Raw genomic sequence first — 127387 nt, 5'->3', positions numbered from 1 at the left:
AGGCCTTTCCTATTTCTCCTTTTCTTAATATAGAGAGAGGTATAAGACAAGGCCTTTCCTATTTCTCCTTTTCTTAATATAGAGAGAGGTATAAGACAAGGCTGTCCTATTTCTCCTTTTCTTAATATAGAGAGAGGTATAAGACAAGGCCTTTCCTATTTCTCCTTTTCTTAATATAGAGAGAGGTATAAGACAAGGCTGTCCTATTTCTCCTTTTCTCTTTCTCTTCCCTGTTCAAATTCTGGCTACTCAAATAAGCAAAAGTCACTTGAAGGGTATTCAGATATTTGATAGGAATGTTAAAATCAGTCAGCTAGCTGTTGACATCACACATTTTATTAAAGATGGAGCACAAGTAAGAGTTGCCATTGGCATAATTGCTTCATTCTCTAAAGCTTCAGAATTGTTTCTTAACACAAAGAAGTGTAAATTGTTACCTATCAAACAGTGTCAAGTACTGAAATTGAAAATATCCCAGTCAAACATGCAGTAACTTATTTAAGGGTACTAATAGATAAAAACTCTAAAGCCATATTCCCACAGAAAAAGCAGGATCACTGCCTGCACTGATGCTGCATTTTGTTTTCTAAATTCACCTTTTGCACACAACAATATTGCCAGTTCAATGTCTGCAATTTGGCGGCTTACCCCCATTTTCACAGAATATTCTCGCGTTAACATAATTTGCTAGTGTTCAGTACCGTGATCAAAACAATGATGCCTTTGGTACCTGCTGTGGTATGCGTGATGTTTTTCACTATACTTTCTGAATATCACAATACTAATGAAAAGATTGGAAGACATGCAGAGAGAATTTAGCCATCACTTGCTTTTTATTACGCACAACACCCTTTCTACTATTGTGGAATATACATTAGCATCTCACACAGTTCCATCACGTTGTGCATTTATCTCTTCTTTTTCGGACCAATTTATTGTTTTGTATTATGATTTGTATTAGGTGTAAATATGACGGCGAAAGCCGTGTTATTGTTTATTTGTATTTATTTAAAAATGTATATGTGACGGCGAAATGCCGCAGGTTTTTATTGTATTGTTTAGTAGTGTGGATGGCTAGCCCCATCCACAGTAATTTAAAAAAACTTGTGTAGATTGTGGCCAAGGAGTAATAGAATAATTAAACCCCTCGGCCACGGTATAAAAAGCCTGCAGCTCTCCATGTTCGTGTGGTTGTTCAAGAGGAGGAACGCGAGGAGTGGTGCTTTAACTGTGAGGAGCCATGGCACGTATACCCTGCCACCTTCCCCATATGGCCTGAGGAAGAGACCCAGACAGAGGTGAGGAGAAGGAGGCAGAGAGGAAGGAAGGCACGGGAGGAAGAGGAGTGGTGCACCAACTGCATGCGGTACGGGCATGAGGAGGTCTGGAGGTCTTCCAAGACACGGACACAGAGTGGGAGGAGCCTGAACGTCCTGCGCCTGAGTGGGAGGAGCCCGAACGTCCTGCGCCTGAGTGGGAGGAGCCCAAACATCCACAGCCCAAGAGGGGGGAGTCGGTGCGTCCACAGCCCAAGAGGGGTAAGGCCGAACGTCCACAGCCCAGGTATCCGCCAGCAGAGGGAAAATACCTGCTGATTCCACCTCCGCCACCGTGGGAGGACTGCGTGCCGCTCCCACCTCCACCAGCAGAGGGAGAGTACCTGCTGGTTCCACCTCCGTGGGAGGACTGTGTGTCGCTCCCACCTCCACCAGCAGAGGGAGAGTACCTACTGGTTCCACCTCCGTGGGAGGACTGTGTGTCGCTTCCACCTCCACCAGCAGAGGAAAAGTACCTGCTGGTTCCGCCTCCACCGTCGTGGGAGGATGACTTGCCGCTCTCACCTCCACCAGCAGAGGGAGAGTACCTGCTGGTTCCACCTCCACCGCCGTGGGAGGACTGCTGGTCGCTCCCACCTGCACCAGCAGGGGAAGAGCGCCTGCTGGTCCCACCACCACCACCCAAGAGAGAGGAGCAGGAGCTGCCTTTCTCTTCAGGACAGGACAGACCGGGACAAAATGCTGGCGGTCCGCAGCTACCCTGTCGTGCATCGCCTAGGTATGCCAATTCACCATCGCCCGGGGATGCCAGTTCGCCATCGCCCGGGGATGCCAGTTCGCCATCACCCGGTGATGCCAGTTTGCCATCGCCCGGTGTGCCAGTTTGCCATCGCCCGGGGATGCCAGTTTGCCATTGCCTGGGGATGCCTGCCTTGCACCACCCAAGGATGCCTGCCTTGCACTGCCCAAGGATGCCTGCCTTGCACTGCCCAAGGATGCCAGCATTGCACCGCCTAAGGATGCCTGCCTTGTACCACCCGGGGCTGCCTGCCTTGCACCGCCCAGGGCTGCCTGCCCTGCAGCGCCCGGGGCTGTCTGCTGCTCTGTATTACCCGGGTCTACCTGCTGCTCCGCATCGCCCGGGGCTGCCTGCTGCTCCGCATCGCCCGGGGCTGCCTGTTGCTCCGCATCGCCTAGGGCTGCCTGTTGCTCCGCATCACTTGTGGAGCCACCAGTTACAGGGTATGAGGGAGAAGTGGAGTTCCCTCTACCGCCTCCATGGCCAGGGGCTCCCCTCCCTAGTTCGCCTCCCAAGGGTACGCTCCTGTCGTTGCCTCCCGAGGGTTCGCCTGGGGTCGCCAAGGGTCCTGCTTCGCCTGGGGTCGCCGAGGGTCCTGCTTCGCCTGAGGTTGCAGGAAGTACAGTGGTCGGAGCCCAGCGAAGGGAGCTGCTGGCCACAGAGAAGGCGGGGGAGGTCTGGAGACCACCTCCAAAATTTCCTTGGTCGGAAGAGCAACCGGCCCACCGGGACGCTACAGCTGTTGGGGTGGGAGGAGGACCTCCCACCGTGGCTGCCACCCTTGACCCATTGCTGCCTCTGTTCCGGGACTCTGAAGCAGGACTTTGGGACTAAGGGGGGAGGTGGCCGTTGGGCCAGGTGTGCTTTGCACAAGGGGGGGAAATGTGTGTGTGTGTGTGTTTGTTTGTTTGTTTATTTACTTTTAGAATAGGGTCTCCCCCTCCGCCCCTGTGCAATTTATTGTTTTGTATTATGATTTATTTATTAGGTGTAAATATGACGACGAAAGCCGTGTTATTGTTTATTTGTATTTATTTAAAAATGTACTGCAGGGCGAGGGTGGAGAAGGAGCGGGCTCTGGAGGCAGGGGAGCGTAGAGGAGGTGCAGCCAGTTTTCTAGTGCAGATGGAGCAGAGAGGTCGGGTGGAGGTGTAGGGAGAGATGAGGGTCTGGAGGTAGCTGGGTGCAGTCTGGTCAATGCATTGGTATGCGAGTACAAGAGTCTTGAACTGGATGCAAGTGGTGATTGGGAGCCAGTGGAGTGAGCGGAGCAGTGGAGTAGCGTGGGAGAAGCGAGGCAGAGAGAACACCAGGTGAGCAGCGGAGTTCTTGATGAGCTGGAGCGGATGGGTGGCAGACACAGGGTGGCCGGCCAGGAGGGAGTTGTAGTAGTCTAGGCGGGAGACTACCAGGGCCTGGACGAGGAGTTGCGTAGAGTATTTGGTGAGGAAGGGTCAGATGAGGAGGAGGGAGAGAGCGTGGTAGATTCCAGAGGAATGAAGATAGAGAGATCAGATGAGAGGGAAGATGAGGAAGGGAAGAAAAGGAGATCAGATTTACAGAGGTTGAGTTTGAGGTGATGTGAGTGCATCCAGGAGGAGATAGCAGACAGACAGGTAGAGATACAAGAGGGGATGGTGGGGTCAGAGGGGGGGAAGGAGAGGAAGATCTGAGAATCATCAGCATAGAAATAGTATGAGAAACAATAGGATGCGATGAGGGGGCCCAGGGAACGGGTATAGAGGGAGAACAGGAGAGGACCCAAGACTGATCCTTGGGGGACTCATGTTGAGAGAGGGTGAGGTGTGAAGGTTGAGCCGCGCCAGGTTAACTGTAAGGTGCGGTCAGAGAGGTAGGAGGAGAATCAGGCCAAAACAGTGCCAGAGATTCCCAGGTCAGCGAGAGAGGATAGGAGAATAGAGTGATCGACAGTGTCAAAGGCAGCATAGAGATCGAGAAGCAGCACAGGCAGAGTTTAGCGAGTTAGTGACAGACAGGAGAGCAGTTTCAGTGGAGTAAGCAGAGCGGAAACCAGATTGGAGAGGGTCGAGCAAAGAGTGGTTAGACGGGAAAGCAGAGAGCTGGTGGTGTACTGCCCGCTCGAGGGTTTTAGAGAGGAACGGTAAGAGGGAGACAGGACGGTAGTTCTGGAGGGAGGTGGGGTTGAGGGTTTTTTGAGGAGAGGGGTGACAGAGGCTTGTTTGAAAGTGGAGGGAAAGAGGCCAGAGAGGAGAGAGGTGTTGAGAAGGAAGGAGATTAGAGCAGGGAGTAGAGCAGGAGCAGCAGCTTGAAAGAGGTGAGTGGGGAAGGGGTCCAGGGCGCACATGGTGGGTTTGTGGCCCTGGAGGAGGGAGGAGAGGTCGGAGTCTGATAAGGGAGAGAAAGAGTAGAAGGAGGGTGAGTTAGTAGGGGAGACAGAGGGTGTTGGGGTTGGAGTGGGAGGGAATGGGGGGGAGGGAGAGGTGTTAAAGAGTTTGCAGATATCAGAGATTTTAGAGGCGAAGAAAGAGGCAAAGTCGTCAGAGGAGATAGAGGAGGGAGGAGGAGGGGGGAGGGTTGAGGAGGGAGGAGAGGATTGGATAATAGATTGGAAATAGGAGCGTTTAGCAGAGGAGAGAGTAGAGGAGAAGGAGGAGCGGAGGGAGCGGTAGAGGTCTAGGGCAGCAGGGAGTTTGGTTCTCTTCCATTTCTTTTCAGCAGAGCGCAGTTTGGTTCTTGCTGAGCGAAGTACAGAGGAGAGCCAGGGTTGGGGAGGGGAGGGGCGGGCAGGTCGGGAGGTGAGGGGACAGAGGGAGTCGAGGGAGAAGGTGAGGAAGGAGAAGAGGTTAGAGGTAGCAGAGTCTACAGAGAGTTAGGAGAAGAAGTCGATAGGAGGGAGGTGAGAGAGAGTGGTGGAGGTAAGGACAGAAGGGGAGAGAGAGTGGAGGTTACGGGGGAGGTGACAGTCGGGGTAGGTGGAGTAGGGAGAGAGGGGAGAGACAGAGAAAAAGAGATGAAATAGTGGTCAAAGAGGTCCAGAGGGGTGACAAAGAGGGTGGATGGGCAGGAGGGGCCAGTTGAAGGAGTGAAGGAAAGGAAGGAATCCGTGAGAGTGTGTGGGGTTGGAGAGATGGATTTTGAAATCACCTTACAGGACAGTTGGGGTAGACAGAGAGGGGAGGGAGGAGAGGAGATAGTCGAGTTCATCGAGAAAGTGAGTGAGAGGTCAGGGGGATGGTAAAATAAAATTAGCAGGAGTTGACAGGGAGAGGTTAGTTGGACAGCATGAAATTCAAAGGTGTTAACAGAGAGGTCAGAGGGCACAGAAAAGAGTAAGGAGGGAGAGAGGAGAAGACCAGTCCAACCTCCCTGTCCAATGAGACGTGGAATATGGGACAGGACGTGGAGAGAGGACAGGGCAGCAGGAGTTACAGTGTTATCAGGAGAGAGCCAGGTTTCAGCAAGAGCAAAGAAATCGAGAGAGAGAGGTGGGAGGCAAAGGCAGAGATGAAATCAGCTTTGTTAGCAGAAGAGTGACAGTTCCACCAGAGGGCACCAGAGAATGCAGGAGAGGAGAGAGTGGGACGTGGGGCGAGGCAGAGGTATGAGGTTAGAGGGGTTAGGGGAGTAGTGGCAGAGAGAGGACAAAGGACGGGAGTGAGAGGACAGAATAACAGGGATGTGAGAGACAGTCATAGCAGGACAGGCGACCCAGATAGGTACAGCAGTAGTGGGATCAGGAGTGGTGGGTTGGAGGGTACAGACCTGTCTAGTAGTTGGCGTCTTCCAGAGCGCTGCTAGGTTCGGATTTTCTCCAACAGCCTCTCCTCGCAGGTCTCTCCTCGCTGGACTCCCACAGCTAGACTCCCGGCTCTTTGGTAGAGAGGCTCTTCGGTTGGCTGGCACTTTGTGCTGGTGCACAAATAGGCTAGCTGTCTATTATACTAACTAGATGGATAAAAGCTGTGTAAACCAATCAAATTGCAAATCAATCTCTATTCAATTTAACCACACTCACCTGGTACTAATCACAAACAGTAGATCACCTAATTAAAACAACACCACCTTTATAATGTTACTTAAATACAGCTGTTAATTAATACGGCTGTTAATTAAAAAATACAATGTTAATTATTTGAAGCAGGATCACTTACCTATCTGCCTCTGACTCTGGTTACCTGTATACTTTAAAAAATGCCAAACCTGTATTTTTGTTGATCATGAAAAGAAACAGAAAAGGAGGCACAGACAAAGTTCACTATCCACGCATTACTACCGCTAACCTGGAGGAGCCACCAATACAAAAATGCATCATTGTGCTTTATGTTAGCACTGTTTAGAGAGCAATTGAGACCAGCACGGAGGCTAACATAACAAAAATGTGTACTCTTGACCAGCCAGATTACGTACTGAAGCATAGTATTATCATAACAGACCATTTACATTTTCAGGGCAAACTGTTTTTAAGTCGATTACCATTTCTTTATGTTTCATCAAATCAATAAAAACACCAGCTGCACAAAAGATTTAGTTTTCTTCGATTTCATTAAGTGTAACTAGGCTTGCTACTTTTCGATATTAATTGGTAAAACTTGTTAAACGTCGAATTCCCAAAAAATGAGAATCCGACTGAAATAAATTTATATTGGATAAACGTCGGTAAAACCACTCACTATTTTTTATTTTCGTACCAAAAATAACAATTTAGAAATCATCTATAGTTTGTTTAGTTTTTATACTTACTGTCTGTCCCGTCTCCTTTCCACTCTGAATGGCTAGGAGTCGCTGTCAATCATCTCAGTGATCTGTTAGTATAGTTTCACTGTCGCTGTCATTTCACCCATTTCTGACAGATCTTGTTGACTGAAGCAGCGCCAGAATGCTCTCATTTGATTAAATAACTGTCAATCATCAAGACCTGTACTGACTGTGCACTTTCATTTGTCAGCTCAAGCGTCTGTCATTCAAAGCTCCAAATTTTGAAATTAGCGGGTTAAGGTGTAGATAAGCTTTTGCGAGGTATACACTTAATGAGTATTGATGAGCACAATCCCCTGACTGACGTCTCCCCGGCAGGATGAAGCGGCCCGTCTGCCTTACCTTCCAGTGACTCCAGCTGTGCTGAAGAATAAGAGCAAGTTAGTTCTGTTCAAGGATCTAATGTGCATATTATTTTTACTCATAAATGTATTTAAAAAAGTGTGTAATACACTTTTATATGCTGTGTTTTTTTACGGTTTATTTGAGACTATTTTTTAATTTGTGTGGGATCGTTAAGGTATAGCTCTACTCTGACTGAATGTTATTTCAATTAGAATGTTGGTAACCATGGTTTTGTTGCATGTTGAATATTGATAAAGGTGTTTCGCTAAAAGAGACGTTTCTCAATGGCATAGCATGTTCGTTTTTTTTTTTTTTTTAAAGCATAAAGGTCGATTTCACCCATTCTCTGCTTGAATTGAAAAATAAAGCATGCACCATCCAATCAGCATGCAGCATCCAAACATTCTGTTTTATAAAGATCATAGCTGGAGATTCGTAGCTCCGACTGTGCTGGGACCTCCTGGCTGTATTGTGTCTAATTCACATAAATATATTTCTGCTGCAATTACCAATTTAAAAATAAAGCAGTCTGTTTTTTTTTTCTCTCTGTAAATTTGTTTTAAAATAACTTTGCTCACAAAAACAAGCCCACCCATTGCATTAAAACAAAGAAAGGTAAGTCTACGGTTATTCTTAGTATTATAGTGATTTTTTATGTGCTTATTTTTCAGTCAGCTATAATGTTTATTGTGTGGTCCACCGAGATAACAAAAAAATATATATATCCAGGTGGTCCACAAAAAAAAAGTTTGAGAACCACTGCCTTAAACTATGTCATTGTAGATTTGTGTATTGTGTGCACATTTCTACTTTCATGAATAGGGTTTACGTTTATTTTCTGTTGAATTTGATATTTTAACATTTGTTTGCTAGAACGTGTATCAATTGTTCATTTATTTACAGTATTTTTCGATAAAATACATACTTATAGAATGAAAATATATATGCTTTATTTATGATTTTGGAAACAGATGCATCCCTTAGAAAATGTGTTTTTTATAGTTATGAGAGAGTGCACCCTCTCAGAAAAGGTGTTTTAATAACCATGAGAGAGTGCATCCCCTTAGAAAAGGTGTTTTTTACAGCTATGAGAGTGCACCCTCTCAGGAAAGGTGTTTTCATAGCTATGAGATAGTGCACCCCCTCAGAATATTTCTTTTCATAGCTATGAGTAGTGCACCTCATTTTTTAGTTAATGTGTAAGGTTCGTATATTTATCGAAAATAATGATTCAGTTTTGCAGGTGATTTTCAATCAAAACAGTTTAATCCCAGAACAAAAGGAAATCCAATGAAAACAGTACAGAACGTAATCCCATACAAACTGCACATACAAATCTAGAAGCAAATAGTACTGCAGTCTGACCCTGCAGGACTCTTCAGCGCCATCAGTCAGTACGTTTACATGACACAAGTATTCAGAATATGATGTATTCAGAATAGTAGAATATTCCGAATGTTCCGTGTACATGCAGGCGGAATTCTCTTATTCCTTTCATATTCTGCGTTTCCATGGTAAATGGAATATTCCTTTTATGCCATTTTATGCGTACCCACTGCAAACCAAGAGTGCTGATTGTAATAGAATAGCTTGTTATTTATTGTAAAGAGCTGGTGGTGTGGACGTATATATTTCTGTTATTAGTGCTTGTGGGTCTTAATCCAGTGCAATGTGTTGATGCAGACATGCACGCTTATATCTTTATTAATATAACAAGGAGACAGATTGAAGACAAGTCTCCCCTGTTTAACCAAGCACATCATCAACAGATCCTACAGTAAACAAATGCACAGTAGAATAATAACCATAATAAATAAATAAATAAATAAAGCAAACACTGTGTACATAATAATTATATATATATATATATATATATATATATATATATATATATATATATATATATATATATATATACAGTGCCTTGCATAAGTATTCACCCCCCTTGGACTTTTCCACAGTTTGTAGTGTTACAGCCTGGCATTAAAATGGATTTAATTAGGATTTTCTGTCACTGATCTACACAAAATAGTCCATAATGTCGAAGTGGGAAAAAAATCTACATATTTTTCAAAATTATTTACAAATAAAAAACGGAAAAGTCTTGATTGCAAAAGTATTCACCCCCTTTGCTGTGACACCCCTAAATAAGCTCTGGTGTAACCAGTTGCCTTCAGAAGTCACATAATTAGTTGAATGTGCTCAGTATTGTGCTGGTTGTTCCAGCACGAGTAACAATTGTTCTTTTCCTATTATTGCTTTACCTCCTCTCTCTGACTCTCGTTCTCCACTCCTGAACTCTTCTAACACCGAGTGAGTGACTCGTGCATCTATATATACAGCTGTGCTGGGATTCAATTACTAATTAATCATTCACTTGAATCCCTGCACATGAACTCATTTGTGCAATCCCTGTGCCCACATCCTAATACACATTTGATCTGCACGTGAAGAGCAAACCACAATACATTTGTACAGCATGTCACACATACAACTGCTACAATCAGACCATTTAAATAACAGATAAATAACAGTATATACATAACAATAATACAAAAGCAGAAATTTGAAAGTTACATTAAAACCCACTAAGATAAGGAAGCCATTATAAAATTGTGTTTATAGTCTTGATGGTTCCGGCTTCCGTGACAAATGAAGGCAGAGCATTCCATAATTTAGGAGCTCTACAAGAAAAAGCCTTACCTCCCGTGCTGCTTTTGTTAACCATAGGAATAACCAGGAGCCCCGCATCTAAGAGTGTGGTTTGGAAGATACAGGGCCAGTAACTCCTGCAAATAACTACAGTGCCTATAGAAAGTCCACACCCCCTTGAACTTTTTCACATATTGTTGTGTCAGTGCCTTAGAGTTTCATGCATTTAAATTAGGATTTTTTTCCACTTATCTACACACTGTTAAGGGAAAAAAAGTTTTTATTGAGGAAAAAATGATATATTAAAAATACAAAACTGAAAGATCATACTTGGATAAGTCTCCACCCCCTGAGTTAATACTTGGTGGAAGCACATTTGGCAGCAATTACACCTGTGTGTCTTTTGGGATAGGTCTCTACCAACTTTGCACACCTAGATTTGGCAATATTTGACCATTCTTCTTTAGAAAACTGTTCAAGCTCTGTCAAGTTCCTTGGGGAGCGTGGATGGACAGCAATCTTCAAGTCATGCCACAAATTTTCGATTGGATTTAGATCAGGGCTCTGACTGGGCCACTCAAGGACATTTACCTTTTTCTTCCTTAGCCACTCCAGTGTAGCTTTGACTGTGTGCTTTGGGTCGTTGTCATGCTGAAACTTCTGTCCCAGTTTCAGCTTTCTTGCAGAGGGCAGCAGGTTTTCTTCAAGGACTTCTCTGTACTGGGATGGTGTTCTTTGGGTGATGCGCTGTGTTGGGTTTGCGCCAAACATAACACTTTGCATTTAGGCCAAAAAGTTTAATTTTAGTTTAGTCGACCACAAAACTTTTTGCCACATGGCTACAGAATCTCCTGGATTCAAGGTGGGCTTTCTTGAGTAATGGCTTCCTTCTTGCCACCCTACCATACAGACCAGATTTGTGGAGTGCTTGGGATATTGTTGTCACATGCACACTTTGACCGGTCTTGGCCATAAAAGCCTGTAGCTCTTGCAAAGTTGCCATTGGCCTCTTGGTAGCCTCTCTGATCAGTTTCCTTCTTGCTCGGTCATCCAGTTTGGAGGGACGGCCTGATCTAGGCAGGGTCTTGGTGGTGCCATACACCTTCCACTTCTTAATAATCATCTTGACTGTGCTTCAAGGGATATTCAAGGCCTTTGATATTTTTTATACCCATCCCCTGATCTGTGCCTTTCAACAACTTTGTCCTGGAGTTCTTTTCAAAGCGCCTTGGTGCTCATGGTTGAGTCTGCTTTGAAATTCACTACCCAGCAGAGGGAACCTACAGGAACTGTTGAATTTATCCTGAAAGCATGTGAATCACTACAATTTAACAGTGGTGGAGGCCACTTAACTTGGTGTGTGATTTTGAAGGCGATTGGTTACACCTGAGCTAATTTAGGATTGCTATTACAAGGGGAGTGGACACTTATCCAACTAAGCTATTTCAGTTTTTATTAGTGGGGCTTGCGAAGCAAGAGTCCCCACTTTAAATTTTCAACATACTTCTTCTTCTTCTTCTTTGGCACGCTACTCCTCTTACACTGTTTAAACTAGAAACGCCGTTCAAACTTTAAAACGTGTAGCCTGGTCTGGAATAGTGTGCTTGTATACAACTTTTTGATATATTGTATACTTTTTAAACTATTAAGCTTTTTGTCCTTTTTTTGTTAATCTTCATTCACTTTAATGGACTGTTTTCAACATTCTAAAGCTCCCCATTGTTTAAAAACTCCCAGACTTCCATCATTCTATTTACTGTAAACGATGTAAATTTTGACACAAATCAGCTACTTTGACCACTTTCCCAACAAGTAAGACAAAAAGTTAGAGTATATAAAGAGCAAATGAAATCTTCCTCTACTTCTCAGCTATTCAAATATGAAATCAAAACAGGAATGGCGCCTACCAATCAAGAGGTACAGCTGTTTTAGTAACCGCATCAACTTCTTTCAGTAGGCTACTTCCCACTGTTGAATTAACTGTCATAGAACTTTGAGAAAATTCAAATTCTAGCACATTCTAAGCAAGAGACAATTAGTAAACAATGTGACTTTTTGACACAAATCAGCTACTTTGACCACTTTCCCAATAAAGCAAGCCCCACAGCTTTACTTGTAAAGTTACCATCTACTTTTTAATTAATTCTCTACAAATATTTGTAGAATATTTTTTTCACTTGGAAGTTGTGGGGTAGGATGTGTAGATAAATGAAAAAAAAAAACAATTGTAATGCATTTTAATTCCAGGCTATAAGGCAATAAAAGTGACAATTTTGAAAGTGGGTGTAGACTTTCTATAGGCACTGTAGTAGCTCTCATGTGTTGAACTAGCTCTGTCAGTTCCTGTAAGGTATTCAAAGAAAAAGCCCTCATAGTAGCCTTAATAGGTGTAGTTGGTAAAATTGTGCTGGTGTCCTCCTTAATAGAAGGTGTCTGTCTTAGTGACGTCTTAGTTGGTGCTTATCTTGGCGAGAGCCGAGTTCAAATCAGCATGAAGTTTTAACATCTACTCTCGTGTAATGGAAATCAAGATATTGATTTTTTTTGTCTATGTTGCATCCTCAAAAAAATCAAGCAGGTTAGTTAGACATGACCTACTTTTCCTAAAATCATACTGACTGTCTCCCAGGATAGTTAATTTTCCATTTTGGATCTTATTATAGTTTCCATAATTTTACATATAATAGAAGTCAGGCTTATTGGTCTGTAGTTACCTGGTTTGGTTTTGTCTCTCTTTTTGTGGATCGATATTACGTTTGCAATTTTCCAGTCTGTCGGTACAACCCCTGTGCCAAGAGACTGTTAAGAACATAAGAACATAAGAAAGTTTACAAACGAGAGGAGGCCATTCAGCCCATCTTGCTCGTTTGGTTGTTAGTAGCTTATTGATACCAGAATCTCATCAAACAGCTTCTTGAAGGATCCCAGGGTGTAAGCTTCAACAACATTACTGGGGAGTTGGTTCCAGACCCTCACAATGTTGCATGATCTTGGTTAGCGGTTTGTAAATAACTTCTTTCATTTCTTTGAGTACTATTGGGAGGATCTCATCCGGCCAAGGGGATTTGTTTATTTTAAGAGCTCCTCGTCCCTTTAACACTTCTGCCTCTGTTATGCTAAAGTTATTTAAGACTGGATAGGAGCAGGTCAACATGTGGGGCTTGTAATCATTTAATATATTTGCTATTTTTTTCTCTTCGTCTATGATTTTGCCATTTGTATCTCTTAGACATTTTACCTCCTCTTTGAATGTTCTCTTGCTGTTGGAACATTATATAATATCGGAAAAAACTTTTTTGGAATTGGTTTTAGCCCCCTTACATTTTTCATTTTTATCTTTCTCTTGGTCTTTCTAACTTCCTTTTTTACTTGCGTTTGCAGTTCCAAGTACTCTTTGTTTTTGGTCCCTTTTTAAACGCTCTGTAAAGTGCCTTTTTTCTCTGAATATTTTTTTAAATTGATCTTTAAAACCATTTTGGCCATTTTGTTTTAGATTTAGATTTGTCTACTTTTGGGATGTAATTGTTTTGCGCCTCTAGTACTAATTTTTTAAAAAAGACAGCCATCCTTTTTCAGTGGATGTTTTCTCTATTTTACATTAGTCTCTGTTTCACACCTTCATAGTTTGCTTTTCTAAAATTATAAACCTTAGCTTTAGTCATTACTTTTGGGGTTTTAAAAATCACTTCAAATGAGACCATGTTGTGGTCTGGGTTTGCCAATGGCTCTCTGACATCTGTTTTAGTTATTATGTCTTCGTTATTTGAAAAGACTAAATCAAGGCATGCCTCCCCTCTAGTCGGTGCCTTGACAAATTGCGTTAGGAAGCAGTCATTTGTCATTTCCACCATTTCAATTTCGTCCGTCGTGCTCCCCATCGGGTTTTCGGGTCAGATCTTTTGCTGCATAATCAGTTGCTGTAAAACTGTGGTCAAGTAATATTATTGACAGTTTAAAACAAAATGCAGATAAAAAAGTACACCCACACACACACAAAAACAAAAAAAAACAAAGAAAAAAAACATGTACGTACAAATACGCTTAAACACATACTGTCATTATCTATCTATGTTTAAATAGACACAGTACTTAAGATGACTAAAGACAAAGGTTTGTTATTTTCAGAAGGACTATCTAAATTCCCTTTAAGAAGTTCAAGTCAAATGGAAATGTATGTACAGTACGCATCTCTTCTTCCTCCTCCTCTTCTGTTGACGTCACACTTTCCACGTCTTCCCAAAGCAGCCATATTTTCTTTGTATATTAGGCAAGAGTAACAGTTGGGGAGGGAGGGTATTTTCGCGGGTATTTTTTTTTTTTTACCCGGGAAAGTGAATTGACGCTTGGGTATAGACGCACTGGTGTGGCACTGTCTACTGCGCGTCAAAAAGCGTTGATGTATCCAGGCCTTTGGGGTGCTAAAAGGCATGGTGCAAACATAGATACACAGTATACAAATGTAGGCATTAATGAATGGGTTAACTCTGCAAATTGGTGAGAGGGAGAAAAGCAGAAGCAATAGGGGAACAATGTAGGTGGAGGTTGTATTTATGTACTGAACTTATACTTTCAAGCTACCTTGTTCAAGTAAATGCCAATTCATTATTTATTGCTATTTGTATTTATTTTAATTATTTATCAAGTAACAGTTAACCAGAACTGAAAAATTATTAAAAAACAAAAGAAAATACTATAGAAATCACATTAATGTTTACAGAAAATGCAACAGAAACGAACTTCTGAAAACTGTAAAATCAAGTGTTTGAAATGGCAGTTCTCGCAAGCGCATTTTTATTTACTAATGCACTTGTAAATTCTCGGACGCGGTAGTTAATGAGAAACGGCATCATGGGAAAGTATGCATACTCAGAATCTTGGAAGACTACAAATAAATGGAAGGACTGGTTGGTTCCATTAATATTTTTAGAAACTTAAAATGTGTCTTGTTTTTTTTTTTGTATAAAATGCAAAAGAAAAAACGGAGTACATGAAAAAATAGAAAACAAAACACAGCTTATGGCTTACCTTTTCTGTATTCAAATGTACTACCAATTAATACTGCTTCTTGTCTTATGTCTTTAATTTAGATAGTGCTTCACGGTTCTCTCTTCTGTCTCACTAGGTATTATGGTATCTATATAGTGTGACTGTTTGTTTTTGTGCCTGAAATATAATTTCTCTGTTTCATCGGTGTCTGGTTCGGTCTTTCTTTCTATTTTTTCAATGCAGCACAGTAGCAATTTTATTGTACATATTTAAAAAAAACCACGATATATATTTTTGACTATTTTGATTTAATGTTTTGGTGCATCAACGATCTTAATGTTGAGATCCACAATCCTACAGTTTTTTCTATTTATCGCTTAGTTGCTAAATAAGAGGAAGAAATGGTAATTGTGACAAATGAAGCTTAATTATTATGCACTTTTTATATTTTTGTGTGTGATTATGTGGGTGGCTCTATTTACGTGGGAGCATGGTAGTATGGGAGTGTTTACAGAGCTAAGTAACCAAATTGGTCATGTGATACGAAAAGGCGTCCCTAAGTCTGCTTTGCGTTCATACGTATATGCAAAGACCATTTCTTTTTTGGAGCATTCAAAGAGTATTTATATTTGAGCAGCTACAATAAGAACCACTGTATGATAGCAAAAATCAGAAAAAGAAAAAAACAAAATATACAAGATAAATGTATGAAATGAATTAACCCTACATCAAACCCCTCTTTTTTAGTGGTTTGGGGTCTATTTTTCTCTTCCCTTAATAAATGGCCAATACCCCGTTATTTAAGTTATATGTCCTTGTTTAAGGGACATTATGAAACTAAATTGAATTAACAGTATCTTAAAGTAAACAAGTCATGCGTTTCAGTTCAGCACAGTGGGGAAGCAGGGCCAATGGGACTCCATTTCAATGGATAAATAAGGATCTACTCTACTTTCAGCAGCAACTGGCACTCCTTTGCCAATATTAGCACAGTACTTCCTCATTATCTACCAAGGTGTCTACAGCTCTATTTCCAGTTTCTTTAACAGTTGTGCAAGCTTTGAGTGATGCCAGATAGGAGATTAACTCCACCCTGTGCTTCTGTCACCTGTCAGCACGCTTACAGGAGTCAAATCTTTACATACATGTTACTTCCTTGTCCATTAAGGAAGACTTGTCAAAGTCACTCTGCTGCTGATGGAAACTAATGGGAATGGTTTCAAATCCCTTTCAACTCAATACTTGTGGAATATGGGGTTTAGTTGATGCTTCTAGTTTTTAGGTCTGTTCTGGTTACATTTCATGAATGTCAAATCTACCTCTATTGTTTTTGCGGATGTGTGGTTAATTTGTGTATTAAAAAACACTCCAAATAAATACTTTGTGTGTGTAGTATAATTTTTTTAAAAGGGCGCCTTTTGTCAAGTTAGAAATTTGTCTCTTTTGGAAGGAAATTGCTTCTTAAACAAAAGTTCATTCTTTTTTTAGGGAGTACATTTATCACTTATGTTTTGGAGTTTAAATATAAGTACCAAGACTTAAAAGAACAAAAAGAAAACTTAAAACAACATGAAAAGGTTTATTCCATCAATTAACACAATGCCTTTATTTTTAGGACACATATAGTCTGGCAAATTTTATTAATTTTATTAAGTGCCAGATAGAAACAATGAACAGTATAAAACAAGAAGCAACTCTAACAACAAGTTAACTGATCCTTCCTGTAATTGCGTTTCTTGCTAGTTGTAGCTTTAAGAAAAGTTCCTTTAAGACTTCAAAATAGAGCCCTAAAGATTCAGAATTACACTCACCAATAATCTGAAAGATTTAATACAAGTCAAACACTGAACTAGATTTTCAATGCTTTTTACTCCAAATCACCCCCCCCCCCCCAGTACATATCTGGACTGCAGCCGCTAGCACACAGTAGCACCCAGCTGACAGGACACAGAGCCTGTCTCAGTCATACACTGCAGCCGCTAGCACACAGAGCCTGTCTCAGTGGTACACCGCACCGCTAGCACACAGAGCCTGTCTCAGTGGTACACCGCACCGCTAGCACACAGAGCCTGTCTCAGTGGTACACCGCACCGCTAGCACACAGAGCCTGTCTCAGTGGTACACCGCACCGCTAGCACACAGAGCCTGTCTCAGTGGTACACCGCACCGCTAGCACACAGAGCCTGTCTCAGTGGTACACCGCACCGCTAGCACACAGAGCCTGTCTCAGTGGTACACCGCACCGCTAGCACACAGAGTCTGTCTCAGTGGTACACCGCACCGCTAGCACACAGAGCCTGTCTCAGTGGTACACCGCACCGCTAGCACAAAGAGCCTGTCTCAGTGGTACACAGCACCGCTAGCACACAGAGCCTGTCTCAGTGGTACACCACACCGCTAGCACACAGAGCCTGTCTCAGTGGTACACCGCACCGCTAGCACACAGAGCCTGTCTCAGTGGTACACCGCACCGCTAGCACACAGAGTCTGTCTCAGTGGTACACTGCACCGCTAGCACACAGAGCCTGTCTCAGTGGTAGACTGTGTGTCACTTTGTTGTTGGACAGATGGTCACACTGAAGCTCCCCCCCCACTGTGTGAGCCAGCAGGCCAAGGTTTGGGAGGTGGGGGCTGTTCTGTGGCAATACCCTGTTGATGTGGGACTTTGTTCCTCAAAATCAACTTAAATTACAAGGGTCTTTATGTTGAGAATTTTGACAACAGAAAAATAAAAAAAAATTGTTTCACCTTTAAGAAACCCATAGGGTATATTTTCAGAAATTAACTTGGATATGTTCGTATTTTGTCCATGTGTATCAAATTCTATGTTCTATGGTCATTTTAAGGCAATTTTTACTAGTTTTCACTTTTTTTTATTGGAAACAACTTGTTGTTTAGATTACGAGGTGATACTGTTTAAAGACACCACTCACCAAAACAGTGATAATGTAGGAAAATTATACAGCAGGATATATATACAGATATACAGATATACAGCAGGATTTACATGAAAAAAATAGGGTTAGAGGTGAAAACAACTTCCATAGTAAATATTTCATTTCTGGAATAGTCAATGGACAAAGCTCCCATTTAATAGACCTATTTCCTTTCCCCAGTGAAGAAAGCAGCCATCGCTGTGAAAGATTGCCTGGGCTATTTTTATATAAACATCCTGCATGAATACAGATTCCTTTTTTTTTGTCATTAATGTTGTAAACATTACAACACACGAGCACACCAGAGAAACTAAATTGCAACGTCCATTGCTTATTGCAATAATTACAGTTTGCCACCAGATGGCAGTGTGGAACCGTATTTCAGTAAATCATTCAGTCTGCTTCTCTGCCTTTTATTTAACATAATAAACAAAACATTTAACAAGAAATCAGATATGAAAGCAAGTTTTTCAGATCCTGCTTAAGCTTTTCTTTAGACCTATTTTATATTTTATTTACAAATTCATTATACACACACACACACACACACACACACACACACACACACACACACACACACACACACACACATATAGGTACCAGTAATTATAATGTGTCCTAGTTATAGTTTTATAGTTACATATTTTGCATTTTATATTCATATATGTATTTATAAATTGTACCTTGTCTTCACACATATCATGTAAAATAAGAATTATATTTAATTATGTTTCATATTTGTTTTCTGAATCACATAACACATTTTACCATAAGCATATATATTTACAGTATATGGCCGAAAGTTTTGCATCACCTAGAATTTTAGGATTGAGACATAATTAAAAACAAAACAAAAAAAAACTATAAGAACATAATTTAAATAGTTTATGTAACATCATGTAAAGAAACTACAAAATGATAAAAATATTTCATGTCAAATATTTAAAAATGTCAAATATTTCCATTTTCGTCAGTTTTTCGTTAAGTACTTAATATAATAAAATAAATTAAAACTCATATAAAAACAAAATGCCATTACATAATAATAATAATAATAATAATAATAATAATAATAATAATAATAATAATAAGTTAGGTTAAAATAGTTTATAGTCTGCTATGTGGCATTAAGAGCAGAATATTCTTATTTTATATCGATTCATTGCAGCGCCCTTGCTGTAAAATGACGTTTAACCTTTTGCACTGCAGAGCGTACTACCTAATGTGATGCGGGATTTCGGAGCCGGTTCCTCCCAGGGATGGTAATCCACGATGCTGTAGAAAAGCGATTACTTTTTGCTCCTCCCCCACAAGTCAGAGTGGAGTGTGGAACTTAGAAGTGCGGCGCAAGAAGTTAATCAAAGTGGCTGGCGTCAGGGTGAGGGTGAGGGTGCGGGAGCTGACCGAGATCTTTGAAAGGACCTCCTTACAATACATGCTTCCGATTATTAACTTTGTTCCAATTATAAGAACAGAGCTGTGCAACGGATCCATAGTTTTTGATTGCACCTCTCTTAGAAGTTGCATGCAAATCCTCAGGAAGCAGGTTTTTTTTAATGTAATTATCATCACTCAAGGAAAACTTTTTGCTGAAGAACTTTGCCTTTGATTTACCAGAATGATGCTGATGCTTTCCAACACGATTGCTTGCATTCTGATCCTTGCAACAGCTGTCAATGCAAATAGCAAGGTAAGTCCGGTTTGTGCTCTGAGTTCAGCGCCGAGTTCTTTACCAGCTACATGGTCCTTACTATTGTGCAGTACGGGTGTTTGGTTTTGTACCGTCTGTCTTATTATTTTAGTAAAACGCTTCCTATGTCAGTGCTTTATATTTGTCAGTGCTTTAAAGTTTTGCTTAGTTTGTGCGACGTTTTTGGTTTGTAAGGAAATTCAAATATACTCCTGTATGATGAAACATATTTCCTATTCAATTCGTATGAAGTAGCGTCAATCCAGGAAGCATTTAACGCCTTTTCTTCTGATTTATGTTTTAAATCAGTTATGTTCTTCGTATTCCATATGAATTAATGTCAGTTGTGGTTAATTATGGCTTGCTTTGTTTGCACGTATAGTAAGTCATACGTGTGTGGTAATATGGAATTATTAATGTTCACTCATCCTAATTCCAGTTTAGTATTTGCAGTCTTTCTTCTGCTTGTTTTGTACTCTCGTTTCTCCTGTTAAAATAAGCTTTTCAGAGCTTGTCAATCTTGTTTTTTTAATGGTACCATATATCCTGTGTGCACTTGTTTTTCAATGTGAATTATTATTATTTTTATTATTATTATTTATTTCTTAGCAGACGCACTTATCCAGGGCGACTTACAATCGTAAGCAAATACATTTCAAGTGTTACAATACAAGTAATACAATAAGAGCAAGAAATACAATAACTTTTGTTCAAGTGTGACAAACCACAATTCAATAATACAGCAGATAATAGTGATATTTACATCAGGATATGATTAAATAGTGATAGTTACATAAGGATATGATTAAATACAAAATACTACAGGTTAAACACTTGGCAGATTACAGTATTCTGAAGTACAGGATTAAATGCAGTAAGATAGGGGGCAGATAAGAGCAAAATAAAGCACATTTAAATGAAGGGTGATAGTGTCCCAGGATACAAACAGAGGAGTTCTACAGGTGCTGTTTGAAGAGGTGAGTCTTAAGGAGGCGCCGGAATGTGGTCAGGGACTGGGCAGTCCTGACATCTGTAGGAAGGTCATTACACCACTGCGGAGCAAGGGTGGAGAAGGAGCGGGCTCTGGAGGCAGGGGAGCGTAGCGGAGGTAGAGCCAGTCTTCTAGTGGAGGCGGAGCAGAGAGGTCGAGTGGGGGTGTAGGGAGAGATAAGGGTCTGGGTGCAGTCTGGTCAAGGCATCTGTAGGCTAGTACAAAAGTCTTGAACTGGATGCGAGCGGTGATCGGGAGCCAGTGGAGCGAGCGGAGTAGTGGAGTAGCGTGGGCGAAGCGAGGCAGAGAGAACACCAGGCGGGCAGCAGAGTTCTGGATGAGCTGGAGCGGACGGGTGGCGGACGCAGGGAGGCCAGCCAGGAGGGAGTTGCAGTAGTCTAGGCGGGAGAGTACCAGGGCCTGGACCAGGAGCTGGGTAGCATAGTTGGTGAGGAAGGGTCGGATTCTTCGGATGTTGCTCAGGAAGAATCGGCAAGTGCGTGCCAGAGTGGAGATGTGCTGGGAATAAGAGAGGCAGGGGTCCAGGGTGACTCCAAGGTTCTTAGCGGAGGAAGAGGGAGAGAGGAGAGTGTGGTAGATTCCAGAGGAACAGAGATAGAGAGATCAGAGGAGGGGGTGGAGGAGGGAAAGAAAAGGAGGTCAGATTTAGAGAGGTTGAGTTTGAGGTGATGCAAGTGCATCCAGGAGGAAATAGCAGACAGACAGGTAGAGATACGGGAGGAGATGGTGGAGTCAGAGGTGGGGAAGGAGAGGAAAATCTGAGCATCATCAGCATAGAAATGGTATGAGAAACCATAGGATGCGATGAGGGGGCCCAGGGAGCGGGTGTAGAGAGAGAACAGGAGAGGACCCAAGACTGACCCTTGGGGGACTCCAGTTAAGAGAGGGTGAGGTGTGGAGGTTGCTCCACGCCAGGTTACCTGGTAAGTGCGGTTGGAGAGGTAGGAGGAGAACCAGGCCAGAGCAGTGCCAGAGATCCCCAGGTCAGCAAGAGATGATAGTAGAATAGAGTGATCACAGTGTCAAAGGCAGCAGAGAGGTCGAGGAGAATTAGGACAGAGGAGAGAGAGGCAGCTCGGGCACACTTAAGTGAGTTGGTGACAGACAGGAGGGCGGTTTCAGTGGAGTGAGCAGAGTGGAAGCCAGATTGGAGAGGGTCAAGCAGAGAGTGGTTGGACAGGAAAGCAGAGAGCTGGCGGTGTACAGTCCGCTCGAGGGTTTTGGAGAGGAAGGGTAGGAGGGAGACAGGACGATAGCTCTGGAGGGAGGTGGGGTCGAGGGTAGGTTTTTTGAGGAATGTACACTATAATACGCTGGGAAAAAACATGTTTCTAAAATATGTACAGACAAGTTGTTTGGCTTCAGTATAGGAGAGCAATGCACACATTGATCCTATTCAAACTGACTGGGTTTGCAGTCTAAGATTGAGGTCTAGTCACAGGGAATATATAATTGGTGGAGTCCTTAGGACAGGACACGGTCCAGTGGTACACTTTTGTTGCATTGTGGTGATTAAACACCATACCTAATTTAAGGCATGTATTATGAATACAGACGCCACATCAATTTATGCTACCTGCCAAATTTTCCTTCTTTACGTACTGCGCTGCCCAGATTTATTTTTCCTTGCAGACCAAGGACGCTCATCGAAAACCAAAACCCAAGTCTTTGGATATGTTTACATGTTTTGTAAACTTGCATTTTACTCCACGTGTAACTAATTCGTTTTATATTAAACACAGACAGCTGCTGTTAACGAACGGTAAAGTGTACTACAGAGCTAGTTGCATTTTTTAAAAATAAAAAGCTAAAGAAAAAATGCACCTATAGATTTTTCTAATGAAGCACAGCGTTTACGTAACCTCAAGTACACTTTTGTAAAAAAGTTTTGCAAAGGTAGCATGCATTTTGTCTCAGCCAAATTTTGGTACCTGCAACAGAGAATCTTCAAGGTATGACATTTTGACAGAAGATCAGCAATCATCAAATGTTGGTACTCACATACATATAACTGCAGAGGTATGACATTTTGACAGTCCACACACCCATCACATTTTGGAACCTTCATACATAAAACTGCCAAGATATTAAACTTTAACAGCTAATCTGCACCCATCAAATTTTGCTACCTTCAAAAAATAACATTATCAAATATGATATATTTTAGGCATCTATCAATTGGTAGACCTAGAACAATTACAAAATACTGTATTACATTTTCACACCAAGCAGGATTGGGTATACCTGTATATGGGGAACTGTATTGATTTATTATTATTATTATTATTATTATTATTATTATTATTATTATTATTATTATTATTTTTATTACAGATATTTGCATGGTGTGAGTTCCGATACTGTTTGTCATGTTGCTGATATTGTTTGAAAATAAGTATTGTTAATATTATATTATATTTTAGTTTCTACTGTATAATTTTTAGAATTTTTTTAACTGCCCTCTATATAACCACCAATATGAATGGTTGGATTGTTTTAACTAAACCAAAACAATAAAATGTATAGCTATAGATGACTTTTGGTACAGGTATCAGAGTTTGACCATTGGGAAATTTTGACAAGGTAGCAACATTTGACGTTGTACATGTTTGTACACGTTGTACTACTGGTAGCAAATTTTGATGGGGTAGCAAAAATGTACTTTACACCAGTACCCCTAAGAAAACGTTGTATATAAATTAGACTGTAAATATTCAACCAGTATACTGTTTGGGGTACCACTTTGATTTAAATATACTTTCAAATTCGTGGTCGTGTTAACTTCATAATATAATTTATCTGGAAGAGGGCAATAGTTTTAGTTGGACTACAGTTAAGCTCTGAAACTTTTGAACTCGGCTACAGTGAATCTAAAGCACAGAGAGAATAAGTGAACATAAGGGCACATCAAATAGTTTTACTATTAATTATCAGGGTCAGTAGCTTGAAGACAGCTCACATTCAGAGTGGCTTTGAGGCAAGTAATTGGGCAGCAGGTGTCCAATCTATAAAGTAAACAGGGGGCTTGGCTTTTCAATAGCCTCTCTGCAGTTGAGTCAAAGAGACCCAGAGAACTGGGAAGTGGCCATTATGTGTAAGACAATGCAGTCCCGAGTTCAGCTGATGGGAGTTTAACCAAGCCTGCCAGACTTGCAAGTGTATGCCTCCTACAGGAAAAGAACCACATTGTTCCTTTGCTTTGTCTCTGAAACCTCTAGATTGCGTACAATCCTATACATAATCATTCTTAAAACTTTTCAAATTTAAACAAATCTTTGAATATTCTTTTCAGTTAGCTGGAAAACAAACCCATGGTAACATATTCCAAAGAAAATCTCTGGGAGTAAAATAACCTGGTACCCCATCAGATTACCTATTAATGAAGGAGAGGAACTCTTCTGCACAGTAGAATCAGATTACATATTAATGAAGGAGAGGAACTCTTCTGCACAGTAGAATCAGATTACATATTAGTGAAGGAGAGGAACTCTTCTGCACAGTAGAATCAGATTACATATTAATGAAGGAGAGGAACTCTTCTGCACAGTAGAATCAGATTACATATTAATGAAGGAGAGGAACTCTTCTGCACAGTAGAATCAGATTACATATTAATGAAGGAGAGGAACTCTTCTTTCTGCTCAGTAGAATCAGATGTGGGTTGTTTATTTCACACGTTTGCTTTTAACGAGAAACTGTCCTTGGCCTTGAAACACAGTTTCCCGACACACGTGCTGTTGTTAGCTAGGAGGATTTTAAGAATGTAAGACTAATATAAGAACAGCTCGGAGACATTTTCTTAACTGGATATTTCTCAAAGTGAACAATTCTATACCATTGCATTATTTACCGAAGGAATCGCATGTATACCCTGTTTAAATGCTTTTGTAGGGGGCAGTGTTGTGTGATGCACTGCTGTTGTCGATTCGGAGAGATGAGGTTAAAAGGGAGAGTTGGTTCTTTTGTGCAGGGCCAAAATACTCTTGGGGTGTGCGTGACAACTGGTCTTTAGCCAGCCTCCACCCACTTTCCCTGGTCTCTCCTGCAGTACAGTTCTTCTGTTTTAAATAGTATTGCTGTAAAACCAATAACAAATCTAGAATCAGAAACTAACAGATTAATTGACAGCAATCACAATACTGTGAATATTACAAATAGTTTAAAAGAAAGGAATCTATAGATCTGCTTTTAATTGATTAATGAACAGGTAATGTATCTGTTGGTTACCTGATACTGTAAATAGCCACACTTTTGACTAATGTAATTGCTGTGCTGTGTTAATTATTGTCTCAGTGCTTTAATTGTTTTGCAGTTTTTGCAATTGGTTACGCTCATAGCCATATACAAATGTTCAGCTCAATCCTAACAAGCAGTTCCCAAGTTACAAGAGTCACAAGCTGTCCTAGAAACATCCAAAAATTTATACAAGAAGACATACTGTATACAGTGTGTGCTGCAAAAGCTTCCACACAGAAAAATAACATTTTTCTAGCGAGGCCAGAATGCAGTTTTACACATTTCTTTACACAATACAGTGATGTCATGCCTCTTTTTCAAGCAGATGACCTCATTTTTCATTTTTGAGCCACAGTGCTTCCACAGCAACAAAGGAAATCCGCATTCTTCTGAAATAATCCATTATCCTGTCTGAAACACTAGAAATCATGAAACTGAAAGAGAAAATGTAGAAAATACACAGGTGGAAGCTGCAGTACAAACAGTCAGATACCAGTCTTGTAAAGATGAAACAGGTAAGGGTAAAGTTAATCCAAAAAACTTACCCTTAAAGTTTTCTTAAGGGTTGTCTTCATTTTCATGAACATAGCTGCAATCATTATAAGGTGCTCATTCACTAGATCACTTTTGCTTGTAGTGTTCTGACTGTGCCTTTAATGGTGTGCTGTTATTGTCATTGTGACAGGAATGGCTGAGTGGTGATGTCACGGCAGAAGCAGGAACAAAAATACTGACACCAGGGCAGTACTGCAGTTCAAAAAGGCTTGCGCCGTTTTTATTAAGCAAACAAAAATAAATAAAATATTCAAACACAAAACACTGTGCTCACCGAGCAAAATAAAAGAGTAAACAAACACAAATCTCGAACACAAAATCAACAATAAATAATAAATAAACCATACAGGTCAGACTGGGCAGTCGCTGTCACTGTTCCTGTATGTTATAATTTAGTTTCGTTTTCACACGATCGCTCTCGCTCTCTCCACTCCTCCAACACCCACCCGAGCTAGAGAGCTGCAGGCTTTTTATAACAGGTGACCATCTCCCGATTAGCAACAAATTAAATCACCTAATTAATTCGGGAGATGGCCACCTTCTGCACGAGTTTTAATTATGTTGTGGATGGGGCTACCCATCCACGCTAAACAAAACAAATCGGCTACGCCGTCAAAATACAAAACAATACCAAAACATACGGCGCTCGCCGTCATACATTTAAATACAATAAAAATAAATAAACAATACAAAACAATCTGCACAGGGGCGGAGGGGGAGACCCGATCTAAAAATAAATAAACAATATACAGGGCTGCTCGCCCTGTTACATATCCCCCCCCCTTGTGCAACACACACATGGCCCCAACGGCCACCTCCCCCCTCAGTCTCAAAGTCCCGGAAGAGGGGGAAGCAAGTTGTTTCTGCGGGGTGGCCATGGTGGAATCTCTGGCACCCCCCAATTCTTCGTGGCCGGCAGCTCCCTCTTCCGGGGCTCCCGCCACACTCTATCCTGCCGCGAAATTGCGGCTGGGGGAGCTGGTCTCCTGACCTTCCCCCTCCTCTTCATGGCCAGCAGTTCCCCTCCGTGGGGCTCCGACCACACAATCTCCTGCTGCGAAAGTGCGGCTGGGGGAGCTGGTCTCCTGACCTTCCCCCTCCTCTTCACGGCCAGCAGTTCCCCTCCGTGGGGCTCTGACCACACAATCTCCTGCCGCGAAAGTGCGGCTGGGGGAGCTGGTCTCCTGACCTCCCCCCCCTTCTTCATGGCCGGCAGTTCCCCTCCGTGGGGCTCCGATCACATGATCTCCGGCCGCGAAAGTGCGGCTGGGGGAGCTGGTCTCTGGACCTCTCCCCCTTTCTTCATGGCCGTCCGTTCCCCTCCGTGGGGCTCCGGCCATAGTGTAGTGACCCCAGGCGAAGCAGGATCCCTGGCAACCCCAGGCGAAGCAGGATCCCTGGCGATCCCAGGCGACGGCAGCGGACCCTCGGGAGGCGACGGCAGCGGCAGCGGACCCTCGGGAGGCGACGGCAGCGGACCCTCGGGAGGCGACGGCAGCGGCCCCTCGAGAGGCGACGGCAGCGGCAGCGGCCCCTCGGGAGGCGACGGCAGCGGCCCCTCGGGAGGCGACGGCAGCGGACCCTCGGGAGGCGACGGCAGCGGACCCTCGGGAGGCGACGGCAGCGGACCCTCGGGAGGCGATGGCAGCGGCAGCGGACCCTCGGGAGGCGACGGCAGCGGCAGCAGACCCTCGGGAGGTGACACAGGCCTGGCAGCAACCCTAGGAGACGCAAGGGAGACACAGGCGACCCCAGGCGATGCCGACGGCGGGAGGGGAGCCCCTGGCCATGAAGGCGGCAGCAGGAGCTCCACTTCTCCCAATGGTGGTGGTGGTGGAGGTAGAGGTAGCTCCTGCTCCTCTCCTCTTGACGGTAAAGGCAGCAGGGGCTCCTCCCCTTCTACCGGCCAAGGCGGCAGGGGCTCCTCCCCTTCTGGAGGCCAAGGCGGCAGGGGCTCCTCCCCTTCTGGCGGCCAAGGCGGCAGGGGCTCCTCCCCTTCAGGCTGCGCAGACGGCAGGGGCTCCTCCCCTTCAGGCTGCGCAGGCGGCAGGGGCTCCTCCCCTTCAGGCTGCGCAGGCGAAGGCGGCTCCTCCCCTTCAGGCTGCGAAGGCGGCAGGGGCTCCTCCCCTTCAGGCTGCGAAGGCGGCAGGGGCTCCTCCCCTTCAGGCTGCGAAGGCGGCAGGGGCTCTTCCCCTTCAGGCTGCGAAGGCGGCAGGGGCTCCTCCCCTTCAGGCTGCGAAGGCGAAGGCGGCTCCCCTTCTAGCAGCAAAGGCGGCTCCTCCCCTTCTGGCTGCGAAGGCGGCTCCTCCCCTTCTGGCTGCAAAGGCGGCTCCTCCCCTTCTGGCTGCAAAGGCGGCTGGGGCTCCTCCCCTTCTGGAGGCCAAGGCGGCAGGGGCTCCTCCCCTTCTGGCGGCCAAGGCGGCAGGGGCTCCTCCCCTTCAGGCTGCGCAGACGGCAGGGGCTCCTCCCCTTCAGGCTGCGCAGGCGGCAGGGGCTCCTCCCCTTCAGGCTGCGCAGGCGAAGGCGGCTCCTCCCCTTCAGGCTGCGAAGGCGGCAGGGGCTCCTCCCCTTCAGGCTGCGAAGGCGGCAGGGGCTCCTCCCCTTCAGGCTGCGAAGGCGGCAGGGGCTCTTCCCCTTCAGGCTGCGAAGGCGGCAGGGGCTCCTCCCCTTCAGGCTGCGAAGGCGAAGGCGGCTCCCCTTCTAGCAGCAAAGGCGGCTCCTCCCCTTCTGGCTGCGAAGGCGGCTCCTCCCCTTCTGGCTGCAAAGGTGGCTCCTCCCCTTCTGGCTGCAAAGGCGGCTCCTCCCCTTCTGGCTGCAAAGTGGTGGGAGCGACATGTCGTCCTCCCACGGCGGTGGAGGTGGCACCAGCAGGAATGCTCCCTCTGCTGGCGGAGGTGGGAGCGACTCACAATCCTCCCACGGAGGTGGAGGTGTAACCAGCAGGAATGCTCCCTCTGCTGGCGGAGGTGGGAGCGACTCACAGTCCTCCCACGGCGGTGGAGGTGGACCCAGCAGGAATGCTCCCTCTGCTGGCGGAGGTGGGAGCGACTCACAGTCCTCCCACGGAGGTAGAGGTGTAACCAGCAGGAACTCTCCCTCTGCTGGCAGGTACCTGGGCTGTGGACCTTCGGCCTTCCCCTTCTTGGGCCGTGGACGCACCGACTCCCCCCTCTTGGGCTGTGGACGCACCGACTCCCCCCTCTTGGGCTGTGGACGCACCGACTCCCCCCTCTTGGGCTGTGGACGCACCGACTCCCCCCTCTTGGGCTGTGGACGTTCGGGCTCCTCCCACTCAGGTGCAGGACGTTCGGGCTCCTCCCTTTTAGGCGCAGGACGTTCAGGCTCCTCCCTTTTAGGCGCAGGACGTTTGGGCTCCTCCCACTCCAGGTCCGTGTCTTGGAAGACCTCCAGGCAGTGGTGCTCCTCATGCCCGTACCGCATGCAGTTGGTGCACCACTCCTTTTCCCCTCGTTCCACCTTTCCTCTCTGCCTCCTCCTCACCTCTGTCCGTGTCTCTTCCTCCTGCCATATGGGGAAGGTGCCAGGGGAAATGTGCCATGGCTCCCCACAGTTAAAGCACCACTCCTCCCCCAACAGGCAGGTAAGGCAGACTTGCTTCGGCTGTTGCTGCTGCAGCGGCTGCTGTCTCCTCATCCTCCTTCTTCCTCCCATCTTCCTTCCTCCCATCCTCCTCTTCTCTCTCCTTTTCTCCCTCCACACAATTAGAAAAACGAAAAAAAAAAATGAAAAAGCTGCAGTACCCTCTTCTGCCTGCGTCCTGGAGGCGCTACGATCCCACGCAGGACACCACGTGTGACAGGAATGGCTGAGTGGTGACGTCACGGCAGAAGCAGGAACAAAAATACTGACACCAGGGCAGTACTGCAGTTCAAAAAGGCTTGCGCCGCTTTTATTAAGCAAACAAAAATAAATAAAATATTCAAACACAAAACACTGTGCTCACCGAGCAAAATAAAAGAGTAAACAAACACAAATCTCGAACACAAAATCAACAATAAATAATAAATAAACCATACAGGTCAGGCTGGGCAGTCGCTGTCACTATTCCTGTATGTTATAATTTAGTTTCATTTTCACACGATCACTCTCGCTCGCTCCGCTCCTCCAACACCCACCCCGAGCTAGAGAGCTGCAGGCTTTTTATAACAGGTGACCATCTCCCGATTAGCAACAAATTAAATCACCTAATTAATTCGGGAGATGGCCACCTTCTGCACGAGTTTTAATTATGTTGTGGATCCACGCTAAACAAAACAAATCGGCTACAAAACAATACCAAAACATACGGCGCTCGCCGTCATACATTTAAATACAATAAAAATAAATAAACAATACAAAACAATCTGCACAGGGGCGGAGGGGGAGACCCCGATCTAACTATAAATAAACAATATACAGGGCTGCTCGCCCTGTTACAATCATGCATGTTTGTCTGTGCGCTTGAATGTTTGGCTTAAAAACATGCATGTGAAGACAGTTCTAGAATCAACATGATGCCTACAACAAAAGGTACAGTTTTATATATTTTTTAGGCTGAATCATGTCTCTAATTTATAATTTTCACAATGAATAAGCAGAATTAAACTAAAAAGAATGGACCATAGATTTTAGTATTTTAGTAATACAATTTAAGTCTAAGATGGCCCGAGTAGAGTAATACTGTAGTGGGAGTGGCCTAGACTATACTGCACACAGGCTGCTTGCTTAACTATGTAGCGTAGCGCTACATGTTTTTTACCAACACTTTAAAAACACCTACTAAAATTACAAGGGCTTTTAAGTATTTGTTACAAATTGCGTACAAAAAAATGGGTGCATTCACTTTTGATTTAAATGCTGTAAATTACACTTTGGAGTAATAAACTTTGCCAGTTGCCCCCATACTGTATTCCTTGAGCACTGTAGTCCATTATATACCTAGTGCAGCAACTATTTATCCAGATTAGAATCCACCAACTTTCTAATTGCAGAGAAATATCTGTTGGTGGGATGTGGGCTCAACAACTATTACACAGTGCAGTTCTTTCCCAAACAGTTGTGTGCATGTTTTGTGTGGAGTGTACTGTATAGAACACAGCTGGTTAATCTTATAATGTACTGACACCCAGAAACTGGAAGGGGTTAAAGGGCTGCTCTGTCTGGAAGATGGAATGCATTCAGTCCATTAGTAGAGGCCAGATGGTACACAAAAGGGTGGTCGATATTGGAATGGCCTTTCTGTTGTTTTAGTCTTTGATTGAACTGAACAGGCTATAAACTAAATTAGCTTTTTGTAATTGTATGTATTTTCACCAGTGATCTTAGTTCACATTGTAGTAATCCACATCAGGTGGACTTTTAAGTTTTTTTTTATTTATTTTTTTTTACCTAGCTTCCAAAACTAAAAATCACACCAAATCAATTATTCACAGCCATTTATATGACCACTACTACTAATAATAATACTTTTTCATCAGAATTAGTAAAGCACATTTTTTTCTCTTAACACTAAATAACAAATGGATCATTAATAAATATTACATTCCTTCAAATGCATTACCCAGCCCTTTACCGGCGAGGTCGCCCTGTTACACACAGGGTTTCATAGAAAGCAGGGTGGGTTTCATGTTTAAATTATCACAGTTTTGTGAAGGTTGTAAAAAAGTGGTATGGTTTCTTTCCAGAAGATTTTATGCAATCAAAAAAGAAAATTATTTTATTTTACCATTCTTAAATCAAGCCCTTTAACTGGATCTCCTGCTGATCTGCAGCAGTTTATTCAGTCTTGGTAGTATAGGTGGAGATGTGAATGAGACCTACAATTGTGATTGTGATTTACCCCAGTTTTCTCCCCAATTTGGAATCGCCAATTGTATTCACCGGTTCACCACTGCAACCCCCTGGTGACTTGGGGAACGGCGGCTGACACACGCGTCCTGCGAAACGAGTCCCTGCCTAGCCGTCTTTTTTTGCACTGTAGATCCATAGCGAAGCCATCAGACCTATAGTGCCGGAGGACAACACAGATCTGAATGGCTCCACAGCAGACCCGCAGGCTCCTTATCAGCCACAGGGATCGCTGGTGCGCGGTGAACCGTGGATTGCCCTGCCGACCTAAGCCCTCCCCAACCGGGCGGCGTTCTGCCAATTGTGCGCTGCCCCCTGGGAACTCCCGGTCACAGTCGGCAATGACATAGCCTGGATTTGAACCCGTGATCTCTAGGCTATAAGGCGCATCCTGCACTCCACGCGGAGCGCCTTTACTGGATGGATTGAGACTATTTTGCATGACAGTGGATGATATATATTAAAAGATAAGGGAATCCAAGCGAATGATTACATTCCCACTCGTCTGAGGCTTGGTCTTCAATACAGCTCACGGCTTTATCATGGGAAGTGTATATTGATTGTGGTGCTTAGGCCATTGTTCATGGGTTCAGTTCCCAGATATATATGTATGACACGTCATCCCAGTTCAGGACAAATACAAGCTTTGACCTTCTCTAGGTACGTGCAGATAATAAAATGCTGTACCTACCGTTCTAGAGGCACAGAATTTGATTTCCATTACATGAGAGTAGGTGTTAAACTTCATGCTGATATTGGACTCGGCTCTCGCCAAGATAAGCACCAACTAAGACGTATTTATTATTATTATTATTATTATTTATTTCTTAGCAGACGCCCTTATCCAGGGCGACTTACAATTGTTACACAAGATATCACATTATTTTTTTTTTACATACAATTACCCATTTATACAGTTTTTTTGTTTTTTTTTACTGGAGCAATCTAGGTAAAGTACCTTGCTCAAGGGTACAGCAGCAGTGTCCCCCACTGGGGATTGAACCCACGACCCTCCAGTCAAGAGTCCAGAGCCCTAACCACTACTCCACACTGCTGCCCTAGCTTCTTTTACTGTAAACAAATGTGATCCATCTGTGTTTCCTTCCATCTGATGATGTAGATATCCGACTCGACAGTTATTCCGGCGTCCCAGCATCACTTGCCTCCGTCTCCCACTCAGCTAAGCCCAGCTTAGTGTTGTTCCACACGCTCCCATCTCGTCCATTCTCCCTGCATGGCCTGGGAAACTGCCTTTACGCACCTCATCCTCTCCTCCTGCTTTTGCACCTCGTTGACTGCCAGCTTCCTCTGTTGAGCTGGGGCTGCTTTGTGCCATGTAGGAGGAATTACAACATTCTGTTCAATGACTTGGACAGTGATTCAAGTTTTTAATCGTATTGAAGCGTTCTTCACTTTCGTGGTAAGGTATTTTAAACGTGGATTTAGTTTGCATTTTTTCAAGTTTATCCATACATTTAAACACTCATTTATAAATTAGTTAAAATGATACAATTTTAGGGAGATCCATTTCTGGCAAATGCCATCATTCTGAATGATTTTACATTGCTTCTTTCTCATAGTTTCTGTTAAGTGATGTGTAAGTGTTCACAAGGATCATCTAAATGACTGCTTCAGCTCTCCCTCTCATAGGGGCACACGCCAGTATTCACACAGGAAGAAATGGGAAGACAAACTGCACGTTTGTTCTAGTAACTGATATTCTTGGGACTGATACAGTTGCTGTTCTGTTTCTGTGTTAACTATGCATACATTCAAATACACATTGACATTAACCAGTGAAAGTTAGGGCTTCTTTCCTTCATGTTTTGGTGGCAGCAGTATTTCCAGTATAAGCGCATTTCAAAAAGCACTGAATGAAGCACAAATAAAGTGGGACACAGGATGTAGTTTTCATTCAATTGCACACTCATGCTGGAATTTTAAAAATATATGACATAATCACCTTCAATGGAAAGGCATTGTCTTTATAAAATGAATATTGCTTGCTGAGATACCCATTCATTTTCTCATGTTGAGCATGATGTGAATACAGGACATGTGGTAGGTAAGCAGTAACACATGACAGGGTATGCTGTTATCATGTAATATACCAGCGGTGTGGTGAGACGAAGGCTTGCCCAATAAATGTTGTAAAGCGTTACAGAGACTACTGGTATTTCCACAGGTGTATTAACATATTGGCACATTGTCAACTGGATTCAATGTATTCTCAGTACTTGATGCATGAGAGCACAACTCCCATTTAAACGCTGGATACTTCATTGAGGTGATTTGCAGTTTGACCTTGTCTGGATAAACATGCTTGTCTTGTTTGGTCTTTAGAACATCCAGTTGGAATTCAGTGCCCCAAGAATATTTGCTTAGGAGTATCTGGATAAATAGGTCTTCCAGATCAAACAGATAAGATCCAGTCACTGAGCAGGATCTCATGCTTCATCAGTTACAGAATTTAAATGAAGAATACTGTGCAGTATACCTGATGCAGGTGGACATGCTGGAGGTATTAAACATGGACATTCAAACCTGAACGCTGTTTATGCAGGCCTTCATATTTGTCAGCTCACATACCTACATTTTAATATTAATTTGTTATTTCTAGCCTCATTTAGGATAAGGAATACACTTCACTGTCTGAAATGAATTTTTCCTATTATAAAAACTCTTCATCATGGTATGCCATGTTATAGCAAAGTCCTGGATCTAATTAAGGTTCCTCTCGCAGGAGTTTTAGTTTTGTACTGTATCAGTACTAGTGCCATAGATGCCCAACATCTCAGCTTGATACAGACAACCTGAGTGCTTTATTTCCAAGCAAACAGATGCACTGGACAGGTTAGTGGCTTGAGTGCACTACTGAACAGTATAGACATGTCTGTGGTGCTTCTGCCACTCCATGGAAACCACAGCACACCCACTCATTCATATGCCCCACTCTTTTGCTATTGAGTGGAAGTCTTCTGGAAGTGTATTAGCCAGTGATTGTGCAGAGCTGGAGCCTCAGAGAAAGGAAGCAGTTGGATAGTGGAAGGCCTTGGGGTGTCCCATAACTCATGTCATCATGGACACGTGTTGGGTGAAGGGAGGAGACAGACTGTTACTAGAAGATATGTTTATATTCATGACAACAAGCAGGCTTTTGGGGCATATTTGTGTATACCTTTGGTAATAGTACTGTTTTTTGCTTTAAGTTCTGTCATGTCAGGTTACCTTCAGTAGTGCTCCATAGTTTTAGAAATACCAAAAGAAACTGTAATGTATCGCATTTCTTTTAGTATTTCCAAATGTAATGTTTCGAGTTGATTTTATTGGACTTACCCAGCTGTACATAAGCTTTTCAGCCTACATTGATGAAGGTAACATGTAAAATCCCCCTTGTTTATTGGATATTGAAAAAGATGTCTACTGGACTAAGGGGTCAATCTGATCAACCTGCACCCTGACAAGCCACAGCTGGATTTTATTGGAACATATTTACTGCACTCGGGAAACACCCTGTCTATGACAATCCCAGGATTACCTCTAAAAACAAGTGACTGATACACCCAGGATTGTTAAATGATCCAATCCAGCTGTAGACAAATGATTCAATAAGGCATCTTTAGGTCGAGGCTGATTAAATCATTCCTCAGTTTTCATTAGTTTTATTTAAGAAAATAATACCTTTTCAATGTTGCCTGCTTCAAGCCCAGATCTTATGTCTTGATTTGCTCCAATTGAACGTAAGAATAACAGTAAAGTTCAAAGATTTCACCAGAATGAGACCCAGTCTGTACCTTATTGCATGTAATCCGTGTAATCAGGTCTGAACCTGTGGGGTAATCTGTACTTGATTGCATGTAATCAGGTCTGAACCTGTGGGTTAAGTATAATATGCTGCGATGGAGCGTCCCGCCCCTGTGCTTATTTTGTGTTTTATGTTGTATGTGGTATGTTATTGTTGGTTTATATTTATTGGTGCACAGGGTATAAATGGGGTATGTAGAAGAGGTGATTTTAAATTTATATTTGTATTTAGGCACGGGGAGTGCACAAAGTAGTTCACGTGCAGACTGTGCTGAGATTCATTTGAATGATTGATTAGCAATCGAGTCTTACCACAGCTGCATAAAAGAGTCAGTGTTTCACGCACACGGGGTTGGATGTTCAGAGTGTAGAACGGGAGAGAGGAGGAGATAGAAGTATACAATTAACAATTGCTATGTGTGCTGGTTCTACACCAGCCCACTACTTGTGATAGGTCAGTATTTATGTATCTGTTTCTTTTTGCCAGTGTGCCTTTTGTTTTGTAAAGTGTGTTGTTCATTTAAACCTTTTATTTATAATTAACTGGCGCAACAGCACACTCACTCACCAAACTGTGTCCTGTCTCTTCCAGGTCTGACATCACCACCTGAGCTATCTGTGACATATGCCTTTAGTTTACACAGCTGTTGGGTCTGTAGCATCCTCCCTTTCATAGATCACAATGTATCCGCCCTATCTAGGACAAGCCTTAATTTTGTGTCTACCCAGAAACTTATTTCTGCATTACAGTCTGAAGTAGTGGTATGATCCGGGGCGTGTGTTTACGAGTCTGAAGTAGTATCGTGGGGGTATGCAACGGGGCGTGTGTTTACGAGTCTGAAGTAGTATCGTGGGGGTATGCAACGGGGCGTGTGTTTACGAGTCTGAAGTAGTATCGTGGGGGTATGCAACGGGGCGTGTGTTTACGAGTCTGAAGTAGTATCGTGGGGGTATGCAACGGGGCGTGTGTTTACGAGTCTGAAGTAGTATCGTGGGGGTATGCAACGGGGCGTGTGTTTACGAGTCTGAAGTAGTATCGTGGGGGTATGCAACGGGGCGTGTGTTTACGAGTCTGAAGTAGTATCGTGGGGGTATGCAACGGGGCGTGTGTTTACGAGTCTGAAGTAGTATCGTGGGGGTATGAAACGGGGCGTGTGTTTACGAGTCTGAAGTAGTATCGTGGGGGTATGAAACGGGGCGTGTGTTTACGAGTCTGAAGTAGTGACTGATAACCTGCTTGGAACGGTGACTGTTAAATAAAGCTTTGCCTGCTGCAGTTGGTGCTACTGCAATGCAAGCTTACTGTACATATCAGAAGCAGGCTCAGTTACGTGTAAATAAACAATGTGTATTTTTATTTTTATTTAAATTATAAAAACATGATTATTGTTCTATATAACGTATTTATAAACTACATTTGAATGTTTTTATTCAATTTATATGGATTACCTCTGAAATTATAGGATTTTCAATCAAATATAAACAAGTAGCTATGGTGACGTCACCAAAACATTATGCAAATGAGTACCATCGAAGGTTTGAACTTTTCTTCGGTAATGTGTTTAGAACCCTCGAAAGTCAAAATGTACTCTTCGTTGCAGCCCTAATAATAAGTGAATATGTCATGTGTAGGGTGTCTTCTTATGAAGTCATTTTGCACAGTTTGATCAGCCAGGACTGCTCAGCATCACTTGGCGGTCCCATCATCCAAACTGCACGAGATGACATAAGAGACACACCACACACAACGTATTGACAGATATTAATATTAACCACACATTCATGGTTGTCTTCGTCCCTTCCAGCAAATAATAAATGAAAGCTCTTTGATACTTAAATGGTTGAAGAAGCCATGTACTGTAATACGTTTCATCATTGCCTTTTAGATTTAGCAGGATTGTGGTTAATCGGGTCTGGCACAGCCTGTCCATCGTTTCTTAAATCTGAAGTTGGAACCATTCCTGGCAGGTGCTTTCTCTACAATCTGACACTTGAATATTTTGAGTGCAAGCAGGAACAGGAAACTGTGATGGGGAACATCACACGGCCTCCCTCACCAGCCTGTGGCTTTCCCTGTGACGTAATAAAACCTTACTGACAACCAAAACTAAAGATAAATCAGTAACCGCGGACTTACCTTCCATTCTTTGAGTCTGCTGCTGGGTCTTCATCGTCTCCCGCTGTCATTTCCACAGGGTGGGAAGGCACCGGAGGAAACATGGACATTTTTGTTGAGCGTTTGTTTGGTGTTTGGTGGATAGCTATCTGTATTGTGATGTATCACACACGTTACAGATACGCGCGTGCAGGCACACACGCTCACCTGTGGTTATACGCAATCAGAGCAACAAGGAAGAGAGTATTATAAAGACGGGACTGGGCGTCCGCCAGCCCTGTTGAAAATATGTTAGCACTGTAAAATAAGAACATAAGAAAGTTTACAAACGAGAGGAGGCCATTCAGCCCATCTTGCTCGTTTGGTTGTTAGTAGCTTATTGAATTTTTGTCCATTATTCTGACCCATATTGATTCGGCGTTGTTTTCTTTGTCCAGATTTAACACCTGGGCTTCAAGACTATTTCTTATGTATAGCGCTACCCCTCCACCTCTTCTGTCCTGCCTGTCTTTCCTATACAGTGTGTACCCACTAATATTATATTCGTCTCCATCACTCTCAGACAACCAAGTTTCTGTAACACCTATCACATCGTAGTTACTTGTTAGTGCAGTAGCTTCAAGTTCTAATATTTTGTTTCTGAGACTTCTAGCATTAAGATAAATACATTTAACAATTGTCTTACCTGCGTTGTTGCCCTTGTTTTGATGTGGTCTCCCTTCTGTTTTTTTGTTTTCGCCCCCCTTCCTTTCTAGTTTAAATAATTTATCTGCAGGATATTGTAGAAGAGGAGGGAGCTGGTTTCCTTCTATTTAAATGCTAGTACTCACACATACCTTCCTTATTTGTGTTTATTTATATTATGTTGGTGATTGACTGATTGAATGGATGTTACAGTACTGTTTTTTCAATGTGTGCTATGGGTGGGGTTAACAGGCTTAAAAAGAGGCTGCTATTTCATTGCAGGTAGTTCTAGCTGGGAGCTCAAAGGGCGCAAACACGGAGCTAGATTGTCAAGGTCTCCAAAGCATGCTAATTAGGTGCTGGGGAACGGAAAAGCATACGCTACCCACTTTAAAAGGAAATTACTAATATTGAATTTTTATTTGTTTAGTTTTGTTTTGCCATATTGCTATTGTGTATACTTTGAATTTTTTTTTCTGAACTGCTGATAAATAAAACCTCCCTTGTGTAACTACAACGCTGGCTTTCTTCTTCTTATCATTCCGGGGGCCTGAAGTACCGCTCTGCAGAGAGGGGGCCCGTGACAGAAACACAGCGATGGAAGCAGACAGTGTTGATGGAAAGTTTCAGTAAAGCTGCTTAACAATCTCCCAAGAGGAACCTGTTTCATGCAACTCAAGCATCCTGTTGCCTTCTCACACCATGCTTCCTCTGAACTGAACCCGTGCCTTCTGGCTCCCGAACACTAGTGCTTCCTACTAAACCACCAATGCCCTCAGCCTAATGATACACACTGCTGTTTACACAGCCAGCTGTTCCGGACATTTTGAAAGAAGACACCCAGCTACAGTAAATAAAGGGCACTAACCTAGAGAGAAGGGCTAACCAAGGTTTTACTATCCAATTTCTTATGTCTTAACAGCATTAGGATTATCACTGACCCCACTTCTCTTAGCGTGTGTTTAATACAGGTGTACATTTTTCAAAGACAACACAATAGTAGTAAAAGTTGCTGCTGCTTCCTGGTATGAAATAAGGGCAGCAGTGTGGAGTAGTTGGGCAGCGGTGTGGAGTAGTGGTTAGGGAGGGTCGTGGGTTCAATCCCAGGTGGGGGACACTCCTGCTGTACCCTTGAGCAAGGTACTTTACCTAGATTGCTTCAGTAAAAACCCTACTGTATAAATGGGTAATTGTATGTAAAAAATAATGTAATTGTATGTAAAAATAATGTGATTTCTTGTAACAATTCTAATTCCCCCTAGATAGGGATGTCTGTTAATAAATAAATAATAATAATAATAATAATAGAAGGTTGTGTGGTCCAGTGGTTAAAGAAAAGGGCTTGTAACCAAGAGGTCCCCAGTTCAAATCCCACCTCAGCCACTGATAACCCTGAGCAAGTCACTTAACCTCCTTGTGCTCCGTCTTTTGGGTGAGACGTAATTGTAAGTGACTCTGCAGCTGATGCATAGTTCACACACCCTAGTCTCTGTAAGTCGCCTTGATAAAAGCGTCTGCTAAATAAACAAATAATAATAAAAAAATAACTTCCGGGTGACACCAGGAAGAAATAGTTTGATTACATTTTTTTATGATGTACAGTAGTGGTTCCCAGCCTTTTTCAATGTAGGGACCACCTTGGTGTTTGGATTTTTCCCACGGACCACTTGCACGCATTTTTTCGCAACAGCATTTTGAAATGGATGTTTATGTGTGTATGTATAAAGTAAACTATTTATATAATGTACCTAACTTAATGAGATCCCTGAATTCTTCGCTACCAAGTCAGTAAGGAATGTTGTCATTGAAAGTTTCTGACAGCAAAGTTCCTGTTTTTATTTGTTTACATTTTTGTTTCACATTCTGTATGCTTTGTATACAAATGGCGTCTCAATGTTCCAGGTTTAAGAGTTTTGTTTGACAACTAATGCACTGGGGCTTGGGTCGTCCTCGGATCCAGTAAATGTAATCCCAGTGCTGGTCCCCGCAACCGTTACGGCAACTTCGCTCAATGTGCATATAAAAAAAAAAAACACACCGGAATACGAAGACGAGGTGGGTGGGAAGCAATTTGAAAAATGAAAAAAATGATTGGAGTGTGTACAGGATGTTTCTTACCACTTCTTGTGGGTGAAGTGTAAATTAAAAGGGATAGCTGGCACACAGCACTATATCATGTTGGTTAAATATGACAGTGTCAATAACAGACTGTACACATTATTTCCAGAAGTAGTAATAGCATTTGCTTTTGACATATAGTCTTGTGAGATGTTAAACCTGGCTGTATAAACCCATATAATAACATCGAGCTGAAATCGATCATTCACGCTACAGTACAGTTCAGAAGTCAAGCTACAAATGTAGCCATTTCTGTTATTATTATTATTATTATTATTATTTATTTCTTAGCAGACACCCTTATCCAGGGCGACTTACAGTTGTTACAAGATATCACATTATTTTTTACATACAATTACCCATTTATACAGTTGGGTTTATACTGGAGCAATCTAGGTAAAGTACCTTGCTCAAGGGTATTGAACCCACGACCCTCTGGTCACGAGTCCAGAGCCCTAACCCCTACTCCACGTTACTGACTTCTTACTATGTGCAGCTTTGAAGACGATGCTTGGTATTGCATCGAAGGGAGCTGTAATATCTATTGATTTATAAACTCACCCGTAATAAAAGAAAACAAATGCAGACTCTACATACATATCTTCTAATGATATACCACGTGGTTAAAGCTCCACAAAAAGGGAGACAAAACCGAACCAGGTAACTGCAGACATAAGAACATAAGAAAGTTTACAAACAAGAGGAGGCCTGTGGCAGAGCAGGGCTCTGCCCTTAGAAATACTGGCAGGGAAGGAGTTAAATTCTCCTCCCTGCCCAGATTGATTGCGTCAGGTGGGAGCAATCAACCCATTAATCATTCAATTAAGGACTAAGCCACCTGGCATAAAAGGAGGCCTCAGCCTCCCATTTGGGAGAGAGAGAGAGTTCTGGAAGGAGAAGAAGAGTGTTTTTGTTTGTGCTGTGTTATTGAAGCCAGTGAAGGCAACGCCCAGCCTCGAAGCCTTAATTTGTAAGTTTTGTTTTGTGTTTGAAACCTTTTTGTTTGGCCCTCGTGCCTGTTTATTTTGTATTTTTGTTTATTAAAAAGCTTTATTTTGAACTTTAAAACTGTCTCTGAGTCTCAACCTCGGTCATTCCTGTCACATTTCTCTTTTTTTTTTCCAAAAAACAACTCGCACAATTAAAAAAAAAAAAAAAAAAAATACTGCCCTGAGCCTCCAGGTAGCATTATCCCACTTCTGAGCACCAAATGTGACAGGAATGACCGAGGTTGAGACTCAGAGACAGTTTTAAAGTTCAAAATAAAGCTTTTTAATAAACACAAATACAAAATAAACAGGCACGAGGGCCAAACAAACAGGTCTCAAACACTAAATAAACACAAAACAAAACTTACAAATTAAGGTTTCCTGGCTGGGCGTTATTGGATTCAATAACACAGCACAAACAAAACCACTCTTCTTCTCCTTCCAGAACTCTCTCTCTCTCTCTCCCAAATGGGAGGCTGAGGCCTCCTTTTATGCCAGGTGGCTTAGTCCTTAATTGAATGATTAATGGGTTGATTGCTCCCACCTGACGCAATCAATCTGGGCAGGGAGGAGAATTTAACTCCTTCCCTGCCAGTATTTCTAAGGGCAGAGCCCTGCTCTGCCACAAGGCCATTCAGCCCATCTTGCTCGTTTGGTTGTTAGTAGCTTATTGATCCCAGAATCTCATCAAGCAGCTTCTTGAAGGATCCCAGGGTGTCGGCTTCAACAACATTACTGGGGAGTTGGTTCCAGACCCTCACAATTCTCTGTGTAAAAAAGTGCCTCCTATTTTCTGTTCTGAATGCCCCTTTATCTAATCTCCATTTGTGACCTCTGGTCCTTGTTTCTTTTTTCAGGTCAAAAAAGTCCATTGGGTCGACATCTTTTAGAATTCTGAATGCTTGAATCAGATCACCGCGTAGTCTTCTTTGTTCAAGACTGCATAGATTCAGTTCTTTTAGCCTGTCTGCATACAACATGCCTTCTAAACCCGGGATAATTCTGGTTGCTCTTCTTTGCACTCTTTCTAGAGCAGCAATATCCTTTTTGTAACGAGGTGACCAGAACTGAACACAATATTCTTGGTGAGGTCTTACTAATGCATTGTAAAGTTTTAACATTACTTCCCTTGATTTAAATTCAACACTTCTCACAATATATCCGAGCATCTTGTTGGCCTTTTTTATAGCTTCCCCACATTGAATCCCTACTGTGTTCAGTTTGAGAATTAATCTTTTATGCGGGACTTTGTTAAAAGCTTTCTGGAAATCTAAATAAACCATGTCATATGCTTTGCAATTATCCACTGTCGATGTTGCATCCTCAAAAAAGTCAAGCAGGTTAGTTAGGCACGATCTCCCTTTCCTAAAATCATGCTGACTGTCTCCCAGGATATTGTTACCATATAGGTAATTCTCCATTTTAGATCTTATTATAGTTTTCCATAAGTTTACATATAATAGAAGTCAGGCTTATTGGTCTGTAGTTACCTGGTTTGGTTTTGTCTCCCTTTTTGTGGATCGGTATTACGTTTGCAATTTTCCAGTCTGTCAGTACAACCCCTGTGTCAAGAGACTGTTGCATGATCTTGGTTAGCGGATTGTAAATAACTTCTTTCATTTCTTTGAGTACTATTGGGAGGATCTCATCAGACCCAGGGGATTTGTTTATTTTAAGAGCTCCTAGTCCCTTTAACACTTCTGCCTCTGTTATGCTAAAGTTATTTAAAATTGGATAGGAACAGGTCGACATGTGGGGCATGTTGTCCGTGTCCTCCTTTGTAAAAACCTGTGAAAAGTAATCAGTTAATATATTTGCTATTTTTTTTCTTCATCTATGATTTTGCCATTTGTGTCTCTTAGACATTTAACCTCCTCCTTGAATGTTCTCTTGCTGTTATAATATTGGAAAAACATTTTGGAATTAGTTTTAGCCCCCTTAGCAATATTAATTTCTGTCTCTCTCTTGGCCTTTCTAACTTCCTTTTTGACTTGTGTTTGCAGTTCCAAGTACTCTTTCTGTGTACTTTGTTTTTGGTCCCTTTTAAACGCTCTGTAAAGTGCCTTTTTTCGCTGAATATTTTTTTTAATTGATCTATTAAACCATTTTGGCCATTTTGTTTTAAATTTAGATTTGTCTACTTTTGGGATGTAATTGTTTTGCGCCTCTAGTACTGCATTTTTAAAAAACAGCCATCCTTTTTCTGTGGATGTTTCTGTGGATCCCCTGGGTCGGATGAGATCCTCCCAATAGTACCTATCACATCGTAGTTACTTGTTAGTGCAGTAGCTTCAAGTTCTAACATTTTGTTTCTGAGACTTCTAGCATTAAGATAAATACATTTAATAGCTCTCTTACCTGAGTTGTTGCCTTTGTTTTGATGTGGTCTCCCTTCTGTTTTTTTGTTTTCTCCCCCCTTCCTTTCTAGTTTAAATGCTTCTGGACCTCCTCAAGGATCCTTTCTCTGAGTAGATTGGTTCCCTTTCTGTTTATGTGCAGTCCATCCCACCTGTATAGATAGTCCTTGTTGTAGAATGTGCTCCAATGTTCAAGAAAGGTGAAGCCTTCCTGTGTGCACCACGATTTCAGCCATGCATTTTGATTTTGTATTTCCAGCTGTCCATATGGTCCTTCAGAAGGCGCCGACAGTATCCCAGAAAATACCACAGTTTTGGTCTTGTCTTTTAATTTCCTTCCTAGCTCTCTGAATTTGTTTTTGCAAGGATCTTGGCCTGTCTTTTCCAATGTTGTTTGTACCGATGTCCACTTTCTCAGTGATGTGCTTGACAGAGTCTCCTGGAAGGCAGCACACTGTTGTAGTAAGGGGGTCCAAACTGCGAACTGAACTTGCTGTGTTTGTCAATAGTAATCATAGTGGCACAACGTGTGATTGTGTAGAAATGGGTTTTTGCATGAACTGCATTTCCAAATTTTGGGAGTTGTTTGCGACCCAGACCACAGGTTGGGAACCACTGATCTGCAGCGTTGTAACCACTGATCTGCAGCGTTGTACTTGGAAAATCTGCACCTCCTGAATGAAAGTATGAAAAGCAAGCAAAGAGCTGCAACACATGGGGAAGATCATATTGATCGACAATGGATTTTAAAACCCTGCTCAGCAGTGCAGCACTCCTTTTGAAATTCAGAGGCTCACCAGTTCATATGCAGCTATTAAAAGTACTTTCAATCCTTGGTGGTCTCATTTCAGTTCAAGTGGTCAGGTGCACAAAAACAAACAAACATCACAACTGGCAACTATGGATGATTCTACATGTAAACAGTGTAGCAAATCATGGCAATGTCCATTTAAAATGGATGTGAAAAGCCAGATGCTGAATAGCGAACAAAATATATAATCCTACCAGTTCATTTGTAACATATGCTAGGAATGAAGAATGACATTACTCATACTGAACATGACAAGATTCCGTGATTGAACAAAGCGGGTGTATCGTGATCTCAAACTGTGCAACAATGCAAATAGACTGGATCCATATCACCACTAAACAGTGTTTGTATCTTCTAGAGCCAGGCCTGCTTTAATCATTTGGAGTCTCCTGAGTTTGCATGCTTTAGTGATTTGTTCATGTTTGACCGCTGCTTCTCAATGAATTGCTCATCTCTCATTGGAATGTGTTGCATTAACTTGAAACATAGTTGATGTACTGTAACATACAGACTTGAGGAATGTGTTGGACAACATTGGGCTTAACCCTGTATGATGTATCACATGCGATACAGTACTTTACAAGCAGCATATTGTGTTTACAATCCATACTCAGAAGTGTTTTGTACAAGGAACAGGGTCCAGTTAAATGTAGTGGCTTTTCTCCATACAAAATACCATTACAGATTAGAAAATCGATAGGAGATTTCCTTTAACCTGATTGGTCAATACGAGGGCTTTAATCTCTGACAAAGGATCTCAAGTGTTATCTTTCAAACTATGTTTAATTGCTGTTCCAAATCAATCCGCCCAAAAATACATAAATACAGTATTTGTATATTTGACCTTTTTCTGCTTGATGAAAGAAAATCTCCGTTATTGTGCACGTCCTCTGAATGTTGTCTGTCAATGTAGACTAACTTTGCTTCTTTGCTGTCCTATCTATCTATCTATCTATCTATCTATCTATCTATCTATCTATCTATCTATCTATCTATGTTTACATTTAGTAAAGCAAATAAAGTTTTAAAAAAAAATTGAGACTAGTGTTTGCTGTCAGCAGAAATACAGTAACCACAATAGCAACTAGACTCCGGTTTGAATGATATGTTGAAGAAATCAAACAACTGGATGCATGCAGTCTGGTTACTTTCAGTAACTTTATTTCAGCATATCACAGTAGTAACACAGACACCTCATAAGAGGGCTTTACCATCTGGCCAGCAGTGTGGAGTAGTGGTTAGGGCTCTGGACTCTTGACCAGAGGGTTGTGGGTTCAATCCCCAGTGGGGGACACTGCTGTTGTACCCTTGAGCAAGGTACTTTACCTAGATTGCTCCAGTAAAAATCCAACTGTTTAAATGGATAATTGTATGTAAAAATAATGTGATATGTGAAATAATGTATAATGTGATATCTTGTAACAATTGTAAGTCGCCCTGGATAAGGGCGTCTGCTAAGAAATAAATAATAATAATAATAATAATAATCTGGTAAGGCCCTTCTCATAATGTTAAATGCCCTCGCCTTTGGCATTTAACAGCACGAGGTGGTCCTTACCAGACCGTAAAGCCCTCTTCTTAGGGTTCTAGTGCGTTTGATGAGGATCTATTTATAGTGTGCCAGCATGGCCAAATGACTTCCTCAACCTTAATTATTAATTACCCTTTATGTTCTGATGAGGGGTTTTATTTAACTAAACATTAATCAATTCATTGCGCAAGCTAGTTTTAAATAGATTACATTTGTTTAATGAATTGAATAAATGAAATACACAACCACTAAATATAAAAAAATACTTTAATGAGAGACGGTTTAAATATTAGTTAATTGTAATGAAATAAATATTTACAGCTTGTTTTGTAGTAGAGTACAACTACAATTCCATAGGATATTAAAAAAAAAAACAATAATACAAATTAATAATAAAAAAATAAAACATGTACATGCTCTCATTAATTGATTTAAATAAAGATTAAAACTCCCAGTTTGGATATGCAGCTCCACTAGTTTACAGTGTTTTGTAATAATAAAAAACAAAAATACAGTATATGTTAATATTTGCTGCTTTCTTTATTGTGACAAGGCAAATAGATCTGTCTGATACATATTTCTGATACAGCAACCCTAAGTGTTACCTTTATTGAATTCTTAAATAGTAAAAGCAACTGAATTATTCATCATTTATGAAGTATTTTAAAATGCAGCACTATTGAGTGTTTAATAGTTATGGATGATATCTACTTCATTTAATTGTTGTAATTTTAGTGTACCAAACTAATGTTACTGCTCTAGAATACATGTCGAGAATGCCTCGCTAGGTATGTTTCTAACCATTTTATTCAATCCTGTGATTTTAAAACAAGTTTTCTGTTTGCTATCAAACAAGCTAGAATGCTGATTTTAAAGACCAATATATATTATAAAATATTAACATAGTGTATATCACCATTTAACATAATATAAAACAGCTTGGGGTTTCGTATTAATCTCAAACCCTGTTATTTTTCCAAGCCATCTGTTATCAAATACAGGTAATGCAATAATAAAGCCTGCTTCAGTCAGCAGCAGGTTAACATGGATCATTTACACTGTTTGGACAGAACGTTAAGAGCTCCAGTGGTAATGAAGTGTGAAGCGTTTCAAATTTGTTCAAATTATGCGTAAAGAATTATGCGCGCAGTTGCCACTCCTAGAGTCCGATAAGGACATGGCTTATAATCTAATTCAGAATTTGTGAAAGCCACGCATTATTAAGTCACTATAAAGTTACATCAGACTGTTTGGATATCCCTAATTAGATTATAAAAAATAAACACATTGCACAGAACAGTGTTTAATTTCACCGCCACATTCGACTCATTCTCCGAACAGTCCGTCACGTATAAAGAAGTTCAAAGTTTACTGGCAATGGTTAGGATGCCTATTAATTTAAGATTAACTATGACCTTCAACTAAAGATCAGAACATCTTTAAGCCAAAGCCTGTGTTCTTTCATCCCTGTTTATTTATTTTACATGAAATCGAATAAAGTAGTCTGACCACCAAAACTTGATTTTGAATGACATTCCTCTTGATTAAGTGCAAGTAGCTTCTGGTTGCATTTTCATATGTTACATTTTACTCATTTACCTCAATAGTGCTTCCATGTATTCAGAGTGGTTCACATTGCAGTAACACAAATATTGTGTTTAATTCAGTTAAATACACTTGGTTTCAATGTGCTTTGACTTGAGTTCAGGAGCAACTCTCCAGCTGTAGCCCTCTGTCTTGTAACACAGGCTATAAGTGTTTGTATAGTTGTAAGAAGCAGCTGTATCTAGCAGACGTATTGTGTACAGGTACTGCGTATTGACAGCATTACAACACTTGCATGCATTGGTTTGTAGTGTGGATTTTACACCTGGCAAGTTGGAATTTATAAATATAAATTTACATTAATTAAAGATTTCGCTGCTATTCTGAAAGTAACTGAAACAGCGACCTCATGCACCGCAAGCAAGCATCTTAACCACAAACCAAAAAAGCCTGCCCTGTCTGCATTCATGGTTTTAGAGAATCTGTAACAGCAGTGCATCACACAACACTGCCTGTTACACTCTTCCTCTTATAACCTTGGCGATGGGCTGCAGCCAGTCTGTGAGATCCAGTTCATGATACCAGTGTAACAGGGTAGAGGCTGGGCGTGAACCAGCAACACTGCAAACAAGTGTCTTAAAGGGTACATCAGCACGACATGGAAGATAAAACATAAACTATCCCACCCTGCTGTTCTGAATGTATCTGGTCATTGTATAATAATCTGTATGCGCCCAAACATATATTATATTTATTATTATGATTAATGTTGCATTCAATAAAAAAAATTAAAAAATTAAACCTCTGTGGTTCGCAATGTTTGCAGTGTGTTATTAACCGTTTAAATTCAAAATTTCCTCAGCAACACAGTGTGACTACACAGGGAACGTCCGAAATAATGCCAGACAATATTTCAACATCAGATTGATCAGAAACTGATAGGGAGATGGAATTTGTGGCCGAATTCGACTTTCCCACTCAACGGTGTGTAGATGATTGAACAGTGATGACAGTGCTCAGTGTGTGATTGTATTGATTGAACAGTGATAAGACAGTGCTCAGTGTGTGATTTGTATTGATTGAAGAGTGATAAAGTTTTTCACAATCATTTACACACGATTCCTGAAATTATACTCCATTTACTCAAAACTATAAACACAAAACAAAAAACCCACACCGTACTGGCCAAATCTCAGAAGTCTCAGACAAAACGAAACACTCTATTCTAAAACATGTTATCTTCCATCTAAATGTAACTTTGCCTTCAAATGGCACACAAAAGACATCAAATAAATAGACCCTACTGAATACCCATTACACACAGGTGAGATCAATGAAAAACACTATAATAAAATATGCTTTTTCAATATTACCTCTATAAATCTTGCACTTTGCAACAGCATGCTACTGTAATCTGTGTAAATTATTTTAGAAAACAATACACAAATACCAGAATTTTCAAAATTTTATTTTCAGAATTTCAACTGAATTTGCTAGCAGTCAAGAAAAGCTGGGGAAACAAACGTAGCCCAAATAAAAATACTTCTCTACTAAAGTAAGAGAATATATACTCATTGTAGGTAAAGAAAGAAAAAGGAAAAGTTTATTGGGCCTCAGCATCCTGTCTCTGGCCTGGGTCAAGCCAGAGGTTTTCGTCTACATCACAGGCAATGTTTTCCCTGGCCAGGCAGCGGGGGAAATACCCCCTGGTGTGCCTTCTCCACCCCTGGCAGGACTCCAAAGCTATGTCCCCACAAGCCTCCCCATAGCATGGAGAAGGTTTTCCCGCTCAAAGGGACTGCGGTCGTAGACCTTCCACCGCCATGCTGAGAAAAAGATTAGAAAATGTTGAGTCATGGAGCCAGTTGCGGACCAGAGCAGCGCGGTGGAAACTGACATTGTCTCAAATGACAACATAACAGGGCTGCTCTGGCCGCCCTGGCTCCCTTTGCTCCTGCTGGAACAGAGCATCCCGTAGACCATCAAGGAATGTGAGCAAATGGCCTGTGTTATATGGGCCAAGGGTGGCATGGTGGTGGAGGACACCATGAGGGCTGATGGCTGCACAGAGTGATGTTGCCTCCACTCTGGCCAGGGACATCCACAATGGCACGGTGGCCAATATGTTCTGTCCTTTTCTTCTCCGCTTGGTCAGGCTAAACCCTGCCTCGTCTACAAAGATGTATTGTGGGGTCTCACTGGCATCAAGCACGAATATTCTCTAAAAAAACGATGTGATATCAGAAATAAATCACTGCAGTCAATATGGTATAGTAAAGCACAGCAAAACATATCAGTAAATGTAGGCCATCATGTAGCCTACACTACATAATGCTGAATTGCAATACTCAAAATCATTGTTTGAAAACGTACTTGCACATATTGGAAGTGCAGTTCTTTCACTCTTTCAGAGTTCCTCTCGAATGGAACACGGTACACTTGCTTCATTCACACTCGGTTGAAGGATGCGGTCGATAGTTGACACGCTTACCCGCTCAATACCTTGAAAAATGCCATTATCCTCAGTTATTCTATTTTGTATTTCTCGCATCAGTGTGTAATTGTATTATTTGCACACAATGATAAGACAGTGCTCAGTGTGTGATTGTATTGATTGAACAGTGATAAGACAGTGCTCAGTGTGTGATTGTATTGGTTGAACAGTGATGACAGTCTCAATGTGTACTTGTATTGGTTGAACAGTTATAAGGCACAGTATGTGACTGTATTGGTACAATGATAAGGCTCAGTGTGTGATTGTATTGGTTGCACACAGTGATAAGACAGTGCTCAGTGTGTGATTGTATTGGTTGCACACAGTGATAAGGCTCAGTGTGTGATTGTATTGGTTGCACACAGTGATAAGGCTCAGTGTGTGATTGTATTGGTTGCACACAGTGATAAGGCTCAGTGTGTGATTGTATTGGTTGCACACAGTGATAAGGCTCAGTGTGTGATTGTATTGGTTGCACACAGTGATAAGGCTCAGTGTGTGATTGTATTGGTTGCACACAGTGATAAGACAGTGCTCAGTGTGTGCATTCAGCAGTTCCCCACCTCCTCCCAGGACACGTATAGAAAAGCTCTTTGTATCCACCAGGGAGGGGAACACTCAAGCTTATTGTGACCGGCTGTTTTAAGCCCTATAATTCTAGCAGTGATCCCCAGCCTCTGGACCCAAACATAGGGGGTGAGGAAGGGTCTCACCGGTATTATTCAAACTAAAGCAGTCCAGGGCCAGCCTTGTAAAGTATCAAACAGATCCTGTGGTTTCTGACTACCGGAACTGTTGACATGCCTTAGCCAAGGGGCTTTGCAAGAACAGATTGAACCCAAGTCTTTGTTACAAGGAGACGAGGTTCTCTACAAGCAGTCTGTGGAGCCTGGCCTTTAACCTGTAGGCTGATACGTGTATACAGATAGTGTACTGTGAGAATGCATGCAGGACGTCACAAAGTCTATATTCACAATTGTATTTTAAAGTGGTCAGGAACCAAATTAACATTATAGAGTATAATGGTTAGTTTTATTTTTAAAGCAGCTTAGTAAAAGTTAAGTATAACAATAATGTGGTTATTGTTTAACTTTATAAATACTTTATTAAATAAAGAAAATAGTAAATTATATAAAAATATATGAAATGTAAGATGAAGATTTTAAAAAGAAATCCCTGCTCGTTAATCAATCTGTATTATATAGGGCTGGCTTCACAGACCTAGTTTAGCACCAGTTCTGGACTGTCTTACTGAAAGTTACATTAGGTAGTCCAAGATTAGTTCTAATCGGGGTCTGTGAAATCAGTCCATGGTGTATAGAAAGTAAAATATAAATGATACATGCTACAGATAAAAAACATAATCTACAGTATGATGACAGTAACGCAAGGGAATGTATAGACATCATCATTGCAAGTCCAAACATTGCTCAGACTAAAGTGAGAGTGGATTTTTTGTTTTGTTTTGAACATCAAACTTATTTAATATCTGATATAATGTGTGTGTGTCTTTACAATTGAATGACAATTGATAATGAACTAAGCAGCAAAAGAAAATGTGCGCAAGCCTATTACTGTTCATTTGTGATAGATTAATATAAATATAGGAGTTATTATATTGATACAGTAGATTAATCCAAACCAGTTAAGATACGTGATTTGTTCGGAGTAGTGATCATAATTTTAGTAAAAATGACTTTTATAAATATAGTAATATCACAAATCGGTACAAACCCCTGAATTAAACATACCAAACCGGTTATACATATTTGACACACTCAGAGATTTATGATATTGAAGTTTGGTGTCCACAGCTGCATCATTTCGGTTTATGTCAGGTGAAACTAGCAAGGTGCATGGCTTCTTAGAACTGATGTCTTACACATTTGTGGTTAGTGTTTTGCATAACAGGATAGCAGATTTTGTATTTGATATTCCAACACTATTCCGGGGCAGGCCTGATCTGGCTTTTCAAACAAAAGAAGTCCTCATTAGAAATCGAAAATCCCTTAACATTGCCAACCTTTTGCTTAAGTGTTTGGCTAAAGCACTGCAAATGTTTCTCCAAGTCATTCCTCAAATAGCTGAAATAACCCCATATGAGCTTGTGACAATCAGACTACTCCAACTAGGGTTGCCACATGGCCCCATAATTCCGGAACACTTTGGGACGGGACGGGGTTTTTAAGTTACCCTTAAACTGAAAGAAATAAACACGTCAATACGCCTTATTCACGCAGCGACCATGTTTGGTTGAAAACGAGGCTTGGTGTGCGAGCAACTGTCATGGCCGCCGCAGCTACTGATAATATCACTGTGTGGACGAAATCTTTGATATGTGTTCCTCAAATAAAAGTTGAAGAAATTGATAATTGGGTAGATAAAAATGCAAGGATTCCAAAAAACATACAGCAGAAAGGGTACAGCAATTGGATCAAGGGTTATATTCAAGAAGTAGAAGGAAAATTAGCAAGTGTATTTGTGATCGGAAAGTGAATAAGCTACTAACCTGTACTAGATTCGTAAAATATGTTTAGATCTCTCAGTTTTAGTTAGAGAACGTTTACTTTAATTAATATTGATGTTGATATTAAGCCTCTGTATTGTTTAACGTTTATTGGTTTGGTATAAGCATGTGTTAATTGTTTTCTAAATACAGTTAAGAGGTAGGGGAATGGATGTAGCGTTAGGGCTAAGGCGTTCCGATCAATGAAAATGATTTCTGTTCAGTTATTAATCCCATTGTTAAGATTCTGTTCAGTTGTATACTAATCTGCTGTTCCATTCGCACATTCAATGTTTTGTGTGTAGAACAAGTGTAAGTATAATAAGAAGGTAAATAAAGACATTTTAAAAACAAGAATCAAACGTCCCTCTTTCTGTTATTCCTGTACAGTTTATTTGGAGTTAATGTAACGTTAAGGATCACCTTTCTGACCAAGTATTGTGTAACTCAAGCATATTTTTTGTTAACTCGCGTTACTAAACGTTTTTGTTATTTTGTTCACTTGTCCTTAATAAATACTCTTTTAGTGCACTCAGTGTGTCATTAAACACTTGCTTTATTCAAGATACTAATTTTACAAAATAAAAAAAGTATTTCAGTTATCAATATTTAAAAGTTGCTGTAAAATAAATAATGACTGATGGTACTTATTTATTTATTTAATTTGTTAAAAGCTATTATTGTATTGCCATGCTGCCTTGAGATGATGATTAATCAACAGAATAAATTTAGCAAAGGATTAGCGCTCATTTCACTTGTTGAATTCCTTCAGTTTAAAGGCAACTTCAAAATCCTGTTCTGTTATTCCGGAATTATGGGGCCAGGTGGCAACCCTAACTCCAACACAGCAGCCTATAAATCATTCTTGAGGACGTTTTGATCTCGAGAGAAAAAGCATGACCATAGCTCTAGCTGTTGAAGACAGAGTGAGGAAAATGAAAACTAATGGGCTAAGAAACCGCAAGAAATTCTGTAAACCATGTTGTAATGCTCGGGATGTGAACACCGATGAATCCATAAACAGATGTGACTGGCAGGGCCGGCGTCAGCACCCGGACAGTCGCCCGGGGGGCGCACACAATAAATCAAATCAAAAATCAAATCAAATTTGATTTATAAAGCGCCTTTCCCAAGGCACTTTCAACAAGAAAAAGGACATTCAGTACATTTAGTACAATAAAAACAGTAAGAGAAAACAACATTTTAAAATTAAAGCAAATAAAAGTAACAGATGGGGAACTCAAACCAAATAAACAGGAATCAAAATATTAAAAAAAGAAATATTATAAAGATATAAAAGCTCTATTATAAAAGTATGTTTTTAATTTCTTTTTAAAAATTGCCAATGTAGGTGTGTCTCTCACTGTGCATGGTAGAGCATTCCAGAGTTCAGGTGCCCCATGACTGAATGCTCTACCACCTGTCCTTTGCTTTAAAATCCTTGGGACAGATAGCAGCCCTGCATCTTGGGATCGGAGTGGCCGGCCAGGGGCATACAGGACTAAAAGATCCTTCAAATAGGCCAGAGCCAAACCGTTTAGGGCTTTATAGGTGATAAGAAGGACCTTAAAGTCAATCCTGCACAGCACCGGGAGCCAGTGGAGGGCTGCTAACACTGGGGGAATGTGCTCACTTTTTTTTTGTTTTGGTTAGCACCTGGCTGCAGCATTTTGTAGAAGCTGCAATCGTGACAGAACACAGTTTGGAATTCCAGAGAACGGGGCATTGCAGTAATCAATCCTAGAAGATAAGGCGGCATGCATCAGTCTCTCAGCATTGTGCTGTGAAAGGAAGATACTATAATTATATTCCGAATATGTGGCTCAAAGGAGAGGTCTGGCTCAAAAATGACACCCTAGTTCTGTGCCAGCTATCCTACTCAAGCAGCATTTAGAGCTAGAAACGTTTCGTTTTCACCAAACTAAACTGTATGCGTGCAGTGCAGTGAAACTTTTCAGATCTTCCCGTTTTCTTTTCTCTTTTCTCTTTTCCTGCTTCTGTCCTGTTCCTTAGTCCCACCTCTTCTCACTCCCTATTGGCTTTCATCCTCCACAGGTCTCCCATCGTTTACTATTATTTTCACACTTTACAGTAATGTGTAAAATGCAGCAGGATGATTTATTTTGTGTTACCGGTAGGCTAAAGTAAAAAAAAAAAAGTGCGCTACAGGTATTCATGTGATTTTACTGCTGTATTTCTTCTAACATTTATTTTTCAATTGGCAAGGCAGGGAGAATATCTAATTACAGTATACAAATACTAGTTAATTTTTTACCTCAGAATAAGTTGGATTCTTATGGTGACATTGTATTTTTTTTATTTTATAATAGTCTAATAGATAGATCTGATATATGTATATTATTAATAGTTTTTTGATATTTTACAATATTCTTTCTCAAGACAGTATTTTAGGACACACACACACATTAAGTTCTTGGTATACTTAAGATGTTTTGCACTTCCATTTCCGAGACATAGATCTGACATGCAGTTTTTCTGCATGTGTTTTCATTTGAAACATGATAGCTGTACTACACTAGGGTAAAGAAAGTTCTCAGGTTACATGGCTTACTTTGCCTCCACCTGAGCAGTGATCCAAGTATGTTACTGGCTGAAAGCATGTCAGTCAACTGGGTAAGCAGCTGGTTGGTTAATGGCAGGAAAGCCGTCAGGGGATTGGGGTGATCTTGAAGTTAAATAACCAAGGAAGTACAGCACTATCTGAAAGCATCGCTTGCCAGCAGATATTCCCTTAACCTTGTGGAGTACCAGATGTCATGTTTAAAACATGTTTACTGTAGCCAGTTTCTTTCAGAACTGCACTTGAGGCATATAGAACAAATGGAAATGCAAAACAGCTAAGATTTATACATAGATTTTTTTAGCTCAATTACTTAAATGTTCCAGTAAACTATATTTAACCCTGATATGTTAGCTATCAAACACATCCGCATTGGATTTCTGTCCAATTAAGGCTTCCAAAATGGGCTACGGTATAGAACCCAGCTTTTCAGAATTCACTCACACCTAAGGAGATTTGAGGATTTGATCAGGACTTAGGGTCAAATTTAGTTAATTGCCTATTAACTTTTGGCCAAAGTACGCTGGAACATTGCTAATGAAGTTTACATCAGCGAGACCCAGTTGGCATTGAATTATTTTTCCTTTGATCTAGGGAGCTTTCTTTTTCAGTCGCAGAACTGGTTTCCTTTTCTTTTTTTTTCTTTTCTTGGATTTGAAATACTTTCATAGAATGCAGTTCATTAGTAGCACTAATCTTGGACTACCTTACCTAAAGTAACATCAGCTAGTCCAAGATTAGTGCCAATCAGTGTCTGCGAGACCAACCTTTCAGTGTCTTGAACTGAAAAAGAAATGATTTATTTTATTTCTTAGCAGACGCCCTTACCCAGGGCGAATTGACTATTTCAAACACATAAATGCTATCTTAAAGGTCTGCAGGAGTCTATGATAAAGATGATCAATTCTGCTACGTTATCGTGTGTCCCTTATAACATGTTCCCATATTAATAGCATAGCAAAATGTAATAAAGCCCAGAGTGGTATGGTAAAGCATATTAAAACCATGGCAAAGCATGGTAAACTATGGCTAATGCATGGCATAACAATGGTATACTGAAAAATGCAAATTCAGCACTGCAGGAGCAGCTCACTGTAACACAACACCCTCCTCCCAGTGTTGGGGAGTAACATGTTCCTACTATGTGATTACATTTTCTTAGACTAGTAAACTAAAATTGTCCCGGGTTTAATCTAGTCTTGGCAACAGAAACTTAGTCTTGTATCAATTTTTGTTGGTGTATCCAGATAAGACCTTTGAAATGCAGCAGAAGACAAGATAAGAAGAACAATATACTATATATTTGCATTTCTGTATGTAGCAAGCATAAACAACCACCTTTAGCTTTATGTTTATAAAAAATATAATGAACATACTAAAATGTTTATACAATGTGTTTTAAAGATACTGACTTTTTTTTAAAAGTTAATAATAACACAAATCTAAATTATACTTACTTTGTGTATAGATAAGCTCTGGATCAGTAAACTTTCTTATTCAGTAACACTGAGTCAGTTTTGGTACCTACAGGTGAGTGTTTTATTCTAAAAGCAGTACAACAGTTCAGTGCTTTATCAATGTTAGAAGCAATAGTCCAATAACTTCGTATCTCAATCATAGGCGTCTACCTATTAAGTGGGGGGCAAACTGTAAATAGTGCAGCGCTGACTACTGGCCAAACCACTGTACATGTGGGGTGTGTTTTATTCTGTTATTAATTATTCTTTTTTTTTTTTATCGATGTCGGACTTCTGGCACCTTCTGAATAACTTTCCTTTTTTTATTACATTTCAAACCGTTTAAAGGCAAAATCATAACAAAACATAACATGAATAACAGTGTGTATACACTGAGCACAATATATTGTTTTCCTCCCCTGTGCACGTTAGGCGCCTATGCTACCTACTTGTGCTGGATTTTGACCAGCATGGTACTTGTTTGGGGTTTGTTTGTTTTGGCCACCGTGCTGTTTTGTTTTGTAAAGTGTTTTGTTTTGTTTAAATATTTTATGTATTATTAAAGAAAGAGCACACTTGCGACTCAACCGTAGTACCTTGCCTGTGTGTGGTTACTTCCTGGTCTGTGACATCACCACTCAACCACCCTGTCACAGTCGCACATACATTTGTAGACATGCTCTGAGGATGTAGGTCATGGTGATTTACTTTTTCATAATGCCGATTTTACTGATCTTGGTGGTATCTCCTACTGCTACTTTAAGTAAATTACTCCCTGTATAGGCACTGACTGAGAGGGCCATCTCTTGACCCCTTGAAAGACCTTGAGTAGCCTCAACAAACAAAAACCTGACCTCAGTAGAGCACCAACGCGCCTATTATAAATTAAATAGACCAAAGGCACGAGGTCCAAGTCAATGACTTGTGGCACTGCAGATGCATCTTTTGAAAGACTTTATACCTTGATCAGTTTAGTTTGACCAAACTGGTATCAGAGAGGTTTTCATTTGTCTAGCAACTAATTGGCCTCTTTCATATTCCATAAAAAAAGTTAGTGTTTCAAACAATTCCATTTTTAAATGTTTTTCATCACTTTCTGCTCACAAAAGGATGATGGGTCTGCCTACAGTGTAGAGCCGCAACAGTACACAGCCACACCCTTTAATATTGTAGTGTCTAAAAGCTAGAGGTGTGTTGTTGACCTAGCTTTTAGTATCAAGCTTTTACACCCCTTTTAAAATGGTACAGCATTACACTATTGCAGGTGGATGCTGAAAGTAGACAAATACTTTGGAATTACCCTAAAAATGACCTTTACATTGCTGCCAAGAGCTCTTTACTGAGATAAACTCCTGAGACATATTCCCATCCCCACTGCCTCATTTTCATTTGATCAAAGGAGTTTCCCAGAATATTGCTACATTAGTGGAACTGTTTTTAAACTCACGCAGCCTTCAGTTTGACATGTGACACCCTTTTTTACATTTATTTCCGGTGTCCCAGGAAATAAGTTGATCGGAAAATAAGTTGATCAAGCTCTAGAATTTAAAGGGGAGGTTCCATTGTTAGTAATGTAAACGAGCCTAGGCTAGGAAATAAGTTGATCGAGCCAGGAAATAAGTTGATCGGATATATTAATGAACAATAAATAATTTAAGTATATGTAAGTATAATTTATATAAATTAGTAGATTGGATTTATTCGGCAGTATGCTGCTAGATAAGATGATGTGAATATCGCTTTAGATCCGATATATTAGCCTAATTTAAAATGGCTTTTGTACGTATAATTTACATTAACATGTAGATCGGATATATTCGACAGAATTACACTAGATAAGGGAATGTGAATATCGCTGTAATATATATATTGGCAGCAAATAAATAATTTAAAATGAATTGTAACGTATTAACGTTATTTTGCATTTCTGGAGGTGTTTTTGTTTTGGGAAGCACTACAGTATGGACAGCAGGTATGCGAGCGATTGTTTTTTTTCCATGCTGCGATTACTAACTAGGCCACGGTGCACATCAATCACATGATGTACTTGAAAAATGTTGCTTATACAGTATTATTATTATATATTTGTTCTTTCATTTATTTTTACATACAGTACTTTGTATAATTAGGACAGAAAACGAACAGGAGACTGGTTATCATAGTGCATGTATTTCAATTACAAGTTTGGGAAGAAGCAATACATTAATTAAAGACTAGAGTTAATGTCTTTGCTAAACCGTGGTAAATACCTGTAGTTCAATACCAACCAAGATTTTGTGATGTGAGAGAGATCATACAGTATATGTAGGCTACTCTATATCAGCATAATTTTAAAATGGTAAATCCCTGTAGTGCAACAACCAATAAGACATATAACGAGAAAGAGATACAGTATATTGAATTAAAGTGAATTATCACGATTTAAAATCATGTAGATATACACATATATGCGGTATCTCTCTACGACTTGCCCTGCTAATAACATTATGGATGCAGCATGTCATTATATTACTGAAACATTTTAATTTCGATTAAAGATTGACAACATTTTGACATGTAAAATCATTTAATATATAAATAAATCTCCGCGATCACACATAAACTACATCAGATTGACATCGATGTTATAGAAACATAAAAAGACAGAGGTTTAATACAGTTTACCATAGAAACAGTCGTCGATCACACATTTTAAAGTTCATATGAAAAGACAGTGGCACGACCACGCACCAACATACACAGTCTAGTAAATAAAACGGCCAGATAAAAATAAAAAGCCATGCAGTGAACCTCCCCTTTAATCAAACTGTAGCCCCGCCTTACTTTTGTCTACTTTTGCCTTACTGCGCTTGCGCGATCAACTTATTTCTCGGTCAACTTATTTCCTGGGACACCGGTACCATCTTAGAATCTGCAGTATTGTACACTCTAGATACCCCTCCTGTGCCATAATAGATATTCCCATTATTTTTTATTTCCATTTGGCTGCTGCTCGTTGGTGGGAGAGCCGTCTCCCTGCACGCTAGTAGTTTCCATAACAGTGAATTATGCTTCCATTCATTTTTCATGCATTTTAATTAAGTTCCCCTTAACTGGTCATTGAGACAAGAAGTGATGTAGATGACCTGCGCCAATTAAGCTTTTTAATGAGAAATGCATTCATTAATGACATCATCGACTCAATTTCAAAGCATTAACGGACTGATTTAATTAACACATTTTGTTTGAAAATCACTTGCTACTAAAGCTCTCGTTACTATACCACAAGCTTGATACAATAACGCTGTTTTTTGAAAATCCAAAAAAAATCTTACCTTAAACAAGGAACTGATCCACTTAATGTCAACAGATTATTATTCCCCTATCTAGCTCAACTGGGAACCAGTTGTAAACCTGTATTCCATAGAAAACATGCATTGCAAAATGTTGGCATTCACGCAAGAATCCTATGTGGATAGGGAAGTGTGCACTTAATGGTGAGCTGTTTTTATTATTATTATAACGAGCTGTGACTGTTTTATATTCTGAACACTGAAAACCTGCCTGCAACCTCAAGCATCTTGAAGTGTCACTTCATTGAATCTACCATCACATGAGATGGTAGAGCCAGAAGAGCCACATCCTCCCCATTCTGTTAGAGCTCAACTAGACCATAAAAATGCTACATGTAGTAGGCACTAGAAGAATATGTGAAGACAGAAAAGAAACATGAATGAATTCCAAACATTAATCAGATAGGGTTAAAAAGATAGGGTTTTGTAAATAGGGCCTATAATTTCACCAGAGCTTGGCCTGTCGTGTTTGAAGCTTGACAGTTTCCTTAATCCCATTATATTCAATTGACTTCTGCTGGCCATATGAAGTAATGCCCAGAAACACTAAAGTAAGTGACTGTCTTAGGGAACTAGAAGTGAGACAACAAGCAGTGCAAAGGTTGAAGTGCATAGACAGCAGCCCTTTACCTCGCAAACTTAAACTCTGGTGCTTTCAGTCTTCTGTGGCCACTCACTGTGTATGAGGTTTCCTTGACAACAGTAGATAAGCTGGAAGCATTAATCAGTTCACACGTCAGGAAATGGTTAGGAGTTCCACACTGCTTCAGCAGAGTGGGACTGTATGGTAAAGGGATACTGCAGCTGCCAGTCTCAGCTCTAACCGAAGAGTTTAAGTGCGCCACGGTTGGATTGGAAATTACATTGCTTATTTTTTTCACCTGAGATTGCCACCACTAACCTTCGACCTGATATTGTCTTGTGGTCTGGATCAGCATGCCTTGTTCATCTGGTAGAGTTAACAGTGCCATGGGAGGATGCTGTGGATGAGGCGTATGAAAGGAAGAAACTTTGGTACACTCAACTGTCTGCTGAAGCGGAACAGCGAGGATGGAGAGTCCAGGTTTACCCAGTGGAGGTGGGTTGTCAAGGATTTGTGGCACACTCCACAACCCGGTTTCTCAGAGACATCAGATTCACTGGTCAAGAGTTGCGATGCATAGTGAAGAACTTGTCTGAACAAGCACAGAGGAGCAACAACTGGCTCTGGTTGAGACGAAAAGATTCTGGTTGGGGACCTCAAGCATTGTAGAAAGAAAGCAACGTCGATGGAAGGTAAGTAAGCTGGGCTTAGTTGAGTGGGGGAAGGAGGGGGGTGATGCTGGGATGCCGGAATCACTGTCGAGTCCTCTTAAGGTGTCGTGGGCTTGTTGACGAAACCCAAGGATGGAAGGTGCCCACTTGAAGACCCCAGAGAAGTACCCTACTTAGCTCAATCCAGACGGTTTTCATGCTGATGCGCTAGGGAGGCCGCACTGTGGTTGATCCCTGGAGCCAGCATTGCAGCCGTTGTGTGTGCTGATGCACCTGGGAGGGAAATTAGGATGATCCCTGGAGCCAGCATTACACTTCAGATGGATATCTACATCATCAGATGGAAGGAAATGCAGATGGATCACATTCGTTTACAGTAAAAGAAGCTATGTCTTAGTTGGTGTTTATCTTGGCGAGAGCTGAGTCCAATATCAGCATGAAGTTTTAACACCTACTCTCATGTAATGGAAATCAAAACCACAGCACTCTGGTTTATTTGTTAGCATGTCATTTCCAATTACCAGAAACCAAACCCTGGTGTTTGATTTGGAAAGTTGAAAGGGGCCTGAAGCAGAATGGGGTTGGCATCTTCAAATAGGTGCATAAACAAGAGGTTTAACCCAAATACCTTTGTGTGACATGTTGCCAGATGGAATTAGTGATAACTGCTCCTGTAATTAACACTAGGTTAGTAGAATTAGTAGTAAAAGGTTATTTTTCTTTTTAAGCAGTTGTGCGGGTTTTATTAGCTTCATTCTATGCACCATATAGATCCATGTGAAATTTAAAGATAGCATCTACAAAATAACTTAAGGTAGTAGTTCTTTTTAGTAGTGGCTCTTGGTTTACTAAGCAAAATAAAGTTGCTAGCAACCTGTTATGGAAATTTAATGAGTTCTAGTTGTAAATCTCCCTCTCGACCTGTGAGGGTACTAAGTAGCGAAGGGAAAGGCTTTGGACAGGTTGGCCTGACAGTTCATTACCTGGATCGGGAGGTCAGTCAGCCTGGAAAAAGACAAGACTCCAGTGCGGGAATGTATTGACCTGGAAGGTAAACGAGGTAGCAGCTGTTAGGCAATAGTCAGCTGCAATCGTTTACCATGCATAATCGCATAAAATGGGCTGGAGAATTGTGAATCTTTTCCTTCGCTTTTGGTTTCGAAATAGACCCAGAAGGACACGTGCACTGTGTATTAAGAGTATCGTGAGTGTTTGTTTTGTTTGTCTTGTCTATAATTGTTACTTGTGTGTTTATAGACGGCTAAGACGTTCCGGAGCTGTCGCTAAGAGCCAGCATTGAACCCGGAACAGCACTGCACTGTTTGTCACTCTTTAAACTGTATCACCCACCACGAGCACTACAGCACGCTCCCAGGACTGGTGACCGTGGTTATATATTGTGGGAGAGATACTGTGTTTAATGTTTAGGGCTGCAATCCCTGTTACTGTTCTCCGTGTTTTACGCATCGCTGTGTATAACCAGAGTTTATTATTTGGTCACCAGACCTGGATTATAACTAAAATAAAACGTATATTTTTCCATACCGGATTACAAATCTCTGTCTGTTTATTCCTGCACTGCATCACCTCTGCACCTGTACATAATCAGAAACCACTTTGCCACACAATCATACTGTCTACACTTCAGTATGCGTGCTGAACAGAGAGCATGGACAATCGGCATTGAAATGTGTTTGGGGATTTTTAGTTCACTATTTGCTATGAAAAAAAAACTGTTTAAAAAAATCACATGCACATTTACCATAATGTGTGCATCTTTCATATAGGAAAATACGAGATCCACAAAGGTTTGGTAATACATATTAGCTAGGATTTAAAGGAATTATTTTGTTACATAAATGATCACATTATGAAGGGAAGGCAAGTAATTAATTGCACCTTAAGTGGAAATGTAAAAATAGAAAATGTTTCCCATCTTTAATCACTGTATAGTCTCCAATTAATGAGTTCCAATTGCAGATCACAAAGTACTGCGGTTACCCCGTCTGCAGAAATCGCATTTGATGCACTGCAATAATGTCTTTGAAGCCAGGAAAGATGAATGGCTGCAAGATTGTTTGGCACCTTAATCCATTGCTACAGAGAAATGTATTGAAACATGTTCTGGCTAGAGCCCTATAATAGAAATGCAAACCACAGGCATTTTACACTGAATTCATACACTACTCAAGAGGACATGCACTGTCAGATCCAATAGCTTGTGTTAAACCTTCCCCGTGGCACAGAACCTAATAAATAAATCTGCCTTTAAATATTGCGCAAGAATCTACTCTTGTAAAATATGTTTTTCACTTTTTGAGCAGTCCAGATCAGTACCCATGCCTTGGAAAGCACCCAGCTTCATGATGTCAGAGGCTATTTTATCAGCGTTCAAAGACAGGAGGTCACGAGCTCCACCCTCCCTGAATGCTTGGCACAGTACATGTGCCAAACGAGATCCGTAGTACCACAGCTGTTTGAAATAAGGGTAGAATTGTGTCTCTGGAATGTTGTAAACTCCACTGTGGGGTTTGATTCCCTCTCACTGTACCTGCATTTCCAGTGTGAAAAAGAAAGTTCCTGAAAAAGATAAAACAAGGCACCTATTCAACAGACATAAAATAACAATTTAGAAATACGCATAAGCTAGTTGAAAAGGTTGGGTTGTGATGGAGTTCTTTTTTTTAAATGGGTGTATATTTTATCAGGTCTGGCTGTTTGCTGAACCATGTAGAATTACAGGAGTATTGTGGATGCATTAATCTTAACCCCCTCACCCCGTTTTTAAACCAACACTTGAATTTGTGGTCATGCAATTATAAAAATACATAAATAATTTCAGAGAATGTGGCTGTTGTACCACAGCGCATGCCACAGTATGTCATTTTTAAATATATGTTTTTTGAGAACCACTGAGATTGATATTGTATTTCCAAGGAGTCCTGGAATATTCCGTTTAGTAACCGTGCAACCCCTGTCCTTGCCTCATCCCCTTAAAGACCATTATTGCGGGGCAGTCTGTGTACTGACGTGGTCTTTAAGCAGGGTTATTTGAAATGACCACAGTACCTGTAAGCCTACATAGTGGTTATATACTGCAGTACTGCGTTATTAAAACCACATGTGTGCTTTGCTAGCTCTTCATGGGTCACTAAATCTTGCTTTGAACTGATGACAGCATAAGCCCTTGTATTGCAAACTTGACCAACAGGCCTCTTTGAAAATGAGTGGATGGAGTGTAGAAATATGCAGCTTTACCATTGTCTTATCGTACTGCTGTGGACAGTCTGGATCTCAAACAGCAGTACAGCACAGATAGTTCTGGTAAACTGGCGTTGCAAATGGTACTACGCCTTGCTCACACAGATAAAGAAAACACTTAAAAATATGCAATGAAAACAACTTTGAAATTCAACCTGAAGCCATTTATTTCTAGTGCCAAATTCTTCTGATTTCAGAGTACAGCCAAGGCCAATTAGATGGAGATTTAAACCCGATTGCCTGCAATTCTTTCAGCATGCCTGGTTCTGCTTGAACATGCTATAGTAACTATAGGATTCAGAGTTAAACTTTCCTGTGGATTTAAGTAAAGTTGTATAAGGGTACATTCATGTGTTAATTACTGTTTGATGCATGACCAAAGACCATTTTAAAACAAGGTAGCCAGAGATACCGGTCTTGATAGCTGAATGATCTGTACATTAGTCAAACTGACAGGCCTTGCTGTGGCTTTTCTAACCCTCTTTTGCTGCTTTTTGAACCAGGTGTTTGGAGACACAGACCAGGTCCGGATGACATCAGAAGGCTCGGACTGCCGCTGCAAGTGCATCATGAGGCCCCTGAGCAAGGATGCCTGCAGCCGTGTCAGGAACGGGAGCATGCGTGTGGAGGACTTCTACACGGTGGAGACAGTGAGCTCCGGGTCTGACTGCAAGTGCTCCTGCACTGCCCCTCCAGCCTCGCTCAACCCCTGTGAGAACGAGTGGAAGATGGAGAAGCTGAAGAAGCAGGCTCCAGAGCTGCTCAAGGTAAAAAGTGCAAGTTCAAAGACCTCATACTAACCTGGCGAGCCCCGCAGAAAATGAGGTCAACTAGTCAGTAATGTAATAGTAATAAAAGTAATAATAGTAATTTAACAGTATAGTCAGTATAAAAAAACAAAAAGATTAGATGTAAAAATACAAAACAAAAATTGTAATATTCTTAGTCACATTTCTTACTTATCGATGTCCTAATGAAGGCTTCTAGTCAAAAAGTTTGTTAAAGAATTTAGGGTTATAATTTCAAAGCATTTGCTCCAGTTTTTAATTAGCTTATATTTTTTATAAGAGGTAAAACACCTGTTCATTTTACAAAACTAGAATCAAACAGCTAAGCTATATATTTCATGTTCTCTTAAAGACTCCAGATGTGTTTTGTTTTTAATTTTGTAACATTAGCATGCTTTTTTCTTCTTTCAAAAATTAGGAGTTAAAGAATTCTACTAGTCTACTATTCTATTTTTTATAGTCTTCTTCAGTTTGTAATTTACTCCATGTTATGTCAAAATGAGAAAGAAACAACTTGAGTGTTTGAGACTTTGTTACAGCATATACCAGTTGTTAGGTTCATGTTTTATGTAGGAATACCAAAAGAAAACTAGAAGTTCAAACTAGAAGTCTTTTCAATGTTTCTAAAAAGGAGCCGAAACATGCATTTTTCTCCTTTCAGAAATTTGAAGTATATTACATACTGGAGTTAACGCTGTAAAATCAAGCCCATTACTCTTTTAGTATTCAAAAAGAATTTATAAATATTACAGGCAGGGGCATCATATACAGTACAGTAGAACACATTCAATTCCAAACTGCTTAGATGTGCCACATGTCCCACACTTGCTGTCTAACTGTGTGCTCACAATGCGATGTATAAATGAAAAACACATGAATCACTGTTAAAACCAGAGGCCCATGAATCATGCCACTACTAGGGGCCCCACTGAATTACATTTACTTGCCTCTCCCAGACAGGCCACCTTTCAGCTGTTTATTACACCACTGCTGTCTGCAGGACCTGAATCCCTTTAAGAAAAGTACTATATGGTGCTAATTCTGAAGTAATACTGCTAAAGCCAGAAGACATTGCACCAAGTACTACCCCATTTTCTGCTTGAGTTCATCCAAGTCAAACCAAGCAGTACATTATTTTTAACTAGGGTTATTTCTTTACTTATATCAAAGAAGTTGAATGGGTCTTTTGTAGGATGATACAGACTTCTTATACAACAGTTTTACTACAAGCCATGTAGATGCACATACTTTGCAATTATTTTTTCTATGATTCTGAAAATTGTCAATCAGTTGGATGTATACATTTGGAAAATTGTAGGCTGCTTTGTGACATTACACAATTAATGTGTAAATGTACAGTATATTCTTAATCTCATAACACAGTACATAATGGAAACTATTGCCTTTTCAAGGGCTTAGAACCCTCCCTCCTCCCTCCCCTGGGAACTCCCGTCCATGGAATAACCTGGACTCGAACCGGCGACCTCCAGGCTATAGAGTGCATGCGGAGTGCTTTTACTGGATGCGCTACTTGGGAGCCCATACACAAAACTTTATTTTACAGCTTTTCTCAGTCATTTTGACTCATCTGCTGTCACTCAGCCATCCCATAATGCAACAGTGCCAGGAGGGTGTAAGTGTGCTAGTTATGCCCTCCTGGCACTAAGTTTACCTAGATTTTGCAGTTGTGGCTTTATTACTTTCTAACTTTATTCAGTGCAGTTTGTGATTTCAGTGAGGTCCTTTTGGCACTAGATAGCTCTCATCAAGAGCTTTAATTTGATAAATAATATGCCATTTTGTCAAAAATGTCACTTACTCCCCTCTGGTTCTGAGCCCTCGTTTTTATTTATTTTTATATTTAAAAAATGTATGCAAAGTGTTTTGTATAAAACCATTGCAATGCCATTGATGTTGATTTGATAAGGGAGCATGTTTGCCTTTAATTTTCAGAGTCTATGTATTTGAAGCAGTCATGGAACAGATTAATATATTTAAGCTATTAATGTATTTATGTAAAGTGCTGACAAAGGAACTTGCAGCAGAATTTGGGCTACGTGTTGTTTGTCTAGAAATTATGCAATACAAACATTCTAGATTTACATCTGCAACAGCTCAATGACTGCACATGAAGAGCAATTCATTAGTTTAGTAAAAACTAACATTCAAATTAGCCATGTGCTGCTTATTTTCAGTAGTGCAAAATGACAAAAGCAAACAAACAAATGAAGAACAAGCTCTGTGTGCTTGTCACTGCTGCTTCAGCACATACAGTTGCTTAATGCTGTGTTTTCTAAGTAAGCACATACTAAGATCACTGATGAAATTTGCTCTGAGCTGCTTAGAGGGAGTGGAAATGATCATTGTTAAACTAAGAAGCATGTACTGTACCATCGAAGGACATCAAAGAAGAAACAGATTTTGGTTGTGCAGAGAGGGAGTGTTGTCTGTAACCCGGGAAGAGCCTTTACGGAGGTCATGCGGCTCATCTCCTCTACTCAGCTCCTAGATAACATTATAAGCAGCTTGGATCTGATTCAACCCCACACAGATATACCAAACTGACAACACTCAGTACCTGGATATCAGCATGACGACTTGATGGATGAAGCGTGGTCAAAGGATTGCCGTTTCTGATACCCATCAGTGACATTCCGGGAGTTCATCTGCTCTGGTCTCACTGCATACTCAGATAGTTGTCTGCTTGTATTAGAAGACTTGTGTGGAATTTGGCAGACTGTTGAGCAGTCAAGCATACTGGTTCTTACTCGCTATCAGTGTTTGTTTTTGTTTTTTAATGTAACCATTCTTCTAACAATAGAACAACCCCTACAGTTTTAGAATTGCCAGTGGTGCTATTAAAACACCATTTTCATTTCTGATAGCATTTTTTCTTCATTGTGACTCACTCTGCAAGGTGAAGGGGAGACGAGCACTGTATGTTTGATCACAAAGAGAGGACACTTTTATAACCACAGGAGGTTGTGCTGCCACACATATAAAAATGCGAGTCAAGACTTCTAAACAAAACAAAATCTGAGCACTTCAAGTTTTCAAGAAACACATTTTATTATAATGTTATTTTTATTTAATATAACTACTGCACGAGATACCACTGTTCACCAAACATCTTTTCAGTGGACTGTGACTTATAAAATTAAACTGTTTTCTGCTTAAACTGCAGTGGTTACACCGAAAATGTTTTGATTTAATTTGACCATTGAAAATGTTGAAACTACAGTATGCTTGACTGGTGTTTTGGACCTGGAAATACCTCGTTTCCATAGTCAAGCCAACTCGAGTGCACTCAAGTGCTCCCGGGTTAGCCTGAATTTTCCAAAACTCGAGTTGAGGTGCAACGTGAGTTGGCTAAAAAAAATAACGTTTCTATCTTTCTTTTCCGAGTTTCTCGAGTTATTACATGAGCGAGAGGTGGCCAGACAGTAACCAGATTACTGTATCATCGTTACTGATATTGTAACATTGTTATCACCAAACACAGCAATGGATACTTTTCCAGAAAATTCACTGCAGACTGTCTTGTGATATTGGATGGTGTCCTAAAGTCGCATCTAATCTGTCATAATAGGAATGTTTTGGGATTGTTTCCGCTTTTGTTATTGTGGTCCTTGATTTTTCTGTATTCCGATTTAAATTTATTTTATTGTTTCCCTACATTGGAGAGCATTCCTACTCACACCCATAGAAAGTAGAACTTGACTTATATTTTGAAACACTTTTTGATTTTGAAAAGATCCTTAGCTGACTTTGAATGACCCGATCTCACCAAACAGTAGTCCATGATAGTGTTTCATCATGATTCCACGTTGCATAATGTGCTGGCATGTTAAATCATTGTGGTTTTTTTTTTTGTTTGTTTGTTTTTTACGAAGTTAAATTACATGTAAGCAATTATGTCGTTTTTTCTAACCGTAATTTGCAACTGACACTAGCTTTCATAGAGATTGTTGCTGACCTGGGATTCCACGATTAGTGACATATTTTCTGCTCGGCCCAAATGAATTCGGGTCAGCCTGCATAGTGAAATGGTACCAAAGAACTCGGGTACGCACCCGAATTGGAGGCCAACTGGAGTTTCACAAAAACATGGAAACTCAGCATTGGGGGGCAATAAGGGCATGTACTCGAATTGGCTTGACTATGCAAACGAGGTATAAGTGTCTTCTCACTGACCACTGATTTTTGTTTTATTTAAAAAAAAAATCTTTTCAACTCCCCCATATGTAGGATAAAAATCTACTCACAAACGTATGACAGGCACTTTTCAATGTGGGTGGTCTTATGGAATAAGGTACATTTGTTAACTAAATATGGAACTTGAAACACATTGTTGCCTTTTAAGAGAGCACACACCCGTTTTGAAACTGTGCTCTTAAATGTTTAGTGCTGTGACAAACAGTCTTCAATTATATGTATGTAATTTAAATATAAGAAAAGATCTGCAGTATTTTATACTTGTACCAGCTTTTATTAAAAAAGACAAAACTGTTTGCTGGAAGCCTTTTAAGAGTTAAACTTTAGTGATACAGCCTTTAGAGAAAACAAACTAAATTTAGTGGAATTACGAAGGTAGTTATTTAATCATAAATAAATGAAATGCAGTTGTATAAAGAAACTACAACACACATAACAGAAGATGTAATCAACTCTTTAAAACCCACTTTATTACCTCTCATTAACATATCAACAGTCCAGGAGCCAGACACACTGTGTTTAGGGATTCTCTAATCCAGACCTCACTTCTCCAGTCAAAGCAAAAATTCATATTTGCGTAATAATTGCACAGAGGACTGGATGAAATCAAGATTTGATTGGATTACATGGGGTCCCTGAATGGCTCACCTGGTAAAAGCAGTGCCACGCGGCGTGCAGGGAGAGTCATACAGCCAGAGGTCGCAGGTTTGAATCCTGGTTGTGTGATGCAGCCGGTCTTCGCTGGGGACACCGGGGGGCGCCTCATTGGCTTTGGCGCTCCCGGGGTTTGGGAGGTGGGATCTGGCTTAGACTGTTTCTCCTCACCACTTGAGCTTGGGGGCGGAGATTTGCTGGGCTGGTCTTTGTCCTCCACAGGCCGGTAGCCTGCGGACATCCGCTCTCGAGTTCCTGGGTGTAAAAAGACGCCGATTGGCTTGTGGGATCAGAGGACGCCCATTGAGCCTCAGGTCCCTGAGTTGTGTGGGGAATCGCTGGGGTGAAGGAGAAAAATAATAATAATAATTGGGAATTCCAAATTGGGAGAAAATCAGGGGTAAAAATAATTGGAAATTCTAAATTATAAAAATAAAAATAAAAAATAATTTTATTGGATTCTAGCCAAATGGAATCCGAAAATTCAGTTTTGGAAAGCTAAAATATCTGTAAACTACATGGGGACTTTAATATCCTTGAACTTTTTTTCATAAATTAAACAAACTTTGGTTGGTAAACAGGACAAAAATAACCTTTTCTTTTCTGTACTTCATTTTATGTTTGCTATTTTTAGGCATATCATTTCGGTAACATCTCAGAGGTGTACTACTATCAGGCATTGAATCTTATTTACCGTATTTGCTCGAGTATAAGTCGATTAATACACTAGTAAAAAAAAAAAAAAAAACTTGACAACAAACATTTAATGTCTGCAAAAGCCATGGTCGGTGTGTGGTTACTACAATCCCTGTGTGTACCTAGCAGGGTTTAGGACCCAGGGGAGCCCTGTGCAGGCATGAATTCAGTGCGCGAGGCGAGTTCACATACAGTACTTGGCAACGCACCTGCAGGTCTGCTGGGAGGGACTGCCTCGCTTTGAGGATTGCTCACTGCCGCTTGTTTGTTGTTTTTCTTTATCAGTAGTTTGTATTGGCGCTTGAAAAGAAAGAAAGTTCAGTTAAGATCAGGTTAACTTAGTTCAGAGAGAACGGACTCGTGCTGTTACACTGAACATGCTTTCATGATTCACGACACTACTGCTGTGCACCTGCATTGCTGTGCCGATCTTTCCCTTATGGATTACAAACTATGAAGAATGAAGATTTAATTTGGACGCTAAAACTCAGAAGATCTCATTTCTACACTTTTCTCAAATGGGTTTCTTGCTGGATGGCTAACTTGGATATTATTTTTTAAATGTGCGTATTTTTTGCTACTGAGCTTGTAGTTCACGTCTTGTATTTTTTTGTTTTTGTTATACTGGACGATTGCTTTAAACAAACGGAACATTGCAATCTTACGGTCAATTCATTCATGGGGGATGAAGTTTAAATGCACGCTCTCCAGTTGATATTATTCATTCTGAATGAATTGTTTGTTGTGGTTGTTGCATTGAATTGCGCACGCATGTCTGTGCAAGTGCGTGTCTTTTTTTGTTTTTTTTTGTAATCTTGATTTTATGTCCTTATTGGAGTGCAAATAGTTTTTCTTGTGTTAAGCAAATAGTGCAAGTTATGTGTTTTTTTCCGCTGTCTGTCAATCCTTCTGTACTTAAATATTTTAGATATTTTTATATTTGGCACAGTAGCTAGTTATAATTTCTGGGAACGTATATACAGACGTGCTCAAATTTGTTGGTACCCCTCCACAAAAAACGAAGAATGCACAATTTTCTCTGAAATAACTTGAAACTGACAAAAGTAATTGGCATCCACCATTGTTTATTCCATATTTAATAGAAATCAGACTTTGCTTTTGATTTTTTATTCAACATAATATTGTAAATAAGAAAACAAATGAAAATGGCATGGACAGAAATGATGGGACCGCTAACCTAATATTTTGTTGCACAACCTTTAGAGGCAATTACTGCAATCAAACGTTTTCTGTAGCTCTCAATGAGACTTCTGCACCTGTTTGGCCCACTCTTCCTGAGCAAACTGCTCCAGCTGTCTCAGGTTTGATGGGTGCCTTCTCCACACTGCAAGTTTCAACTCTTCCCATAGATGTTCGATAGGATTCAGATCAGGACTCATAGAAGGCCACTTCAGAATAGTCCAATGTTTTGTTCTTATCCATTCTTAGGTGCTTTTAGCTGTGTGTTTTGGGTCATTATCCTGTTGGAGGACCCATGACCTGCGACTGAGACAGAGCTTTCTGACACTGGGCAGTACGTTTCGCTCCAGAATGCTTTGATAGTCTTGAGATTTCATTGTGCCCTGCACAGATTCAAGGCACACTGTGCCAGGCGCAGCAAAGCAGCCCCAAAACATAACCGAGCCTCCTCCATGTTTCACTGTAGGTATGGTGTTCTTTTCTTTGAAAGCTTAATTTTTTCATCTGTGAACATAGAGCTGATGTGACTTGCCGAAAAGCTCCAGTTTTGACTCATCTGTCCAAAGGACATTCTCCCAGAAGGATTGTGGCTTGTCAATATGCATTTTAGCAAATTCCGGTCTGGCTTTTTTATGTTTTTCTTTCAAAAGTGGAGTCCTCCTGGGTCTTCTTCCATGGAGCCCACTTTCGCTCAAAAAGCGACGGATGGTGCGATCAGAAACTGACGTACCTTCACCTTGGAGTTCAGCTTGTATCTCTTTTGCAGTTATCCTTGGTTCTTTTTCTACCATTCGCACTATCCTTCTGTTCACTCTGGGGTCGATTTTCCTCTTGCGGCCGCGCCCAGGGAGGAAACAGTTCCATGGACCTTAAACTTCTTAATAATATTTGCAACTGTTGTCACAGGAACATCAAGCTGCTTGGAGATGGTCTTGTAGCCTTTACCTTTACCATGCTTGTCTATTATTTTCTTTCTGATCTCCTCAGACAACTCTCTCCTTTGCTTTCTCTGGTCCATGTTCAGTGTGGTGCACACAATGATACCAAACAGCACAGTGACTACTTTTCTCCATTTAAATAGGCTGAATGACTGATTACAAGACTGGAGACATGAGTGATACTAATTAAAGAAACTAATTAGTTTGAAATATCACTATAATCCAATTATTTATTATCTTTTCTAAGGGGTACCAACAAATGTGTCCAGGCCATTTTAGAATATCTTTGTAGAATAAGCAATAATTCAACTCTTTTCACAGCTTCTTTGCTTTATTCTATGACATACCAAAGGCATGCAAGTATACATGATAAAATAGCTTTTAATTTCATCACTTTTCAGGAGGAATGAAGCATTATTTCAATGAGCTGTAAGGGTACCAACAAATTTGAGCACGTCTGTATATTTGGCTATAGGCTAAGGGCTGATTGTTACAGCGTGACCCTGCAGCAGAGTGCTTCTGTGGAAAACCCGCACCTCCATTGACATTGTTGTGACAAATTCTTGTTGCCCTCGTTGCCAGAGCAAATACTTCCAATTTCTCTCAAATCAAAACGCAAACATCTCAAGATTTGGCAAATACGATTCTGTGACATTGTCTATATATAAAAAACTGAGTCCCAGGTTTGTTTGCATCCAGGAGCTGTCATGTAAAACTCAGTTTCATTGAATTACAGCCAGACCACACCACCTCCCACATTCCATTGAAATACATACAAAAAAACAAAAACAAAAAAATGTACTGTATTGTAATACGTGTCAAAATGACGTGTCTGGCGGTTCTAGGTAGAAGTGCTTATAAATCTGCAAATTTGCAAATCTGCTGCTCAAACGCCGTCCGGATATCTAAATACATATATTTAGGAAAACTAACGTCTGAACTGTACTCTAACAACAGATTCGATTTCAGGAGTTCATTTTTGTTTTCTGTTTCACTAAACATATCATCTGTTTCAATAACAAATGACATTTTTTTTTTTTTTTTTTTAATTTATACCCAAATCTCGCTCTCACAATGGGGGGGCTCGACTTTTACACAAGGATGACTATTACTCGAGCGAATACGGTACCATAGCAGTACAGCAAAACACAGATGAAAGCACACAAAAGTATGATACTGTAATATTACTTTTACTTGAGCAAATACAGTACCATTTTCTAGAAATGCATCAAATATTATTACAAATATTACACATTTTACAAACAGAAGGGAACCTGTTCTACATTCTGGAACAAATGTGTCACAATGTGTGCAATTCTGTTACAGGGATCACTAACAAAGGACATACTGTATATTTACTATGTATTTTACTTTATTACTATGTTCTGTATGTATTTTTTTAACATGCCTTTCTTCACTATATTACTTCCACATACTCACATGGTATATTTACAGTATTAAATTTGTATTGCAGCATTAGTGCTAATTTTACCAATGTAGCATGTCCAAATAATGTTGGCACTCTTTCAGGAATTACACTATTGGTAGTTCTTGCATACCAGAATGCCAGACCAAATCAGATGTGGACCAGATTGCCTGTGGGAAGAAAGAGTGGCCTCCAAATTTGCTTAGACAAGCAAACCAAAGAAAAACTGATATAGTTCATGGACATCTGTGCATGGAACATACTGCTAAATATTTCCTTTTAAAGGAGAAATCGACAGGAAAATCTTTGGAAACCACTAAAGTCAAACACAGAAATGTCACTCCCTTCTCGTTGCCCCCTTTAGCTTTGTTTTCTTAATAAAACAAAGTCTAAGGGTCACTAAATGATCTTTAGTGGCAATGTAGTGGCACTACAATGGCTCTGTACTCCAGGGCTAGGGCAATGCACTCTCACATTTCAAACTGCCCTCAGTATTGCACACATTGGCTTTGTGTTTTGTTTGAATTAAACCACAGTTTGTTTTTTTGACTTCACTCGACAGCTGCAGTCCATGGTGGACCTACTGGAGGGAACTTTGTACAGCATGGACCTCCTCAAAGTTCACACCTACATCAACAAAGTGGTCTCCCAGATGAACACCCTTGAGGAGGTAAGGTTACACAAGCAATCGTATTTATATGTTTTGCAAACATTTTTAATACAGTTACTACAGGGTATGAGGTATTACAGCATGCATTGAGACAATGCTGTACTCTTTCTATTGAAAGCCCCAAAGATTGTATTCCATTACCCTGGTCTTTTGAAGTTTTATTTAAACAGAATAAAATAAGATATCATTGCAAATACATGTTTCTTGTCCTGCAAATAGTGGCTTAGGCAGTACAGTAGGTGTAGAGGCTTTAAGTGTCGAAATGTCACACCCCTCTGTGCATTATTTCTTGTGCATAATCAGTATAACGGGGCATTTAGGTACAAACTGGAGGCCACACAAACCACCACTGCATAGGCTTGTTTGCATTAGCAGTTACACAAGCACATGTTAACTCATATTACAATAACAATGTCTCAGCTTCAAAAGTGTTTTGTTTTTCTTGGGTTAAGCCACAATAAATAAATACAGTAAATAATGGGAGTGGGATATTGTGGCTAAATTCAACGTTTGTCAGCAGTGAATATACGCCAGATATTAAGTACGTATTGAGTGCTTTCGATGTCAACACTTATGGTTGCCAATACAGTGTTGAACGCTTATAGATGTAAATAAGCATGTTGGTCACCACTTTCTTTGGCTGATAAAAGGAAAATGTTTGGCCAGAACTTTTGAGGAGGTCCATGTGTTTATTTGTACAATTTAATTTCTAGGCAACTAAGCGAATAAAATAAGTAGTTTACAGTATCAGAAGAACACAGATTTTGGAAATCTATCAGGATTTTGTTAGACGATTTATGTATTTTGTAGTTATAAACCTTAACAATTGATATCACTTTTTATTTTTTAAATGGCATTTTTAGAACTGTTTTTGGAACATCTGTGTCTGACTTGTGGCTGCAGATTACCATCCTTAGTTACGGATTTTGTGATTGCCCACAAAGCAAGACAGTTCCAACCATGTGGCTCACTAAAAGAGACGTCCCGCTCCAGGAACCTACTGCACTATGAAACCCTCTCTATTCTGGTTGGGATCAACATCCCCTAAACTAACCTACTGCTGTTGCTCCCGAAGTCCCGGCCTCCCAGCGACGCCGGGTCGTTGCGACAATCCTGGCTGGGCAGCGCCTTCACAGGCACCATCTTGTAGTTTAAGGGTTCCGTAATAGGTATCCTGCGTCTGTGTAGCATAGCAGTGCAGCTGCCTCGAGCTGTGACGCTGACACTTTTTGAGCTGTGTGCAGCCTCATCAGGCACGCCACCCAGCCAATCTGTTACAATACAAGCAAGAAACAACATAGGTGCAAGTTGTGAGATGAACATTCTTATTTGTACATTCCCCTGTGAGACAAACATTCTTATTTGTAAATTCCCCTGTGAGATGAACATTCTTGTTTGTAAATTCCCCTGTGAGATGAACATTTTTGTTTGTAAATTCCCAGTACATTGGGGCCGTGACTCGGATCTCATAGAGATTAAAGTGATAGGAGTGTAAGGGGCAGTGTTGTCTGATGCACCACTGTCAGATCTTACTGCTGTCAGTGAGATGAGAGGAGGTTAAAAATGAACCTAGCTGTTTTGCATAGTAGTTATGACTCTCATCTGACACGTGTGCGTGGTCCCTGGTTCGGGCCAAGCTTCCGCCTCCTTACACCTGGATACATTTAAAGTTCTGACAGACTTCAGTTGGAATACAAACTTTCTGCAAGCAATGGCTGATCAACACAACCTGACACTGCAGATTAATCTGGTGTACCCTTTTCAGTATTGCACCTCCAACTTTGTATTTGTGTCATCCTACAGACCATTAAGACGAATCTCACCAGGGAGAATGACTTTGTGAAAGACAGCATGATAAACTTGAGCAACCAACTGAAGCGCTATGAGAATTATTCTGACATTATGATGAGCATCAAGAAGGAGATCTCAAGTCTGGGTCTGCAGCTGCTACAGAAAGATGCTTCTGCTGTTCCCGATAGCAAAGCCCAGGTACTCTCTTGAGATTTCTGTGAGCCCAGCACTATCAAGGGGTGTTGGTTAACCCTTTATCAATATTGTGACCATATGCTAGTTGCTTAAAGCTTATAGAGAGTTGCTAAAGGAGCTAAGCCATGCTTGTTATGTCAAAAGATTTTGCTAAAATATTTTAACTCTGAAATATTTATGGGTTTATCAACCCCCCTCTTTCCCCAAGAAAGCAACTCATTTATTCCGAAGACATTTGACAAATTGTTAGTGTAGGCCTGTAATGTGTTGTGTGTATCTTTTATTTGGAGATATGTATTTTACAGACATGTCTTGTTTAAAAGTCATTGTAATAAATTTGCAACAATACGTGGAGCAAAAAGGAGAAGCATTTATTTAGACCATCATCAGTTATGTGTTAAATGATTTCAAATACAGGTGTTCAATTCAGTCCTGGCTGTGCAAAGCAGACCAGTCTTCGCTGGGGACTCTGAAGGGAGCGTCGCATTGACTCTGGTGCTCCTGTGGGATAGGGAGGCAAAACTGGCAGGGACTGTTTCTCCTCATCACACTACAGCAATCCCTGCTGACCAGGCACCCATTGAGCTGAAAGGCAGACATCGGCAGGGCTGGCCTTTGTCCTCCAGAGGCCGGTAGCTCACTGACATCCACTGAACCTTTGGGTCTCCTGAGCAGTATGGGGAATTGCTGTGGTGAGGGGAAAAGGGATTGAGCATTCCAAATTGGGAGAAAATTGGGGGTAAAATAATAATTGGACACATTAAATAAAAAAATTAAATAGCACAGAAGTTGTCATGGTCTAAGGCTGTGTCCACTAGGTCTTGGAGCTAACTTCTCATCTCAATACAAACATGAATGTTTTCCCTTGCCAGCATGCTCTCTGTGTTGCTCTCACACATTTATGTCAAGCAGCACTGTGGTTTAGCAGGCCAGCCCAAATAATGCACTCTTCTCGTTTTAGTATTGGCTGTTTGGAATGAGCGTTTATAATAGCAACAATTTGAAACTGATCAGAATTTCTACCATACTGAATGACTTGACAAAATGACATAAAAAAGTATTTTTGTTTTTTTTATTTGACAATAAGTTTAATTATTTATTTATTTAACAATGTGGTCTGTTAATTTGGAGATCTTTTACGCAGGCAGTATACATTCATTTAACGTTCAGAAACTACAAACATTTTGCAATATCATCGTCACCAATGAATCCTTGTGTTCTCCATCTTAGGAAACTTCTGGAGAGAAGACTAAAGCAGTAAATAAATATATTAGCAAAAAGGTACCCAAGACAGATAAAACCCCAAAGGAAAAACCAATAAAGCCCAATAAAGAAAATGTTAAGGGTGTGAAACCCACCCCCAAAACCAAGGCAGCAGGGCACCAACCTGGAGTGATCAGAGGAATCACCTACTACAAAGCTGGGAATCCTGAGAGCAGCGAACACAACCCCAGCAGCAGAGGTAAGACAAAATGGTGTGAACGTCAATCAATACATATGTGACTAATGTGTAACTGCTCACCAGCTTCTCACCTACAGGTTATTATCTACCTCAATGGGGATATAGTGGAGGTGGAAGGTCCTTGCATACATTCAGATCTCCATATATCAAGGGAATTGGAATGAAACTTGCTAGGGCATTCTTTCCCACACGTTACTCATAGTGTCACAATCTGGGGTACAGATGTCCTTCCATCTCTTAAATTGTTTACATATACCTAGAGAACCACTTAACCATTTGTGATGAAAGTTGCCAAGGACATTCTTTCACACTGGTTGCTCTAAGACGGGGCAGAGACAATGAAACGTGAAAGCATAACAAAGTCACAAACTCATTCTCTCTTAAGCTCATCTTTCCTTTAACTGAAGTTTGACATCAACCCTCTCCACTTTGTTAACCCTTTGCGGTCCTATGTCGGACCTGGTCCGACATTGCAATTATTCCTATCTGGTCCAATGTCGGACCCTGTCCGACATCATCAAAAAGATGCAAAAAAACGGGTTTCTAGTCGTTTTTTCTCCGGAAAAAGCTGAGAAAACCATTCAGTGGCCGAGTGGGAGCGACAGGAGCCGAAAAAAAAATAAAAAAAGGGCATATCTCATGAATAGTCATACTTGCCCCTGGCATCTGATAATGGAGGCCATAAGGAAACAAGCTGGCTGTGACTGCATCAGCGATCAGAGAATATCACAGACATTTGCAGAGCTTTTTTTCAGATGTTATAGTAATAAAATAATGACTTGGATCGCATTATTAAGGAGTTTGGTGATAAAACGAGTGATCAGGAGATGATTGATCGGTATGTACGACTATTATTATTATTATTATTATTATTATTATTATTATTATTATTATTATTATTTATTTATTAGCATATGTGAAAGCTATAGTTAACGAAAGGGTGGGGCGGGCCTGGAGATGCCTAGTGAGTGCTTTGTTGATATGCAGGGCCTTTTAAACCTGTTTGACTGTGGGAAAAAAATACTTTTAAACAGCGTGTCTAAAATTAACTGTGCGTGTGAAAATAAATTGGACCTGACGCGCCTGACACGCATTTAATAAATGGACTGCAAAGGGTTAATGGAGGGTCTTTGCTTGTATACGCCAGGGGTGGGGTTCAAAGATAACATTTTCTAATAAAGTTGTAGCTTTATATACTGATACACAATTAAAACGCAACAAGTTTTACATCAATAGCTCATTGGGTACATACATAATGTTATTTACATTTTAAATAGTGATCAGATAGGTTTGTTGATTGTTTGAGTAGTATTGTTCTTTGGGAAAACACAATACTGAGCTCAAGCTCATGTGATTTCATAAAAACGGCAGGTGCTCAGTGTTTGGTATTTGAGTTGAGTTAAAATTGCCAAAATGAGTTGATTATGAATCTGTATAAATAGCCATTTGATTTTAATTAACGCAAGAACAGCAAAAGATACGACCGTGCCTCGCTTGAGTAATGAAGATTGCCTGGTCGCTATCGGCATGATTGAAGGTGGCCTGTCTGTGAGAGAAGTTTCCTGGAGAATGAGATGTTCTGCTTCAACAATCAGCAGACTAGTCCAGAGAAACCAGGAAACCGTCTGTGTGATGGACAGGCCACGTCCTGGAAGGCAGAGGGTCAGCACACCAGCCCAGGACCTTTATGCTGACTGTTCAAGCCAACCGGTGGGGCGGTGGAAGTGTGATGATATGGGGAGGACACAAGAACGTCTTTGGTGCAGAACTGAGGGCAACCTTACTGCTCAGCGATACATTGACGAAGTCCTTGTGGCAACAGTTTTTCCGTTCCTGCAAGCCAATCCAGCAGGACATTGCAAGACCACACAGTGCTAGGATTACAATTGCATGACTTTTTCACATTGTATTTGGTCAGATTTTTTTGTGGGTTGTAGTAGTATATAGAGGGAGTCTGAGAGAAAAAATGACACCAAAGTTTGGTGCTTCTTTCATTTGTTTGGTGTGCAAGGTAATCAAACATGCTATCTTCAGGTGTGAAAAAGTTATTGCCCCCCCTAGTTAAAGGGATAATTAGGGTCAGCTGTTTGAGTACTTTTGTTAACAACCAGGCCTGATTTGGGCCAGCCCTGCCCAATATAAATCTGACTAACTTTGGCCCTTACCATCAGAGTGAAGTTGTCAGCACACAGGTTCTAGAGGCACATCATGCCACGAACAAAAGAAATTCCTGAAGACCTCCGGAAAAAAGTTGTTGATGCCTATCAGTCTGGAAAGGGTTACAAAGCCATTTCTAAGGCTCTGGGGCTCCACCAAACCACAGTCAGAGCCATATTGTCCAAATGGAGAAAGTTTGGGACAGTAGTGAATCTTCCCAGGAGTGGCCGTCTCCAAGAGCAAGGTGTAAAATCGTCCAGGAAGTCACAAAGAACCCTAGAACAACATCCAGGGATCTGCAGGCCTCTCTCGCCTCAGCTAAAGTCAGTGTTCATGACTGCACCATCAGAAAGACACTGGGCAAAAATGGGATTCATGGCAGAGTAGCAAGGCGGAAACCATTGTTCACTAAGAAGAACATGAATGCTCGTCTTAAGTTTGCCAAAAAGCAATTGGATGATCCTCAAGAGTTCTGGAACAATGTTCTATGGATAGATGAGTCAAAAGTGGAACTTTTTGGCTGACATGGGCCCCATTATGTCTGGCGAAAACCAAACACAGCATTCCACAGTAAGAACCTCATACCAGCTGTCAAGCATGGTGGTGGTAGTGTCATGGTTTGGGGATGCTTTGCTGCATCAGGACCTGAATGCCTTGCCACCATTGAAGGAACCATGAATTCTGCTCTTTATCAGAGAATTATACAAAAGAATGTCAAGCCATCCGTACATGAGCTGAAGCTGAAGCGCAGCTGGGTCATGCAGCAAGACAATGATCCGAAACATACAAGCAAGTCTACATCAGAATTGTTGAAGAACAAGAAATTTATAGTTTTGGAATGGCCTAGTCAAAGTCCAGACCTAAACCCCATTGAGATGTTGTGGCAGGACCTGAAACGAGCAGTTCATGCTCGAAAACCCACAAATGTCACTGAGTTGAAGCAGTTCTGCGTGGAGGAGTGGGCCAAAATTCCTCCATGGCGCTGTGAGAGACTAATCAATAACTACAGGAAGCGTTTGGTTGAAGTTATTGCTGCTAAAGGTGGCGTAACCAGTTATTGAGTCTAAGGGGGTGATTACTTTTTCACATGGGGGCACTGGGTATTGCATAACTTTCTTTAATAAATAAATGAAATATGTATCAAATTTTTGTGTTATTTGTTCACTCAGGGTCCCTTTTATCTAATATTAGGTTTTGGTTGAAGATCTGATAACATTCAGTGTCAAAAATATGCAAAAATGCAGAAAATACTTTTTCACGGCACTGTATAAATATATATATATATACTTATATATATATACTATTGAGTTCTGCATAATGTGGAACCCGAATTCCCTTGACAATAATCGACAGTCACATAACGTGTCAGAAATATAAAACAAGATTTTCTTTAAGAATAAAAAGGGTGTACAACTAATCTAATATCACAGAAAGGAAAGGCGATTGGTTAGAGATATTCTTGAATAGTATACAGTTCATTGATTTCTATGATCAAACGATTACAATGACCACAACATTATTAGCATACATGTAATATACTAATATTAATTATGGCTGATCAAAGTGTCCACTTTGCATTAGTATTTTCAATACTCATTTCTCGTTGTAATCAATCAGATTTCATATCAAAATGCATGAGAATTATTCAACTTCCCATTCAGAACAGAATCCAACATTCCAATAACTAATTTATCGAATTATTTTTACTGTGTTAATTTAGTTTAGACATGATCTACCAAACTGACAACATGTTATCAATCTCAATTGAGTCTACATTCAAATTAACTCAGAAATGGGCCAAAGATCAAATTCTCTACATTTATTAGTCTACTCCTTTGAGTTACACATTTTCAACAAACAAAATATATTTCTTGCATTCCAAAACAGGAAGTTTTATTCTATTCCTAGAACAATGTATCAACTAACTTGATGGCTTTAGCTACAGTTAATTTCTTGAGTTAAAATTTTTTTTATATTTGATATGTTGAATATTTATCGATTTTTAACCAGGAAGTCAGTCTTCCGGTGATGAGAACACTGCAGATTCTCCCGTCTCTCTCTACCGAAGGAAAAGAAGGTGGTACGTTGCTTGCTGTAGGCATTGTATTGCGCCGGCTCGCAACAAGATAATAGTTCTTTTCAAAGGGAGGCAGCTGCTGATTTCTGATAGTCTTGCAACATATTCTTTGACTTGTCCGAAGACTTCCAACTGGAATGAGTTCCGTTGATCAGACAGAACTCAATGTTCAAAGAATGTGTTGCAATTGAAAAGTTACGTAGTTTGTAAAAATGTTCTTGTTACAATTCTCTCATATGGCTAAGGGACCTTCCAGAGGCACAGCTGCTGGCTAGTTGCTTTACTGCATTTCGTGGTTGATTTCAAGCAGCAAAATAAAAACAAAGACCCGTTTCTGAATCTTTGTTGTGTCCTGTTTCAAGGTTCAGTCTCTCGCAGGGCAGAAAGCAGGACCCTCTTCAGACCTTGTTTTAGGCTTCTGAGGACATGATTTTTACCATTTTCGTATCTGATTCTTTTCCCACTTCAGAGCAGATTTCAGAACAGATTTCAGACACTTTTAGCACCACATTTCCAGAACCACTTTTAGACACACTTCTGCCTCTTTTTCTGACCACTTTCAGGACATAGTTTAAGGCCTTGTTCCAGTCTTTTGAATTAAACCTTGACATGTTTTGATTGGATCGTTAAATTCATGGGTGGTGTTTAACCCTTTGCGGTCCATTGTCGGACTGGGTCCGACATTGCAATTATTCCTCACAGGTCCTTTGTCGGACTGGGTCCGACATCATTATAGCAACGCAATAAACGGGTGTTTAGTCGTTTTTTCTCCGGAAAAAGCCGAGAAAACCATTCAATTGCCGAGTGGTAGCGACAGGAGCCGAGACAAGTCGGAAAAAAAAAAAAAAAAAAAAAAAAGGCGTATTTCATGAATAGTCATACATGGTATCAGGTATCAGATAATGGGCGTCCATAATAAACAAGCTGGCTAAGTGCGTCAGCGCACTGAGACTATCATGGACATTTGCAGAGCTTTTTTCAGATGTTATAGTAATAAAATAATGACTTTGATCGCATTATTGAGGAGTTTGGTGATAAAACGAGTGATCTGGAGATGATCGATCGGTATGTACGACTATTATTATTATTATTATTTATTTCTTACACAGCTGAACGCTATAGCAAACAAAAGGCTGGGGAGGGGCTGGAGATGCCTAGTGTGTGCTTTGTTGATATGCAGGGCCATTTAAACCCGTTTGACTGTGAAAAAAAATACTTTTAAACAGCGCGTATAAAATTAACTGCGCGTGTGAAAATTAATTATTCCTGGCGTGCCTGACGCGCGATTAATAAATGGACCGCAAAGGGTTAACACCACGCAACATGCCTAAACACTGGTTGGTTTCATCTCTGGGCCACTCCTTGGCCTGTCCCACAGCTCATGATTTACAGTTTGCTCAAAGTTCCTTTATATTGTCAAGCGTGATTGACGCTCTTTCCCCCCCTCTCCGCGTTCTCGAGGAGGGGGGAGAGTCCTGTTTGTTGTCAATGTCCAAAATGTGCCTGTTTGCAGAGATCTCAGTTTGCGATTAACCTGATTTGACTGCACTCTCCGGTACACTGACCAAACAAAGGGTGTCTGGCTCTTTTTATACATGTGGCCACTCCCCATGCAGCACTCAATTACCTAAATGGGGAATGGCCACACCTGGGATTGTTAGCAGGGACAGATTTAATCCCATCCCTGCCAACCTTACATTCTCCACACACGCAATTTTACATTTTAGGGCTTTCGCCCTGCCACACCATGATACTGAAAAGAATGTTTGAGAACTTTCTTACAAATCCATTGTTAAAGAGGAACATGGTCCCATGTTTGAGAAATAGCGGCTCCAGTTTTCAACACCGCCACAACCTATCAACAAGAAGTCATTTTTTTAACCTTAAATTTAGATGTGTTTACAAAACAATGCAATACAATGTTCCAGAAATGTTCTCAACCTCAGCATGTTTTAAGATTTACAGCAACATTACCATTATATTTGAAGTTTTGGTACTTTTTTGTTAAGGTGCAGGCAAAATCCAGTTTTGGGGACCAATATAGTTTACTGAGTATACCAGAAAGTAGGGGTATAAGGTGGTATCCATTATGTGCCCACAGGGAATGTAGATTGTGGTACTTTTTCATGTTACTGATAGATTATAGAATACTAATTATGTATTTAGAGCTGTGGTGGGAAATGTATGTCACTGATATACTTGCTTGTATTTGATTTAGTTTTATACTAATTTGAATAAAATAGCTTTCCTTGTCTTCAACTACAGATTGCCAAGACGACCAAAATTCACTTAAATGAATTTGTGGAAACCCATCCTGCAGTCCTCCTGATGCAGTTGTAGCACAACTTTAAAAATAAAAAAATAAATAAAAAACCAACAACTCTAGCAATGCCCTAGATGGGGATAAAGGTCCCTGTCATTCTGTGCTCCTGACAGAATGGAAATCTACAGATGGCATTCCAGGCTTCTCCTGTTGCGACCTAATGGGTTGATTGGGTTATTGTCATGCACTATTCCCTGTTGTTTACAATGAGGAGTGACACAGGTCAGTGGTCAGAAAACAATGGACAGACCAATTCAAGTCCTGACAAGCTTGTTATATCAGACGCAGCACAGCCAATGTGACATAAGATCTCCATTTCTGAATGCCTGATGTTCATTTTGAATGCACAGAATGTATTTGTCAGCTGAATTTACAAATTACATAAAGAGGAAAGAGTCTCTCCACTATCAGATGTCAGAAACGTACATAAAGCAAAAATAAGACAAACTTTATAATGGGCTGACAAAACACAGTGATCTTATTTGGATTCAATTTAGTACAATTATACAGTTTGTACTTGATTCCTATACATTTTCCAAGGGGATCAGTGTTCCATGTTCATCATCTTTCAGCAGGCACAGTGGGCATGCTGTGATGGTGTCGGCTGTGTAAGGTAATGGCTGCTGATACCAGGACACACGATTGTACTATTTAAAGAAAATGATTACTTAATTGGGGTCGCAGTGATGCATACCTTTATTTTTTTAACTAATCATGCAGTTGGATAGCGTGGTACTGCCATTCCTTAGCACACGTTCCAAAGGGTTTCATTATCTAGCTCGTTGTGACCATGGGGAGATCTGGCCTCCGATAGGTTGGGATAATGAAGGCTGTATCTTAAGAATGAATGGCTTGTACAAATAACGAATCAAATTATCCATAAGCAAGACCTGTCAGTAAGAATAATCCACTTCAAAATACAGGTACATTAACTTCACTGGATCTACACTGTACTAGAAAATAACTGTTATATATATGTTTCATTTTATTCTCACAGGCACATTATTATGCGCTATGTGTATGTAGTAAGTATTAGTACGTGGCACTAGATGTTACTACAACTTATTAGAAAAATTTTAAAGTGGATCAGAGATTTCCTTTAACTTTATTGGTCAATATGGGCCTTAATCTCTGGTAAAGGACTTTGAATGTTATTGTTCAAACTGTGTTTAATCACTGTTCCAAATCAATCCTCAGGAAAATACATAAATACAGTATTCATGTATTTTAACTTCTTTCTGCTTGATGAAAGAAAGTCTCTGTTCTTGTACACACCCTCTGAATGTTGTCTGTCAATGTAGGTCTGCTTCCTTGCTGCCCTATACAATCAATCTAACTATTTAAATTTAGTACAGCAAATAAAGATACAAAAAAAATGTAATAGTGTAATAGTAATAATGTAATAGTGTTTGCGGTCAGTGGCAATTACTGCAACTCCCTCCTGGCTGGCCTCCCTGCGTCCGCCACCCGTCCGCTCCAGCACATCCAGAACTCCGCTGCTCGCCTGGTGTTCTCTCTGCCTCGCTTTTCCCATGCAACTCCACTGCTCCGCTCCCTCCACTGGCTCCCGATCACCGCTCGCATCCAGTTCAAGACTCTTGTACTTGCCTACAGTTGCCTTGACCAGACTGCACCCAGCTACCTCCAGACCCTCATCTCTCCCTACACCCCCACTCGACCTCTCCGCTCCTCCTGCACTAGAAGACTGGCTGTACCTCCTCTATGCTCTCCTGCCTCCAGAGCCTGCTCCTTCTCCACCCTCGCCCCACAGTGGTGGAATGACCTTCCTACAGATGTCAGGTCTGCCCAGTCCCTGACCACCTTCCGGCACCTCCTCAAGACTCACCTCTTCAGACAGCACATGTAGAACTCCTCTTTTCCCTCTGGACACTTATCACTCTTCCTTAAATGCGCTTTACTTGCTCTTATCTATTCCCTATTTTACTGCATTTAATCCTGTACTTTACAGAGTACTGTAATCTGTCACAAGTGTTATTTAATCTGTCGTATTTTGTATTTAATTATATCCTGATGTAACTATCACTGACACTTATCTGCTTATTGAATCGTATTTTGTCATATACTTGTACTTGCTAGAACCGAAGTGATTGTATTTTATCTTGCTCTTAATTGTATTAATACTTGTACTGTGATTCTTGAAATGTATTTTTGTTTACGATTGTAAGTTGCTCTGGATAAGGGCGTCTGCTAAGAAATAATAATAATAATAATGAAGTAACTACAATAGCAACTAGTCTCTGGTTTGAATGACGAGTTTAAGAAATCAAACAACTGGATGCAGTCTGATTACTTTCAGAAACTTTGTTATTTCAGCAGATCACAGTAACAACACAGGGCGGTTCTCTCTTCTCTAACAAAGGCAGGAAGGAGGCTTTGAATAAATGTTATGAGCACGCTGTGAACAAGCATTTTTGGAGGCTGCCAAAACAACATTATTGTGTGCTTGTAGTTGCTTGCGAAAAACAGCATTTTGTATTTTGTACTCTTATGACCTATAAGATTGTAAGAGTACACAATACAGCAGATCTGACAGACTTCGCTAGACGGTCGAGTGGCTGAAGTGGGTCATTCTTGAGAACAGACTTTGCTGCATATTTCCACACACACTATTCAGAAGTGGAAATAATTGAGGAGTGATCACAGGTCACAAAGCCTTTGCAATTTACCTGCATTTTTCAAGTACCACCTCTAGCTCCCATTAAACCTATGTGTGCTTGTGGCAAAGAGGTTAAGTGGGTACAGGTACAGGAGTGATGCAGTGCGTGATAAAGTAGATAACAATGGGTTACAGTCCCAAACAATAAACACAAATATCCGCCCCACAATAATACTAACACGGTCACCAGTCCTGGGTGTGTGCAGCAGTGCTCATGGTGGGTGATACAATTTATTAGTGACAATCATGCAGTACTGTTCCGGCTTGGTGCTGGCCCTTGCCGACAGCTCCGGAATCGTGTCAGCCGGCTAGTAATTTACAAAACAAGACAATCCCAGACAAACAAACAAAACACTCACGAAACGTTATTTCTCACGGGGTCTCTCACCGTCCTTACAGGTTTAAAGCTCAAACCAAAACGAAGGAACAGATTACGATTCTCCGTCCCCTTTTATGCCGTCACACATGACCTCTGGTAAACGAGTGCAACCGCCTCTCCAATCTGCGGTTGCCATGTCATTTCTTTTCCGGGTCAATGCGTTATTGCAACGGAGTCTTGCCCACTTCCTGGCTGGCCAACTTCCCTTGAACCCTGGGAAAGAACTGTCAGGCCAGCCCGTCCAAGGAACTCTGTTCTCGCTGCTTAGCGCCTTCACAGGTCGGGAGGGTGATTTACAACCAAGAGTCATTGTATTTCTGTCACAGTGCTTTAATCTGTCTGCTGTTGATCTTAGTGCTTTGACACTGTAAAAGGAAAGTACATACAACATGGCTTAAGGTTTGGATTATGGTTGTTAAAACCATGTTCTTTAAAAGTGAAAATGAGTGGTAATTAGAGTATTTGCCACATTGCAACTGTACATTTATGTGTAATTAAAATGGCTATTGACAGGGTGTAACCTTAGAGCAGTAATTATACAGTGAATATACAAATGGAACACATTGAATTGTACTGAATGTAGTGAAATATGGTAGAACTCGCATTAAGACTTCTGGTAATACAACTGTACAGAACGGTGGACATTTGTGAATATCATGCAAGCCCCTAGTCCATTTGAAGTTTTATTTTTATATGCAATTGCATGTTTTTGCTTTAAAATGATATTCGAATTTATAAGATTAAAACAATATTATCCAAACTAATTAAGCAGCAAGAAACAACAACAGGAAATAACCATACAACCAAGTTTGTTTTTATAAAATATTTTAGAAACCAATTAAAATGCAGTTATTTGAAGATTCAGACTGGTACAGGTAATACTGTACGGAATACAAACAGAAATGACCTCTGTAATCACCCTGAGTATAAGCTCAGGACTACCAGTATCCCAATTCAGACAGACCCACTTTACATCACGATTGTGCAGGCAGAATTCATCATATTAAACTGGCCATAGTAAAAAATGTACTGTAGTTTATTACAGTATCATTTTTGACATTAGAAGAGATTGATGTTTTGTGTCATTTACTGCAAATGTAAACAAATGCAAACAATTTTTATATAAAAAATATACATAATTTTCCATATTGTAGTACAGTATACTGCATTTTCTGACATTAGAAAAAAAGAACTGTACTGTACAGTGTGTCATTATTTGAGGCATCACACAGAAATTACATCAACTTTTTTTCCTGTCTTACTAAATAAAGTCCAGTCACTAAATTCATTATGGCCAAGAAATTGACAAAGCCTTCATGTAGTTTGTAACTGCACTGTATCCTGTGGCTACTCAATAAAGCCGCTCACGCAGCATTTGACAGACTGCACAAGCCGTGACAGTAAGCGGGTTTGTGAGGTAATATTAAAGAGTAAGTAGTGGAGTTCCGGAACCCGCTATACATCCCCACGTGTTGCTACAACTGTTAAAATAACCTGTCTGTCATTTTTATTTAAACGGTTGTAGCAACAAGTGGGGACATGTAACATATGTTTTTTTTTATAAAATAGTGATAATAAACTGACAATAAGCAAGGTGATATTTCCGTAAGTGGGTTCGTCTGTACAAGACGCCATGGCAACAACTTTAAATAACAATTTTAAACATTCAGGCCATTTTCATTAAACATTTTCAGTATAACTATTCACTGCACTAAGAATAAAAATGTGAAGGACAAATACTCATTATCTCAGTTTAATATTCCATGGATTCTTTCTCTGTTCCAAATGAAAGGGATTCACCCCTGTCTTTATATCCTCAGACAGTATAGAACCCTGACATGTTTGAAAGATCTTTGATAAAGGCAGTATAGTACCCTGACACATTTGAATGATCTTTGATACATGTCCGGGTTCTATACTTTCTATCAAAGATCTTTCAAACATGTCAGGGTTCTATACTGTCTTTATCAAAGATCTTTCAAACATGTCAGGGTTCTTTTCTGTCTTTATCAAAGGTCTTTCAAACATGTCAGGGTTCTATACTGTCTTTATCAAAGATCTTTCAAACATGTCACAGTTCTATACTGTCTTTATCAAAGGTCTTTCAAACATGTCAGGGTTCTATACTGTCTAGTCCCAGACTGTGGCTTCTAGTGACTTCTGTGCAAACAACGTACATGTTCTATTTCCTGCAGCTCACAGTGCCACTGTAATGCAGTATTTCTGGGCTAGCTAGGGACATCAGGGAATTTAAATTGTTGTCATATGCACTCCACACCTGGATGTATGACGCTTTTGCATACAAAAATCAAGAAAAATTGAGGGTTTTATAATAAAAAGCTTGATTTACAAAAAACGAATTTGTCATAGGCAACCATGTCATTTTTTGATCACTTCCAGCTTCCACATAAGTAATTTGAAGCCACACCCCGTACTAAACTGTACAGAAAACTTCCAATGAATGTTGTCCAAGCAGAATAAAGTTTTTTAAGTCCAAACTTACATTGCTGTTTAACCATTCCAGGCTGGCTAATGTTATCAAGGTCTAGTTTCGTAGAAGTAAACATTAGAGCCACTTCTGCTATGTCTTGCATGTCAGATACTGTAATCTTGATTGTTTTCCCCACGTGCACACACAGCAGAATATCTCTTATCTCTTTTTTGATTTCCACAGAGAACACAGCGAAAGCTCATTCCCGTTCTGAAGTGCAAGAGTTACAGCCTCAGGACAGGCCTCACATGCTCCACAACTCTGAAGATCTAAGAGCAGTTCCCTCAGAAACCACTACCACCACCACCGCTGTTCCCACGACGACAACCTCTGCTCCCACGGCAACCACCACCACCACTGTATCCACGACCACCATCACTGAGAATCCAGCGCCAACCGTCATGATTGTCCTTGAGAATGTAGACAATTCCAGTGGCTCTCTCAACAGAGGTAAAGCACAGCCATTTTCCCACACAGTTCCTTAGGCTGCCTTCATTATATCATCTTTATCATAAAGTTATTGCATTGCATAGGCATGTCATGTTATGTGCCTTCCTGTTCTCAGTGCTTAAAGATGGGGAGTGTGAAGGGACCATATCATCGATAGAGTTGCCTGAGAGACACCACAGCTATGGGCGCAATGAGGGAGCCTGGATGAAAGACCCTTTGGCCAAGGACGGAAAGATCTACGTTACCAATTATTACTATGGCAACAACCTTGTGGAGTTCAGGAATCTGGAAAACTTCAAACAAGGTAGGCAATTATTTTATGACCAGTTACAACTCATTTAAATACATTTAAATAAAACATAGTGAAAACAGATAGACATTACCAAACATAGGGCAAGCTTTATTAAGCTTTTCCTAGAGTGAAAAACAAATTGTGTGTTAATTTAAGTGATCTTACATGAATCTAAACATACCTTTTACACAAAAACTAATGTTTAAGCTACTATTAGTATTGTTGGTACTTGTTTAATGTAGCAATTTCTTACAGATGATATACATTTCCAGATGTAGAAATCAATCTGTTACAGCGCTGATCGACAGCTAAATGAGAGTGACGGATTAATGAGAGGTGGATAAACGGGTGCTGACTATATTACATAAATGACCCAACGACAGCCATGTTCTCCTTAAAGCCATACAACCCTAGAACTGTACTGACTCCCTTCTTTGTTTATGAAGAATGATGCTGTGGCATTCGAATGTGACGCAGTATTGAGAAATGTCACAAAATACCTAAATATCTGAATGAGGAGGGCTCAGGATTTCAAATTCAAAACAGATTTCCACAATCCTGGACCTAAGATAACACTAACTGTCCAGGTTTTTATTTCAATCAGAACTTAATAAATGTAGAGGGTCCCCGAGTGGCTCACCTTGTAGAAGTGCAGCCGCGTGGTGCGCAGGGTGAGTCACACAGCGCAGGTTCACGTCCTGGCTGTGTGAAGCAGGGTGAGTCATACAGCGCAGGGTCACGTCTTGGCTGTGTGAAGCAGGGTGAGTCATACAGCGCAGGGTCACGTCCTGGCTGTGTGAAGCAGGGTGAGTCACACAGTGCAGGTTCACGTCTTGGCTGTGTGAAGCAGGGTGAGTCACACAGTGCAGGGTCATGTCCTGGCTGTGTGAAGCAGGGTGAGTCATACAGCGCAGGGTCATGTCCTGGCTGTGTGAAGCAGGGTGAGTCACACAGCGCAGGTTCACGTCCTGGCTGTGTGAAGCAGGGTGAGTCATACAGCGCAGGGTCATGTCCTGGCTGTGTGAAGCAGGGTGAGTCACACAGTGCAGGTTCACGTCCTGGCTGTGTGAAGCAGGGTGAGTCATACAGCGCAGGGTCACGTCCTGGCTGTGTGAAGTAGGCTGGTCTTCGGTGGGGACTCCGAAGGGAACGTCACATTGGCCTAGGCGCTCCTGTGGGTTAGGCAGGTAAAACCGGCAGGGACTGTTTCTCTAGGTGCCCAGTGTGCTCAGAGCAGACACCTGCAGGGCTGGCTGAGGTCGGTAGCTCGCTGACATCCGATCTCAAGTTCCTGGGTGAAAAAAGAAGCTGGCTTGGTCATGGGATCTGAGGATGCCCACTTAATCTTTGGGTCTCCTAGTCATGTGGGGAATTGCTGCAGTGAGGAGAAAAGCGATTGGGCATTCCAAATTGGGAGAAAATCGGGGGGAAATTATAATTGGACACTAAATTAAAAAGTAGTAATAATAATAATAATAATAATAATAATAATAATAAATGTATATTTTGATAAATGTACATTGTAGTCTTATGATGTTCAGATAAAAATGACCCCACCTAAAACTGTAGCAGCTCTGAATCAGTGAAAACCCATTATGCGCACAGTAAAGCAGTGCAGATTTAAAATAAATATTAAGGGCCTGGTCAAAACAAACCCAGAATTGGTTGTGGTCCTCTATAATGATGTAACTTTCACTATTATCTGCTGTATTATTGAATTGTGGTTTGTCACACTTGAGAATTATTGTATTTCTTGTTCTTATTGTATGACTTATATTGTAACACTTGAATGTATTTGTATTTGCTTGCGATTGTAAGTCGCCCTGGATAAGGGCGTCTGCTAAGAAATAAATAATAATAATAATAATAATGTGGGAACCACTGGCTAAGACTAAGCTTTTGTGTTTCTGACTATTTACAAGCACTGTATTGTGTAATGTGAACCCTCTAAATTGCTAAGAGCTGTACTCTTAGTATGCCTTGAGGCTGATGTGAAGCCACCCACAGTTGTCCTGTTGTGGACTGGTCTTTTTATGAATGGATGAATGGAATCTTAGTGTAGTGGTTCAGCTAGACATGAATTAAACTTTTCATGTAAAAGATAATTGAAGTCTAGTCTGTGTGACCAGGAGTTAATCTGACCAGAGAGGGAGGCACACATATGTCTCACATCCAGTTCTTATTATGAATAGACAGAGGAATGTTCCTTACAAGCTAGATGATATTTTCAGACAGGGAAGGACTGTAAATGATATCCACACTGATTTGAAATACGGTTAATCTGTTACAGATATAACCATTATTTTAATTCAATACATTACAATACATTTGCCCTTCAGTGCTCTTAAGGACAAGGGTCTAAAGATTGGGATTTTGCCTACACACCAACTGTTAAAAATATACTATGATGTTTTGCCTTTTGTTATTTCACCTTCAATGGAACTATTAAAGGGTTTATTTGCAGAAATGAACTTATCTGTCTTAACTAATGTATTCTTCTTAAGAAATACAGTAATTCAGTGAGCATTGCCACATAGAACAATGGTGGTATTTCCTACAGCCACTAGAGTGTTGCAGTGGGAAAGGTTAATGGTTACAATGTGGTGTAACAGATGTACTTGGGGGTTAGACATGATCCTGAGAGCTCTACTGAGGCCACATACATGTTTTGCTTTTGTGAAAGTCACCAGGATCTAACTGAGACAGAAACTGATACAAAGTGAATGTTAACACAAGAAGAATGCATTAGACATGGCATGCCCAGACTGAGTTGCTCTTTCTTTCCATACTTTTTCTTTGCATTCACTATGGTTTACTACCCAGTGAATATTTTTTACTATGGTATACTGCAGCAAACATTTATAAGAAACGCTGTACCAAAATGTTCAAATCATTTTTCTCAATGGACTTGGACTTTCAGATATTTCTCTTATTGCTTCTTTGTGTGGGTTTGGCCTTGATCACTGTCTCAGATTTGTCTGCATAAAGACAATATGGCCTTGGCTATTTTGGTCATTATGCTAGACCCAGATCAGAGTCTTCTGGATGTTTATTTCCTTAGCATTCTTCATATTTAATATTGTCTGAAAGTCAAATGCATGAGGAATTGCTGGGGATTCTGGTCAGCAGAATCCCGTTTTCTTTTAATTGATACAAAGTGTATCATCTACAGCAGCTTAACAATCTATCACTGTTTCATTTTTGATCAGGTCGCTGGAGCAACTTGTACAAGCTGCCTTATAACTGGATCGGCACAGGCCATGTCGTTTACAATGGAGCCTTTTACTACAACAGAGCCTTCACCAAAAACATCATTAAGTATGACCTAAAGATGAAATATGTGGCCTCCTGGACCCTTCTCCATGATGTTGTGTATGAGGACACCACCCCCTGGAAGTGGAGGGGTCACTCTGACATTGACTTCGCAGTGGATGAAAGTGGCTTGTGGGTCATTTACCCTGCCATCGATTACGACTACTCCCAGCAGGAAGTCATTGTCATCAGCAAGCTGGACCCAGGCGACCTTTCCATTAAGAAGGAGAGCACATGGAAGACAGGCCTGAAGCGCAACTCCTATGGCAACTGCTTTATCATCTGTGGGGTGTTGTACGCCGTGGATGTTTACAACCAGAAGGAGGGCGAGGTCTCCTACGCGTACGACACTCACACAAACACAGAGGCCACCCCCACACTGCCATTTACTAACGAGTATGCCTTCACCACTCAGATTGACTACAATCCCAAAGAAAAGGTCCTCTATGCCTGGGACAATGGCCATCAACTAACATACAAGATCAACTTTGTACAGTAGTTGATTATCAGTCGTCAAGGTCCCCACTGTCACCAAGCACTTTTTAATCTTTTGTATGTTAGTTGATTACAAAATAATGCATAACTTCTGCACTTCGGTTCTAGGACAAATGGAAGCAGCAATGCCTTACTGCACTTATATTATCATTAACTCAATTGTTTGCAGGGATCCTAGATTTTAAAAAAAAATGAAATTCTCAGAAAAAAAAAGAAAAATCCAAGTTATTCTGCAAGTAAAATAAAATATCTAGAAATGTGTTTTCCCTGCCACATTATAAGACACACAAAACAGCACACTTGGGTAATAGTTTGTAACAAACAGACCTAATCCCTCAGCCAACCATTCCCAGAATAAGAATAAGAACAGGTTGCTGCACCAAAAAATAAAACAATTTGGTACAGAAGGTCTGTATGACAGCAAAAAAAACGAATTCAGGGTTCAAATTGTTATGCAAAAAATGGTAGGACATTTATTAATACTCAGCGTTCCTTATAGTACACCCAATATCCTCCGCACACATTTAGCTCATTGTAACATATATATATATATATATATATATATATATATATATATATATATATATATATATATATATATATAGCGTACCCATGGTTAATTGGGAGATAGCCAAGTAAAGATCTTATAAGCAAATAAAAAAACAAATCAATTAATTATAAGTCTGACAACACGAAGCAAAAATCCTCTTCGTAAAAAGCAAAAGATCAAAAGTAACCATTCATTAGTTTAACCAAGGGAAAAAAAATATGCGTATCCAAAGGAAACGAAAAAAAAGACCATTGTAATCCACCCAGCATGGTTGTAAAAGATAGAGCTCACCCAAGTCCAGGAAAGGAAAACGTTGTCCGATCAGATGAGCTGAAGTTGATTAGGCTTTGAAGACTGACAAATCCGAACAGGTAAGCAGAAGATACAAAGCAGTAAAACAGCAGGTTTGAAAAAATAAACTGGTACTTTCCCAAAGCAAAAATAAACAAACACTCTGGCTAGCGAAAAAAAAACAACCCAAAGAACCTAACTTCATTTTAAACTGTTTACCTGATTAGAAAACCAAATAAGGTGAGCAAAAAAGATAAAAAGAACTATGAAATAATACTCACTGAAGTGAAACAAAACCTCAGTACTATATAGCACCACACAATGTGGCAATGCCACATATTGCCCTTCTTGCTTCGGGGAAATGGTCCCATGAGATCTACGCCCAGCATCTCCCCTGGTTCATGGACTGAGGTGGATTGTAAGAACCCAGCTGGTTCACATAGTGCATTCTTTGATATGTTTCCAGGTATCTTAAGAACATAAGAAAGTTTACAAATGAGAGGAGGCCAATCAGCCAATCTTGCTCTTTTGGTTGTTAGTAGCTTATTGATCCCAGAATCTCATCAAGCAGCTTCTTGAAGGATCCTAGGGTGTCAGCTTCAACAACATTACTGGGGAGTTGGTTCCATACCCTCACAAGTCTCTGTGTAAAAAATGCCTCCTATTTTCTGTTCCAAATGCCCCTTTATCTAATCTCCATTTGTGAACCCTGGTCCTTGTTTCTTTTTTCAGGTCAAAAAAGTCCCCTGGGTCGACATTGTCTAAACCTTTTAGGATTTTGAATGCTTGAATCAGATCACTGCATAGTCTTCTTTGTTCAAGACTGAATAGATTCAGTTCTTTTAGCCTGTCTGCATACGGCATGCCTTTTAAACCCGGGATAATTCTGGTTGCTCTTCTTTGCACTCTTTCTAGAGCAGACATATCCTTTTTGTAACGAGGTGACCAGAACTGAACACAATATTCATCTTGATGAACTGCAGGCCACCATGCGTTCTCCAGGATACGTAGGAGTGTCTTAAGGCGCCCAACATGACCTCCAAGAGGGTTGTCGTGATAGTAATCCAGGAACGCTGAAGTCATCCTCTTTGGTACCACCAACTGAAACTGTTGCCCGCCATGTGAGACTGGTGTTCTTCTATACACCAGCCCTTGCATGATGGAGAAGGCAATCTGATCTTGTCTGGAAGGAGTCTGTGTGTTGATGGTATGTCTGATGTCCGTGATATAAGGATCCTTGGACCGTGCGGCCGTAACTTTGTCCAGTGACGTCGGCAGATCCTTACTGATGGAGCTGGACTGGTCAGCATACACTGCCATTAAGGTAGAAGACTGCACAGGCGCTCTTGAGAGAGCATCAGGCCCCAGATTTAGACTTCCCTTCCTGTAGATTACCTTGAAGGTAAACTGTTGTAAACGCAGTGTCCAACTTGTAAGCCTGGATGATGTTTTTTGTATATTAAAACCCCAGGACAAAGCAGCATGGTCAGTAACCACCTCGAATATGATACCTTCCAGGTAGTGGCAGCACTTCTCCACTGCCCAGATGACTGCCAGGCATTCTTTCTCCGAGGTCGAATAATTCTTTTTTGCCGAGTTGAGGATCCGGGATGCGAAAGCAATGACATGTTAATTATCTTCAACACTCTGGGCTAGAATGGCCCCAAGTCCCACCTCACTGGCGTCTGTGTACACTCTGAAAGGTTTGTTTAGATCAGGGTGACTTAACCCAGGAGAAGCTTGCAGGGCATTCTTTAGCTGCTCCGTGCTGTTCTGGCAGTCCTCCGTCCACTGCCAAGGCACTCCTTTTTTCTTGGTGCTGCCAAGTCTGAAAAATGGGGAATAAATTTGTGGTACCAGCCTGCTAAACCTAAAAAACGCTTTACAGCCTTTAGGTTGGTGGGAATTGGATACTGCTGTGTGGCCTCCACCTTCTCAGGGTCAGCAGCAGTCCCCTCTCCTGATACCACATGGCCCAGAAACTTGAGACTGGGTTGAAGAAAGTGACATTTTGCCATGTTGAGTGTAAGATTAGCTAGGTGGAGCTTGCTAAATACTTGCCCAAGATCTTCAAAGTGCTTGGTATTATCAGGTGAGTATACAATTATATCATCGATATATACAAAACAGAACTTTCCACTTAACTCTCCCAGGACCTGTTCCATCAATATCTGGAACGTTGCTTCTGCATTTTTTAACCCATTCAGCATTACATGGAACCAGACTTTCTCCACCATGGTACCTACCCTGACTAATTCAGGTACAGTGCTAACGGCTCCACGCAGGCAGCTGGCAAGTTCAGGGTTGGTATTTTTTAAAATGAGTCTCACAACCTCTGTTTCAACAATGTCTGGCTTCCACTTCAGACACATGGCTCGGAAGTCATGTGCAAAATCTCTGATGCATTCTCCTGGGCTCTCCCGGGAACTGTTTACCTGGCAAAGCATAATACCAGTTTAAATTAAAAACTGGCAAGTAATGCAATTACAGCACCACACAATGTGGCAATGCCACATGTTAACACAGGAAGCATTTATTGTTGTTCTTGTTACATTTGTTGTGTCTCTTTGTGTTGTATTATAGTTTATAACTTTTAATTATTCTTGAACTGTAACCTTGTATTACAGTATAACATGTGCAAGTCACTTTGAATAAATGGCGTCTGCTTAATAAATAAATACAATTAAAATGGTTACACTTTCAAATTCTAAGCAAGTTACAAGTTTACCAGCATCATTAATCATAAAACAAACATACTTTTTTTTTACTTCAAATATTACAAATAGTTCCCTGCTGTTAAAAAAAAAAAAATCATGTTAGTTCAACTCCGAGTTAGTCTTCGTCATCCGGACGGCTATTGTTAAAATAGAGCTGCAGCATTCCAGCTACAATTGGTCTGACTTTGGAATGGCACCACCTCCCTAATGTGCTTGCTGAAAAAGTCTCAAACTGCCGGTTGATCCCCTTTGTACAGAGGAATGTCGGCTTTTACACACATTTTGACAAAATCTGAAACAACAGTTTCACGCTGTTCTTTGGCAGTAAGACGTTGAACTGATCCAAACACAGCGGTCTGTTTCAGTGTTTTCGATGGCCCTGCTGTTTCAGCCTCATCTTGTTTACGTTGCCTTGCATTCAATGTATGTATAGCGCTTCCCATGTGTTCTAATGGTCTGCCTACGAGTGGAACAGCACATTACCATTGTCGTGAAATTCGTCCTTGTCAAACTTGTTGACCCGATCTTTAGGGTTGATTTTTATTGTTTTCGGCATCTTTGAACAGCTCTGAATACCGGAAGCAGTTTTATTAGACAGGTATGTTTATGTAAATTTAAAGCAAAGTTGTCTGTGTTATTGTTTATATATTATACATGTATTGATTGGTTATTATCAAACAAACAAAAAAAGCCTTGCATGTTTTTTGCCCATCCCCAAGGGTAAAACTAAAAAATCTCTGTTTTTCCATGTTATCATAGACAATCCGCATTTTTCTGTGTTATTCCTCAGCAAATGGATTCCTAGGATCCCTGATTATTTGTAACAAAGGGACTTACTATAAATTATTGGAAAGGATGCTTTAAAAACACAAGACCAATCCCTTTCTAGAGTAGCCATAGTTATAAACCAGAAGACAAATGCATATGTGCTTGTTTGAGATCCTCACCGTACAGAATTTCAGATGGAGTACCCATCTTTCTATATAATGCCTTTATACCACTCTCAAACTCTCAAACAGCATCAACACAAATCCAAACCATGTAAATCTCAGCATTACTAAAGTCCCATTGGGTATGTGGCGCCGCTTCCTTTAACCTGAGTAAGTTACTGTACCTGGGCTGGACCAGCTGCTGCTGAGCTCCCAACATCTACCCTTTATAAAACCATAGCGAGAAGGAACCATGAACTTATACAAAATGTTGCAACAGAATGATCAAGCGATTACACCTGACCAGTGCAGAAAGTCACATTCAGCTTGTGTTTACTAATGCTGGCGCAGGACTGCCACCTCCAAGACGCAAAAAAAGGACTACTACCCCTCCCCCTGCAAAGAGTCCTAGTGCCAACTACAGCTAATTATTACTAAAATGTTTTAGAGAACCATTTTACACAAAAACTAACACAATACATGTACTTTTATGTTATTATATATCTTACCTTATGTGTGTAGGGAGGATGCATGGTAGTGACACAGTGAAGCAGCAAACTGATTGATAGATGCAGATGACTGACATCCACTGTTGTGAGTGTGTGTGTATATATACACAGCTATGGCCAAAGGTTTTGCATCACTCTACAGAATTAACACATTTTGCTTCATAAAGTCGAGTGCTAATGTGCAAGTGGTGAAATACAATTTATTCGTGCACAGTGGTGAAGTGTTGTCCGGGTTGCTGCTGGCCTTAAGCGACAGCTCCCGGTACTTGTTAGTCATCTAATAAGAACAAACGAGTATAATTAGACACAACAAAACAAACAAACACTAAACACTCACTCCTTCATTGGTTTGCTCGCAACCATAACAAAGGAACAGATCGCTTAGCCACGTCCCCTTTTGTATCATCAGTCACGCCCCCTTGGTTAGCAAGTGCAACCATTTCTCCTCCAATCTGCGGTTGCCACATCGCTTCCCTTCTGGGGTGATCACTTGGTGTACCGTAGCTCCGCCCCCTTTCTAGATGGCCGACTTCCACCTTTCCCTGGAATGAATTGTCAGACCATCCAGTCCGGGGCACTCTGTTCCCTTTACACAGCGCCCTCACAGGTCAGGAGGGTGATTTATAATCAAGATTCATTCTTTCTCTGTCACAGCATGTAATGAAAAACAGAAACAAAACAAGAATTGCAAAAATGCAGTATTACTGAATTACAGGTATTTTGAGGTACTACTGCTAAGTTAAAGTGTCCAAAATACTGCAGTGTTAGTACTGTTTTTCAAAGGGAAATGTAACACTTAGCATGTCCTTACATTTCAGAGTTTGTCAAAAAGTGATATTATGTTCTTTTGGTGATAAGGTTTGTGGTAATGCTTGTTTATATTACTGTGGTAACTGTGGTAAATAGCTCCCGGAAACATTGAAAACATGTATTCCTCTATCTGTTTCTCTGTGTTTTTGTAGCTTCTACTTATATAACATGTTTCCTTCAATAAAAAGTAGAACTACCATGTGACACATTTTTCATTCCTTGTAAATTGATTTAAATTACTTTTATCAGTGCCTCCTACGTCTGACTTGGCAGTTCCTATGCACCCCACCAAATGGACATTGTGGTTGGTGTGTGGACAACAACAGCTGCACTAATTAAGAATTGCCATTGCCAAGTTAGAGTACGTAAAACTTGTGTATATCTTTAGCAATAGCTAGTTTCCTGGGGACTGGCAATATCTGAGCATTAGAAAACACATTAAATAGTTTTCTGGCTGGTTAGCCAGCACAGGTTTACAACAATTGCAGTGGTTTACCAGTAAACCAGACTGTTGCATTTTATAGCAAAAGGAACCTCAGTTTTACTGCCACTTCTTGATCAAGCCCAACTGCCACTAGATGAAAACCAGGAGCTAAAAAAACAGTTATGGCCAATGTGGGAATTGTGAAAAGGAGCAAATAAAACATGGACTTTAATATAAATTACTGGGCCTCACCATTGAAAGTGACCGTAAATATTGTGTTGTTTTGATTTGCACACCTGGTAAAGGCATGGCCATGTGGTGTGCAGGGTGTCATATAGTCGATTGTAAGTCGCCCTGGATAAGGGCGTCTGCTAAGAAATAAATAATAATAATAATAATAATAATAATAATAATAATAGTCAGGGGAGTGTTCTGGCTGTGGATTGCAGGTCTTCTCATGTGGTGCATAAGGTGTCATACAGTCAAGAGTGCAGGTTCACATCCTGGCTGTGCGTTGTTGGTCTTCTCTGGGGATTCCACAGGAAGCGATGGTGAGCTCGCTGACCTCTGCTCTGGAGCTCCTGGGTGTAAAGAGGTCATTGGCTTGGTTTTGGGATGGGAGGACGCCACTGACCTTCACTTCTCCTGAGCTGTGTGGAGAACTGCTGCTGCAAAAGAGGGTACATTTCTTTGGAAATACTGAAAATGGGGGGGGGGGGGAATAATTGGCATTATAATTAGAAAAAAATATAAGAATTATTGTCATCTAAGTGCAAACAGTTTCCCACGTTTAGCAATACGTTAATGCTCAGCTTTACTAAACAGATAGTTTAACCCATTTAGACCTGTAAACTGCATATCTCCTTTAACATGAAGGGGCATTTCACGATGTAAGCTGAAAAGAAATGGCAGTGACTATATTCTGTGTTAACACAACCCCGTTACCTTATTGAAATACAGCAGCTGTTGAGTTCATAAATAATTAGAATATGGTAAGCATCACTAGATCAAACAAACAAACCATTAACTAGCAACATGGATTCTGATGGCCATAAATGGTAAGCCTGCCAAGATGACCATGTTGCATTAACCAAACAGTAAGCAGCTGTTTTACTGTACATGCAAAGGTCTCTTATAAAAACAGTTTACAGGAGGGGTTACAAAAATGCCAGAGGCAATTTGTTTTCTTCTAGGATAGAAACACACAGCTGACACAAGGCCAAAAGTCATGAAGAAGGATTCTTAATTAGAGTGAGCAGTGGCATCATTTTGGTTTCAAAAGTGTGGGGGACAGTTTCTGTAGCTGGGGCCTGCATGAAGAGTATTCTACCTGAAATAAACAATGTGTCACAAACAAGCATAATAAAATGTTGCATCACTTGTATGTCTAATTAAAAGATCCAAAGATCCATTCCTTGGGCAATCATTCATAGCAATACATTATTGGCACAATATTGTCATGAATAACGAGTGTGGCAAATGGCTATATTATTCAGTCGCATCTGAGTCATGGAATTACGAAGCCATGACTTTAGTCTTCGAAGACTACTGAAGCTCCTCTCAGATCAGAGCCTGGATCTAATCCCTTTACTACAGGGGTGCCCAATCCTGGTCCTGGAGGGCCGATGCCCTCCTGGTTTTTGTTCAGACTGTACACTACATTGATTAATTGGACCACTTAAGCTTCTAATAAGGGCTTGATTGGTCCAATTAAGTAATTTAGGGCACAGTTGCAACAAAAGCCAGGAGGGACATCGGCCCTCCAGGACCAGGATTGGGCACCCCTGCTTTAGTACAACCGGCCCTGAGGCAGCGTTGAAATTTAGAGCGAGTGTGGCAGGGCGGTGGAAAGCCCTGCTGTTTTAAATGTATTATTTATTTATTTTTAGAACGGGGTACCCATCCGCCCCTGTGCAGTGTATTGTTTTGTTGTTGCAGTAGTAGTCGTATTATTATTATTATTATTATTATTATTATTATTATTATTATTATTATTATTATTATTATATTTGTTATTTAAAAGTATACATGACGGTGAAGCGCTGTGGGTTGTGTTACTGTTTTGTTTAGTGACGGCGTAGCCGAATGTTTGTTTTTGTTTCTTACTGTTTGGTAGTGTGGATGGGACGCCCCATCCATTATTATAAAAACCTTGTGCAGAAGGTGGCCATCTCCCGAATTAATGAAGTGATTAATTGGTCACCTGCATAAAAGCCTGCAGCTCTCTACCCTCGGGGTGGGTGTTAGGAGCGAGAGCGGAGAGAGCGAGAGAGAAACAAAAATTAAAAAAACAAAACAGTGAAGGCAGTTGCTCAGCCTGACCTTAGTGTTCTTTTGTGTTAGAGATGTGTTTTGTTTATTTATTTTTGCTCTGTGAGCAAGTGTTTTGTGTTTGAACTTTTTATTTATTTTTGTTATTTAAAGATGCGCAGCATCTTTTTCTGTTTGAACTGCAGTACTACCTGGTGTTAGAGTTTTTTCCCTTCCTGTTTCTGACCTGACATCACTGCACAGCCATCCTGTCACAGGGAGATATGAGAATTACCATTGAAATAGATTCCTAGAAATGTTGATTTCCCCACAAATTAAATTCTTCAGATAAATAGAATCTTGCTATTAAAATTATACTAGTACTTATTATAGCCTCCGTGACAAACATCCGCGGGCCGTTTCCGAATACCACCTCTACACAGCCGGCTGCGCCGGGCCCTGAGGCTGCTGGGACCTGCAGTGCCAGTTTGTCGCTGGTTTTCACACTGGGGGTGATCGCTTTTTTGGAAGCAAGCGCACCGGCTCAGGTCGACGGGTCGACTCGACAGTGGGCAGAAACAGGAAGTTGCCCATCTCGGAGGAAGCACGTAGCTGCACGTACTTGAAATGATTCCCATGCGATCAGCTGCGGGCCAGGCAGTGATTGGTTACATCGGGGTGCCAGGCTGATTGCAGGGAGGAGTTAGGTAGTACAAAGGGGATGCAGCTATGTGAGTACAGCAGTGACACCCGGGCTGCTGTTCCTCTGGCTGCGGCTGGTGTTGCAGCTGCTGCCTTTTGCTGTGCTTTCCCATTTATTTTTTTCCAAAAAAAACAAACCCTTTTTAAAAAAAAAACGCAGTCCTTACCTGGTCTCACTCTCTGGAAGCATTGTTTATCCCACGCAGGACACCATATGTGGCAGTGAGGGCTGCAGTGGTGACGTCAGACCAGGAAATGAAAACCAAAACACAAGTAACTACGGGGCTAAACTGAGCCGCAAGGGCACTAAGTTCTTTATTTATTAATTCAACAAACAAACCATGTAAGCAAAACACAAAGAAGCGGGCACATTAGCCAAAGTAAAAATAACACAAACAATAATAATTATTTCTATAAAACGACTACCTTTGTTCTCTGGCTGGTAGCGTTCACTCTCGTTCTTTATTCGCTTGAACTCCTCAACTCTGAGCTTTATTGGGATGGGGATTTAACCCCATCCACGCCAGCTACACTTTATGAGGCTTTCTTCCATCCGCACACAAACACATACAATAATAATAATGAATACATACATAAATTAATATGCATAACTCACAATATATCTATATTTATATTTATATTTTATAAATCGAATATTTATTAATGCTGTGTTGGTTTGTTTTTAGAGAGAATGGAACATGCATCAGCATTCTTGCATCAAAGGGAGTGAAGAAGGAGATATCACTATAGAATTTTCTCTTTTACGCCTATCAGACAGCGAATGCAGGCATCACCTCTGACTAACAAGTATAGCTGATATCTGATAGTTACTGCAGGCAGATCTGGAAAGAGATACAGGAAGATATAAGGCATTGCTTGTTGCTTTAAAGGTCATGGCTGCACTCCCTTTTTTTGCCACTGGTTCCTTTGAGAGGGCTGTAGGTGCTGCTGCAGGTTTTAGCAAGTTGGCTATAAGCAGTGCAGTACAGGAAGTTACTGCAGCTTTAGTGAAGCATGCTGGGCAATGTATTTGTGGCTTCTGACACCGTTTAGCAACCCAAGTACTCCTGCTGAACACGGGTATAATCAAGCCCTCTCCTCTGCTCTGGTGTGTTGTGTTTTTCACAATATTACCATACAAAATGGATGTTGCATTGACCTTCCAGGGGACACAAGCTTTTAGGGAACATGAGGCTTTTAGGGAACACTGGGCTCTTAGGGAACATAAGAACATAAGAAACTTTACAAATGAGAGGAGGCCATTCAGCCCATCTTGCTTGTTTGGTTGTTCATAGCTTATTGATCCCAGAATCTCATCAAGCAGCTTCTTGAAGGATCCCAGGGTGTCAGCTTCAACAACATTACTGGGGAGTTGGTTCCAGACCCTCACAATTCTCTGTGTAAAAAAGTGCCTCCTATTTTCTGTTCTGAATGCCCCTTTATCTAATCTCCATTTGTCACCCCTGGTCCTTATTTCTTTTTTCAGGTCAAAAAAGTCCCCTGGGTCAACATTGTCAATACCTTTTAGAATTTTGAATACTTGAATCAGATCACCTTGTAGTCTTCTTCTTTTAGCCTGTCTGCATACGACATGCCTTTTAAACCCGGGATAATCCTGGTCGCTCTTCTTTGCACTCTTTCTAGAGCAGCAATATCCTTTTTGTAACGAGGTGACCAGAACTGAACAGAATATTCTAGGTGAGGTCTTACTAATGCATTGTAAAGTTTTAACATTACTTCCCTTGATTTAAATTCAACACTTTTCACAATGTATCTGAGCATCTTGTTGGCCTTTTTTTTTATAGCTTCCCCACATTCTCTAGATGAAGACATTTCCGAGTCAACATAAACTCCTAGGTCTTTTTCATAGATTCCTTCTTCAATTTCAGTACCTCCCATATGATATTTATAATGCACATTTGTATTGCCTGCTTGCAGTACCTTACACTTTTCTTTATTAAATGTCATTTGCCATGTGTCTTCCCAGGTCTGAATGCTGTCTAGATCATTTTGAATGACCTTTGCTGCTGCAACAGTGTTTGCCACTCCTCCTATTTTTGTGTCGTCTGCAAATTTAACAAGTTTGCTTACTATACCAGAATCTAAATCATTAATGTAGATTAGCAATAGCAGAGGACCTAATACTGATTCCTTTGGTACTCCACTGGTTACCTCGCTCCATTTTGAGGTTTCTCCTCTAATCAGTACTTTCTGTTTTCTACATGTTAACCACTCCCTAATCCATGTGCATGCATTTCCTTGAATCCCTACTGTGTTCAGTTTGAGAATTAATCTTTTATGCGGGACTTTGTCAAAAGCTTTCTGGAAATCTAAATAAACCATGTCGTATGCTTTGCAATTATCCATTGTCGATGTTGCATCCTCAAAAAAATCAAGCAGGTTAGTTAGACACGATCTCCCTTTCCTAAAACCAAGCTGACTGTCTCCCAGGATACTGTTACCATATAGGTAATTTTCCCTTTTGGATCTTATTGTAGTTTTCAATTGGAGCTCCAACACGAACAGTTCCCATCAGAGCTTGTGGAGTTTTAGGAGGCCTTGCTTTGGCCGCACAGCCGGTACAGGTCTGATACCAAAATGCGATATGTTCATGCATCTTGTACCAGTAGCATCGGGTCTGTATGCGAGACAAAGTTCGTTCCACACCAAAATGTCCCCCAGCAGGACCATCGTGCACTGCTTCATGACACCTGCATGGAATTCTCTGGGCAAAATGATTTGCGGCTGAAATTGGGAACCATATTGCGAGTAGAAAAGGCGAACCAAGATGCCATCTCTCAGTTGCAGTCTTTTCCATTGAGTCCAGTACGCCTTAGTGGCTGAGCTGAAAGGAGACATTGTAGACCATTTAGGCTGGACCCCTCCTTTCTCTTTCAACTTTAGCACCCGTTCAATATCTGACACATATATTGTGCTTCTCTTAAACGTTCCATGGTCCATCCACTAAACAGGTCTGAAGGGTTCTCTACTGTGTTAAGAGACTTTGGATGTGCATGTTGGTTGCATGCTTGGCCCCAAACTGTGGTCACAAGAATCCATTACTGGCCAGTTCGAAGGCTGGTCAGAGCTCACATCATCAACAACATCTTCATCTGGTCCTTCTACCACCATTAGACATGGCATTGGCAACCTGGAGCTCCCACATTCTTCAGGTGGGCAGTTTTCTGGGGAACCCAGGTCACACTGAACCTCTTGGTTATGGCACTGCTTGTTTTCTGGCACAGTGTTTGGCATAGTACAGGGACAGGACTTAGGGCAAGGTCTACGAGACATGCTGTCAGCATTTACATGATGCCATCCTGAGCGGTGCACTGTTTTGTAGTCATGCTCAGCAAGCTTCTTTAGCCAGCGAGCAAGCTGGCCTTCAGGTTCCATCGTGCGCATTAACCAGAGCGAGCTGCTATGGTTGGTCCTCACGGTGAAAAACCGTCCCAGTAGGTACTGTCTAAAGTGAGAGGTGAATGCCACAACTGCAAGAACCTCTCTTTCTGTTGTACAGTAATTCTGCTCAGTGGGTCTATTGAAGGAAAGGATGTTGAAGGCGCTGGTATATCCGCACTTCATTATCAAGGGTCAATTATTGTATAGGGTAAACCCTGCCCCGGGCACATGACAACCTGTAACACAATTGATAGTTCCTTTGTCCTGTCGGCCCGAGGTCATGAGGCTGGCGCATGACATCCCCTTTGCAGGACACTTGGGAGCCAACAAGACAAGGGACAACATATTGGCTCGATTTTTATTGGGTAGGGCTTCATAGTGAAGTGTCGAAATATGTAGCCACATGCCCAGACTGCCAGCGAGTAGTGCCGGGTCGAGTGTGCCCCGCCCCTTTGGTCCCACTGCCATGAATTTCCACTCACTTTGAGCGCATTGCAATGGACATAGTGGGCCCTTCACTACCTTCTGACTCTGGGAATATGCACATATTAGGAGTGGTGGATTATGCAACGTGATATCCAGAGGCAGTTCCTTTGAGTGACACTGACAGAAGATGTCAGTTTTAAAAGGATAGCAGTGTGGAGTAGTGGTTAGGGCTCTGGACTCTTGACCGGAGGGTTGTGGGTTCAATCCCTAGTGGGGGACACTGCTGTTGTACCCTTGAGCAAGGTACTTTACCTAGATTGCTCCAGTAAAAACCCAACTGTAAAAGATGGGTAATTGTATGTAAAAAATAATGTATAATGTGATATGTTGTAACAATTGTAAGTCGCCCTGGATAAGGGCGTCTGCTAAGAAATAAATAATAATAATAATAATAACTGCAATAGCCAAATAACTAGTGCAGATTATGTCAAGAGTAGGGATTCCCAAAGAGATACTGACTGATCATGAAACAAACTTTCTGTCTCGAACGCTACAGCAGGTGTATAAAATGTTAAAAATACGTCCCACCCGGACATCTGTTTATCATCCACAGTCGGACATTTTGGTGGAATGTTTTAACCAAACATTAAAGCAGATGCTGAGACGATTTGTGAACCAAGAGCAGAAACATTGGGCAATGCTCCTTCCCTACCTTTTTTGCAGTGAGAGAGGTGCCGCAGAGTTAAACAGGGTTCTCCTCCTTTTGAGCTCTTGTATGACTGACAGCCTCGCTGCATCCTCCATCTGTTGAGAGAGGGGTGGGAGGAGCACAAAGGCTTGTTCAAAAACGTAGTGCAGCATGTGCTCCTGCTCCGTGATCACCTGGATTTGGTCAGTCGTTTGGCCCAGGACCATCTAAAATCGGCTCAGCAACAGCAGCATTACAACCAGAATGCACGGGTTCTGACCTTTCGACCAGGAGACAAGGTAATGCTGCTTCTTCCCATGTCGGAATCTAAGCTATATGCTAAATGGCAGGGGCCATATGATGTGATTCGGGCTATAGGGAAAGTCAATTATAAAATTCGGCAGCCTGATCACCACAATGAACGGGAAATTTACCAAGTCAATTTATTAAAGCCCTGGCAGGTAAGGGAAACCGTATTTATAGACCCAGGCGAGGTAGAGGATGATTTTGGACGCTGTATAGGGGCTCCTAGCATACAGAACATTCCGATGGGGGAATAGTTACTCCCAGATCAGCAGAGAGATCTGCGCAGGTTAATTGAGGAATTCAGTGATGGTTTTTTTGATCTGCCCGGTAGAACTAATCTCATTGAATATGACATTGTCTCTCCCCCAGGTATCACAGTTAGAGAGAGACCTTACCAGATCCCGGAAAGTCGACAAGGTGGCGTTCGCAAAGAGGTGCGGGCGATGCTCGAGCTTGGGGTGATTGAGCCTTCCAGGAGTGAGTGGTGCAGTCCGATTGTGATAGTCGCCAAAAAGGATGACACCAACCGCTTCTGTGTTGATTTCCGTAAGGTAAACACTATTGCCAAGTTCAATGCATATCCCATGCCTCGGGTCGACGAGCTTCTCGACAGACTGGGAACGGCGAGGTTCATCTCGACTTTGTACCTGACGAAGGGATAGTGGCAGATCCCCTTAACCTGAAGATCACATGAGAACTGCATGTTCTACCCCTGATGGTCTGTTTCATTTCACAACCATGCCGTTTGGGCTACATGGTGCGCCTGCTGCCTTTCAGAGACTATTGGACCAGGTTTTACGCCCACATCGTGAATATGCAGCAGCGTATATTGATGATTGTGGTTATCTACAGCTCCACCTGGCGAGAGCATTTGGCTAGGGTCACAGCCGTCTTGCAGTCTCTGAGGGTAGCCCGGCTGACAGCCAACTTGGGTAAATGTGCATTTGCCAAAGAAGAAACACAATATTTAGGATCGGCAATCCCGAAAACCAAGTCTCAGGTGAGATCTCTTTTGGGGTTGGCTGGTTATTACCGTCGATTCATCCCTGAGTACGCCACAAGGGTCAACCCCCTAGTAAAAAGAGCGCACCAAATTTAATTAAATGGACAGGAGAATGTCAGAGGGCCTTGATACCATTAAGCAACGACTCTGCCAAGCCCCCGCCCTAATCTCACCAGATTTTGAAAAGGAGTTCCTCCTCCACACCGATGCTTCGGATGTTGGTCTGGGGGGCGGTCTTGTCCCAACAGGTTGATGGAGTAGAACACCCCATCCTGTATAGAAGCAAAAAAATGCTCCTTCGGGAGTGCAACTACTCCGTCATAGAAAAGGAATGTCTGGTTATTAAATGGGCCACTCAGACCTTAAGCTATTACCTCTTGGGACATTCATTCAATCTTGTCACTGACCACGCCCCACTCAGATGGTTAAGCACGATGAAGGATAACTTGGTGGTATCTGGCGCTGCAACCCTTCATGTATTTCATGACACACCGTACCGGGAGAGATCATCAAAATGCAGATTACTTTTCCCGAGAGTGGGGTATAATGGTCAAGGTAGATTCAGCCGAGTGTTCCTTTGGCTCCACTCTGAGCGGTGGGATATGTGACCGAGAGCGAATTAATCTGAATCAGCAATCTCCCTCTCGACCTGTGAGAGCACTGTACAGCAGGAATTGCGTGCCCCGTACTGAATGGTTGGGCAGTTCATTCGGGGTGCAGTCGGAAGCCAGCCATTCAGGAAAGGGACAGCGTCACGGTACCAGGAGTCCGGTAGTATGGTAAGCAAAGTTTCATTCATGAATTGGGGGAGATGTGATTGAACTAGCTATCAGAGGGAGCGGGGCTGAGGCTACTTCAGGGGGACGTGATGCCATAATCGGTTCCTTTGTTGTGGTTGATGGGAGGAAATGAGGACTGTTTGGAACCTGAGTTAAGTGTTTTGTTTTGCTTGCAAACGTGTGTGTTTTGTCTTCACCAGACTGATTAAGCACGGATCTGGGAGCTGCAGCCTTGGGCCAGCGATTCACACAGACTTCACCGCACCTGCACTTAACCAAGCATCACTGTTTCCAGCACTGCACCTGCACTAAGAGCACGCACTGTCCGGAGACGTGTCTGTGTTTTTGTAATTATTATTTTGGGACTGCAACCCCTTGTTTTGGTGCTGGCAATACCCATTGCTGGGTAGAGCCAGCTTTATTATTTAAACCTGGTCAAGGAAATTAAAGAAATAACTAGAACTGTGAACTCTGTTTTGTCCTTGTCTGGAGCACCTGCATCACCCTTTCACTACACACTGCAACCCACACGTTCACAGGTTTGTATTCACATTAACATTTGCACCCACATACTGCAACAAATCATTCTTAGCCCAAACTGCTGGAAACAGCACATTGTTTCTCTCTACAGAATTTTTGTCCATGCTTAACAAACAGTAAGCAACTTAGTGCACAATAAATCAACCAATGACAAACCTGCAGTGCAAAAATACACAAGCACAAACATGCATGCTATTATCCCGGATAAGCTCCTGGTGTTACCTTTCTGATTATCTTTAGGGACCTGCAAAACTAACAAGCCCCAAGGGCCAGAGCTGAATAAACTCCAAGTTTATATACATGTATATCTCTGGGGTAAACCCTTAAACAGTTGCATAATAATAATAGCGATGCACCTTATACGAAACAAACACTGACCACTGTAGTAATTAGAACAAAATATCTACGGTTTATTACAAGAGAATACAAGCAACACTTATCTTACTCACAGCATGGCCAGGAGAGAGAGAGAGAGAGAGAGAGAGAGAGAGAGAGAAAACTTCCCTGACAACACAGACACCCCTCCCTCATTGTACCCAGAATTCCTACATTTAAAGGCACAGTTTTATAACAGTGAATCAGGGTTTTCCTCTATGAACATTATAAAAAATCAACAGTGCAGTTGCCTCACAGATGAGCATCTGCATCAGTGCATGCACCTTGCCCTAACCTCCTCCAAACCAGTCTTCACAAAGCTTGCCAGAGAACGACGATGCCACCTCTCCCATTACATCGACACAAACACAGGTAAGTGTCATTTTATTTACAATGTATTAAACTTAGTTCAATTATAGACACTAATACTGTACTTCGTTTGCAGCCTATATATATATGTCTTTGCAGTTTAAGTTATGCGTGAGTCGATATTTTTTTGTTAACCTTCTGTGCACGGCCCGTCCGCTGTCATAAAATTCCCAAACTGGCCCACGGGTGGATCTAATTGAGTATCACTGGGTTAAAACGGAAGTCCCGTTTTAATGTCCACATACTAGGCTCAAGCAAGGCTGTAGTTTTTATTTTGTTAACATGGGATGGACTTGCACCATCACAATTACGATTAAATACCAATAAAAAAATGCAAAAATATGTTTTTGTTTTTACTTTGTTGACTGTTAATGGCAAAACTGAATTGTCACATTACTCATTTACAGCTACAGTGGGGGGGCGAAATTAGCCATGACAGAGGGACCCCACTTGTAGATGCTGCAGCCCGGTGAGCAGATGATCATTGGGGTTTGCTTCTCCACCGTACATTGTTGAACTGTTTTCAATGACTTTGAGCGTTGCCTTTGCGCTTGCCCCAGTATTATCAAAGTCGGGCCCAGAGTGTTGAGATGTTTCCCTGGATGCCAGCTTAGATCAACCAAGGCTTGGTTGTACCAGTGTTTAAACGAGTCTCTTCTGGTTGTCGTTTTCTCAGCTATGTGGTATCGACCCTTTGGAATTCATGTAGCTGCTCAGTTTTTTGTTTGTTTTTATTTGTTGTTTTTTTTTTGTTTGTACTAAAGTGATACTGAAACACACTTGTTTATTTTGACTTTTGGCATCAGATGGGGGGGGGGGGGGAGTATGAATGTGCGCCACGGGTTTGGTTGTTATTTCCTGTTTTAATTTTAGTGTAAATTGTTTTGATGGGTCCGATTATGATGATCTATTCTCTTTGTTTTATTGTGAAGTGCCTTTGATCACTTATGATTAAAGGTGAATTTTCCTATTATTATTATTATTATTATTATTATTATTATTATTATTGTTGTTAAAAGTTACTGGACAAGGATCCGCCTGTCAGCCATGGCGATGACATGGAGAGGTGGGGAAGAGGGTGTGTGTGCTTTCCCTCTCTCTGAGTGGCTGAGAGGCGGGCCTTGGGAGATTGCTCGGCCCTTAAGAACTGCGCTTGGTTGTGCACTCCTGTGGCCGTGTTTGGGAACACACAGTGACACTGACAGAAGATGTCAGTTTTAAAACAAAAACGAGGCAAACCTGGCTGGGGAAAACAGCCAGCCTTAAAATAATTTAAAGAGGAAATAAATAATAGAAATCATCATGTACCCGAGGGGACGTGTTTAGTTGTACGGGGAACTCCTGCCATCCCAGTGTATAGGGTAACTGAGCGTAGGACGGAGGCCCATTCTGACCGGATTAGAGGCAGTGAGGGCACGGCGTAAGCAGCACTTTTGTTTGTAGTTTTATTACTGTGTTTTATTTTCCCTTTTTCTTTCACCTTTGGTTTTCATTATTATTTACGAGCACTTGTTGTGCCTGTGCCTATGTACCTGTATTGGTAACACTGTGGTTCTGGTTACTGTTGTCAGTATCCAGTCCACGGACAACAGCGCCCTCTACTGGTCAAAATAAATCAGTGCGCCTGAGCAGCGTTACAAATAAAGTAATGTCTCCTTGTGTCAGTGAATTTCCCACCACCCTTCCACAGAGGCGGCAACAGACCGATATGGCTTGAGAGCGCTAAATAGCTAGAGAGTATATGTTTGGCATCTTCCTCAACAAAACCTTTTATAAGAGCCATCTTCCAACTAAAAATAGCTAGAAATCAGTGATATGAGTAGACAGGGTTTCTTGGCAATCTTCCCTAATATAAACTAATATAATAGCCATCTTCTCACTAAAAACACCTAGAAATCAGTGATATGAGTAACTAAGGGTTTCTTGGCCATCTTCCCTAATAAAACTTTTGTAATAGCCACCTTTCCACTAAAAATATTTTTTTCCCCCAGTTTGACTCATAAAACAATTTATAATACCCATCTTCCCAGCAAACAAACTGTCAAATTCCTACATAAAATAAAAAATACCCATGTTCCGAGTAAAAAATAGCTAGAAAACAGTGATTTCAGTAGATGTAGTGTTCTTTGGCATATAACAGAAACTTGGCATTGCCTTTATTAATTGAAAATAAAAACTGAAATAGCTTGGTTGGATAAGTGTCCACCCCCCTTGTAATATCAATCCTAAATTAGCTCAGGTGTAACCAGTCGCCTTCAAAATCACACACCAAGTTAAGTGGCCTCCACCTGTGTTAAATTGTAGTGATTCACATGATTTCAGGATAAATTCAGCAGTTCCTGTAGGTTTCCTCTGCTGGGTAGTGAATTTCAAAGCAAAGACTCAACCATGAGCACCAAGGCGCTTTCAAAAGAACTCTGGGACAAAGCTGTTGAAAGGCACAGATCAGGGGATGGGTATAAAAAAAATCAAAGGTCTTGAATATCCCTTGGAGCACGATGAATACGATTATTAAGAAGTGGAAGGTGTATGGCACCACCAATACCCACCTAGATCAGGCCATCCCTCCAAATGATGACCGAGCAAGAAGGACACTGATCAGAGAAGCTACCAAGAGGCCAATAGCAACTTTGCAAGAGCTACAGGCTTGTATGGACAAGTCTGGTCAAAGTGTGCATGTGACAACAATATCCCAAGCACTCCACAAATCTGGCCTGTATGGTAGGGTGGCAAGAAGGGAGCCATTACTCAAAGCCCACCTTGAATCCTGTTTGAAGTATGCAGAAACACTCAGGAGATTCTGTAGCCATGTGGCAAAAAGTTTTGTGGTCTGACAAAAGTAAAATGGAACTTTTTGGCCTAAATGCAAAGCGTTATGTTTGACGCAAACCCAACACAGCGCATCACCCAAAGAACACCATCCCTCCTGTGAAGCATGGTGGTGGCAGCATCATGTTATGGGGATGTTTCTCATCGGCAGGGACTGGGGCACTTGCCAGGATAGAAGGGAAAATTAATGGAGCAAAGTACAGAGAAGTCCTTGAGGAAAGCCTGCTGCCCTCTGCAAGAAAGCTGAAACTGGGACGGAAGTTCACCTTTCAGCATGACAACGACCCAAAGCACACATCAAAGCTACACTGGAGTGACTAAGGAACAAAAAGGTAAATGTCCTTGAGTGGCCCAGTCTGAGCCCCGACCTAAATCCAATCGAAAATTTGTGGCATGACTTGAAGATTGCTGTCCATCCACGCTCCCCAAGGAACTTGACAGAGCTTGAACAGTTTTGTAAAGAAGAATGGTCAAATATTGTCAAATCTATGTGTGCAAAGTTGGTAGAGACCTATTCCAGCAGACTGCCAAAGGTGCTTCCACCAAGTATTAACTCAGGGGGGTGGAGACTTATCCAATTATGATCTTTCAGTTTTGTATTTAATATATAATTTTTTTCTCAACAAAAACTTTTTTCCCCTCAACAGTTTGGAGTATGGTGTGTAGATAAGTGGAAAAAAAATCCTTATTTAAATGCATGACACAACAAAATGTGGAAAAAGTTCAAGTGGGTGTAGACTTTCTATAGGCACTGTATATGGATTATAGGTAGTTTGTTCCAAGTGCTTTAATTGTATTTCACGCTAGTAATGTGAAACCTTTTTTTTTTTTAACTTGTGGTCAACATCTACTTTGATCAATCAATCGTTTTTGAGCCTAGTGTGTGTGTGTGTGTGTGTATACCGTGGTTTGCAGAAGTATTCACCCCCTGCAAAGTTTTCACATTTTGTTGGCACCTGAGTGTACTCCACGACGCTTTCAAATTAGACTTTACATGTAGAATCTACACAAACTACTCCACATTGATAAAGTTGTTTTAGAAAAACAGATTAATCTCAGTTGCATAAGTATTCAACCCCTTTGCTACTGCAGCCCTAAATCAGCTCAGGTGCAAATTATTTGTTTGAAAGGTCACAAAATTAGTGAAATGGTTTCAGCCTGTGTGTACTCAAAGTGGTTTAACTTGTAGATAATTTCCCTCGGGTATATAAAGACTTTCAAGCTGCAACTCACATAGTGATCCAACAAAGCAACCATGAAGACCAAGGAGCTTTCGAAACAAGTCAGGGGTTAAGTGGTAGAGAGGCACAGAGCAGGAGAAGGGTACAAGAAAATTTCAAAGGTGCTGATTATCCCACTCAGCACAGTGAAGTCCATCATTAAGAAGTGGAAGATGCATCATACCACCCAGACACTACCCAGATCAGGTAGCCCACCCAAACTGAGCAGCCGGGCAAGCAGGAAACTGGTTCGGGATGTCACTCTGAAGCCAACAATGACCTTGAGAGATCTGCAAAGTTCTGTGTTTGAGATGGGAATCAGTGTTCACACATCAACAATAAGCCGGTCCCTACACAAAGCTGGCCTGTATGGACAGGTGACAAGAAAGAAGCCATCATCTTAAAGCACTCAAAAAAAACCTCATCTTAAAGCACGTATGGAGATTGCAAAAAGGCATGTAGATTATATTGCAGACATGTGGATAAAGGTTTTGTGGTCAGATGAGACAAAAATTGAACTTTTCGGTCTAAATTCCAAGCGTTACGTCTGGTGCAAGCCCAACACTAAACATCACCCAGTCAACACCATCCCAACTGTCAAGCATGGTGGTGGCAGCAGCATCATGTTATGGGGATGCTTCTCTTCAGCAGGGACTGGGAAGCTTGTCAGGATAGAGGGGAGAATGGATGGTGCAAAGTACAGGCGAATCCTTGAGGAAAACCTGTTTGAGTCTAAATCTTTAAGTAGTTTTCCATTTCAAATAAGTTGTGCTCATAAATCTGATATAAAGTTCTATAACTGATTTATAACAGAATTACGGATGAGCAAAACATCTCAAAAAACAAACGGTCCAAACCATGCTATCATAATTAAATGTATGCTAATGGCAGCTGTAGAAACTTTAATATCATCATTACTGTATTTGATATGGAAATAAATGTACAGCTGTCTTTATAAAAAGAGATCCTGAACTTTAACTTTTCTCTGGAATCAAGGATCCTTTTGCCTTATGTAACTTAACAAACATCCTCTTAAGTAAAAGTTCTTCCATTTCTGGTCATTGACATTTATGAAACAAGAACATGCTAATGGACCCTCCTATGAACTTGAATGTTGCTTTCCAATGAGCATTTGCTCTGTGATTTCATATTGTATTTCATTTCCGGTTGTTTAGTTAAAATTACCCACAGTCATGCTGGAAGGAAAGGGACTGCAGTGTGAGCCAGCGCAGCGAATGTAATTCCAACCGTTTCTGGGATCCCCCATTGAACATTCTAACTAAAACTGTTAGATGTTTATTCAAGACCTCCAGATAGTTTCATGGAAGCCAAAACCTGCTGAAGCTCTGTTTTAGTGCCCAGTTTGCCTGGTGGTGTAACATATTAACTTTCAATGTTTGCATATAGTCATAGTTACCAAGTGGGTGTTGAACCAGGCTGCTCTCTGCCTGGCACTCTCATATAACATCTGGACTTTCTCAACCCACCACAGCTGGCTTACTTAATTAACCCTGTAACCTCCAACCATAGCTGCCTATGCAGAAGCAAGCAAAAGCAATACACTCTCTTACAAGGTTTTATACAAAGGATGGAAGCAGTGACATACAAAGGGTCCTCATACTCTCAGAAAAAAGCACAGCACCTGAAATAGTAGAAAATATTTGTAGAAAATCCAGTTAATCTGATTACATCCAATTGCAATCCTAAATGTCTATAGGATGCGATGCGTGTATCATACAAGTGAAAAATCAAATGTGTTTACCATGTAGAGTTAACAAACAGGCAGGCGGAAACGATCAACACATAATAATCTCCATGGGTCAATTGCAACGAACTTGCAGAGTTAGTATGGAGCTGTGTACTGAGTTGCGTACCAGCTAGTATGGTACTATCTCTGGATCATCCCCAGCTGTGTACTAACTTAATACCAATTGCAACGAAAAAGAAGCAAAACAAAGTTGGGGACTAGCTGATCCCCAGCTTTAGTATGGTACTAAGGATTAGGGTTTGTTTTGGTGTGCTTGCATACAGGAACTGAAGAGGGTGCTGAGCTCAAAATCTGAGTGATTGCTACAAATTATTTATTTTATTTTTTTATTTCTTAGCAGACACCCTTATCCAGGGCAACTTACAATTATTACAAGATATCACATTATTTTTGCATTCAATTACCTATTTATACAGTTGGGTTTTTAGTGAAGCAATCTAGGTAAAGTACCTTGCTCAATGGTACAGCAGCAGTGTCCTCCACCTGGGATTGAACCCACAACCCTCCGGTCAAGAGTCCAGAGCCCTAACCACTACTCCACACTGCTGCACCAATTATATTTTACAAGTGTGGTTTTTGGTAAAGGGTTTTTTTTTTTTGTTTTTTTTTTACGAAACCTAAACATCTTAATTTATTTATTTTGATTTATTCATGCTTAAGTTTTAAACTTGAAAGGGTATATTTACGCTCAGCAAATACAGTGGCTGAATTGCCCCTTCTGCTTTTTTGAAAGAGACCTCCCCCGCAAGCACCAACAAACTTGTTTGGTGTTGTATGTAGTCTAAACATTGAATACAATATATTATTATTATTATTTTAAATATTAAAATAAATAAATAAAATTAAATGTATTGCACAGGCAGAGATTGAACCCGGTACCTCTAGCACAGAGGCTATAGCACCGATCCGCTGTATAAGAGTCGTTAGTCTATAGAAAGGGTTAGACTAACATAGTCTCATTCTTCGTATCCTCTAGAGGGCAGCAGCAGTTCTTGTGGGATCGTTGCAATTGAGATCATTTTTAGTAGACAGCTGGGGACTATCTTGAGCTGCCAAGTTCGTTGCAATTGGTATTATTGCGTACTAGTTTAGTACGTAGCTCCATACTAACCACAGGGATAGTACGGGGTTAGTACGCTGCTTCCAGTTCGTTGAAATTGACCCCATGTTTTTAATGAGGACCTGTGACAGTGTGCTCCGCCCCTGTGCATATTTTGTGTTTTATGTTGTGTGTTATATATATTATTGGACTGGTGCACGCAGTGTGGGTTATGTAGCACAGGTGATTTAAAATGTATATTTGTATTGAGGCACAGGAAATGCACAACCACTTCAGGTGCAGATTAAAATGGATATTTGTATGGGGGCACGGGAAATGCACAATTAGTTTACGTGCAGATTGTGCCGAGATTCAGTTGAATGATTGATTAGCAATCGAGTCTCGGCACAGCTGTATAAAAGAGTGAATGTTTCACACACACGGGGTTGGGTGTACAGTGAGGAGGTACGGGAGAGAGAGAGGAGAAAAAATTCAAATCTAAAGAAAACAATTGCAACTGGTGCTAAACCACCTCAGCATGGTACTTGTTTGGATGAGTGTTTTGTTTGTCTATTTACTTTGGCCATTGCACAGTTTTGTTTTGTGAAAAATGTTTTATTTATTAAAAAGCGCAAGCAGCGTGTTTTGTACCCCGGTCTGCTGTGGTGTGATCTCCATTCATTCACCACCAGCCATCCTGGTCACAGGACCCTTAGATGATTTGAGCTGATTTGTATTACACTAAACATCTATACATGTATTCTCAAAACACACATTTTAAAAATATAAATACTATCTTAAGATGGTCTGTCAAAATGATACATTTTTCATCTGAAGTTTCAGGTCAGAGTTGAGAAATCTTCTCACCAACTATGCTACCCAGCTCCTGGTCCAGGCCCTGGTACTCTCCCGCCTAGACTACTGCAACTCCCTCCTGGCTGGCCTTCCTGCGTCCGCCACCCGTCCGCTCCAGCTCATCCAGAACTCTGCTGCCCGCCTGGTGTTCTCTCTGCCTCGCTTCGCCCACGCTACTCCACTACTCCGCTCGCTCCACTGGCTCCCGATCACCGCTCGCATCCAGTTCAAGACTCTTGTACTAGCCTACAGATGCCTTGACCAGACTGCACCCAGCTACCTCCAGACCCTCATCTCTCCCTACACCCCCACTCGACCTCTCCGCTCCTCCTGCACTAGAAGACTGGCTCTACCTCCTCTACGCTCCCCTGCCTCCAGAGCCCGCTCCTTCTCCACCCTCGCCCCGCAGTGGTGGAACGACCTTCCTACGGATGTCAGGACTGCCCAGTCCATGACCACCTTCCTGCACCTCCTCATGACACACCTATTATTATTATTATTATTATTATTATTATTATTTATTTATTTATTTATTTATTTATTTCTTAGCAGACGCCCTTATTCAGGGCGACTTACAACTGTTACAAGATATCACATTATTTTGACATACAATTACATTATTTTTTACATACAATTACCCATTTATACAGTTGAGTTTTTACTGGAAATTAAAGTACCTTGCTCAAGGGTACAGCAGCAGTGTCCCCCACCTGGGATAGAACCCATTACCCTCCGGTCAAGAGTCCAGAGCCCTAACCACTACTCCACACTGCTGACCTATTCAGACAACACCTGTAAAACTCTCCCTCTGGGCAATATAGCACTCTGCCTTTAATGCACTTATCTGCTACCTATTGTACTGTACTTACTCCTGCACTTAACTCAATCTGTAGTACTTTGTATTTCACCTGCACTCGTATCTAACCCTGATGTATCTATCAACACTTCATCTCAAACTGCCCCGATATCAAATTGTACTGTGTTTTGTATTTGCTCTTATTAGGACAGAAATGTAATTCTTGATATGTATTTTTGTATACAACTGTAAGTCGCCCTGGGCAAGGGCATCTGCTAATAAATAAATAAATAATAATAGTTATAAGCCACAGTAAACAATCAGTAAAAAAAAAAAGCAGGAAAAGCATATTGTTTGAAATCTGCCCAGCAACACACTTCTTTGGCAAAAATTTCAGCAACAAAACAAAGCAAGATAAAAGAGGCAAAATGAGCCTTTACGAAAACAGTTGGCAGTAAGCAAAAAACATAAATTGAAAGTTTAATGCAAACTAGTAAAACAACAACTACAGAAATACTAGTCACCCCCACCCCTTCCCCTTCTATCATTTTAAACTGTAAATTAGCCATTTAACTGGACATTGATGATAAAACAAACAACTTTATTTTGAACAAAAAACATGTGGTATAAATGTCACCACAAGTTTCCTCAAAAAACATGGTATAAATGTCAGTTATTTTATGTTGGCCTCTGATTCATGAGCGACATATGTTTGTTGTTAACTTGTAAACATATAGTGGTTGTCAGATATAGTTTAAGTACTACATAGTTTTTCTCTTTGAAAGCTTCAAGTCTTAATTATTTAATATTCAATACTTCTGTGATGCCAATATTGTATAAAATGTTAGGCTCACATTTTATTCTCAGATGTATTTTGTGACATCCCAGGTAAGAAGTATTTAAAGGTTGTTATGGTAACAGGATTTAAAAGATAATTGAAACAGGACACTGACCGCACAGCAGCAGGTCCATATGGAAGTGCTTAAATGTTGTTGTTTTTTGCCCGAGTATAGCAGTGTGGGTATTGAAATCAGATCATACTAATCCCTGCCATTTCCTAGCTTGCATTGTTCCAAATCTCCAACCGGGAGCAAAACATCCACCCAGCTACAAGGATTTAAACAAAGGCTTCTAAAAGTTTACAGCCAGGAGTGATGATGCCACCATAGCTAATGTTCTTCAATAGTGTAGTTGGTGCAGTCTATTATTATTATTATTAGTTTATTTAGCAAACACCTTTATCCAAGGCGACTTACATAGACTAGGGTGTGTGAACTATGCATCAGCTGCAGAGTCACTTACAATTACGTCTCACCTGAAAGACAGAGCACAAGGAGGTTAAGTGACTTGCTCAGGGTCACACAATGAGTCAGTGGCTGAGGTGGAATTTGAACCGGGGACCTCTTGGTTAGGATCCCTTTTCTTTAACCATTGGACCACACAGCCTCCTTATGACGCTAGCAGTGTTTTGGAGTAACACATTACTCTAGACAGGTAATGAAATGTGAAAAAATGACAGTTACATTTAAAAAAAGGACTATGGATAAGATAATGCATAACATGGAAATCAGAAAGCGATTCAAAAGTGTAAGTCAAACTTACATGTTACAGGAATGCAGTTTTCATATAATCTTGCTATAAAATGTTGTTTGGAGAGCGAACTCTTGAGTTCGATAGCTGGATCTTCAAAGAATATTTCTGCAATTGCAGCCTGACCAAAGTAAAAAAAGTATCTCTGTGTAAAGTGTGCCTCAGAAGTAACTATTTGTATCTGTAACTGCAACTAGTAAAAAAAAGTTAAAGTAATGCAGTACTGTAACTAGTAACCATTTTATTCAAGTACCTGTGTCTGTAACAGATTACTTTTTAAAAGTAACACACACTACATGCTACACTGACCCCTATCATCTCTGAGATCATTCACAGAGAACTGCCCATACCGTGTAAACTAATCCTGTAAGTGCTTTCTGTGTCTGCACATTGGAGTTTGAATTTAGTACAGAGCTGGGGACTCTACAGCTTACTAGCTAGTATGGTACTATCTCAGTTCTCATCCCACCCACCTCCCTGTCCCTAACCCCTCCCCCAGGTGGTGACCTCCACACCCCCCCCTTCCCCACAAAGGACCCAGAGAATCCACATCAGACAGTGACTGGTTTATCAGCAATTTAATGGTATCTGCGGCCGCTCCACAGGCATGTACAGTCCCCTCTCTGGCCGCATGAACCTGAGCGATAGAAAGCTCCATATAAATAATGTAAAGGAATGCAAGGGTCCATTGACGCCAGGGCAGGGAATGCGGAGGCTGCCAGCGCAGGGCTATCATTTTGTTAGCAGCAGTAAGGCCAGCAAGCTAAATCCATTTTTGTCATAGAGACAGATCCAGTGATGAATCATTATTCAACAAAAGGACTAAAGGGGAACAAGGAATAGTTTTCCCGAGTATAGTGGATAAAGTTGAACGAACTTGATCCCAGAATATAGCCACATCCAGACATTCCCAAATCATATGAAAAAAGGTGCCCATGGATCTCTGAGGACAAAGCGCACACAACAGGGTATCAGTGAGTTTCATTTGTAATCGTCTCTGAGGGGTTAGATATATTCTGTGAATAAAATTGAAATGGATCAGCTGGTGATTAGGGGTTTTGGAAGCATAGATTATCCCAAATAACACACATTGCAGAGAGGAAAAAAAGAAGTACCTGGTTCACTCCATTGAGGGAAAACAAAGGGGCGGCCGTCTGACAAGAGCACAGTGTTGTGATAAATAGGTGAGTGATAATATCATTTTGTTTGGTATTTAGTGTGCTTTTCTACCAATCGCCATACTGTGGTCAAATAAGAGAAAGGGGCATTCAGAACCAACTCCCCAGTAATGTTGTTGAAGCTGACACCCTGGGATCCTTCAAGAAGCTTCTTGATGAGATTCTGGGATCAATAAGCTACTAACAACCAAACGAGCAAGATGGGCCGAATGGCCTCCTCTCGTTTGTAAACTTTCTTATGTTCTTATGTTCTTAAGAGATTATAGGACCAAAACGTAATTTGCTTTGTTTAAGGGAAATACCAGAATAAACCAAATCTTGCAGTCTGTGTGGAGACACACAAATTTTCTTCTAGCTGTCGCCATGAAACAGGAGCGCCAGCATCAAACCACACTGTGATTGGTCGCAACACAAATGACTGAAAATAAAACTAGAAATTTGGTAAGGACAATTCTGCTGAGGATTTCTCACGATGCAATGTATAGAATTTGAGAAGTGGCCACTTTCCTCTCCATACGAACTTGTGAAGAGATTGTCAATTGCAATTTATCCCAGTATCCGACAGAAGGAGGGAGAGGAAGCATCGAACAAAATGGATACGTGGGAGTACATTCATTTTTATTATGGATATACGGGCTTGGAATGAGTTAGGCAGCTGCATCCATCTGTTTAAGCCAAGACCTGTCGTAAAATCGTATTAAAGTTAGTGAGTACAGTCGAGTGTAAAGATGGGTGAATTTCCACACCAAGATATTTAAAATGCTTGACTGCCTGTATATTTGCAATCAAAACTATATTAGTCATTGCAGTATTCAGCAGCAACAGGGCTCAATTGATCCCGAGAGCACTGAAATCATTAAATAGAGTAAGTAAGTGAGGGAGCGATTGGGAGACTAGGGTGTGTGGACTATGCAGCAGCTGCAGTCACTTACAACTACGTCTCACCCAAAAGACGGAGCACAAGGAGGTTAAGTGAGTTGCTCAGGGTCACACAATGAGTCAGTGGCTGAGGTGGGATTTGAACCAGGGACATCCTGGTTATAAGCCCTTTTCGTTAACCATTGGACCACACAGCCTCCTCAGACAGATATCTAACCAATGACCCCTCTGTCCCCCTGTGGCAATGTGCCCCGCCCCTGTGTATTTTTGTGTTTTATGTTGTATGTTGGTGTATTGTAGTTGGTACACGGGATATAATGTGGGTAATGAGCACGAGTGTTTAAAATGTATAATTGTATTTAGGCACGAGGATTGCATTTCACGTGCTTCTAAAGTATTTAATAATATGTGAGCACGGGGTTGCACAGATTTAGTTCACGTGCTGGGATTCAAGTGAATAATTAATTGGTAATTGAATCCCAGCACAATTGTATATATAGATGCACGTTTCATTCACTCGAGGTTGTGTGTTCAGGGTGAAAGAACGGGAGAGAGAGAGAAGGTAAATGTGATAATAATAATAATAATAATAATATTAACCCTTAGCGGCCCATTTATTCAGCGCGTCTGAGGCACGTCAGATCCAATTTCCACACGCGCAGTTTATTTTAGACGCGCTGTTTAAAAGTATTTTTTTCACAGTAAAACTGGTATAAAAGGCACTGCATATCAACAGGACACTCAGTACTGCATCTCCAGCCCCGCCCCACCCCTCGTTCGCTGTTTTTTTCACATACCTCTTGATAGTAGTGCATACTGATAAATCATCTCCTGATCACTCGTTTTATCACCAAACTCCTCAATAATGTGATCCAAGTCATTATTTTATTACTATAACATCTAAAAAAAGCTCTGCAAATGTCTGTGATATTCTTTGAGCGCTGGATGCGGAAGCAGCTATCTTGTTTGTTTATGTCCATGTGATGCCGGGGCTATCTGTATTCATGAGATACGCCCCTTTTTTTCGGCTTCTCTCGGCTCCTATCGGTCTCACTCTGCCATGAATGGTTTTCTCGGCTTTTACTAGAGACCTGTTTTTTGCGTCTTTTTGATGATGTCAGACAGGGTCCGACATAGGACCGCAAAGGGTTAAAAAACTGCTACGAATGCTGGAAGCACCCGCACCGTGCTTGTTTTGTGTTTAGTGTTCGTACCCTGTTTGTTAGTGTTTTTTCATTTTGTTTGTCTTGTTTATGGTTTATTTTGGCCGCAAGTGCCATGTCCTGTTTTCTGTTTAAACCTTTTATTTGTTTCATTAAAACACTGAGCGCAGCAATTGAGTCTCAGTTTCAACTCCAGTACTGTCTGTCTGTGTGTTTCTTTCTGGCCTGACGTCATCCCTACAGCTAGCCTGTCACGCGTGGTGTTAGAAGTGGGATAACAGCGCCTCCGAGACTCAGGCGAGAAAGAGTACTGCGGGGAAAAATTAAATAAATAAATAAACAGGACTGTTTGGGAAAATACGGCAGAAGACAGCAACAGCAGGAATGGAGAGAGGTCCCGGAGCATCCGCAGCCCAGGAGGGAGGAGACAGTGCCTTTCCCATCCTCTGAGGAGATGCTGGACTGGGTGTCGGACCCGGAGTGGAACTGGGAGGACCTCCCGAAGGTTGTTGACCTGCTGTGGGCCAGAGATGGGGAACATTTGGAATGCTGGGAACAACACTACTCCTCAGTGCCCTTTGTGAACCCGGCAGCAGTGGTGATCAACTACTTGGCTGCCGATAAGGGACTGCCCCAGCAGGTTGCATTCCAAGTAGGAGGAACCACGCCTACCTGCACCCTCACTGGGCTAAAGGGAGAATGCCTGCTGTCCCCATCTCCACCAGCAGAGGAAGAATGGCTGCTGTCCCCATCTCCACCAGCAGAGGAAGAATGCCTGCTGTCCCCATCTCCACCAGCAGAAGAAAAATGCCTGCTGGTTTCCCCTTCCGAGACAGAGGGAGAACCGCACCCGTCCCCTGCAAGTGAGGGAGAGTCGCACCAGCCCCCTGCAAGTGAGGGAGAGTCGCACCAGTCCCCTGCAAGTGAGGGAGAGTCGCACCAGTCCGCTGCAAGTGAGGGAGAGTCGCACCAGTCTGCTGAAAGTGATGGAGAGTCGCACCGGTCCCCTGCAAGTGAGGGAGAACTGCCCCAGTCCCCTGAAAGTGAGAGAGAGCCGCACCAGTCCCCTGCAACTGGGGCAGACTACACGCTGCTCCCATCTTCGTCACGAGGAGACTACACGCTGCTCCCACCTCCGTCGCCAGGACACTACACGCTGCTCCCACCTCCGTCGCCAGGAGACTACACGCTGCTCCCACCTCCACTGCTTCCGCCACTAGGAGCAGAGCAGCAGGAGCTGCCTCTGCCTCCACCACCTCCACTGGCAGAAGCAGAGCAGCAGGAGCTGCCTCTGCCTCCACCATCTTCAACGGCAGGAGCAGAGCAGCAGGAGCTGCCTTCACCACCTCCACCAGCAGAGGGTGAATACCTGCTGGTTCAGCCTCCCCCAACGTCGGAGGACTGCTTGCTGCTCCCACCTCCACCACAAGAGGAGCTGCAGCTGAGTTTGCCATCGCCCGGGGATGCCTTCACATCACCGCCCAGGGATGCCTTCACGTCACTGCCCAAGGATGCCTGCCTCGCACAGTCCAAGGATGCTTGCCTCGCACCACCGAACAGCTGCTTGGGGACCACCCCCGGAGCCGGCCTGTGTGTGGTCAGCGTGGCCACTACAGCTATTGGAGTGGAAGGAGGACGTCCCACCATGGCCGCACTCGTGGACCACTGCTGCATCTGCTTCTGGGCTGGAAATAAACATTTGTCTGTTTATTTTGGCCACAAGTGCCATGTCCTGTTTTCTGTTTAAACCTTTTATTTTAGAATAAACTCACTGAGTGCTGCCGCGTCTCGGTTTCACTCACCACTACTGTCTGTGTCCTGCTTTCTGGTCTGACGTCACCACCCACATGCCCCTACAGCCATCCTGTCACAACCCCCAACTTGTTTTAGGTGCAACCAACAGGGACATCTGGCCAAGTCATGTCCCGCTGCCAAGGAGTGTGACTTGGCCGTGTGTAATTGGGCACCTGAGATAGGTAAGTGCGGGGAAAATGGTTGGGAGGGGCCTTGTATGATTGATGTGGTTTTAGGAAATGTGAAAACCCACGCATTTGTGGACACAGGGTGTGAGCAAACCTTGATTAGAACAGCTTGGGCGGTGTGTCGTGGTGGCCACGAGGTCAGGTGGTCATCTCTTGTATCCATGGAGACACAGCGGCATAACCCACACTAAAAGTATATTTATTGGTAGGACCGATAAAACATCACCTGGTAGTAGGGGTGGCGGAAAGGTTGCCACACCCAGTTATTCTGGGCCGAGACTGGCCAAAATTCAAAGAATTAATGCAAATAATGGCAGTCTCAGCCACACACGTAAACGTGGCAGAAAAAAAGAAAAGGGAATGAATTGGTGATGTGTTTCCTTTTCAAGCTGAAATGTTTCTCCTATTTTCCATCCTA

At 41.2% G+C, this 127387-nt stretch overlaps 1 protein-coding gene across 2 annotated transcripts; it reads left to right on the top strand.

The window, feature by feature from the left end:
• Window positions 1-19052: 19052 nt before the first annotated feature.
• On the top strand, window positions 19053-95159 carry LOC117422119 (olfactomedin-like protein 2A). Of its 2 annotated transcripts, XM_058987148.1 has the most exons (8): window positions 19053-19422; window positions 64416-64679; window positions 74392-74499; window positions 76303-76488; window positions 77716-77947; window positions 90235-90501; window positions 90617-90805; window positions 94003-95159. In XM_058987148.1, the coding sequence occupies exons 1-8, from the start codon at window positions 19351-19353 to the stop codon at window positions 94602-94604; spliced, it is 1920 nt and encodes a 639-aa protein (XP_058843131.1). In that variant the 5' UTR covers window positions 19053-19350; the 3' UTR covers window positions 94605-95159. The 2 variants fall into 2 exon arrangements, with proteins under 2 accessions (XP_058843131.1, XP_058843132.1); XM_058987149.1 differs by lacking the exons at window positions 19053-19422; window positions 64416-64679 and adding an exon at window positions 70477-70828.
• The last annotated feature ends 32228 nt before the right edge of the window (window positions 95160-127387 follow it).

The sequence above is a fragment of the Acipenser ruthenus genome, chromosome 15 (assembly GCF_902713425.1).
Source record: "Acipenser ruthenus chromosome 15, fAciRut3.2 maternal haplotype, whole genome shotgun sequence".
Classification (NCBI taxonomy): domain Eukaryota; kingdom Metazoa; phylum Chordata; class Actinopteri; order Acipenseriformes; family Acipenseridae; genus Acipenser; species Acipenser ruthenus.
The sequence above is the reverse complement of the archived record's forward strand: the minus strand, read 5'-3'. Positions and strand labels throughout refer to the sequence as shown.

What these genes read in the sequence shown, in the direction of transcription:
- LOC117422119 (XM_058987148.1), top strand. Translation starts at nt 19,351, where the DNA reads ATGATGCTGATGCTTTCCAACACGATTGCTTGCATTCTGATCCTTGCA. An exon ending in ACACAACCCCAGCAGCAGAG is followed by an intron (nt 77,948 to 90,234) that starts GTAAGACAAAAT and finishes TGATTTCCACAG; the next exon opens with AGAACACAGCGAAAGCTCAT. An exon ending in CAGTGGCTCTCTCAACAGAG is followed by an intron (nt 90,502 to 90,616) that starts GTAAAGCACAGC and finishes TCCTGTTCTCAG; the next exon opens with TGCTTAAAGATGGGGAGTGT.